At 38.1% G+C, this 117,500-nt stretch overlaps 3 protein-coding genes across 3 annotated transcripts; all 3 read left to right on the forward strand.

Moving 5' to 3' along the window:
* Positions 1–8,101: 8,101 nt before the first annotated feature.
* LOC144975992 (ribokinase-like) lies at positions 8,102–91,865 on the forward strand. Its single transcript, XM_078920255.1, has 4 exons — positions 8,102–8,171; positions 41,967–42,058; positions 65,418–65,609; positions 90,334–91,865. Exons 1-4 carry the CDS (start codon positions 8,102–8,104, stop codon positions 90,508–90,510), a joined length of 531 nt encoding a protein of 176 aa, XP_078776381.1. The 3' UTR covers positions 90,511–91,865.
* Positions 68,623–72,768, forward strand: LOC144963481 (uncharacterized). Its single transcript, XM_078897560.1, has 2 exons — positions 68,623–68,665; positions 69,075–72,768. The coding sequence occupies exons 1-2, from the start codon at positions 68,623–68,625 to the stop codon at positions 69,512–69,514; spliced, it is 483 nt and encodes a 160-aa protein (XP_078753686.1). The 3' UTR covers positions 69,515–72,768.
* Positions 91,866–115,002: 23,137 nt separating the features above from the next.
* Positions 115,003–116,637, forward strand: LOC144976298 (uncharacterized). Its single transcript, XM_078920532.1, has 2 exons — positions 115,003–115,366; positions 115,950–116,637. Exon 2 carries the CDS (start codon positions 115,954–115,956, stop codon positions 116,635–116,637), a length of 684 nt encoding a protein of 227 aa, XP_078776658.1. The 5' UTR covers positions 115,003–115,366; positions 115,950–115,953.
* The last annotated feature ends 863 nt before the right edge of the window (positions 116,638–117,500 follow it).

A 117,500-nucleotide genomic window follows, 5' to 3' on the forward strand; every position in this document is an offset into this window, starting at 1 on the left:
GTTGTTTTTGTTGTCTTATTTTGACTATGGAACTGATACTGATACTTGTCATAGCAGACCTGCCTACTTAGATAGGAAAATAAAAATCGTAGTTTTCAGGCTAATAAAATCGTAGATATTTTAACTACCCTTTAAAAAATCACCGGAATTTTCGTCTGTTTTGATAGATATCAAATTTTAAAAACGAGAAAAAATAATTGGAAACGTAATAATGATGTGATGGTGGTATAGTGGTAGCGGTGGTGGTAGTAGTAATGATGATGGTAATATTATTATTATTATTATTTATTATTATATTATTATTATTATATTATTATTATATTATTATTATTATTATTATATCATTGTTATTATTATTGTACGTATTGGTGGTATACTATGTTGTATTTTTTTTTGGTGGTTATTAATGGTATCAGTTTATTGTTTGGTCCCATTTGCCATTATTTTCCACTTTCATGTATGTGGTCATCAAATTGTATGATTAATTGGCGAAAGCCTAAGATTGAATAAATTTTGTAATATCGTATGGTAACCATCATTGTCGACGACATCGTCGTTGTCATCATAATCATCATCATCATCATCATCATCATCATCATCATCATTAACAACAACAACAACAACAATATTAACAACAAGTACAACAATAGAAATAAAAACAATATCAACATCACCATACAATTTCCGTCATCGTCTCCACAACTATCATTCTAACCAACAGCACCACCAAAACCACTACCATAATTACCCCTCACCGCCTCGTCTTCCTCCTCCTCCTCCACCACCACCACCACCGCTACCACTATTCCAACCACTACCACCACCGGCACAATCATTCTGACCACCAAGACAGCAGTAAAAATTATGCAATTTGAGCTCTGAATGAAACTCGAGTCATATCGCTGTTGTTGCTTCTCCATGAAAACTTTAAGGTTACTACGTACTACTGAAAACCAGAAATATGTAAAAGCAATATTAATATCGCCGTTGAGGGATTAAAGCATCTCTTTAATTTTTCGAGTGAAGGAAATGGACTTGTATTGTCAAGGTGTTGTCGCATTATGTCTCGTCGCTTTATTTTTTAGTTGTATTCTCTTTCGTGATTCATTTTTGATTACGTTTGGAAGAATTAAAATCTACTGGTATTGTCATTTCATTGTGAATGTGATTATTGGTGGTTGAAATATTTTTTGTTTAAAGGCGAAAAAAAAAATCAAAAAAAATTTTTATTAAAAAAAAAAACAAAAAATAAAAAATAAAAAATATATATCATATATATATATATATATATATATATATATATATATATATATATATATATATATATATATATATATATATATATATATATATATATATATATGACCGAATCCTCTTTGCCCAACCACTGTAAATAGGCTAGAACCGCCACTGGTTATAGTGTAGAAGTAGTAGTTGTCTTCTGTCAATAGGGTCATCTGAGCGAAGAGATTGAATTTATTCGCGCCAACTTCAGTTTGCTGCCTTAGCAACATGTAAACAAAAGGTTGGTTGGATGCGCATGACATAACTAAAGGTCAATTGCAGCATAGTTCGGGTCATTTATAAAAAAATCTGGGTCACGTTTGACGTCAAATGTCTGGTCACGTGTTATTGTTTATTTTATTGCACAGCAATTTACTGCTCTATAGAGCAGTAAAATTAGGTGCCCCATACGTAAACAAAGGTCTAGAAGCACATGGCAAACCACATGTTCCCGTCTTGACAGCTCACGTTCCAATGTAAATTATAGAAAAAAAATAACCTTTAAAATTTGGCTGTTAGGTGGCAAAAGAAACACATATTCCTAAATACTTGATCATGCATCAAATAATGTCTAGATATGGATATTTTATGGAACAAAAGGTAAAATTTATCAAAAGTTACGGTCTATCTATTTTTAGACCAGAGCAAATTATTGCGCTGGTGTGAACAAGACGAGAATTATTCGGAGCCTGGTTTTCAGAATAATTTAGCCTTATATTATTATTTCTGCAACTGTTAGATTTTATGTAAACATATTTTCAATACTGAAAGTGTATTGCCTACAACTCGAACTACAAAATTGGGAGACCTATATTGTGCGTAAATTATTCCGGTCCCTAACGAAAATCACTAGCAACTTGTTATTGTTTACGTTGGGGGCACCTAATTTTACTGCTCTATAGATAGAATGCGCTTGGCCAAGGAGTTCACAACATTGCCATCCGGAAGTATAACGGACCAACACACAAACTCTGTGTAACCATGAACTTATATAGTCTTGTTAACACAGTTTAGTGAGAACAACTCACAACCGCGGATGGCAAAAACAATAACAAAGGCCTGAGTGACGTCATCTGCATACTATCTATAGACGATAATTGGTCCTTTTTAAATATTTTTATTTCCGGTGGACTGAATACACAGCTGTGTTTTCAGTCCACCATTGCACCGCCATGGACAGCTCTATTCGACCTTAAGAACGAATAGGGCTACTAAAAGGAACAATTCAACGATGTCAACAAATGTACAGATTCTAGTGACAAATTGCAATGGTGAAATGGTGTTTTGATGAAGGCGAATCTTCCTTTAAATTGATTTTATTTTATTTTTGGAACTGTGTATTCAGTCCACCGGAAATAAAAATATTTTAAAAGGACCAATTATCGTCTATACTTACCTTAAACCCCCGATCCTCGACCGCTGTATAAATTATAAACGTAACATACCATTCCCAACTGACTTACGCCGCAGTCGTTTAAGTGTAACACACCTTTTCCAAGTGACACGGGCATCAGTTGTAACACACCCGACCTTGATTCAGTAAAAATTCCATTGTGTTCTTTATGGAATAAAAGCCGAAGTTTGATTGGTTGATATTATTAGTTTCAGCCAATCAGCAAACAGTTTATTTAAGCTGTTTGGGTTGAGTATGAAGCTAGTTTTTGACGTAAGAAATGACGCGATCAAACCCGAGTGACGCTATATGTTAGCTACGTCATTCAAACTTGCTAGGCAAGTACTGGGAACCGGTCGTTATTTCCGGTTGACCCCAATGCGGTACTAGAGCTAATCGATCGTGACAACTTTGATACTGAGCCTAAATTGTAGGCATCATCAGAAATGGACAGGCATAAAATTTATAGCAATTCAACGGCTGGATAATATCATTTACAGTGTTTTATTTACTCTCAGGAAATCTTGATTGAGAGTTGTTCGAAACCGGGTGCCTGAAATAGATCTCAATTCTCGAAACCGATTTATCAAACACTGACGAGATTCTTACCGTGGCTGCGAGATAGCCATTGGCCTGGCCAATTTGGCCAAAATTGACTACACCGAGAATAATGTTTCTACAATTAATCTAAAATTGACCTTTACATCTATTTTTAATTTTTCCTAGTCCTTTAGAATTTTATCAAAACCGATGAATTTTCCTAGGAGATCAGAGTATTAGTATTGCTTGCCCAAGTAAGGTTCTATTTGGTCACTTTTCACATCGATCACTGGCCTCGAGTACGGCTGTGCTTCGAGGCCTTCCCCCTCTCCCCCCCCCCCCCCCCCCCCCCGGGCAGTCTTGATTTTGTCTTCCTCCAAGATCCTTTTCTTTCAAAATCCTGGGTGGGGATCCTGACCTCCCATAGTGGGCCGGGAGGTACATGCTGTGTCTTCTATCCCCCACACTCGTTTTCCAATTGTTTCCTGTCATTATCTTGGAATGAGATTTCATAGTTTTGTCCTGATCCTTGCCGGAGTTCCTTGGCTGGGAGGGAAACAGTCGAATGTATAGTTATAGTTTTGGGAGATGATATTTTTTTCCTTGTAAATCATCTCTCTGTTATGCATTGTATTATGTTAGTTTACATATTATATTATATGATTGGTAAACATTTGAGTGTATTCCTTTTAGTTGGGACCTGTGCTTGTGTCTGGATGAGGCTTTTAGGTGATCTCAAACTAAGTACTTTGGCGGTGTGCTCTTGGAATCTACATCTGTTGCCTATTTGAACCAATTCCCCTTTGTCTTACCTTTTCTTTTGTGCTTTAATTGTAGTTCTAGAACCTTTTACTATCCCATTTTCTTCCTTTTTTACTGGCGCTGATATGACCTTAATGTGTTGCAAGCGCCGTAAAACCCTTAAAAACAAACATCTTTCAAAATCATCCCTTGTCCTTTGAATTGTAGGGCTGGTCTATTGTTCATCGTCTATCATGTCTTCTAAAACTAATTTGTTTTTACTGGCATCTCATTTTTTCCTTTCTACTAGCCCTAAAATGACCTCAATGTTTTATAAGCGCCATCAAACCTTTAAAAACAAAAGAGTCCTTAAAAGAATGTAGAGTCATCTTCCTTGCTGCTCATGTCGATATTGTCTACACCAAAAGTGTCCCAAGCTGTAACCTCATAAATAAGGATAGGAACCAAAATAAAAAATAAAAATCGAGTACAAGTAGCTACAAAGCAGTTCTTCTCTCTCTCTCTCTCTCTCTCTCTCTCTCTCTCTCTCTCTCTCTCTCTCTCTCTCTCTCTCTCTCTCTCTCTCTCTCTCTCTCTCTCTCTCTCTCTCTATCTATCTATTTATCTATACTCTATCTCCAACCAATCTCTCCCACCCCACCCCCCTTTTCTCTCTGACGCTCCCTTAAACACATTCAAGACCCTATAACTATAAAGATGTTCTCTATTTTTCTTTTATCTTTTTTTTTTTGGTTGGTTTTTGTTATGTATGATCGTTTTTGTTTCGTTTTTCTCCGGATTCATATTGTTACGTACAAGAAATACACAAGGCAATACATTTTGACGCCTCACTGTGTTCTAAATTAAAATAATAATCTTAAAAGTGAGTAGAAGTAAATCATCTTTTTACAAAATTAAAAGTCGATCAAACTTCTCGCAGGGACGGCTGGTAATAATGGGCAGGGTGGGCAAATACCAGCCTGTTTTTTCAAGTTATATGCTGTATTATCAGGTCAGAAATAATCTAATTTAAATTAGATAATTTCAAAAGTTACTACTTAAACTTGATACTTCGTACTGAAATCAATTTGTGTGTATTTTTGATAGATTGCGAATCACCATGCATCATGTAATGCATAAACCAGGATACGCTCCTGTTCTTTTTTATCACCCCCCCCCCCCCCCCCACCACCCAACCACTCCACTCCGCCCACATCGTCATCTCATCGTCACGTCGCCTGACGGCGAACTAACTCCGATTTTTGCTGTCTGGCCTCTCTAGTTCTAGGTCGGGCTAATTCAAATGAGCCCACCTTATTAACCAGTGAAAACTAAATAGAGATTTTGGCAAACGAACTTTTTCTTATTTATTGCCTTACTTGTGCTGGTACCATTGATGTAATGACTTTGGGAATGTTCCAGTATTGAATTAAATTTATTAATTTACTAATTTTATATCAATTTAGTATTAATTTGTGTTGTTTTTATATATTTATTTATCCATTTAAACTTTTCTTTTTTTCTCGTTTTCTTTAGTGCTTCTCAAAACTCATTTATTTAAATTGTTTTCTTATTTGTTTTTTGTTGTTGTTGTTGTTTTGGGGTTGTTTTTTTTTTTGTTTTTTTTTTAACAAATTAATTTGTTAGTTTTTTTTTTTAATTCTTAAACTAATTACCGCTGTATTTTTATTGCCAGACAAAATATTTTTGCAAAACAATGTAATTTTCTATTGTATTCCGTCTAATAAAACAAAACACTTTTATTCAAAAGTCACGACTAAATAAATATATAAAATACAACCACCATTTTGGTTTTCTCTGAGAAAAGGAGAGAGTTGAATTCTAACTAAGTTATAGAGGAAATACGGAAGGGTGGGCAGATTCCGTACTTGCCCGTCCTGAAGCTAATACATACATAAGATAGTTCGCGATGAAGAGGCGGGAAGCTCGGGGTTGGTTGGGTAAGGAGTAAAGATAACACGGTCGTTATAGTCTAACGAATGCATGAGGAGAAATTGGTAACATTATTTTGTCTTAATTGTATTGTATGAAGTATTGGCGAAAGCCTAAGATTAAATAAACTTTGTTTTTGTTTGTCTTATTTTGACTATGGAACTGATATTTGTCATAGCAGACCTGCCTACTTGAAATAGGAAAATAAAAATCGTAGTTTTCAGGGCTAATAAAATCGTAGATATTTTAACTACCCTTTAAAAAAATGACCGGAATTTCGTCTCTTTTGATAGATATCAATTTTTTAAAAACGAGCACAAATGATTGGAAACGTAATAATGATGTGATGGTGGTAGTGATAGTGGTAGCGGTGGTGGTAGTAGTAATGATGGTGGTGGTAGTAATGATGATGGTAATATTATTATTGTTATTATTATTATCATTATCATTATTATTATTTTATTATTATCATTATTATTATTATTATTATTATTATTATTATTATTATTATTATTATTATTATTATTATTATTATTATTATTATTATTATTATTATTATCATTATTATTATTATTATTATTATCATTATTATTATTTTATTGTCATCATTATTATTATTGTTATTGTTGTTATTATTATTATTATTATTATTATTATTATTATTATTATTATATTATTATTATTATTATTATTATTATTATTATTATTATTATTATTATTATTATTGTACGTATTGGTGGTATTACTATTGTTGTATTTTTTTGTGGTTATTAATGGTATCAGTTTATTGTTTGGTTCCATTTACCATTTTTTTTCCACTTTCATGTATGTGGTCATCAAATTCTATGATTTATTGTCGAAAGCCTAAGATTGAATAAACTTTGTAATATCGTATGGTAACCATCATTGTCGACGACATCGTCGTTGTCATCATAATCATCATCATCATCATCATCATCATTAACAACAACAACAACAATATTAACAACAAATACTACAATAGCAATAAAAACAATATCAACATCATCATAAAATTTCCGTCATCGTCTCCACAACTATCATTCTAACCAACAGCACCACCAAAACCACTACCATAATTACATCCTCCCCACCACCACCACCACCGCTACCACTATTCCAACCACGACCACCACCGGCACAATCATTCTAATCATCAAGACAGCAGTGAAATGCAATTTGAGCTCTGAATGAAACTCGAGTCGTATCGCTGTTGTTGCTTCTCGATTAAAACTTTAAGGTCACTACATACTACTGAAAACCAGTCATGTAACAGAAATATTAATCTCGCCGTTGATGGATTAAAGCAAATCTTTAATTTTTCGAGTGAACGAAATGGACTTGTATTGTCAAGGTGTTGTCGCATTATGTCTCGTCGCTTTATTTTTTAGTTGTATTCTCTTTCGTGATTCATTTTTGATTACGTTTGGAATAATTAAAATCTACTGGTATTGTCATTTCATTTTGAATGTGATTATTTGTGGTTGAAATATTATTTTTTAAAAGTGAAAAATAATAATTATTAAAAAAAATTAATTAAAAAATAAATAAATAAATAAATAAATTTTTAAAAAATAAAAAGATAAGTAAAAAAAAAAAAATAAATAAATAAATAAATAAATAAAAATAAATTTAAAAAAAAAAAAATAATAATAAAAAATATATATATATATATATATATATATATATATATATATATATTATATATATATATATATATATATATATATATATATATATATATATATATATATATTATATATATATATATATATATATATATATATATATATATATATATATGACCGAATCATCTTTGCCCCACCACTGTAAATAGGCTAGAACCGCCACTGACTTCTCGAGTCACCAGGAATGGCGTCAACGTGTTGAACTTGAATTTTTTTTTTTTGCCAAGGGAGTACACATGCGTGCCCGAGGCCAATGATCTATGTGAAAAGTGACCAAATAGAACTTTACGTGGGCATACAATACTAAAACTATGATCTCCTTGGAAAACTCATCGGTTTTGGTAATCATGAAAATTATAACGGACTAGGAAACATTAAAAAATAGATATACATATCAATTTTAGATTACTTATAGCCTAGAAACATTATTCTCTGTGTGGTCAATTTTGGCCAAATTGGCCAGACCAATGGCTATCTGGCAACCATGATATCGAGAATTGAGATCTATTTCAGGCTCCCGATTTCGAACAACTCTCACTCAGGACTTTCCGAGAGTAAATAAAACGCTGTAAATGATATTATTAAGCCGTCAAATTGCCATAAATGTTATGCCTATCCACTTTTGATGATGACTACCTTACAATAGGCTCAGTATCAATGTCGTCATTATCGATAATTGGTCCGTTTTAAATATTTTTATTTCCGGTGGACTGAATACACAGGGTTGCCAGTTTGGCATTTTAAATGCCAGATTCCAAAAATCTGGCATTTTTGAAAACCGTTTGGCATTAGAAAAATCATTTGGCATTTGGCATTTTCATTTGGCATTTTCTTTTCTTGTATATTATACTTCAAATGACACCTTTTCTTAATTAAGTTTCATAAGAAACACGAAACAGTAAGTTTTCTTAATTGTCAATAATTATTTAACTGTTTACGTATTTACCTTTCATGTTAATGTATTTCTTTTTCATTCTTAAAATCCAACCGTGGTGTAGTGGTTTAGCACTCCACTTAGTAGTCAGTAGGTAAAAAATTACCCCAACAGGAAATTAAGTGTAATTCAAAAAAAAAAAAAAGAAAAGAAAGAAAACACGCAAGCCACCAGGATATGATAGTAAATTGTCTATCAAAAGTGAGTAGTTTTCTTAGTGGGGTGGGAGTCAACAGACTTTGGCATTTTTTTTGAGTGTTTTGGCATTTTTTGAGTCTTCCCTGGCATTTTGTTGAAAAATAATCTGGCAACCCTGAATACACAGCTGTGTTTTCAGTCCACTGGTGGTCAAAGGTCGGAAGCTGGCCAAAGTTTGAGTCAGACCTAGGACACAAACAGAGGTCTTGTGTGTTTTGTGGAATTATAATGGATATTGTGGTGGTTGGGAGCTGCATGACTGATCTGATCAGGTATTCATTTCCCTCTCTTATTACGAATCAAAACGTAGCATAGCTTATTTGGCCCGTCTTCTTAGTCTTAGGCCGATTGGACTGTCTCCGACTCAGACTCCGCATCGAATCTGTTACTGTTACTGTTAGGTCTATGACTGAATGATATGACAATGATACCGACTAGACTATTGCTCTACTACCTGGTCTTTTGACCAGTGTCGTGAATAGATTTTTACATCTCATTCACGATGAGAAAATAAAATAAATAAATAATATGCCCGAGGCATGAATCTCCACCGAAGTGGGCAGTTCCCGATTTACTAAGTACACATACCTAGATTTTGATTATCCGTTAGGAACGTTTGCTGTAGATTCAAATGGTCAAAGAGAGCGAGTAAGCGGTGACTGCCGCTTATATACGGTGGCCAACAAGATATGACGTCACAATCACAAACGGAACATCATGACAACAACTCACAACAGCCTCGATCGAGATACTACACACCAACACACAAACACACAACATAAAAAGGCATACTGTTCCCTACATTCCTCCCCCTTCTAAAACAAACCTCATTCTCCAGTTTGACATCCTATAACGAAAAAAAAAGACTTCTTACCTTATGAGGCGTTGCTCCAATTGAGCCATAAAACAGGGGAAATAACAACAAACAATAAATCTCCTTCCCGGGGGCTTGAAAACTTGAAATAAAAATCCACAGGGGGTACAATGAATTTCCCTAGAAAAAACTTGAAATAAAAAATAAAAATCCGCAAAACATTACTGAAAATATCCATATCAGAACATAGTACTTATGAAAGTTGGACCAAAATTAATAAAAGATAACATGTTTGGAGGGATGTAATATTTTAAATTTCATTGGGAATATAAGCAATCAAAATTGTAAGACAATATCGGTGGTTGCTTGCTGCACTTGTAAATGGGTGGATATGTCTCATTTTTTCTTTAAAACAATGCAGCTGAAAATTGAGCTTATTTAGTATTTACATTATTGCTAAGAGGATAGGGGAGCTCTTTATTAATTGATTGACAAGATGATGATGACCAGGGATAATGTCAGAATTTTTTTTTTTTTTTTTAAAGCATAGTCGGAACCATGTCCGTTACCAATTCATGTTAATGTCTATAATACAGGTCCTGCCACAAGGTGGTATCCATCATCATTTTGAAGCTTATGCTTCTGACTCACCTGATCGAGGTAGTAAAATACCTTCTGATGTATAGCCATCATTCCCTCCCTCGCCTGCTTGAGGTGATCACCCATGTGTTCATGTTTTCAGTTCATTAGGGGTACCACTACCGTGGTTTCCTGGCCCACATGGTCGTCGTGGTACCCTCATGGGTTCTTTCTCACATCTTGGCTTATTCTGATTCCATCATGTTGGGTTGGGTTCTTAAGCCATTATCAGATGGGCCTCTGGGTAGCTCTCTCCCTTCCTTGCCTTCGATTCCGAGGGGTACCATCCCTGGTATCATCAGGTCTCTGGGTTCAGGGGGGCTTACACCGGGTATCATCAAGCCTGTGATTCTGAGGGGTTCCAACCCTGGTATCATCAGGTCTTGGGTTCAGGGCACCTTTTTCAGCTGTCATCAAACCCGTGATTGCTTGGGGTGTCATCAGGCTCCTGTGCATGGTGTCTGCTCCAGGTGTCTCTAGTAGTCCCTTGTGCCCTTGAGTCATCATGATGTGAGAAGTTTCTTGGTGGGGAGGTGAAACCTCTACCCTTTGATGGGGAGGTGAAAGTGTCACCTCTACCCCTTCTTCAGCCTTTGATTCCATCAGGCTGAGCTTCCCTGGCATTTTCTTTGGAATTGAACCCCTTCATCACTGTCACTGCCATGTTGACAGTGGTGGCATCGACTCGTTGCTATTCTGCTCAGTTGATACAGACCGTGATGTTGCTCCAGACAGTCATACATACTTTGTTGTTTCTTTCAATGGTCTGGGGTTTTTTGTTTTTTGTTCCTTTTTTTTTTTTTTTTTTTTACATAGCAACAGAAATGAGTCATGACAGAGTTTGAGGCTTCTTGATTTACCATTCTTCTTAAAGTTTGTGTCTGTTTTTTACACATAACAGTGCACCGAAGATTAAATCCACAATGATGTTGGCAGGACTGATCAGGATTGCATTTAGTTATAAAAACGTCTTTAATTTTTAATTTCTGTCTTCAAAGTGCACTTTTTGCCTCTTCTAATTCCATAGTCGAATTTCATCTTTTCAACTCTGTCTTCAGTGGTTTTCTAGCCGTCTTGTGAGCTTGCTTAAAACAATTTCTAACATTTCACCAATAATTACCCCTCTTCCTTTATGGGTTTAGGCATAAGCTCAAATTCTTTGTTGTAAAAACTATCTGTTATTGACTGCACTGCAGATGACGGAAGCAATTAGTAATACATATTCTTCCTGGGTATGTAGCTTCATAACGTCACCATAATTTTTTTTTTTTTTTTTCTTCTCTCGCTCGCCTTGACCATCTGTCATTGGTCAGAGCGGTGGTTCAGGTCGTGTGCATTTAGAGGCAGGAAATAAATGACCTGAATAAGAATTCTTAACAGCTGCTAATTACTTTCAATGTGGTGGTGATTGAAGTGATCTGATTGGTGAGAGTTTATTTTGTTGAGGGCCATAGAATGCCATTCTCAACGTATGTCATGGGTATCCCAATGTATTAGAATTGTTAGGTCCTGGCCTCTCATATTTACTTTTATATTTTAACCACAATGAGCAGCCTTAAGTTACACATTGACATCATTTGAGGATATGCTTACACACAAATCCAAATCTCTTGGAAGTGGCAATTTCAGCAGTTTATTCTCCATCACTTCATTCGTCTAAAGTGGTCATCTTGAAGGAAGAAGAGATTCGGGCCTATTGTATAATATTATTGTGCAGCGTTTAGTCTTGTCTGTTGGGCATGGAGCTGAGATGTTTTAAGATTGAAAGACGATCATCAAAATATTTTCCAAGGACAAGGGTATCATTCTTCATCACAATAGGGTTTTACGATCTGTTCTTTATTTTGGCTAGACCGATTTACATCGTGTCTTCAGTCGTTGGTCTGCTGGGCAAGGTTTTCCTCAGTTTGTTCATTTCAATAAAATTCGTACAGTCAGAAGAGTAGGGGCACAAATCGCTCATAGTCACATCTGTTTTGTGCCTCAAAAAACTGGGTCCTCTTTACTTGCCCTTGTTTGAACTGGGATCAATTTCAAGCTCAATCTGATCCCTGTCCGTTTGGCGCCTTGTCTTCCTTTGGGCGACCTTTCATGGAACAGTCTCTAGCATAGTCGTCTTGACTTCCGCAAGTAAAACAAGCGCCTGGAGATGGGGTATTAGAGCGTGATCTTGGGCGTGTGCGCCGGGCATCTCCCTGGAACCTTTCCAAAACTTGAGACTGGAGTGTGATCAAGGTATCTAATTTGTTTAGAGTCTGTTCATGCATGCTTAACATTTTCTTAAACATCATTTCCACACTGCTGTCCGACCTTTGTTGAGCGCCTGCTGCCCTGTTGGTAGAGTTGCGAGTCACTGCTCTAACACAGTTATAATCATCAAGCTCTTCCGAATCTGACTCTGTTTCTGGCTCATAGCGATTCACCGCTTGGATAGTAGGCTCTCTGAATCGTACTGTGTTTCCAGAGGTGCTTGCCTTATCTCTTCGTGAACGCCATCCAGTTTGTTGAGAGTTCCTAAATAGCTTATAGGTTCAAAGGGCTTGATCCATGGTGGCACATTCTTGACATGCGATATATTGTGCAGCTTTTACATCATTTAGCCCCGTCACAAAATGGGCCACTACTTGTGCCTCCAAGTGGTGTGAGGATTGTCCTGGGAAAGCTTGGAGTGCCAGTTCCCACAGTCTGTCTGTGTAGTCCAGAACATCCTCCTTCTCGGCCTGGATGGTACTGTTGAATTGTATCAATGCTGCATGTTGCAGTTGTTGGCCGCCAAATCTATTCCTTAAAGCCCCATATGCTTCCTCAATATTTATGAAGACTGTTGATTGGTGGATACGCGATAGGTAATCTACGGCTTTTCCCTCCAATGCTAAGTTTAAGAAATACAGTTGATCACGAAGGTGCTGGATATCATGATACTTCAAAAAATTTTGGAAACTGTATACGAATGTGTCCCATCTTCCAGTTCCATCAACGATATTGATCTTGGTAGCTGCACTCTGGATGGGGGAAGCATGTATGAGTATTCATTTGGCATCTCATAGTTGGGCTTGTTATCAGGGTTGCGGGATGCAAACGGGACGTCACGATATGGCAACTGTCTTGCTTCGTCTCTCCACTTCTGACGTTCGTTGTACATATCAATCACATTTTGGACATCACTGTACATCGGGGGCATCCTTCCTGATGGCATCGTATGCGCTGTCCTACTTTGCCTTACTGGATCTCTTCTACTCCTTTGCTCCTCTCTCATGTGCATTGGTGCTACATCTTCCTCTGAGAAGTGGAGGTAGGGATCCCTCTTGCGAATATTCACCGGGTCATAACCTTTACCTTGGAGATCCCCCTTAACACTTTACTATCACACGTCGCAATAATGCGACCCGGAAATAGCTCGCTAGTCGTCACTGGACGCATTATTGCGACAGCGTCCCTTGGTTACGGAAAGGTTTGATAAAAGCCAGCAGAGTTATTCTCCCTGCGCCTGCGCACTTCCTACTTTCGTTTTTCCGTTTCCATTCTTCAACTGATCGAAAAAAACACGATTCTAACACGATTTTTGACGATTTTAGACACTTTTTTCACGTTGCCATGGCCGCAGAAGGTGATGCCTCGACTAGCTACGTAGTAGACGATAACCAGGAGTTTCGTTATGACTCTGACTCGGAAGAAAGTGTCAATTCATGGGCTAGTTTCCCAACAGACGATCCTGAATTCACTGTTACGCGACTTCTCGATGTTGATAGTGATAGTGGAGACGATTCTGATCATGAACCGACCAGAAATACAGTTGATAGAGGTGGACAAAGGGGCGTGGCATCAGGACAGACCCTTCCTCAGCATCAAACATCTAATAATATAGACTGGGAGCGTTTTGACGAAGGTGAGAGTCATCGATCGACGTGTTTAGGTCCTTTCACGAAGCGCTCTGGATTGTTGGTTGATCTCAATGAACCAACACCACTGGACTTCTTCAACTTATATTTCCCTGATGAAGTGATAAATTTACTCGTCACTGAGACAAACCGTTATGCTGCCCAATCCCTTGCTCCTCTCCCTGATAGCAATTTTTACAAGAAGAGGTGGACACCAGTCAGTGATGTGCAAGTGTGCGCTTTCATTGGATTGCAGATAGCCATGGGCATTGATCCCAAGACTTCCATCAGCGACCATTGGCAGAAGTATTGGCTCTTGGGCAACTGCTTCTCTGATGTTATGCCCTCTTACAATTATAAGATGCTTCAAGCATTTTTCCATTTCAGGGACAACACTGGACGAATTCCTAGGGGTCAGGTTGGCTACATGCCTCTTTATAAAATTCAACCTCTGCTAGATTTGACACAAAGTACATATGGGACAAATTTCTACCCTAGTCAACATTTATCTGTGGACGAGTCGATGGCCCCGTTCAAAGGAAGGATTCATTTTCAGCAGTACATGCCAGACAAACCGACGAAAAGGGGGTTCAAGTTGTTCACCTTATGTGATGCAGCTACCTTTTTTTGCTTAAAATTCTGTGTGTTCACAGGAAAAAACTATTTCAATTTTACTGGGCCAGATACATTTGTTGACCATGTAGTGAAAGATCTTCTGGAGTCATACTTAAATTTCAACCATGTCATTTACATGGACAGTTACTACTCATCCCCAACCCTGTTCAAGGCACTTGAACTTCAAAAAACTGGTGCTGTTGGGACAGTTCGAGAGGACAGGAAAGGCTTCCCCCCTGCACTCAAAAGAAAAATTTACGTCTGAAGAAATCAGATCCCCCAAAATTCTACCGCAGCGACAATCTTGTCTGTCTAACGTGGCACGACACCAAGCGATGTAACCTGCTCAGCACAGTTCACGGGAACGACACTGTGGAAAAACGTGTGCGGGCGAAGAACACCACAACAGGATATCGTTCTGTCCATAAACCGATGATTGTTGAAAGATACAACAAATACATGGGTGGTGTCGACCACTTCGACCAGCTCATGATCAATTACTACTACCCTCACAGAAATTACAAATGGTACCTTGCCTTGTACCATTACGTCAAGGAAGTCGCCCTCGTCAATGCACACATCAGCTACAAACAACATATGCAACGAAAGGGAAATGGAAAAGTTCTTGCCGTCAAAGACTTCAGGAAGGAGCTTATTGATCAGCTTGTGAAGCCGAATGTAGCGATCCGTCACTACAAGAAGAAGTCGCGGCCCAATGCTGCACATCCTCGTTTGGTGGTTTCACAATTTGATCATTTTCCTCGAAAGTATACAACAAAGGAGCGTCCAAGATGTATTGTTTGCAAGCACATGATAAGGAGGCAAACAAGTTACTACTGTGCACCATGCAATGCACCACTCTGCGTGGAACCGTGCTTCCGCCTGTATCACACGGAAGATGATTATCAAAAAGCCAGAGCGGCTCTTGGAAATTTGTGATTGTGAATGTTTTAATTATAATTAATTTCCACACTATGTATGGAGTAGCAGCAAATTTTTTATTTTTTTGGAGTAGCAGCAAATTCAATTTATTTTGGAGTAGGAGAAAATTCATTTTATTTTGGAGTAGGTAGCAGAAAATTCATTTTATTTTGAAGTAGCAGTCAATTCTTTGATTTTTCGGATTATCATGAAATAAAAACAAACCATCAGATTTGGAGCTACATAACAACAAGAACTGTTTATTTGCAATGTTGAATTATTTATTCATCCATTACAATCTGTTTTATGGGGATTATAGGTAATGATTATTTGTCAATAACAGAAAAACTTGTTTTTTTTTATTTCAAACAATTTTTTAAAATTTTAATTAAAAAAAAATAAATCTAACAATGTTGAATAATAGCTATAAACTATATCAATGTGTTTGTCAGTCATTTCAGTGTATTTTCTGAAAATTTGAAGCAATTCCATGCCATAGTCATTGAGATATGGCCATTTCAGTACATGCACTAAAATGTTGAAAAGGCAGACCAGAATTGGTACTAAAACATGTAATCAAAACAAAATCACAATCGAATATGGACCCACATGACAAGAAACACTGTTATTTTTGCAATGTTAAGTTATTGATTCATTCATTTCAATCTGATTTTTTTGAGTTTTAAAGTAATATTTAATAATAATTTGAAAAAGAACCGCTTTTTTGTAAAAAAAAATGAAAAATTTAACATTTGATAATTAAAAAAAAAATTTTCAATCATTAATAAGTGCCCGCAACTACGCCAATGCATTTCTTATTTATTTAAGTGTGTTGTCTGAAAATTTGAAGCAATTCTATGCCATAGTCATTGAGATATAGGCATTTTAGTGCATGTACTGAAATTTTGACAAGGCAGACCAAAATGGTTGTGCCAGCAGGGGAAACTACTGGGTTTATTGGTGTGACAGTAAAGTGTTAAAGGGATCCTGACCAAGTTTACCCCCCTGTGAAAAAGGCACCCCTTCTTGATCGGACAGCGGAAAGGTTGCTCGGCGTGATATGCTTGGTGAGTCGTGAAACTCTTCACGTGGGAAAAGTCTCATATCGCCATTTTGATTTACACCTGAAGCATCATTCGCCTTTCCTCGCGACTTATCAGTAGCAACCATTTCGGGTTGCGAAACGGCTCGTCGAGCGAGGTTTTTTGGTTCGAACGGTTCACCCCGCAGGTCTACGTTACTGCTACTCAAGTTATCCAACGGGCATGATTTATCCGGGGTACTAGCCTGGGAAGCTGCGGCAGCTGGTTCCTCAGGATTTACCCAAGCACCGGTAGACGGAACCGCAAAATCAAAAAGATCTAACATTTTGATGTTAGCAACCTTATCTTCCAAATCGTCTCTAGTTAGAAAACCCTTCTGAGCACGCAGGTCTAACACTTTGCGAGCCAGTGACTTGCTGATCAATGAAGATCTGGCAAGATCTTTGGATGAGATTGAGTTGATCATGATTTTTGAATCCATTTTAAATGAACTGAAACAATATGAATAGATTTTGTCTCAGTGAAACTGCTCACATGGATTGAATCTAGGCCATAGCCAACTTTGTGACAATTTAGGGTTTTCTATTCTTGTCATATTAGATTGGGGTATGTAGACAATTTGGTGACTGGGACAGGTAATTTGTGAGCTAAATGTCCCACATATTGGACGGAAAGAGTTTCAGGGAAACGTCCAATAATTAATAGGGGTAGTTAGGAGCATGTAAGTCGAGATGAACGCTTTTGTCTGGTGAGACCCAACTAGCCACCTGTGTAGCTTGGTCAGCTAGTTAGATTTATCACTTACAACTTAGTCTAGTTAGTCTACCTGAGTTGAGTCCAGTTACTGTTGACTTTAAAACTAGAGATAGAGGTAATTGACCAGCAATCTGGGAGCCATGCAATGCATAGGAATAGTACTCCAGATGTCAGTCCTTGAGACTCTAGTCTCATGCATAAAAGATAAGCACCCTACCCTGTATGCATGGTGGGTCTTGATTAAACTCAGTTTAGACATAGACTTCGACCTCTGTTGTATCTTCTGGTGTTAACACTTACAGCTCAGAGACTAGTCAGCTAGTCTACCTGAGTTGAGTCCAGTTACTGTTGACTTTAAAACTAGAGATAGAGGTAATTGACCAGCAATCTGGGAGCCATGCAATGCATAGGAATAGTACTCCAGATAGCAGTCATTGAGACTCTAGTCTCATGCATAAAAGATAAGCACCCTACCCTGTATGCATGGTAGGTCATGATTTAAACTCAGGAGTTTAGACATCGACTTCGCCTTCTGATGGATATGTTTACAGAGTATGGATGTAAAGAGTTCAGATAAACATCCTATACTTAATAGGGGTTGTTAGGAACATGTAAATGAAGATGAACGCTTCTGTATGGTGAGACAAAACTAGCAGCCTATGTAGGTTGTTGAGCTAGTAAAGTGATTTATCACTTACAACTTAGTCTAGTTAGTCTACCTGAGTTGAGTCCAGTTACTGTTGACTTAAGAACTAGAGATAGAGCTGATTGACCAGCAATCTGGGAGCCATGCAATGCATAGGAATAGTACTCCAGATGTCAGTCCTTGAGACTCTAGTCTCATGCATAGAAGATAAGCACCCTACCCTGTATGCATGGTGGGTCTTGATTAACTCAGTTTAGACATAGACTTCGACCTCTGTTGTAATCTTCTGGTGTTATCACTTACAGCTTAGAGACTAGTTAGCTATAGTCTACATGAGTTGAGTCCAGTTACTGTTGACTTTAAAACTAGAGATAGAGGTAATTGACCAGCAATCTGGGAGCCATGCAATGCATAGGAATAGTACTCCAGATTGCAGTCATTGAGACTCTAGTCTCATGCATAAAAGATAAGCACCCTACCCTGTATGCATGGTAGGTCATGATTTATTAAACTCAGGAGTTTAGACATCGACTATCTACGACTTCTTGTGTAAGTAAAAACACCATGACACCTATTTTATGAGTGGTTCACCAGATCAGCAGATAGTTATAAGGAATATGCATAGTAGGTCTCATCTCCTAGTCATTTAAAGCATTTCCAAATAACAATTCAATGAAAATGGGAAAGGTACTCACCAATAATTTGTTCCTTTTTTGTAGAGTGAAAATCTCTCTAAATATTATCGTAGTTAAATCACTGAAATACTGATAATTAGTTGAGAATTGCCGACCCCTAAAACGGCGAATAGCTGCAGAAATAGCAGTTAAGACCTCTCTGGTTGGGTAGCATCCACCAACTCCCATGTAATCCAGAGGAAAAATATCGTGGCGCATCTAAACATAATCCGTTGAAATTTTAGAACAATGCTAACTAACGACGGACTTGTTTACAGAACTCTTTTTTTTTATGAAACTAATTCCCGTGCCCATGCACGTGGTGTCTCAATGCACGATTTTCATGGCAGGGTTCGAAATTTTACAGTTACACTAAAACCACAGTGAAAATTGTAAAACTTTATTAGTCGCAGCGCCAATTGTCGTGAATAGATTTTTACATCTCATTCACGATGAGAAAATAAAATAAATAAATAATATGCCCGAGGCATGAATCTCCACCGAAGTGGGCAGTTCCCGATTTACTAAGTACACATACCTAGATTTTGATTATCCGTTAGGAACGTTTGCTGTAGATTCAAATGGTCAAAGAGAGCGAGTAAGCGGTGACTGCCGCTTATATACGGTGGCCAACAAGATATGACGTCACAATCACAAACGGAACATCATGACAACAACTCACAACAGCCTCGATCGAGATACTACACACCAACACACAAACACACAACATAAAAAGGCATACTGTTCCCTACACCAGGCATATCTCTCTAGTCTACTCATTCTATAGTGACTTTCTCTTTTGACTACTGACTTTTGATTATATCACAGTGAAAATTGTAAAACTTTATTAGTCGCAGCGCCAATAATTGTCGTGAATAGATTTTTACATCTCATTCACGATGAGAAAATAAAATAAATAATAATATGCACGAGGCATGCATCTCCACCGAAGTGGGCAGTTACGCGATTAGTCCGGGTATGTTCGTCCGGTAGAAGAAACAGAGTCAACACTTGAATTTCAATCAAATATCCATTATCCGTTTCGTAGTAAAAAGAGCTTGTAAAATGAAGGCAACCCCGTTTTTATCCCTTGTGACGTCACAAACTCACGGGAAGAAACAACACACAACAGTGAATGGAACTCACCATGACACCCAAGGTTACCCAGCATGAGAACAATTCACAACAACTTAATAGCCAAACAACAACAAACTGGAACATATTGACACATAATAATAAATACGTTCCTACATTCCTCCCCCTCCTAAAATGCTTTCCCTCCTGAAGTTATACCCGATAAAAATTAAAAGTGGAAAGATCTCATGTTTGCATGAGTTTATCTGGACCCAAAACATTACTGAAAATTTCCATTCAGAACATAGTACTTATGAAAGTTGGACCAAATTTATAAAAGATCACATGTTAGGAGGGATATAATATTTTAAATTTCATTGGGGATATAAGTATAAGCAATCAAAAATTGTAAGACAATATCAGTGGTTGCTTGTAAATGGGTGGATATGTCTCATTTTTTCTTTAAAACAATGCAGCTGAAAATTGAGCTTATTTAGTCCTTACAGTATTACTAGCAGGCCAGGGGACTTCATAATTAATTGAAAAGATGATAATGGTCAGGGATAATGTCAGAAATAAAACAAGCATAGTTGGAACCATGTTAGTTATCAATTCATGTTAATGTCTACAATACAGGTCCTGCCACAAGGTGGTATCCATCATCATTTTGAAGCTTATGCTTCTGACTCACCTGATGGAGGTAGTAAAATACCTTCTGATGTATAGTGTGGGGAAGATTTTATGTCACTGATTATTGTGATAGGTTTGTATTGTTGTTGTTGTAAGTGTTTTGTTATGGTATGACTGTCGTGTCTTGATCAGGCTGTTGTGAGTAATCTTCATGTTGTGTTTGTTCACTGTCTCCCGCGTAAACGTGACGTCATCGTATCTATTCTATAAAAGCTCTCGACACCCTTCATTCTTTCTCTTGACCACAGCCTTATTCAAAACAGACATACTATTCGCCTTTCGTTGAATCTTCCCACAGATCCGATCCGCCATACTTTTGGTATGTTATAAGAATCAGGCTAGACCGGGACGATTCCCGAAGTGCTCTAGAGCATTTTTTAACCGCCCATATATGTCCTCTACATATATGGAGAACGCCCACTTCGGTGGAGACTTTTTCTGAACTTTTCCTTATTTTTTACATCGTGAACGAGATTGGGAAATCCGTTCACGACAATTGGATTCAGTAGTCTGATGTCACGCGCCCGGCAACGGCGGCCATCTTGGTTCTAAACAAAGAAAATCATTACTTTTTATTCTTCATGCTGGCTAGAACTTTTCATTCCCTTTTCATATGCCTTGTGATCAGAATGTGTAAAAGTCAAAACATGATCAAATTGATGGGGTTTTTTTCCTCTGGATACGCGTTTAAGCTCGCCGGAGAAATATTTCATACGGCGTCCGCCATAGTTCCGATAGTTTAGAGCCAGTGTTACTAGGTTACCATGCGTCATTAGGAAGGAAGTGACGTTATGACTGTTGAAGACTATTGGCGCTGCGACTAATTTCCGAACCCTGCCATTTTTAAAGTGTATGGGAGCACTCAGTGCACGGGAATTGACTTCTTCAAGGTAAAGAGTTCTTGTAAACAAATCAAAATTATGAATCTAAAAACTTGTTTCATCTGATTGTGTTGTAAGTATAGCGCCTTGAATTGAGTTCCCCTGGTTTAGTTGTGTTTTTTCATTGCTTAAACCAGAGAGGAAAGCCGTTTATAGGGGTCGGCAATTATTTTTGAACTGGCGAAATTACGATCTCAGCTCAGCTCAATTTTTTCATCGAGACTTCGAGCTCAACTTTTGTTTATTTTTGCCAATAATATTGTGCAATTGTGATTTCTATTCAACAAAATGGAGCAAAATTGGTGAGTACAATTCAATAATTTTACTTGTGAGTGCATGAGGGCTTAATCAATTCACTTCAAAGAATTAGCCTGGTGAACCATTATTGGGGTCATGGTTTTCACTCCCACACTGATGTCTCAACTAAGATTGGAATTCAACCTGCATGTGAGCTAAATTATTTGCATGTCTACTTAAATACTTTCCAATATTTGACATCAACAATACTATTTCTGTGAATAATATACAAATAATTGGCGCCAAGATTGTTGCTTAACAATCTCACTGTGCTTTTCTAAACAAAAGGTAACAGTAACAGTATCATCTGCCTTTATTTAGATGATCAAAGTCAAAGCTTAGGCAGCCATGTAAAAGTGTTTCTACTCACCAAACACAGAAACTATTTTCCAGCTTTACACGCTCCTAAACCCCCTATATATTGGATGTTTCTCTGAACTCTTTACATCCAGACTCTGTAAACATATCCACTTGCCTTAGACACCTGGTCAGTGTCTAAATAGGATAACCACCTCTAACTCTAACCCAGTGATTAAACAGTGAAAATAGTTGAAATCTATCAGCTGTGGTGTAGGTGGTGTACACAAGTGACAAGGGATCTGAGAGTATTCCAAGTTTACAGACTTTATCATTGCTTTGATTTGCATCAACTGGTCTGGTCATTTTAACTGAAATAAATAATTATCATATTTCAGTTTAATCCAAAATGGATGCAAAGATAATGATTAATGTCATTACTGCTAAGGACCTTTTAAGGTCATCTCGTATAAGCAAGCCTTTGGCTAGAACCCTGCTTGACATTCGAGCACGTAACGGTTTACTCATTAAGGAGGATGTGATAGATAAGATCAGTAATGGTGACATGTTAGAACTTTTTGATTTTTCGGTTCCGGAATCGTGCATTTTGGAGAAACCAGGTGAACATGCCCCTGGTACCTCTCGCGACAGTTCCCCAAATAAAATGGATTCGAATGATAATGCGTCTGGTGCTGGAGACAGACGAAGGGGACTGTCTGCGCAGCAGACCCCAACTAAAGCTGCAGGTTCGTATCCTGAACATGACGCTACTAGCAATCCTCAAGAAGGTGCTAGTAGTGTTGCGAACCCGACATTTTGTAACAATGCGAAACGCACCATTCGTAATGTGTGGCACGATCAGCCTACCGAAGACCATTACCCAACATCCTTTTTGGCATCCGACCGGGAGCGGGTTCCTTTCGTTCATGAAGCTAAATTTTGTCAAAATTACATGGACAAGGTGCCTTACTCTGAATGTCCTGAACCTATAACTCACACATTGGACCCGCCCTCTCAAGATTTCTCAAACAAGGGTCTCACATCAATGGGCCCGCAAAGAGAGGATTGTGGATATGCGAGAGACAAAGTAAGGCGAACCCGCCGGCTACCACGAAGAACACCATCTATGAGAAGAACCTTAGAACAGGAGGATGCTCTAATTGAGGCAAGCTTGCACAGGGAAAGACGAGGATGGAGGGATGAGACTAGTTACATGCATTCCTACGAGGCCCCACCTGCGGATCGCAATTCCACGGATCATTATGGAGACATGAGCAGTGGAGGCCCAATTATGCCACCCCCATCCAAGGTACAGCTGCCTAAATCTATCTCTTTCAGTGGGACAAAAAGATGGGATACGTTTGAATATAATTTTCAGAACTTTCTGAATTATCATAATATTCAACATCTCCGTGACCAACTATTTTTCCTGGGCCTAGCCCTGGAAGGAAAAGCAGCGGACTATCTCTCACGGATCCATCAGTCGATAGTCTTTACAGACATACGAGATGCATATGACACCCTGAGAAATCGATTTGGTGGTCAGCAGCTACAACATGCAACTCTGATACAATTCAACAGCACTACGCAGGCTGAAAAAGATGTCTTAGACTATGTTGACAAGCTATGGGAAATGGCACTGCAGGCATTTCCTGGACAGTCCCCCCGCAATTTAGAGTCCCAAGTGGTAGCCCATTTTATAACAGGACTATATGACGTAAAGGCAGCCCAATATATTGCATGTCAGGAGTGCACCACGATGGACCAAGCCCTGAGAACAGATAAGCTTTTTAAAAATTCTCAGCAAGTTGGTTGGCGTGCACGAAAGGATAGACCAAGTACCAGCAACACCGTGCGGTTCAGAGAGCCCTCTATCCAAGCGGTGAATGTGTACGATGAAGAATCTGGGTCAGAATCTGAGGAATTGGAAGACTATAGCCAAATTAGAGCAGTGACTCGCAACACGAGCATTAAGACAGCTGGTGTACAGCAGAAGACTGAGATGAGTGTTGAGGCAATGTTCAAAAAGATGTTATCAATGCATGAGCAAACCCAAAGTAAATTGGACACTCTCATTACACTCCAAAGTCAAGTCTTGGAGGTTATGCAAAGAGGCGCTCGACGTGCCCAGCCAAGATCCCGCTCCAATTCCCCATCATCAAGTGCCTGTTTTTCATGTGGAAGTCAAGACCACTATGCTAGAGACTGCTCCATGAAAGGTCGCCCAAAGGAAGACAAGGCGCCAAACGGGCAGGGATCAGTTTGAGCCCGGAATTGATCCCAGTTCAAGCAAGAGCAATTAAAAAGGACCCAGTTTTTGAGGCACAACACAGATATAAGACTATGAGCAATTTGTGCCCCTATTCTTCTGACTGTACTAATTTTATGAAACATGAAGAAACTAAGGAAAACCTTGCCCAGCTAACCAACAACGGAAGCCACAATGAATATCGGTCTAGCCAAGATCCAGAACAGATTGTAAAACCTTATTTTGAGGAAAAATGTATCTGTATTGCAAGGTTACAGTCAGAATCTGCCCTTAAAGTACAATGTACAATTGAAAACGTCCCTGTACAAGCAGTGGTGGATACCGCAGCAGATGTTACCATCATCTCTGAAAACACCCATAACAAAATCCTACCCACCCCCACTTGTACGAAGTCCATGAAGATGTTTGCAGCAGGTAAAGATCAAAGCTTCTCTGCAAAATTAGTGGGGCCACTACACTTGCGATTGGGAGAGATTCATCTGCTAACTCTATGTTGCTCCCATTTTCGACCCAATGCTATTTGGAATAGACCTGCTGAGGAAATTAAGGGCAAAGATTGATGTGGAAAAACAACAATTATTTTGTCAAAATCAAATTATTCCTCTTGCAACAAATTCAACTGAAAATGTAAGTCCCAAGTGTGACATGGCACAAACAGGTTTACCAGTGGATGATGGAAACCGAACAGCTATCAAGATTGCCATTCCCCACAAATTGATCATACCAGCCCAGTCAGAAGTAATCACTAATGTTGAGTTAGACTATCTGCCCAATTCACCATTTATGTACCTGGAACCATATAGAAACCTGCCAATTTCTGTGGGCCATACCCTGCACGTAACCAAACCAGTTGTTACAGTGTGCTTAATCAACACAGGTGATGAATGCTTCCTCAAAAAAAAATTTAAAAAATAGGACAACTGCTTCCCCTGGAAGCAAGAGATATAATTGAGGATGACGAAGATGACTGGCTGAATTTAACAGAAGTGGACGAACTCAGCAACCCCACAACAAAAACGGAGGGGGAATGCTCCATATCAAGCACTTCCTGCCAGCCGATCCAACTACCAGACAAAACTTATAGATCTCTGGCAGAGAGTTACGTCCATTCTGGGAGATGAGAGACTAGGTAAAGTTGAACAATTGCTGTGGGAATATCAAGCAATACAACACCACATTGATACAGGAGATGCAAAGCCAATTAAACTAGGCTTGCGACGTACCCCCGTTCACTTTACCAAAGAAGAAGATGAAATGTTAGACAAGATGCTTAAAGCAGGGGTAATACAACCCTCAACCTGGAGCTGGGCTGCTGCAACGGCACTATTGGTACGGAAGACAGATCTGTTTGTGCATCCAATTTGGCTTATTGGTAGATCCCCAGTTCATGAAGATTTCTAGCACAAGCAGCTTTCCGTACATACCAAGGACGCTTGAGTTTAATAAACTCCCCTTTAACTGTTCAATAACCCTAGGACATATTCTAGAATAATCAAGTGCTGAGAGGGTTAAACCAGAAAAGGATACTAGCCTTCCTCGATGATACCCTTGTCCTTGGAAAATATTTTGACGATCGTCTTTCAAACTTAAAACATCTCAGCTCCATGCCCAACAGACAAGACTGGTGGACGCTGCACAATAATATATTATACAATAAGCCAGAATCTCTTCTTACTTCACAATGACCACTTTGGACGAATGAAGTGATGGAGAATAAACCTGCTGAAATTGCCACTTCAAGAGATTTTGAAATTGTGTGTAAGCATATCCAGTACATGACATCAAGAAGCATGAAATCGCAAAGAGAGTGAGATCACAAGTCATATATATCTTCTTGCCACCCTCCAGTGATGTCAATGTGTTACTTAAGGCTGCTTACTGTGGTTAAAATATAAAAGTAAATATGAGAGGCCAGGACCTAACAACTCTAATCCATTTGGGATACCCACGACATAAGTTGAGAATGGCATTCTATGACCCTCAACAAAGATGCAAAATAACACTCACAAATCAGATCACTTCAATCACCACCACAGTGTAAGTAATGACATGAGCAGCAGAATTCTTATTCAGGTCAATTATTTCCTTGATAATAATTTCAAATCAAGGAATAAACTAGACATGGCATGGGTAGCTTCCTTTAAGGCACAAGACCTGAACCACCGCTCTCTGACTAGTAAAAAATAGTCAAGAAGAGCGTAAGAAAAAAAATAAAAATAAATGGTGACATTATGAAGCTACATACCTAGGAAGAATGTATTACTAATTGCTTCCATCATCTGTAGTGCAGTCAATGATAGATAGATTTTACAACAAAGGATGTGAGCTTATGCCTAAACCCATAAAGGAAGAGGGGTAATTATTGGCGAAATGTTAAAAATTATGTTTAAAGCAAGCTCACAAGACTGCTAGGAAACCATTGAAGACAGAGTTGAATAGATGAAATTCGACTATGGAATTAGAAGAGTCAACAAAGTGCACTTCAAAGACAGAAGAAAAAAAAAAAAATAATAATTAAGCTCAGCCTGATGATACTAGACTGGAACCGAAGGCTAAAGGAGAAGGGGTAGAGGTGACACTTTCACCTCCCCACTAAGAAACTTCTCACATCAGGATGACTCAAGGGCACAAGGGACTACTAGAGACACCAGGAGCAGACACGATGCACAGGGAGCCTGATGATACCCCAAGCAATCACAGGTTTGATGACAGCTAAAAAAGTGCCCTGAAACCAAGACCTGATGATACCAGGGTTGGAACCCCTCGGAAACACAGGCTTGATGATACCTGGTGTAAGCCCCCCTGAACCCAGAGACCTGATGATACCAGGGATGGTACCCCTCGGAATCACAGGCGAGGAAGGGAGAGAGCTACCCAGAGGCCCATCTGATAATGGCTCTAGAACCCGACCCAACCTGATGGAACCAGAATAAGCCAAGATGTGAGAAAGAGCCCATGAGGGTACCACGACGACCATGTGGGCCAGGAAATCATGGTAGTGGTACCCCTATGAACTGATAACATGAACACATGGGTGATCACCTCAAGCAGGAGAGGGAGGGAATTATGGCTATACATCAGCAGGTATTTTACTACCTCAATCAGGTGAGTCAGAAGCATAAGCTTCAAAATGATGATGGATACCACCTTGTGACAGGACCTGTATTATAGACATTAACATGAATTGGTAACTGACATGGTTCCAACTATGCTTGTTTTATTTCTGACATTATCCTTGGTCATTGTCATCTTGTCAATTAATTACTAAAGAGATTCCCTGGCCTGCTAGCAATAATGTAAATACTAAATAAGCTCTATTTTCAGCTGCATTGTTTTAGAAAAAAAATAAAAAATGGGATATATATATATCCAGCCATTTACAAGTGCAGCAAACAACCACTGATCTTGCCTTACAATTTTGATTGCTTATATCCCCAATGAAATTTAAAATATTGCATCCTTCCTAACAAGTTATCTTTTATAAATTTTGGTCCAACTTTCATAAGTTCTATGTTCTGATAAAGATATTTTAAGTAATGTTTTGGGACCCGACAAACTTATGCAAACATGATATCTTCCCACTTTTAATCTATATCGGGTATAACCTCAGGAGGGAAAGCATTTTAGGAGGGGGAGGAATGTGGGGAAGATTTTATGTCACTGATTATTGTGATAGGTTTGTGTTGTTGTTGTTGTAAGTGTTTTGTTATGGTATGACTGTCGTGTCTTGATCAGGCTGTTGTGAGTAATCTTCATGTTGTGTTTGTTCACTGTCTCCGCGTAAACGTGACGTCATCGTATCTATTCTATAAAAGCTCTCGACACCCTTCATTCTTTCTCTTGACCACAGCCTTATTCAAAACAGACATACTATTCGCCTTTCGTTGAATCTTCCCACAGATCCGATCCGCCATACTTTTGGTATGTTATAAGAATCTGGCTAGACCGGGACGATTCCCGAAGTGCTCTAGAGCATTTTTTAACCGCCCATATATGTCCTCTACATATATGGAGAACGCCCACTTTGGTGGAGACTTTTTCTGAACTTTTTCCTTATTTTTTACATCGTGAACGAGATTGGGAAATCCGTTCACGACAATAGCCATAATTCCCTCCCTCGCCTGCTTGAGGTGAATTCCCATGTGTTCATGTTATCTATCAGTTCATAGGGGTACCACTACCATGGTTTCCTGGCCCACATGGTACCCTCATGGGTTCTTTCTCACATCTTGGCTTATTCTGGTTCCATCAGGTTGGGTCGGGTTCTTAAGCCATTATCCGATGTGCCTCAGGGTAGCTCTCTCCCTTCCTCGCCTGTGATTCCGAGGGGTACCATCCCTGGTATCATCAGGTCTCTGGGTTCAGGGGGGCCTACACCAGGTATCATCAAGCCTGTGATTCTGAGGGGTTCCAACCCTGGTATCATCAGGTCTTGGGTTCAGGGCACCTTTTTCAGCTGTCATCAAACCTGTGATTGCTTGGGGTGTCATCAGGCTCCCTGTGCATGGTGTCTGCTCCAGGTGTCTCTAGTAGTCCCTTGTGCCCTTGAGTCATCATGATATGAGGTGGGGAGGTGAAACCTCTACCCTTTGATGGGGAGGTGAAAGTGTCACCTCTACCCCTTCTCCTTCAGCCTTTGGTTCCATCAGGCTGAGCTTCCCTGGTATTTTCTTTGGAATTGAACCCCTTCATCACTGTCACTGCCATGTTGACAGTGGTGGCATCGACTCGTTGCTATTCTGCTCAGTTGATACAGACCGTGATGTTGCTCCAGACAGTCATACATACTTTGTTGTTTCTTTCCATGGTCTGGGTTTTTTTTTTGTTTTTTTTTTTATTTTTTTAAATTTTTTTTGGTACATAGCAACAGAAATGAGTCATGACAGAGTTTGAGGCTTCTTGATTGACCATTCTTCTTAAAGTTTGTGTCTGTTTTTTTACACATAACAGTGCACCGAAGATTAAATCCGCAATGATGCTGGCAGGACTGATCAGGATTGCATTCAGTTATAAAAATGTCTTTAATTTTTAATTTCTGTCTTCAAAGTACACTTACTTGCCTCTTCTAATTCCATAGTCGAATTTCATCTTTTCAACTCTGTCTTGGATGGTTTTCTAGCAGTCTTGTGAGCTTGCTTTAATATTTTGACATTTCCCCAATAATTACCCCTCTTCCTTAATGGGTTTAGGCATAAGCTCACATCCTTTTTTGTAAAACCTATCTGTTATTGACTGCACTGCAGATGACGAATAATTAGTAATACAGATTCTTCCAGGGTATGTAGCTTCATAATTGTTTTGTTTTTTTTCTCGCTCGTCTTGACCATCTGTCACTAGTCAGAGCGGTGGTTCAGGTCTTGTGCATTTAGAGGCAGGAAATAATTGACCTGAATAAGAATTCTTAACAGCTGCTAATTACTTTCATTGTGGTGGTGATTGAAGTGATCTGATTGGTGAGAGTTTATTTGTATCTTTGTTGAGGGCCATAGAATGCCATTCTCAAGTATGTCATGGGTCTCCCAAATGTATTAGAATTGTTAGGTCCTGGCCTCTCATATTTACTTTTATATTTTAATCACAATGAGCAGCCTTAAGTTACACATTGACATCATTTGAGGATATGCTTACACACAAATCCAAATCTCTTGGAAGTGGCAATTTCAGCAGTTTATTCTCCATCACTTCATTCGTCTAAAGTGGTCATCTTGAAGGAAGAAGAGATTCGGGCCTATTGTATAATATTATTGTGCAACGTTTACCAGTCTGTCTGTTGGGCATGGAGCCGAGATGTTTTAAGATTGAAAGACGATCATCAAAATATTTTCCAAGGACAAGGGTATCATCGAGGAAGGCTAGTACCCTTTTCCGGTTTATTCTAGAATATGTCCTAGGGTTATTGAACAGTTCAAGGGGAGTTTATTAAACTCAAGCGTACTTGGCATGTATGGAAAGCTGCTTTGTGCTAGAAATCTTCATGAACTGGGGATCTATCAATAAGCCAAATTGGAATCCAGCTTGAATACCAAATGTTATTTTCTTATGCATTGATGCATTCTGGCATGAAAGGCATGGGGAAAACCTTATTAGTAAATAACATTGTTAAATGCCTTGAGTTTGATGCACAAACAGATCTGTCTTCCGTACCAATAGTGCCGTTGCAGCAGCCCAGCTCCAGGTTGGGGTTGTATTACTCCTTGCCGTGTCTCTCTTTATCTAAGACTTGTGTAGCTCTCTCCCAGAGATCACGAAGTACTTCTGGTAATTGGGAGGTTTGGCAAGAAGTGTTTGATATGGAGTAGCTTGACTCCTGGTTTGTTGAGGAGGTTCCGCATTTCTCTACTCGCCTTGTATCATGCGAACCATTTAATCCCAAGTCAAATATATCCCTTTCTTCCAGGGGTAACAATTGTCTCAGTCCCTTTCTTCAGAGAACATTTATCATCTGGATTGATCCAACATACCGCAATGTCTTTTCTTGTTACATACACGGCCTGGCCCACTAAAACAGGTAGGTCTCTGTGTGGCTCTAAGTACATATAAGGTGACATGGGTTATCATCCAACTTGATGCTTGTAATAAACTCTTGATTGGGCTAGGATGACAATTTTACTGGATAGGACAAACTGTTTCCATTGTCAATTGGTGAACTGGGTTGTACTGTATCACACCTTGTAATATGGTTCGCCGATTTACTTGTTGCCAGAGGGATGGCAAACATCTTCATGGACGTCGTGCAAGTGGGGGTGGGCTGGATTTTGTTATGGGTGTATTCAGAGATGGTAACATCTGCTGCGGTATCCACCACTGCTTGCACAGGGACGTTTTCAATTGTACATTGTACTTTAAGGGCCGATTCTGACTGTAAACTTGCAATACAGATACATTCTTCATCACAATAGGGTTTTACGATCTGTTCTGGATTTTGGCTAGACCGATTTACATTGTGGCTTCAGTCGTAGGTCTGCTGGGCAAGGTTTTCCTCAATTTGTTCATTTCAATAAAATTCGTACAGTCAGAAGAGTAGGGGCACAAATCGTTCATAGTCATATGTTTTGTGCCTCAAAAAACTGGGTCCTCTTTACTTGCCCTTGTTTGAACTGATCCCTGCCCGTTTGGCGCCTTGTCTTCCTTTGGGCGACCTTTCATGGAACAGTCTCTAGCATAGTGGTCTTGACCTCCACATGAAAAACAGGCACTTGATGATGGGGAATTGGAGCGAGATTTTGGCTGTGCACGTTGAGCACCTCTTTGCATAACTTCCAAGTCTTGGCTTTGGAGTGCAATGAGAGTCTAATTTACTTTGGGTTTGCTCATGCAGTGATATCATCTTTTTGAACATTGCCTCAACACTCATTTCAGTCCTCTGCTGTGCGCCAGCTGTTTTAATGCTTGTGTGGTGAGTCACTGCTCTAATTTGGTTACAATCTTCCAATTCCTCAGATTTTGACCCAGATTCTTAAATTGGAGTATCTTCCTGTTCTATGGTTCATCTCATAGATGGCGTTCTTCGTGGTAGCCAGCGGGTTCGCCTTATTGTGTCTCTCGCATGTCCACAGTCCTCTCTTTGTGGGTCCATTGATGTGAAGCCTTTGTTTGAGAAAATCTTGAGAGGGTGGGTCCAATGTGTGAGTTACAGGTTCAGGACACCTTGTCCATGGAATTTTGACAAAATTTACCTTCATGAACGAAAGGAACCCGCTCCTGGTCGGACGCCAAAAAGAGTGTTTTCGGTAAGCTGATTGTGCCACGCATTACGAACGGTGCGTTTCGCATCGTTACAAAATACAAAATGTAGGGTTCATGACATTACTAGCACTTCCTTGATTGCTAGTAGCGTCTTGTTCAGGATGCGAACCTGCAGCTTTAGTTGTGATCTGCTGCTCAGACAGTCCCCTTCGTCTGTCTCCAGGACCAGGCACATTATCATTCGAATCGATTTTGTGCGGGGAACTGTAGCGAGAGGTACCAGGGACATGTTCGTCTGGCTTCTCAAAAACGCACGATTCGGGAACCGAAAATCAAAAAGTTCTAACATATCGCCATTACTGATCTTATCTATCACATCTTCCTTAGTGAGTAAACCTTTATGGGCTTGAATGTCAAGCAGGGTTTTAGCCAAAGGCTTGCATATCCCAGATGACCTCAAAAGGTCCTTGGCAGCAATGACAATGATAAAGTCTGTAAACTTGGAATACTCTAAGATCCCTTCTCACTTGTTTACAACACCTACACCGCAGCTGATAGCTTTCAACTATTTTCATTGTTTAATCACTGGGTTCGAGGTGGTTTTATCCTATTTAGACACTGACCAGGTGTCTATGGCAATACAGAGTATGGATGTAAAGAGTTCAGACAAACATCCTATACTTAATAGGGGTTGTTAGGAACATGTAAATGAAGATGAACGCTACTGTCTGGTGAGACAAAACTAGCAGCCTGTGTAGGTTGTTCAGCTAGTTAAATGATTTATCACTTACAGCTTAGTCTAGTTAGTCTACCTGAGTTGAGTCCAGTTACTGTTGACTTAAGAACTAGAGATAGAGGTGATTGACCAGCAATCTGGGAGCCATGCAATGCATATAGTACTCCAGATGTCAGTCCTTGAGACTCTAGTCTCATGCATAAAAGATAAGCACCCTACCCTGTATGCATGGTGGGTCTTGATTAACTTCGACCTCTGTTGTAATCTTCTGGTGTTAACACTTACAGCTTAGAGACCAGTTAGCTAGTCTACCTGAGTTGAGTCCAGTTACTGTTGACTTTAAAACTAGAGATAGAGGTAATTGACCAGCAATCTGGGAGCCATGCAATGCATAGGAATAGTACTCCAGAAAGCAGTCATTGAGACTCTAGTCTCATGCATAAAAGATAAGCACCCTACCCTGTATGCATGGTAGGTCATGATTTAAACTCAGGAGTTTAGACATCGACTTCGCCTTCTGATGGAAGTAAACACCATGACACCTATTTTATGAGTGGTTCACCAGATCAGCAGATAGTTATAAGGAATAATGCATAGTAGGTCTCATCTCCAAGCCATTTAAAGCATTTCCAAATAATTCAATGAGAATGGGAAAGGTACTCACCAATATTTTGTTCCTTTTTTGTAGAGTGAAAATCTCTCTAATATTATAGCATTTAGATCACTGATAAATTGCCGACCCCTAAAACGGCTAATAACTGCAAAAATAGCAGTTAAGACCTCTCTGGCTAGGTAGCATCCAGCAACTCCCATCTAGTCCCGAGGAAAAACATCGTGGCGCATCTAAACATAATCCGTTGAAATTTTAGAACAATGCTAACTAATGACGGACTTGTTTACAGAACTCTTTTTTATGAAACTAATTCCCGTGCCCATGCACGTGGTGTCTCCATGCACGATTTTCATGGCAGGGTTAGAAATTTTACAGTTACACTAAAACCACAGTGAAAATTGTAAAACTTTATTAGTCGCAGCGCCAATTGTCGTGAATAGATTTTTACATCTCATTCACGATGAGAATATAAAATAAATAATAATATGCACGAGGCATGTATCTCCACCGAAGTGGGCAGTTACGCGATTAGTCCGGGTATGTTCGTCCGGTAGAAGAAACAGAGTCAACACTTGAATTTCAATCAAATACCCATTATCCGTTTCGTAGTAAAAAGAGCTTGTAAAATGAAGGCAACCCCGTTTTTATACCCCTTGTGACGTCACAAACTCACGGGAAGAAACAACACACAACAGTGAATGGAACTCACCATGACACCCAAGGTTACCCAGCATGAGAACAATTCACAACAACAACTTAATAGCCAAACAACAACAAACTGGAACATATTGACACATAATAATAAATACGTTCCTACACCCCCCCCCCCCCCTGATACTGCTCTTGCACAAAATACAATGGCGGCCGAGGATGATCAAGTCAATGGTCGTATTAGTATTAGGAGAGTTTAAACTTTGACTAATCTATAAAGGTTTGTCCTATAGACTTTAAAATGCTTCTCTATATGATGACAAATTGAATAAATAAACACATGACATAAGATCAACGGTGAAAATACAAATCGGAAGAAGACTTGGGATGTAGTAGCTTATGGAAGGTCTCCCCTCAACCACACACTGGAGAGAAAAACCATTGACAGAGGCTCGTCTTGCAGATTTGTTGGCACTGTTCCGGGGTAGAGGTCCCTGACGAGGGGTAATCTTTTTTTACTAAGATAAAGTGGGAATAATAATCAAATTTCATGAGATACTGTTCTCCTGTGAACTCAAAAATGTCACAAGCTAGATTTAGATTCCTAAAAAAAAAGGGCCGTTCTGGCTGAGGAGTTGGCTTAAGAGGTAGCTTAGCTTTAGCCTACTGGTTTTGGAAAGCGACACATTGAGGGCAGTTCATGATGGCTTCTTCGATGTCCACACTCATTCCAGGCCAGAACAAGATCTCCCTGGCTCTCTGCTAGCTCTTTACCACTCCTAGGTGAGACTTGTGGACAGGTTTTATCATGTGGCATATGAGACTAGGAGGCACAGTGATTCGATTGCCCTTGAGAATGATACCGTCCACAACCGTGAGTTCAGCCCTGGAATCCCAGTATGGTTGGATCGAATGGGAGGCCATCCATTGAGGATGGTGGTGAGCAGGTCTGCTAGTTCAGCATCTGTGGCCTGTTGTTTCTCTTATAGTCCGTTCCAAGTCCCGTGTGCACAGAATATATTGTAAATTCCTCCAAAGTTACGAAATGTGGAGTAGTGATTTTTTGCATTCAGTGGCGTAGCTTAGCAAATAATTTTGGGTTGTTTGAAATAGTTTAATTATAGATAGCATTTGTCAAGTACTTCATAACATTGAAAACAGGCAGCGTTTATACGATATCTCTTCCCTCTTATATCCGGGATTCCGCAGTGATCAGTCATTGGACCAGTTCTTTTTGTCATATATATAAATGACTTACCTGTTGACTCATCAGTTTACCTGATGACACAAAGATATTCAAAATTATAAAAGAAGAGACTGATAGGGATATATTGCAAGATGACCTGAAGAAACTAGAATCCTGGAGTGATACATGGTTACTCAAATTCCACCCTGATAAGTGTAAATTCCTGCATGTTGCAAGAGACAACTTCAAATACACTTTGATAGGTATTCAATTGAAACGGGTTAAAGAAGAAAAGGACATTGGAGTCACTATAGACGACAAATTAATTTTTGATACACATATCAGTGAAAAAGTAAAAAAAGCCAACTCCATGTTTGCCGTCATCAGACACACATTCCAATACCTAAACAAAGAGACGTTCTTACCCCTCTATAAAGCGCTTGTGAGATCTCACTAAGACTATGCAAGCTCAGTTTGGTTTCCTAGCATACAGAAATACAACGAGCTAATTGAAGGTGTGCAAAGGAGGGCCACAAAACAGTTGCCTGGACTAGGATTGCAAGATTGCGAGGAAAGACTGAGGAAACTTAATTTACCAACCTTGAATTACAGAAGATATAGGAGCGACATGGTAGAACTTTACAAGATGACAAGTGGTAAATATGACCAAGACATGACAGAATTTATCAAATGGAGGAAAGACTTCACAATAAGAAAAGACACCAGAGGTAGCAAAAAGAAACTGCTCACACAAAGACCAAGATTGGATGTGAGAAAACACAGTTTTACTGTGAGAACAACGAAAATATGGATCAGTTTACCAGATTCTGTTGTGAATGGAAAAAACCCTAAATAGCTTCAAGAGCAGACTAGACAAATTTTGGTCTGACCAAAATGTTTTGTACAATTATAAATGCGCTTATAAGGACCTGTGCTGGAAACAATCCCCCGTAAGTATCCATAAGTAAGTAAGTAAAACATGTCACGAAATCCCACTGGTCACCCATCGATTATGCTATGTGTTCACCATTTTGGAATTATGTTCCCTGGAAGGGGGGTGGGGTCTCTTTGAATGTATTAATGTGAAATATCACCATGGGTTCCAGTTTTCCGGTTCATGCCGGAATTCCAGTTTCGCGATATCTGGAAGTCAATACCTCCGGTTTCAGTGTTTTGAGTAAAATAACCTCTATGTATTATAAGTTGGTTTTAAAATCAAATTAATTTCCTCATTGCGTCAATATTCAATATGTTTGCTGTGTAATCATTTAATAATGGTATAAAAACGGTGATGTTAAAAGTTTAGGCCGCATTTTCAATAGGAACATTTTCAGGTTTGGCAAAGTGTCAAGATTTTAGTTTCAGGTTACAGCACTTCTTCTTGCTGGCACCCATGAATATCACTGAATGCAAACTTCTTTATTCAAAAACAAGAGCTGCATAATTAAGATGACATAAACATTTATTAATTTGACCTCTGTCCTCTGAATTCCTGGTTTTAAGCCATACTGCGATTTGCCGCATGCCATGAAAAAGAATTCCGCGCTTTGCCTCTCTAGAGAAATACTTGTAAATTTTCCTCTGTGACAAATGTGCATGTTTCATCCATGTTTTTAAATCAATTTTTATGAATGTAGAATTCACAACGGGAAGCTATCCCTCTGGCTTAAAAATATGTACATTTTGCTGTGTCATTTTGAACTCAAGATGACAATAGTAGTAGTTTAGCGATCGTTATCACAACAGAATTCACTGTGTATTACATCATATTGTAATACATCAAAATGTTCACTCATCCCAAATCCTTCGTTTTTTATATACCGTAAAGAAGAAAAATTCTAAAGTATGATACTGTAACCGATGAAAAAAAAATCGGCCTAATGTCACTAACAATTCGAGTATTCAAGCCAATTATCACTAAAATCCATCAGAATGTTGTGAAGATGGATCCACGTCAACGCGTGCACACGGGTTGTGGAATGGACTATAGTATTTGTTATCAGTTTTCGAGACTTATCTTCTGATGTCAATACTGTGGATATCTGCATAATCCTCCTCTTGATTGGGAAGGTATGAACGGGACAGGGTGTCTGATAGTTGCATTGTCGACCCTTTGGTGTATGTAACACTGAGATCATACCACTGCAGAGCTAACATCATCCTGTGTAATCTCATAGGGACTTGGTGAAGAGGTTTCCGAAAAATCATTCCCAGAGGCTTGTGGTCATTTGAGACTGTCATGTGCTTCCCAAATATATAACAGTGGAATTTCTTGCAGGCAAATGTTATAGATACGAGGGCTCTTTCAGAAATAACCGAAAAATGCCCATTGCTCAGCAACCAGTGGAGATTTTTTAATTCTGTAAACGACATGATATTCCTTATTTCCTTACGGATATTCCCAGAAATTATGAAGTACATCATTTGCACAATGAATTTCTAGACGATTTAAAGATGGCGGCCCACCTTGAAACTTGGTCAAAGGAGGAAATCAGAGCTGTCATACGTTTTTTGAACGCCAAAAGTCTGAATCCTACCGAAATTCATAAAGAACTTCAGAGTGTATATGGTGAGCATGTTATAAGCCGTACACAAGTCTATCACTGGTGTAATTTGTTTGAAGCCGGCCATTCCGACTTGACAGACAGGGAAGGGAGAGGGCGTTCGATAACTGCGACGTCAGAAGACAATGTGAAGCGAGTTGATGAGCTTATTCGTCAAGACATGAGGTTGAAACTTCATGAAATCGCAAGCAGTCTTGAAATTTCGGAAACTTCTGCCCATAGAATTGTATTTGATGAACTTGGCTACAGAAAAGTCAGCGCAAGATGGGTTCCTAAGCAATTGACAGACAATCATAAAGAACAAAGATTGGACATCTGCAGGGAACTTTTGAGAAGAAGCAAGAGCTCACGCAGGGTTCACGGGCATACTGCCAACGCCGGCGGAGACTTTCTAGGGTACGATGTGACTTTTCTTGACAGCATAGTCACCGGTGATGAGACTTGGTTGCACCATTGCACCCCAGAAACAAAGCAAGATTCGATGACATGGAAACATCCATCCTCACCTGTCGCGAAGAAATTCAAAGTCATGCGGTCAGCAAAGAAAATAATGGGAACTGTTTTCTGGGACAGTCATGGTGTTATTCTGTTCGAAACCTTACAACCTGGAGAAACAATCAATGCTGCAAGGTACTGCCAAACTCTTGACAAGCTTAGGGAGGCCATTCGCAGAAAGCGCCCAGGGCAGTTGACCAACGGGGTCATTTTGCAACACAACGCAACACCCCACACAGCACGAGTGACGCAAGGTTGGCTAGAGAAATATGGATGGGAGATTTTGCCACACCCACCACACAGTCCAGACCTCGCACCATCTGATTATCACCTCTTTGGGCCACTGAAACGTGAGCTGGCAGGAAAGCGCTTTGATGTCGATGAAGAGCTTGTTGACCATGTGCGGAAATGGCTACAAAACCTTGACGGAAATTTCTTCCGAGAGGGTATCTATTCCATGGTGCGGCGTTGGCAGAAGTGTTTCGACAGACTTGGCTGTTACGTAGAGAAATGAAGGACGAGTCAAGGTATGAACACGTGCAAGAATTTTGTTGATAGCATTAAAAACGCGGATTTTACAGGCATTTTTCGGTTAATTATGAAAGAGCCCTCGTAGCATTTCTTTCTCTATCCGGGCAGAACTTTTTTCTGTTCGGATTAACCGCTCTTGAAACGTAAGTAATGGAACGGCCATATTGTAGTAGGACGGCACCAAGCCCAGTGCTGGATTCATCACATTGGATGTGAGTGTGTTTCAGGGATGCCACTTTTCCGGTTTTAGCCGGAAATCCGTTTGTTTTTTTTTACCACCAGCCGGTTTTAATCCGGAACCTCCGGTTTTTGTCCCTCGTCACTATTCAAAGAAAAAATTTTTTTTTTTAAAGAAGAAAAAAATCGCGATCGAGATTTGAGCCTGAACTTTTTCGCCGGGTGAATAATTTGGGCTGTCACCGCCGGTCGAATATTTGGGCACCTAAATGGAAGTTTATCTCCGCCCATTCCCATCACAATTCCTCCTTTTAAAAAAAAAATTTATTTTGATATATAAACAGTGATTTTGAGAATTTCTCAGAAATTTTCCGCTGAATCTGCCGTGTCAAACATTTCCCTCAAAACCACAAAATCACCATTATGTCTTATGTCATATTTTGACACCTGTGCAATAGTCTCGTGAAATTTAGTGACGGTCCCGTTTTTATGACTGAATGGCACCAGATGTCACAATTGACACAGACGACCAGTGGTGTGCTTTGATTAGCTAGTTGATGGTTGAAGGGGAAGGGGAGGGACAAATATATATATATATATAATATATATTATATATATATATATATATCTGTCTCTCTCTCTCTCTCTCTCTCTCTCTCTCTCTCTCTCTCTCTCTCTCTCTCTCTCTCTCTCTCTCTCTCTCGCAACCATCCATTAAATCATCTGGTTAAACAGAGATAATACATTAGAATAAAGCAATTGTGATTGGCTTAGTTTATTCTTCTTTCTTTTTACCTTTTGACTATGGCTTTAAATTTGTGAGATTCTTGGGTTGTATTTATAAGCTGAATAACCACTAGGTTTCGGTAAAAAATAAAAGATATTGTAGCCTGCTTTATAAAGTAAAAATCAAAACAAAACAACACTTTTTGGTCTTTTATTTGAATAACATTGTAGGCCTTTAACATGTGGAAAGGTCAATTCATTAAATGTTTACAAACAGTAAATTTATGTTTAATGATAAGAATGAATTTACTATGTTACTGTTATTTTTACACTTTGCTTGCGTTTGACCGATAGACGGAGACATTTTCCTCCTTTTTGACAAATTGCTATTATTATCACTGAATAATATAAAACACTCACCAAAACCACTACACCACCACCACATCATCATCCCTACCACCACTACTATACAACCACCATCACATCATCATCTCTACTACTACAACTACTACTACTACTACTACTACTACTACTACTACTACTACTACTACTACTACTACTTCTACTACTACTACTACTACTACTACTACTACAATCACCACCACATCATCATCCCTACCACCACTACCACATCATCCCTACCACCACTCCTACTACAACCACCACCACACCATCATCCCTAGCACCACTTCTACTACAAATAACACCACATCATCCGTACCACCACTACTACTACAACTACCACCACATCATCAACCCTACTACCACTACTACAACCACCACCACACCATCATCCCTAGCACCACTACTACTATAAATAACATCACATCATCCCTACCACCACTTCTACTACAACTACCACTGCATCATCATTCCTACCACAGCTACAACCACCACCACACAATCATCCATACGACCAGTACTACTATAATCACTACCACATCATCCCTACCACCACTACTACTACAACCACCACCACATCATCATCCCTACTACAACCACCAAATGTAATTACACTTTCAACTTTTGAAATTCTCCGAGTCATGTCAGAAATTGCTGCGAGACAAATTTTGGATCGCATCTCAGTGAATTTGAGTGAAGTTCAAATTTATAGGTTATGGTTGCATGGGTGGGTCATGATCTTCACAATGAAAAATTTTCACCTTTTATATGACCCAAGATGATGTCATCAAAACATAGGCAAATTAAGCCTATTTCAAAGTTTGTTCCTTTCAAAACAGCTAAAGATAAATTGCTATGATGAGTATTGCCCATCTCTCAAGAAACAAAATGGGAAAGGGGTATCACTTCTCAAAAGGCGAACTTGCCCTAAATGTTCATTGTATCACTCCTCGATCACAGCAATGAAAGACCATTCACGAAAATGCCGCATACATGAAGAACAGCAAATGGGAGAAAATGATGACGATGAAGATGAAATTGATGATACTATTTATAGTACATTGCCAGAGGTCCAAGGCAGAAACATTTTTGAATCAATTAATTTTATGTTTGGAAATTGAAACAGAAATTCATTCCACTAAAAGACTAATATGCTATAAAATAATTTGCCTCCTATACTATTTTAAATTACACTTTCTGAATTTTTTAAAATAGCACCTTGCACCAAGTAGCCTAATTTACATAATGTTTGTTAGATTTTATCTTTGCAAATTAAAATTTTATGTCCCCATTGTATCGTAAAACATAAATTATCAACAGTTTCTGAAATTAATAAAATGTCTGAATGTGTTTTATCAAACGTTGATAATCAATGTTTATGGTTTGAAAAACGAATAATAAATATTGTGAAATTAAAGTTATCTTTTAGTTTTTATTAAATTAGATGACGTCATCATCTGTTGGGGGGGGGGGGGGGGGGAGGGGGGTCAGGTCAATGATGACAAGTGATGACTTGGGGGAGGGGGGGGGGGGGTCTAAAATGGGCAAATTTTTGATGACGTAATATGTGAACGCTCCCTAAGCAGAATCGACTCTGTGCATAACTGAAAAGAGCCATGCATAACACTTAGCACAATCAGATACTATTTACATCACAGTCACAGATGTTGATGTCTGCCTACAAACAATAACCAAAACAAAGATCCATCAAAGAATACTTCAATGAGGAGTGATAAAAAAGGAAAATATAATAAATTGGATGGTTGTCTAGATTATACATATAAATTGAACTTATGAAACTATAATTATTCTACTCAATAAAACACTTGAATTTAACTCAAGTTTAATATTTATGGCTACAAATTCAATTTTCAGCATCTATATTGCTCCAACATAATACTATTTTGAGCGAGACAAGTAAGTATTCATTCCTTTTTAATCTTTATTCCATTTCAGTACAAGTAATTTACAACCCAGCTCCTGCTTCCTCCGAATTGTTATCTGAACTCTTTTCTCTAGCAGACTATTTTTGCCCCAACGAGACTGAGGTATTGATTCAATATGCTATAATGTACCACAAGAGACAATTTACAAATATTTAAGGGTTTTTCCCACTACATTTATAAATTATTCTCATGGTCATCGAAAACACTTTTTAAATGTTGATAGTCCATACATAAAATGAAAATGAGAGCAAATTCATTTTTCAAGAACTTATAATTCTTTTTGCTTTCTAATTTATGTAAGAAAATGTTCCAACTCTGACGTCATGTAACTAAACACCAAAAAAGATATATAAGCTCCAACTATTTGCTTGTACACTTGTAATTGTTCATCATCAAGCACTTCATAATTATTTTCATGATTCATGGTTTGCATGGTTTCATTTCACTTGGGGTGTGTGATGGTTTGCAATTTTGCATTTCAAATCTATCGAGCAAAGTTTCAATGTATTTACTCTGAGAGATAGAAATTTCATCATCTGTGATCTCAAACTGAATACCTAAGAAATGAGATACAATTCCCAGGTCTTTCATTTGGAAATTTTCTTCAAGTGATTTCTTTATAGATTTAATTGTGTCACATTTTGATGCGATCAGAAGATCATCTACCCACACAAGTAAGTAAATTTCATTGTCAGGTTTGAATAGAAACATGGATCATTGACAGATCTGACAAAACCGTCTTTCTGTAAGATTGTTTCAAACCGTATAGACCTTTCTTCAGTCCCAGGACTAAGCGTTCTTTATCATTGTCTTTTGATTTGAGTTCGATTCCCTGTGGTTGGTCCACATATTATTATATCTGGCAATCTATGGGAGCATTTAGAAATGCAGCCTTAACATCCATTTGGTGGATCTCATAGTCATGCTGTTTTGACAGCTGTATAAAGAGTCTGCTTGAACTCATTATAGTGGTAGGAGAGAAAGATTCATTGTAATCAATACTTTCTACTTGAGAGAATCCCTTTGCAACATATTTAGCTTTGTAGGTTTCATTCCCAAATTGGTCTTCTTTTATTGCATACACCCATTCTCTCTTCCCCCCCCCCCCCCCCACACACACTCTCTCTCTCTCTCTCTCTCTCTCTCTCTCTCTCTCTCTCTCTCTCTCTCTCTCTCTCTCTCTCTCTTTGGGTAGAGGAACAAAATCATAAGTGTCATTTTCAATTAATAATAATAATAATAATACATGACATTTATAACGCGCATTTTCATCACTGGGTGATGCTCAATGCGCGAAACAATAATACAGGGACATTATTATACAAATGAAACATTATACAAACTACATCAACATAATATTATCATTATACAACAATGTAATAACTAAACATAAAGTCATTAATACAAGATATGTTATAATACATCCACATGCTATGTCAAATACGGAAATAATATAAAATAATGATATAATAACATAAACTAAATTAACATTCATATTGGGGTCAAATTACAAAGATGCATTAATCAAGATGTGTTTTAACAAAGAGATGGTGTTTTAACTTTGATTTAAATATTGATAAGGACTGCGCTTCTCTTATTATTTTAGGAAGAGAGTTCCAGATGGAAGGTCCGACGTGACTGAACGATCTGCCGCCGTAAAATCTATATTTATATTTATTTGTAACAATTAATTTTGTAGAATCTAGTGCAGAACGTAGACTCCTCGTTGGCTTATAAGTTTCTAAAAATTCAGTAATATACAATGGTGCTTGATCATTAAGGCACTTATAGCACAATACTGCTAGTTTGAATTCGATTCTCACTTTAACTGGTAACCAATGCAGCTCATACAAAAGTGGCGACGAGTAGGATGTTATCTTCTTTCTTAAAATCAATTTAGCAGCCGCATTCTGGATACTTTGAAGGCGTGATATCTTATCGTTGCTTACATTCGAGATTAACGAATTACAGTAATCTATTTTAGATAGTATGAAAGATGTTATTAGTTTGCATGTTACTTCTCTTGTTAGGAAAGGTCTAACTGAAGCAATTCTTTTTAATCCTATTGTCAAACTTCTACATAGAGAATCAAACTGTGCCTGCATAGTCATATGTTGATCTAGCATTACCCCGAGGTTTTTCACACACGTTGAGAGGTTAATTGTGCACCCATTTATATTTAGAGTAAACTTCAGAAAATCATCTTTCAAAACACTTTTTCTACCACACACCATCACCTCTGTCTTTTCATTATTCAGCTTTAACTTGTTAATTTCCATCCAGCATTTAACATCTCTAATACAGTCTTCAACACGGGTAATCAATGATGGGATATTACTAGGGATATCGCTTACATAGATCTGAGTGTCATCAGCATTACATTAATTTATTTTTAACAAAAATATCCGAAAGAGGTTGAGTATAAAGAGTAAAAATAACAGGACCAAGGACAGACCCCTGCGGAACGCCGTAATTTAGAGGAAATGTTTCTGATACAGTAGAACTCGGAAATAGCGAGTTCGACGGGTCCACTCCTGATTACTCGCTATTTCCGAGTTCTCGCTATTCCCGAGTTGCCAGGAAAGGTTATAATATTGCTGGTTATTCCCCTCAGTGTGTAATTCGAGTAAAAGCCGTCGCCCCTATTTCAATTTCTTCACAGAAGTGGCAGAATGCTTGGTTTTTTTGTTGTTTTTTGTTTTTAGTTTCAAGTAAAATCATGACTAGAAAAAAAACAAGAACATAGAAGTGTGTGCGTGCGCGCGAGTGTTTGTATGCACTCGGCATGTTTGATGAGGTAAGCAAGCGCATCACTCAATCACTGACCCATTGAAATAATGGTTCCACACTCCCCTCTCTCGCTGATGCTACTCGCTGACCGATGCTGCGAAGTGAGGCATGTTGACATGTGCTTACCTCGCGCGTCGCGTGGCACCACATTAGGTGAATAATTGACCCCCACCCCCAATACACACACACGCACGCAAACCCAACCCCCACCCAAATTTGTTTCGCCTATTATGTACTACTACAGACTAGGCTACTATGTAATATTACTCGTAACGAAAAATAAGAAAAGAAAAGAGGCTAGGCTAAAAATATTTAAATTGCCATTGTCTCTTGTTTTGCTTTACTTCGTTCGCAGTCCTAGGCTGGGGCAGGAAATGCTCTTTATTTCCGAGTTGACCTCTTTTTCATACTTGCTACTTTCATGCTAATTTTATTGACTCAAATAAGGGAAAAAAACGGGGATTTAGATTTTACTCGCTATTTCCGAGTACGTTACTTTCATGTTCTACTGTACTGCGCCATCGATCAGAAACGACTGAGATCTTAATGTTAGGTATGATTTAAACCAACTAAGCGCAGTGTCTCTTATTCCAAAAGTAATTTCTAATCGTTTAATAAGTATCTCGTTATCAATGGTGTCAAATGCAGCCGAAAGGTCCAACATAGTCAATAAACAGACATGATTTTTGTCAATACTATTAAGAATATCAGTGCATACTTTTAAAAGGGCAGTTTCAGTGCTATGATGTGATTTATAGGCAGATTGGAAATTTTCACTTAAATTATTTAGATGGATATGATACAAAAGTCTTTTTTAACACAATGCGTTCAAGCACTTTGGATAGATATGGAAGGTTGGACAGGTCTGTAATTTTTCAGTTCGTTTACATTTAGATCGGACTTCTTTAATAGTGGTTTAACAATGGCACGTTTAAACGAGTCGGGGACACTACCTGAGACCAACGAATTATTTATAAGTTCAGTTATTGTTGGTAACAGTTCTTCAATACAAGTCTTAAGAATACTAGTTGGGATGGGGTCTACTAAGTCACAATATTTTGATGGGCTATCTAAAATGGCTGACTTCACTTCATCTTCAGTGGCTGGATCGAAAACATGTAGTGGCGTTCCATGGAATGGTCCAAAGCTCGGTGACGATGATGATGATGTATTGTCTATGTTTTCCCTAATGGATTTTATCTTGTCGTGGAAATAGTTGGCAAAATTTTGAGCTAGTTCGGTGTTATTTCTAGACGCTGGAAGGGGTGTGGATTTCTTACTGCCAAGAAGGTCGTTTGCGGTGGAAAACAGTTCTTTGCAAGATGTAATGCTTTGAAATTTTTCGTTGTAGTGGGCCTTTTTTGCGCATGTGATGGCGTTATAAAGAGCCGACTTAGCTGCTTTGTATATATCCTTAAATACCGTTAGGCCACTCTTTCGCCATTTCCTTTCAGCCTGTCTCTTTTTTCTCTTTAATTCCTTTATCTCGGAATTGAACCATCGCGAGTGTGGTCGATTCGATACGACCCGACGTTGTGGCGGTGCCTCACGGTCAATAATAGATCTCAATACTTTGTTGAAGTCGTTTATATTTTTAACCTCATTTATGACGTCACGAATGCTATCTTGTAAACCACTGATGTCTATAATTCCTTGTTGTTATGTTTCGTTTCGGGAGATCAACTTTCTTTAATGCGATATCCACAAATAAAACTTTGTGATCGGATATTGCGAGGTCAACAACTTCGGTCTTTCTTATTCTATTACTTGACACAGGGGAGATGACCCAATCAATTATGTTGCCGGCCTGGTGTGTTGTCTCGGTGATGTGCTGGTGTAAATCGTTGTCGTGTAGGATTTTCTTGATTTTGGTGACTGTCGGAGAAGTGGAATTAAAATGTATGTTGAAATCTCCAATAAAAATATATGGTGAACTTTTAAGGTTGAAGTCTAAGATATCATTTTGAAATTCAGCTACAAACTTAGTATTGGATGTATTCAGTATTCGGCGGTCGATAGATAGTAATGATGGAGAAAGTGGTAGAGTCGGATTGGAAGGAAAGGCATGCAGATTCGTAGTTTTCTCTTGTAAGAGGAGTGAAAGTGGTGTTGGTGATAGCAAGACTATAACTATAAATGAAGGCAATACCACCCCCTTTTCTCCCAGGTCGTGGTAGCGATTTCCAGGTATGCGTATTGGGACAGGCGGTGGTAATGTAGTGGTCATCCTGTTTATCCTGAAGCCAGGTTTCCGTAATGCACAATATATCAATATGACGATCTATAATTAGGTCATGGATCTCGTGACATTTGTTTTTTATGGATCTTGCGTTTATGTGGACGAGACAGAGGGGTGGCCTGTTGTTGATGATGGTTAAAAGATTGCGCGGTCTTTTTGACGCTTTTTAAAATTTCGCTGTATGTCTACGTGCGTTTGAGTAAACAGGAATGTTATAAGACGGGCTGAGTTCTTTTTTAGTGATTTCGGTTAGTGGTGGTGATGGTGATGATGATGATGGTAGCGACATAGGTGAGGGAATAGTGGTAAGAGGGCGGCTTGTTGTTGAGTTGGTCCTGTTGGTACTGTTGGCGGTGATGGTGTGGATGGTAGTGGTGGTGGTGGTGGTGTGTGTGTCGATACATGGTGTGGATAGCGTTGGTGATGGTAGTGACGACGGGAGTGGTTGACTTGGTGAATGGGATTTCTTCTTCTTCTTACCTCCCCTGGTTCCCCTCTTGTATTTCTTCACAAAATTATCACAAGCACATTTTGGGTTTCTGATACCTAGCTTTGAAATGTGTGTGATTAGTGCATTAGAAATAATGGTCTTATGGTGCGATATTGTATCAATGCACAGTAACTGAGCTTTGGTGTATTTTATAAAACAGTTTGTATTCATAGGGTGTTGGAGAAATAGCGATCCGTGTAGCGGATGTGGTTTTTCTAGGCGAGGGTTGGTGAGTTGCTGTCAGTTTGAATGATATCACGCGGCGTCATTGTTATGGATACTCGTATGATGAGGTGGTTGGGGGAGGGGGGGGGGGGGTGTGCAAGTTTGGTTATCACAATAAATCTGGATACGTTTAAATAGCTAACACGATGTTATCCACAATGAAAAAGAATTTATATTATTATAACTTCTAAAATCAAGTCCAAAATTTCGTACAAATATTTTCAATCAATGCAGCAACATATCACATAACTGTACACTAATTTATAGAACTGAAGTCACATTATAAACAACACAAAAAGAACAATTTTACAGAGCAGGAGTAAATGCAGCCTGTCGGCGCAGAACACACCAGACTTAGCTGGTACTCATTTCCTTTTTCATAGCTTCATTCCATGTTTCTTTCCTGTGACTATTCATTGCTTTTGCATAAGTCGTAGGGACATAATTTGCATTGTAACAGAAATGAGTAACTGTACACAAATTGTCAGTATCATCATCTAAATAGTAATCATTTAGATGTTTGAGTTTCTTTTGTGTTCTTTTGGGTTTCACACTATGTCCTTTTGATTTTGACTCAGTCTCAACACTAGGTTTGGTTGGATTTTCAGATTGGTAATCAATCTGTCCCCGTGGAATTATGCCATTTTTTGGGCAAAATTATGCCAATATTATGCCAAAAAAAAGGTAAATTATGCCATGAATTATGCCATAAAATCGACATTATGCCATAAATTATACCAAAATTACGACATTTATGCATGTTCTTGCGTGCTTTTGTAAACCCCAAAACCTAATTTTCACAATAAATATGAATTCTTATAGGTTTAAAAGCTACATTAAGTTGTTTCGTTTCATTAAAAACAACTAAAAAGCAGAAATATATACCAGACTACTTGACAATGTAGAAATAAGTAGGTACACTATTTTAAAGAACATTGATTTTAAACCCTTAGCATGCTACACCAACCTCTGTGGCAGAGTAGCGTGTTAAGAATGGGTTAATTAAAAAAATGTCACCTAAAATCGTTAACGTTTACATGGTCAAATGATTAGGGGAAAAAAAACAAACAAACCAAGATACACATGAATGACAATGATAAATAAAAAGAAACGAAATTCCAACAACAATATTTTATTCTTTACTGTAGTAATAATAACAATAGTTGTAATAGTAGTAGTGGTAAAGGTAATGGTAGGAGTAGTAGTGGTTGTAGCAGTGGTATTAGTCGTTGTAGAAGTGGTTGTAGTAATAGTAATAGTAGTAGTAGTAGTAGTAGTAGTAGTAGTAGTAGTAGTAGGGTAGTAGTAGTAGTAGTAGTAGTAATAGTAGTAGTAATAGTAGTAGTATTAGTAGTAGTAATAGTAGTAGTAGTAGTAGTAATAGTAGAAGTAGTCCTAGTAGTAGAAGTAGTCCTAGTAGTAGTAGTAGTAGTAGTAGTAGTAGTAGTAGTAGTAGTAGTAGTAGTAGTCGTAGTAGTAGTAGAAGTAGTAGTGGTGTAGTAGTTGTAATAGTAGTAGTAGTTGTTGTGGTAATGTAGTAGTAGTAGGAGGAGGAGCAGTAGTAGTAGTAGTAGTTATTGTTGTAGTGGGAATAGTAGTAGTAGTAGGAGTAGTAGTAGTTGTAGTGGAAATTATTTAGCTTTTTGCTGACGGATGCGGAGTTGGATGCGGAAGGCCAAAGGATGCGGCCGCATCGGATGCCGATGCGGCCGCATTTTCCTGGAGGGACAGATCAATCTCTTCATGGGCATCATAGTGCTTAGGCCACTGGGACCCCCCCCCCCCCCCCCCCCTTTGGGAGTTTATGCCACTATGTTTTTCAAATAATAGAACTTATTGGCCATACAAATTCCACTGTTACCGTAAAAATAAGTGTCATTTAAGAGAGTTATGGCCCTTTGAAAAAAGTGAGTTGTGTCCCCTTGCAAAATAGAGACAACATTTCTTTCAAAGGCTCTGGAGACTACAATATTAATTCAAATATATGCAAATTGGGTATCAAACTGAAGGAAATTGAATATACTATCAAACTATGTGCACAAGCTTTCAATTTGTAAATATTATATAGATTCACAGAAAGTTGAAACAATTTGTCAGTAATCTCATGAAGTGTCATATCTAAACTTATGGGCTATTTCAGTGTTTTACACAAAAATTATTTTAAATATGGCCAAAAACAGCATGTTCATTAAAAATGTAGCACTGAAGAAAGCTATGGCCCAAGCCTCAACAACAACCTTCATATTTCTCCGTCACAGGAAAAACTAAAAGTGTACGCAACCCTTAAATTTTTCTCCACTTTGTGGGATGCCAAATTCATCATAATTTTCATTCTTTTTAAACATGGTATTGATGTCCAGTTGTCACATTTAAAAGTAAGTTGAAGGTGTGGTAAAAATAATAGATATATCATGAATAAAGACTAATTTGTTCACAACCCAAGTGAAGCATCATTACCGAAGACTTTTGAACGAAATCGCATGTTATATTATGAAGAATAATTGATACTCAAAAGGGATTCTTGATTCAAGATGCAGTAAGTACATAAAAACAATATCCTTATGTGTTTTGCAAACATGCTTTACTCCTTAACAGTTTGCACTGCTCACCAATTTATTACATATCCTCATCATCAGTAGCAAAATCCTCTTCGTCCTCTGAAGTGTCGTCAAGGAAATCACTGTCAAAGCTATCACTACCATCCTCGGCATATGTATCTTCGTCAGTACTGGTGCAGCTTTCTTCATACACAATTTCCTGCAACTCATCTGGAATGAAAGCATCTTTGAACCACTGTACTTCCAATTCAGTTGCAGAATTTCTCTGCCAAACGTTATCCTCTGGTTTTGGAATGCTAGGATTCTGGCACACTGCATTCCTCCAAATGAGAGTTTGAATGTTGGCTCTTGATATGTGCAGTGACAATACTTGACTACAAGGAGGCATCTGACACAGATCAATTCCACCACTGCATGAGATGGTACCTTTCTTTCCTTTGAAACGCTGGCGAACTATGTCATACCTCACTTTGTTGACACTTGTGCATGAGGTTTTGCCATACAGCTTGCACACAAATGACTCTAACATGAGACAGTCATTACTCGAAACAGCTGCTGATGTTCCAAATCTGGAGAACAGAATTCTAAGGTCTTCCTCCTTTTGAAGAAATTTTAGAGCTTTCGGCTTTCCTTGCCCAGCAAAGCAACTTGTTGTGTCACAGCCTGTGAATGCATGGACACCAAGTAATGCATCACACATCTGTTTAGACAAAGTCTTTGCAATCTGAGAGACATTGATTTGTCGCCTGTTGTTGCTACAGCCAGTATCAAAAATCAGGGTCTTTCCAATTGTCTCTGAGAATGAAAGGAGAAATAAGAAGACATCCGTGTCTGGTGATCTGACAACAATTGTTTCACAGTTTGGTTGGCGGGAAGCATATTGACAGTGCAGTATAATTCGTGTGTCTGCCTCTTCCTGTGATGAGTAGAGATCTAGACAAGGTACAGCTGTGGTAAATTCATCCGTGTCACTGTAAAGTAAGGTGCATCTCTCTTCACAGACAAAGAAGATTTCCCTGTTTCTCAGTTTCTTTGCATATTCGTTACTTTCCCATTCCTTGAGGAGAAACCTGATAAGGGATCTTTTGTTATCAACGCAGCTGAGAAATGATTTCCAACGTCTGGGCACTGTTGTTTCAGATCCTCTTAACAAGTATGCATTATCTTCAGAAGATCATCTCCTCAATCTCTCACAACCTTTGATTGAATCTTCTATGTAAGTATCAGTCACAAAGTGTACACAAGCTGCTTGTGGTAAGGAGGAACATGTAAGTACTTCACCAAATGTATTTGGGATTGCTGACAGAGTTTGTAACAGTGCATTGCCATCAACAATGTAAACGGTGTTTGTTTTTTTTGTGCATAATCCTCGAACATTAATGAATTGTCAGGCGTGAGCTTGTGCAACAGAGTTGCTTTGTTGGTCTTCAGAGGTAAACCATCTGATGAAGCCAGCGACCATGGAGTAGGTGTTAGAGGATATCGAAGAACTTTTTGAAGATCAACACTGTGCTCTTGGGACAAAACAAGAAGCTGGCCAAATAAATTTCTTTGTGCCTTGATTTTGACCACGTTCATGTCTTTTTTCACTGTTACCACTTTCCTCAATGATGCAAATGTCTTGGTCTTGTTCCTTTCTAATGGCTTGTGAAATTCTACAGTCTTTTCCTTCAGTCTGTTTTCAACAAAACTTTCAAACAATCTTTTTCCTATTTTTTCCACGGCTAGCAGGTCATCAGCAACATCCTCTTGCACTTTCATTCCTGAAGCTAGACTGACCAGACCATCTTCAACTTCAAAGGGATTGATAAATGCTGAAAATGCCTGGAGGATCTTTTGCACTCGCTTTTCACTTTGTCTTTTTTCTGCAAGGCTCAATTCTTTGTGGGTGTCTATATCCATACAGTTGTTGTTGCTGATCATTCTTTGGGTTGCTGATACATATTCTGCTCGATTGTGTCTTGTTACACTCCAACGGTAATAGCTTGGAAGACTCTTGCTGAACCCAACAATACCTCCTTTTGTCTTTGCATGTTTGTTTATTGTTTGTTCAATGGTCATATCAACTGCTATTCTTCCAGCAGGCGTCCTTGATCTGGAGACACTAAATCCATTATCTTGTAACATTTCTTCTGCCCCCTGGATGGGAATGAATCAGGTTGGCTACTGACACAAAATATACACTGAGATACTTGGCATAATTGTGGTGATTCATGGTAAAAAGCAGTGGGCACAGTTCTTTTAAACAAGATATATGAAGAAGAAAGTTGTTAGTCTTTGTAGCTCGCAGAAACTGGAGGAGAAGCCAAACTCTGTCCATGTATTGGATCCAGTATTGTGCAGTTTTTCCGTACTTTCCTGAGCGGACACTCTCTTTGAAGGCTTCATACTGGGAAAATAACTCAGCATACACAGTTGACTGGAGAATTTTATTAGCTGTATGGCTTGATATTCCTTCGGTGAATTCCTTTATGTAAGGCATGAGGTCTTTACCGAGTTTTGAATCCGTGTCCTGCTCAAATTTTGCAAGCAGAAGTCTCTCTAGAGCCTCCAAAACAGACACATGCACTCGTATAGCCCTGTTGTAGTTCTTTCCACTCATAACCCTATCCATAGAACCATGTGCACATAGCCCTGCTTCAGTCACAATTTCTTCAAAACCAGATCCACTTTGGAGCTTTCCCAGGGCACCAAGATATGACATTATGGTGTGAAAGACACCCAGGTGAATAATGACTGTTTTGTAAAGCTGTGGGTTTTGCCAGACAATATCGTAAGCTTTCTTTGCTACAGCAAGGTCAAATGTTACAAATGTATATGGCTGACCAAGCTCTTGTGTTGCCTCCAAAGATAGTTGTAGCACCTTCTGTACTGTAGCTGCTTCAGTTATGGGAGCATTGATGACAGGCATATATTCAACAATTGAAGGCATGTTGGTTTCATTTTCATTTTGGGGGTTTGGAGTTGTTGATGAAAGCCAACCTTTCCAGCCAGGGAAACGTTCTCCGTCTGAATTCAACTTCATCCTACAGAACACCCACAGAAAATTATCTTGGTGCAGCTGTCTTTCTTGATTGTTTTTTACTGTTGTTGTGGAAACAGTCAGAGAAGGTTCTGCTCTTCCAGTTGCAAAGCAAGGCTGAATTTGGATGGGTTTGAAAGTTGCTGACTTTTTCTTTGTTTTTCCAGTCGTGACATATTGTTGCTCTATTTTTCTTTCCAAGTTTCCTTCTTTTATTTCTTGGATCATGATGCCATGAGTAGAGTGTGTGGTGCCAGACCCATCAGTGGTCTCCTCTGTGAGATCGAAATTATCCCAGCAAAAATGGGTGATTTTTGGATGTGCCAATGCGGCAGAAGGAAGATTTGTGGAGCATTCAACAACACTGTCGCACATTGCAGTCTCCAGTTCCAAAAGAGTAGAATGGGATGCGCAATGTCCAAAGCGGTTAAGGATGTTTATAATCTGAAAACTTCCAGTCAAATGCCTCACAGTCATCCCCAGAAGTAAATGTTTAGGCATTTTCCATTGTCCACAAGTGACATTATATCAAACATCTTGGGCCATGGAACGTACAAGTCTTTCAGACCTACTACTCATATGTCCTGCACCTTGCTTGGATAGGAGTGTAGTAAAAAATTTGATCAGAGCAGAAGGAAGTTGGTCTTGAGCAGATAGCAAATACTCTGATGTGGGGGGGGGGGGGGGGGGGGGGGGGGGGGGGGGGGCAAGGCATTTGTGAATGATCTTTGAAAGAATCCAGAATCAAATATCTCAAGGTTACAGCAGCTTCTTGCAGTTTTCTTTCCTCTGATGAGGCACTCTCAATTGCAGCTTCAATTGCACAGCCTTTGGGGACTTCATTATTATAGAGAAAATGGCTATCAAAGATTTAAAAACCCTATATAGCTTTGTAAAATATTTTATGATATGAGGCAAAAAATGAGAAATGACAATAAAATTCCACTATTTATTGCATTTGAAGCAATTTTAGGGTGATAAACAATCATTTTATGCACAAAAATGAGTTCACGAAAAATTGCACCCGATGACCTTTCAAGGGCCATAACTCCTGTAAATGATACTTGAAAAAACTGTAACACCCGGATTAATTTGTGTTATATGTCCCTGAAGCATGCCTGAATTGTGCTAATGCAAAATCCCTCTTGTTTATTCATCCTGAAGGGAAACAAGTACACTGTAATAGATTTTTTTTTCAAATTATAGAGAAAATGGCTATCAAAGATTTAAAAACGCTATATGGCTTTGTAAAATATTTTATGATATGAGGCAAAAAATGAGAAATTACAATAAAATTCCATTATTGATTGTATGTGAAACAATTTTAAGGTGATAAACAACCATTTTATGCACAAAAACGATTTCACAAAAAATTGCACCCAATGACCTTTCAAGGGCCGTAACTCTCGTAAATGACACTTGAAAAAACGGTAACACCCGGATTAATACTCAAGATATATTGCTGTTTCAGAAAAACCATGTGGCGAAAACTCCCCCAGGGGGGGGAGGGTTTCGCCCACTGGCCCATGCACTATCATCATCACATGGCATGTTTGTGTCAGTATCAGAGCTGTTCTTTATAGGAACATTTTGATTGTTGCTTTTAGCATTGTGCTGGTTTGTGGCAGTCTTGTTCGAAATCATTTGAAGATTCTTCTTCATTATTGACAATGACATTTTCATACGGAGGAGTCATCAAATTGTGGAATGGTTCTGGACTAGGTTTTTCAACAAAAATCAATTCATGTTCTTGACAATTTGATTCATTTGATTTTGGGTATTTACATGAAATTGAATTTGAAATGAGGAATTTCACACATCTGACTTTCTTTACAGTTTGTGTGTCTGCAAAGTATACAAGCTAGGAAGGACTTGTCCTGTCAAAGCCTACAAAAATCCCCTTTTTACTTCTTATGTCAAGTTTCTTAGGATTTTGTGTTAAAGCAAAACATTCAGATCCAAATATCTCCCATGTTTGCAATGTTGGGTTTCTTACATTGAAACGGTGTGCAATCAATGTTTATTTGAAAGCACCTGTTTCGGATGTATGCGGCAACCAAAGTAGCTACGTCCAGAGACCTTTAGGTAACCCTGATTGCAATAGAAGACATCTAGACATTTAAAAATTGCTTCGCCATGCTCTCTCCGCCTTTCCATTCTGATGAGGAGAGTATGGCGCAGTCAATTCATGTTTGATTTTATTTTCTGTCAACAGAGTACTGAACTACTTGGAATTACTGGGTTGTTTTGAATGTACTGATTGGGGTGTGTTTATTGATACATGCCGTGACGTGAATGAATTAAATGAATGTGTATCAGACTATATTAAGTTTTGTGTGCAGAAGGTATGTGAAAAGAAAGAAATAGTGATGTATGCTAACAACAAACGCTGGGTCACAAAAAGAATGAAATTACTTTTGAATGAAAAGAAGTATTTTACACCAAGGGAGATAGGAAAGGTTTGAAAACGAAACAAGAGGAAAAATAGAAATGCAAGGCTAATTATAAGTCAAAATTAGAGGATGATTTAAGATCTGGGAATATTAAGGATACATGGAAGGGAATGAAGACGATCATCAACCATAACAAAAGGAAATCCACCTCATTGAGTGACGTTGATTAAACAATTTTTACGCACGTTTTGATGACGGTAATTTTGAAAATGAAATTAAGAGAATTAGATCAACATTATTAAATGACGTGACAGAAGAAAATGAGATTTTGTTTGATGAACAGCGAGTGAGGAGAGAGTTTAAGAGTGTAAATGTACGGAAAGCGCTTGGGCTAGATAGCATTAGAGGCAAGTTATTGAAAGTGTATGCCGAGCAATTATGTTATATTTTTACCATTATTTTTAATATGTCTATCCAACAATCCTGTATTTTGGCCATTTGGAAAACGTCGAAAATTGTCCCTGTCTCTTGTATGAATGATCTCAGACCTATAGCCCTGACATCTATTGTTATGAAATGTTTCGAACGACTTGTACTGAATAAGTTTGGTCCCCAATCTGACCCCTTACAATTTGCATATCATGCAATTGAGGAGGAGGGGGTGGGGCTTATCTTGTAATGACCAGCATGAAATCATGTAATTGAATCTTCTGCATCCCCCAGTTGTTTAGGACATATCACTAGTTATCATCACACCTTGTGGTCAATTGTCAGCTATTTAATTCTGCTCCCCTTTTTCTTAGCTTTGCACATATTGTGGATTGTTTTACCTCCCCCACCCCCATCCATAATTCGCTGAAAACACGATAAAACGAACATCTCTCTCTCTCTCTCTCTCTCTCTCTCTCTCTCTCTCTCTCTCTCTCTCTCTCTCTCTCTCTCTCTCTCTCTCTCTCTCCCTCTGTCTCTCTCTCCCCCTCCCCCTCTCTCTCTCTCTCTCTCTTCTCTCTCTCTCTCTCTCTCTCTCTCCCCTCTCTCTCTCCCCCCCTCTCTCTCTCTCTCTCTCTCTCTCTCTCTCTCTCACTCTCTCTCTTTCTTTCTTTCTCTCTCTCTCTCCCCCTCACACTATCTTTCTCTTTATAAAAAATATCTCCCTCTCAACCTATCTCTTGTGCTGTCTATCCCAGACTCTCTCTCTCTCTCTCTCTCTCTCTCTCTCTCTCTCTCTCTCTCTCTCTCTCTCTCTCTCTCATGTTCATAAATCTATCTATCGATATATCTATCTATCTATCTTTCTATCTGTCTGTCTATCTATCTATCTATCTATCTATCTATCTATCTATCTATCTATCTATCTATCTATCTATCTATCTATCTATCTATCTATCTATCTATCTATCTATCTATCTCTCTCTCTCTGTCAGTTTATTCATACATTTATCCTTTCCATTTGTGTTAGTATTTTCATCGGCAGTTCATTAATTTTCGAAGGCTTTGTTTACTTTTCTGTCTGCCTTTTATACATATTTTAAAGGATTTTATAGTTATCGTAGGCAATCTCTGTAAGTCAAAGAAATTGTTGTTCCTAACAACGTAATTTAAATAACGTAAAGACTTAGCTAGTTCTAAAATTTCATAAAGAAAGATAGGTTACTTCACCTCATTATACAATGCAGTTAGACAAAGAAATAACAACACGTGGTGTGTATCAAAATGCGCAAACACGCACACACATGCCAACCTTTGTGGCCTTACAAAGCCCGGGCATCTCAATGGCCCACAGGCGCATGTGATCAGCTTCGACCAATCAGAATCTCTTATTTGTAAGATTGTTAGGGAAAATTCTAATCTTGTTTACAGTTTTTAAAGTTCATTATTCTTTGAACCATGTAACTGCCGATTTAGCCATGCATTCTCTGAGATAGATAAAGACGCGCCCTTTGCTGTGATATCTTACATATTATTGGTGGAGGGAAAGGACTCCGCATTATCAAGCTTCGGAAATGGTGGCTATCTGAGAGAAAGTCAACTCTCGTTTTGGACGCGTCACTGATAGTTACATTTTAAAACTTGAAATTAATGAAATTATACATCTTAACGCAAATATTTATGTTGAATTATTATGTTTTTATTTAGAAAAATGATTGTAGTCTCTGAAACAATCAAAAACTGAAATTTGATCATTTTGACCATTTTCACTTTAAAACCGATTTTCATTGTTTTCCAAATTCTGACTTAATACCGCTTCGAGGGGTAGGGTCACATTTGTAGATATTTAAGTCAAAGAAGATTGATAAACAAAGACGCCATTTTTGATTGACCTGCAAGGGTGGAACAGGAAGTACAGAATCCCCTGTTTATTAAAAACATAGATCGTACATTCTGCACTTCATAATATTATTATTATCATTATTAATATAAACAAGGTACAGATGAATTAATACTCAACAACCCCAACATATTACACATCACTTTTTGTCATTGTTTGCTCTTTGAAATGTAAGTCAGTGTGCTAAAATACAAGCTACCATTGAGTCAGTATAACAAATGCGCCTAGCTATAAACAAAATGAGTAATGTGATAAGCAATAGTCCAACATTCCATTTACTGTCCTGTGTAAAAAAAGAGTTATCAATGAAATCATGCTGCCAACACATTTTTCTTTCAATTTTATGTCATAAATTACAATATAATATTTCTAAAAGCCAATATCAATATCTGAAATGAAAATAAAATCACGAATGACATAGTAACTAGTACTGAGAAAGCAATTGGCCAGCAAGGATGAAGCTGCACACATGCTTATCACGAAACATAGTCATGAAGGGCAAAAAAAAAGGGGGAAATAAAGTCAAAATCTTTGGTTTATGTTACAGAAGGGCTTTATCTTTCAGTTTTAAATATGAATTGGTGTGTAAGTGCTGTTGTGATGATAATGTTACAATATTTTAAACGATCTATAGACTATATGTATGTCTTCGAATGTGAGCAACTTTGGCCCTAATTAAGATAACTACAAAATTAAAACTGCTTTTTGTCCAGAAATAGTGCCTCAATTCGAATATGTGATAATATTTCATTCAAATTTTTACGACATCCGGTGGGTTTTGCCAGATCACCACATATGTAGGTCTACTAATAATATCAGAAAATGAAGTGATTAGAAAAGGGCCAGAAGACAATAAAAACTTTGCGACTATGGGGGCTCGAACCTACAACCTTACTGTTACAACTACTTTTAGAGCAAATAAAGCATCTGTTGTACTTTTACCAGCAACGAATCCAAACTGCTCTTTACTTATGTCTACATATTTTCTAATATTTTTACCGATTACTCTTTCCCATATCTTCAAAGTGCGGCTCATCATCTTGATGCCCCTATAGTTGCCACATTCTTGAACATCTCTCTTATTTTTCTATATGGGGATCAACATACTTATTGTCCATTCTTCTGAATACTAACGAAAGAGTGAAAATGGAGAGGCTCTGTATGGGAACAAAACAGACAATCGACAGACCATGCATGCGACCCCCGATGCAAGACTTGTGGGCACCTGTGGGAGTACAACAGAGTCAGTTTTCCAGACAAGATTTGGGACATCAGGCAGCCGTTTACTTGCACTGACCGTAATCTAGTCTATGCCATTAGGTGCTCCCTGTTGGGATTGCTTATGTCGGTAAGACCGGAAAGAGGCTGGATGACAGATTTGTGCAGCACTTGCGCGACATATCGAACTGTGCAGACACAGCGGTGGCCAGACACTTCAATCTGCCGGACCACTGCGATGTACAGTGTGTGTGTGCTTAGTTTTTGCCATTCGGACACTTCCACCCGCGACGTAGGGAAACTCACCTGATCAAGTCGTTGGGAATGCTGACTCCACGCGGACTCAACACCAGGATTGACCACCACTAACCTCCACTTCGTATCCTGCTGCGCAACTACCTCTTAGTCAATACTATCTTTGAGTCTTTAAGATGCAGACCTGCCAACCAGTACGATTAATCGTATTTTAGTACGATTTTTGGACCGCGGATACGATTTTCGTGGATATAATACGAGTTTTTAAAAGATGTGTGATGTGAATGATCTTGATGATGCATTTGATGCATTGATACACACATGTCGTACACCAACTGTTGACCGTGTTTCTGAATGAATGATGCATCACATTTAATACTATAGTTATCATTTCAGTTGTTTATATGATGCCGGTTTTCACCAATATTTTTCTCATACATTTTTGAGGATTTGCATAGAATTATGCATATAAGCTTGTTTTATATTTTAAATAGTCTCAGACCACATTTAAACTTTTGCCACTTATTAAATAGAAAATTCTAAGTAAAAATTTAATTGAACCAACATCTTTGACTATGAAGCCTTCAATTAAAAACTGTATTGCTATTTAACTTAAACATATTTAACTTAAACATAAATGGGTTATTTCCCTTTAAAAAAAACTAAATTACTCCATTTTGATTTATAAAATTTATAATGATCTTTTTTTTTCTCTTTATTGTTTTGTACGAGTCTTGAATTACAAAGTGGGCAGCTTTAAGAACGGTATTTGGTTCAAAATGAACTTTTTAGAACCATTTTAGAAGTATTTAACTTGTCTCTGCATATTACATACTTTGACTTTGCGAATTTCCCATCATTTGACCAAAGTAATAGTATTAGCTGGGTGGGTTTCCTGACCTCCCAAAGTGGGCAGGGGGGTACATACTGTGTCTTTTATCCCCTTATAACTGTTTTCCAACATGCTTTCTGTCTTAGTCTTGGAGATTACTTGGTTTTGTCCTGGCCCTGGCTGGAGTCCTAGCTGGGAGGGAAACAGTCAAATGCATAGTTATTGTTTTGGGAGATGAAATTTTTTTCATTGTAAATCATCTCTCTGTTATGTATTATTATATTTGTTATTTTGAATTTATAATGTAAGCATTTGAGTGTATTCCTCTTTGTTTTATTTTGTGCTTGTGTCCGGATGAGACTTATAGGTGATCTCAAACTAAGTACATTGTAGGTGTGCTCGTGGAATCTACATCTGATCCCTATTTGTTCCCAGTGCCCCTATGTCTTACTTTTTCTTGGATGCTTTAATTGTAATTCTAGAACTTTTTACTATCCCATTTTCTTCCTTTTTACTGGCGCTGATATAACCTAAATGTGTTGCAAGCGCCGTAAAACCCTTAAAAACAAACAAAGACAATAATAGTATTAGTAGTATATAGAAGTAATACTAGTAGTAGTAGGAGTAGTAGTAGTAGTAGTAGTGAATGCTCAAAAAAAAAAAAAGAAATCGAGAGAGAGAGAGAGATATGGATCATTAGATAACATATATGGAAAATATCTTGCTACTGTTGCAAATTGTCATCTATTGAATTGAAGACCACTCTCCAGATATTTTATCTCAAAACTTTCTCATAACTGATGTACTGGGCTAGCAGATATCACCATCACAACTTCATCAGCATCTCTTACCATCAACATCATGACATCATCACTTCTACAACTGCCATCACAGCATTGTCACTGCCACAACCACCACCACATCACTTCTACCACCACCGCCACCACAGCTTTATCACCACCACCACTAGAGCACCATCGCTACAACAACCAACACTTCTTCCACTGACACTAGCATCAATACTTCCAACATATTAAGGGTTTTTGGTCAATTCTTTGAGTGTTTCGCAATTTCTGAGCCTTATGCTAATTTTAAATGGCCATTAAGTTTTACCAACAAGATATGAAGTGAGTAGAAAAGTGCCAGAAGACAATAGAGAATAAAAATTTTTTTGCGGCGGTGGTGGGGTTTGAACCTGCGACCTTATTGGTACGAAAACTCCGTCTGGCAGGTGAGAGCGTGGCTCTACTGTGTGAGCTATCCACGAATACAAAAATATTCGTATCAAACCCAAGTCATTTCTAGAGCTCACTCTCACCCACTTCTGGAGACCGCCGGTTCGCTCGCACACAACCATCGCGAAGTTATTTGACCAGCAGTTAAGCTTAATAGCCAATATTCTCAACACAAACATATTATAACATAGAAACGATTGAGACATTGAGTATGCTCCGGTATATGGGGTGAATTTTTAATTCAGAAAAGTGAGTGGAGCAGGCACTTATGTTGGTAACAACAAGATATGAAGTGAGTAGAAAAGTGCCAGAAGACAATAGAGAATAAAAATTTTTTGCGGCGGTGGTGGGGTTTGAACCTGCGACCTTATTGGTACGACAACTCCGCCTGGCAGGTGAGAGCGTGGCTCTACCGTGTGAGCTATCCACGAATACAAAAATATTCGTATCAAACCCAAGTCATTTCTAGAGCTCTCTCTCACCCACTTCTGGAGACCGCCGGTTCGCTCGCACACAACCATCGCGAAGTTATTTGACCACATTAAGCTTATAGCATTTCTCAACAAAACATATTTTATCATAGAAATCGATTGAGAATTGAGTATGTTTCGGATATGGGTGAGTTATTTATTCAAAATGTGAGTGGAGCAGCACTTTGTTGGTACAACAAGATAGTGAGAAAAGGCCAGAAGACAATAGAGAATAAAAATTTTTGCGGCGGTGGTGGGGTTTGAACCTGCGACCTTATTGTACGACAACTCCGCCTGGCAGGTGAGAGCGTGGCTCTACCGTGTGAGCTATCCACGAATACAAAAATATTCGTATCAAACCCAAGTCATTTCTAGAGCTCTCTCTCACCCACTTCTGGAGACCGCCGGTTCGCTCGCACACAACCATCGCGAAGTTATTATTAAGTTTTAGTTTCTCGATAAATCGATAATTTTGTCATCACTAGAGATTGCTTGAATGATGAAGATCAGAGTTTATTTTGATTTGGGATTGATGTTAGCTGTTATATAAATTTTTGTATAGTGCACACTTTTTTCCACATGTGCGAACAAAATACACTTTTTAGCTAAAAAATACACTTTTTAGGGTCATGGAATACACTTTTCATCCTGGGAAGGTTGGCAGGTCTGAAGATGTCTACGTCACACATACTCATAACCACTGCTGCTCTTACTGCTGCCACTACAGCTATTGCTGCTGCTGCCACTGCTACTTCTACTACCACTACTACTACTACTACTTCTATTTCTACTACTACTACTACTACTACAACTTCTACTACTACTACTACTACTACTACTACTACTACTACTACTACTACTACTACTACTACTACTACTACTACTACTGCCACTATCACTACTACTAATACGTAGTGTAAATGTTGCTGCTCGAAGCTCGGAAGAAATAAATAATGTGAAGTTGAATGTAAGCTTCAATTTAATTACAAAAACAGATCAAATTCATCTTAACTACGCCACTACCACATCATCTCATTCATCTGTGGTGTTTCAATCATCCTGTTTTGTTGATAAAGGGGAAACCCAAAACGTTCATTTGATCTGTTTTTGTAATTAAATTGAAGCTCACATTCAACTTCACGTTATTATTTACTACTACTACTACTACTACTACTGTTCATATTACTACTACTATAACTCTACTTACCTACCTACGTATCTATCTATCTATCTATCTATCTATCTATCTATCTATCTATCTATTTATCCGTCTATCTACCAATTCATAGTCATCTACCTTCCTGGCTATCTCTTATTGTGTCTATTCATCCACTTATTTATCCATATATATACATATAGACCCAACTTTCACCCAGCTGTTTACCTCCCCTCTCTCGCCCCCCCCCCCCCCCCCTCCCTTCTTTTCTCCTCTCTCTCTCTCTTCTCCAACCCCCCCCCTTTTTTTCTCTCCCCTCTCTCCTATTTATCTATCTGTCTGTCTGTCTATCTGTCTTTCTATCTATTTATCTGTATATTCACTTTACTATCACATTGCTATCCGGCCGTTCGTCTTTACTGTTTGTATTTCCTTCGCGAAGATTCGACCATCGCTCATTCAACAACCCCGCTGACCTTTTTCTTATCAATTGGATCACCCCCCTGGGGCACTGTACCCACTACCCACGCCACGCCAACATTTCATTGATACTGCAACCACCATTGAGTACAGACGTTACAAGTTATTTTGCATTATATTTTATTTGTTTTCCATGTCAATTTGTGTATTGTTGTGCTGACGAAGGGTTTGTACCCGAAACGCCCATTGTCTGTTTTGTTCCCATACGAAGCCTCTCCATTTTCACTCTCTCGTTAGTATTTTACGATCATCTGCTTCAGGCAGCCCCTACCGTTTTCTACTTGTCCATTCTTCTGGCATTTTTTCTTTCCGTAAGATGTTGAATAACCGTACCAGGAAATTTAACCGTCTCCAAGCCTGCTCCTCTCACTGCTCCACTCACTTTTCTGAATTAATATTCACCCCCAATATCGGAGCTTACTCAATGTCTCAATCATCTCTATGTTTCAACGAAGTTTTGATTCTCTATTGTATTCTGGCACTTTTCTACTCACTTCATTTCCCATTATTATCAACACAAGTGCCTGCTCAACTCTCTTTTCTGATATAGGTCTACTGCTTGTCGCAGTAATTTTTTTCTTTTTCTTTTATATGTGTGGGAGCTCTGCAATTCTGTACACAAATCAATATATGTTGTTGATGCTCCCAAGCCTGTCTATTAAGCTAGTGAATGGTTCAAAGATAATCATTTGTACTGTCACAATTGGCTAATCCAATCCATTTTTATCCTGTCTTATAGAAATGAGTGACGTAGAGGAACACAGCTCGGGAGATGTTTGTGTTGTGTCCTATACCGATGGTGTTTTTTTTTGTGTCTGAGAGAGTGAAGATGGTTATACCAACAAACACAAAGTATGAAACAGGCAACCGATTTTCAGTCTGTTTTCAACTGACTGAGGAGACTTTGTTGTCACGATTTGTTGGTGACCTGGTTAGGATACCATTAAGCGATGAAGATGCCATGACACTGAAAAATTATAAGCATTACTGATATATTTTTGATGAATTCTAATTAAGCCAAGTTTTAGGTCACATTTTAATAGATTTAGCTAAAGGATTTTGAAAGCAAACAAGATATTTTTGTCTGCCTTACACTTTGATCATTATTGCTTAATCAGTCAAAATGTTGCTGTGAACGATGTTGGCTATAGAATTCAGAGAGCTTGCTGTTTGCGTTGACTAAAATAGCTTTTCAAATTCTGAATGAAATGTGTTGTTGTCTTGCTATCATCATGATTTGAGATGAACTAGTATTATTATTATAATTGAAATTTTTTTTTTTTACTGTAAGTATTATTATTATTACTATTTAATATTCGGTTTGGCGATTTCTTCAAATTAATAACCATGATATTATATTAATATATACAGAGAGAAAAAGAAATCAACAATATTACACAAGGTTAGATACAGGTTAATTAAAGTGATAAAAGTTCTGTACACGATCATGACAGATTTAATGAAACTTGCTCTGTGTCTGCTTTATTTTCCCCGACCTATTACTTTAAAATCTTATCAAGAGGTGATGAAAGTGGTTTAGGGAAGAAAAGTCAAATTAAATGTTTATGTGGATTTCAGAGCCACCCTGCGCCATGTGCTTAGTAGCCATTTTGATAGATAAAACTTTTCGTAGGTGCTTAGTGCTGTTAAGAGCTCTGCAATAGACACCCTATTAGTTGTCCATGTGTACATGTATTGAATTGGAATTAGACGTTTGGGAATGACACAAAAGTGGAAAGTCAGAAAAGTTTTCATATTTATCTTTTCAGGCCGAAATTTTAACGTGCAGTCCAGTCAAATCTGTCAAGGATGCTTTTGAGGCTTGCAGGGTTTTACAAATGGAGAAAGGTTGTAAATCAGTCATTATTACACTTGGGGAAAAAGGTGCTGTGTTTAAAGACTGTTCTTCCAGTGAAGCTGTTCACATACCAACCTTTCCAGTCAAGGCTGTTGACACAACAGTAAGTTATATGGACTCAATTCTTTGCTTTGATGTCATCTCATCATCACGAAGATGAACCATAGGTTAAGATTATATCTATCTTACCATCTAGAAATCAACACGGCAACTAGTTCTCCTCTTTACTCCATAACACTTAGATTTCCTTTGATATGACCACACCAGCACCATGCATCCACGATCCAGCATTCTATTTGTTCACGGTCAATTAACATTACCTTGCACATGGTCCATACAGATGGTCAAGGGAGGTTTCTCTCCCTGTTCTAGTCTGTGTTGGCCTTATATCATGATTCGAAATCAGTTATAATTCAGATATGAACAATATTTGATTTCCCATCAGTATACAGAATAAAGTTAAAGCTACCTATTTCTGTATACCTTTATCATTTCTCTCAGTTAAATGACTAGGATGCTGTGATCTGTCAGATTCATAAGTGTATTTCTTGAGTGAATTTTGTATGCGAGTTACGTCTGGAGAGGGATGAAAAACCCCTCTGCAGAAGATGTAACTGTGACCTCACAGTTCACCATATTTTAATTGAATTTACAGAATTAGAACAGATAAGGTCACAACATTATGAAAACAGGGACTTGAAGTCTCTGTTCCAGTCGGTCGATCCGCTTACAATTTTAAAGTATCTGCAGGAATGTGAACTCCTGCAGAAATTGTAAATAAATATTTTTACATAACAAACATGTAACTATTATGATTTTATAAAGATTTTATTACAACAGTACACGTTTTGAGCAGCTATGGCCCCTCAAGGCCGATAAAAATTGATAAAAGACAGAAACGGGCGCTTAAATGACCTAATTAGTGTCGAAAGCGCCGTTAAACACCTAAAAACAAACATAAACAAACGTCATGGTCGTGAGTTACGTGGCAGTGGTGTTTTAATTAAATTGTGCACTATGAAATGTAATTTAATCATTCTCTTTAGAAAGATGAAAGTTTCCTCTATGATTTACACATAAATTTGAAATCACTGCAAATCACATTTCCCTAAAAAAAATTTGTTCTTCTTTCATAATATAATCAATACGTCTCCAGTGATGCCAAAACTCCGGTCTGGAGCAAAAAATTCCGGGCTCCGGGCAACTTCCAATAATTATTTCCATCAAATTCTGGTGAGGTCAATTTGTTCCAAGGATACCCCCCCCCCCCCCCCCCTCCAACCACCACACATCATCACTGCCACAAGTATTACAACCATCATCACGACCACTACTGCCGCAACCACCGCCACATCATCATCACTACCACTACTACTACAACCACCACCACCACATCATCATCAGTACCACAACTACTACTACAACTACCACCACCACATCATCATCATCAGTACCACAACTACTACTACAACCACCACCACCACCACATCATCATCAGTACCACAACTACTACTACAACCGCCACCACCACATCATCATCACTACCACTACCACAACTACTATCACTATTACAACCACCACATCATCATCAGTACCATAACTACTACTACAACCACCACCACCACATCATCATCACTACCACTACCACAACTACTATCACTATTACAACCACCACCAAATCATCATCACTACCACTACTACTACAACCACCACATCATCATCACTACTACTACTACTACAACCACCACAACCAAATCGTCATCACTACCACTACTACTGCAACCACCACTACCACATCATCATCAATACCACTACTACTACAACCACCAGCATCACATCATCACTACCACTACTACTACAATCACCACTAACACATCATCATCAGGACCTCTACTACTACAACCATCACCACCACATCATCATCACTACCACTACTACTACAACCAACACCACCACATCATCACTACACTACTACCGCAACCACCACCACCATATCATCACTGCAACTACCACCACTACTACAACCACCACTACAAATCACTACCACTACTACTACAACCACCACCACCACATCATCACTACCACTACTACTAACCCCGTGTGGTCTCCGGGGTCCCTCAATTGAGAGGGAAAAGAATTGAGTCACCGTAAGCTCATGCGTGTCGTAGAAGGCGACTAAAAGAGCCATTCTGGTTTTGGTGGTTACCAAAGAAAAACCACCCGACTGGTGAGATCAAACATGAAGAGACATAGTGGCTCCACAGACCCCCATATCCCAGCCCTTTACGAGAATGGCTTCATTCACCCATTTTGCTATTTTTCTTGTCCTGGCAATCATCCCCAAACTTTTTCTCCCACCAAATCCCAAGAACGTAGTATAAAAAAGATGTTTTGAGGAATGACGGTTTCAGTTTAAAGAGAGCAAGGGAAGGCGATGGCATAGCACAAATCCTTTTACCATATTTGAGCTATGATTTCCATTCCATACCCCATTTCCCCAATGATTCCAAATTTCCCTTCCTTATCAAAATTGAGTTGCCAGGACAGAGAGAGAGAGAGAGAGAACCGAGGAAAACAAGCCTTCTTAACTGTCTTCTATCCCCCAGTATCTCTATACCCTGTACCGTGGAAATAGGTTCAACGAGGAGATATTCCTTTCCAAATCCTGCACAGCAGGCACCTTTCTGCTGAGGGTGCGCAGTTCCGAGAGGACCCCGATAAGGAGGAGCTATTGATCCTGGAGGCTGAGGGGGGTTCACCTTGCGAGGTGTTTCTATCCCAACACTCCTCTTTGGCTTGACGCTTCTCTAAAGACGGGTGGGTAGCCTACCTTGTAGATGGCCCGAGCTACCCAACGCAGAGATGCCAAATCTATTTTTTGGCACTCCCTCCATTTAGGCAAAGAGATTGGAAGGACTAGATTTAAAACCATATCTAGTTCCTGTCCCCAATGAAATTTCTTTCTAATCATGGTTTGTCATCTCTGAATCAGCAGTCAGTCTTTGTGCAACGCAAAGATTAGGGTCAATCCGAGAGAAAGGACTGGAGGCGGGACGTCCCCCAACTCCACCCCTTGAGTCCTTTTTTTTTTTTTTTTTTTCCTTCTCCCAAGGACCATGGAAGGACAAGAGGAGGCCAGACTTGAGGAGTATAGCTTCGGTGAGTGCCTTACCCCCCAAATGTGGGACTGAGCTGTGCTAGTGGGCACAATATAGCCGGGTTGAATAAAAACTTATAAATATCATGGCCAAAAATAGTAAAAACTCTCCCCTTAAAGCCCCACCACAGACAGGAAAAAAAAGAAAAATCGCAGCCCCGATGACTCTTGATGACTTACCAGGAATGGCAACCCCAAAATTCTCGCCGTTCCTGGTAATTCAACCGAATGAGGAAAATATAAAACTAAACACTTTGAGTATCTTCACCATCAGCAAGGCACTCAAAGCAAATGGCGCCGGTACACCAAAGGCAGTGAACAGGAACAACTCTGGCACTTTAATGATACAAGTGCAGGGTCGAAGAGAGAGTGAGAACCTCTTGAAATGTACCTGATTCCCTGACATCCCAGTCACCGTTGAGGCTCACAGGAGCCTCAATAGGTCAAAAGGTGTCATAAGAAGCAGAGATCTGGTAGGCTGTTCTGAGCAGGAGATGGTTGAGGAACTGGAGGGTGTTGTCGAAGCTCGGCGCGTTAGCATCCGCCGTGGCGACAACACAATCCAGACCAACACCTGGATCCTGACTTTTGACAGCCCGAGACCCCCGTCAAGAATAAAAATTGAATACCTCGACTTGGAGGTTCAGCCTTACGTCCCGAACCCCATGAGATGTTTTAACTGCCACCAGTACGGCCATACTAAAACAAACTGCCGCCGTAAAGCTACATGCCCCCGCTGCGGCAAAGAAGACCACAATGAGGAAAACTGCAAAGTGGACCCTTGTTGTCTGAACTACCAAGGCAAGCATGCAGCACATTCGAAAGATTGTCCTAAGTGGCAAGATTTCTAAAACAAAAGTCTGGAATATTTTTATACAGTCGTTTTAATAAAATTTTATTCTACATTGTGATATATATTTCTCGGAAATTCATAAGAGGATTTTTAGATAAATTAACATTTTAGTGGTGTAGATCCCATTGTTTGAAGTATTGTACTAGCCATTTATTGTTTACACTTACGTTAAGATTTTTAGTCACGATGTGCCATATCTATTTTTATCCTTATTACGACAACATTTATTGGAATGACACAGAATCGTCTTGGTATCACGGTAACAATAATAGCAGTAATAGCCAGCGGCTACGACCAAGTCGTGGTGGTGTGCGGAAACGAAGAAAAATAAATATTCAAATAGGTCACAGACCACCGCCCTTTCATACTAATAGAGCACTCAAAGTACATAACACACAACGGTGCCCAAGGTCTCTGATCAACATACCACTCAACGATACTCACAACAACATGCCAATAGTAAACGACACATCAACATATCAACAAAACATAATGACAACACCTGATCATTTTGATGGGATGCAGGACTTTAGTAAACATAATGAGAACGTAGCTTGTGAAAATAAGACAATAACAACAAAGGGGGAAGAAGGGTCAATATGAGGCCAAATGAAATAAAAAGAATCAATCACCAAATCAACTCAAATCATAACACGCTTAAAATAGCAAACAGGCAAAGTAACAGTGACCGTAATGTTGAATCGAGAAACATGTTGAGAACTATGACCATAAACTTTCAAAGTTTAATTCCAAAACTACCGGAATTTTGGAAATTGATATCAGAAATAAAACCAGACATAATCATAGGTACGGAAACATGGCTACATTCCGAAATAAAGGACAGTGAAATATTTCCACCAGAGACATATTTCAACGTGTTCAGGAAAGACCGAGAAGATAGGTATGGTGGGGTGCTGGTTGCAACAACAACGAACCTCTCAGTAATAAAGCTTGACATTCAAACAAAATCAGAATCGGTGATCGTAAATATCAAAACAGAACAAGGCCTACTCACTGTGGGCGCTATGTATAGAACACCTTCAAACTCAACTATGGAACAAATGACTGAGATAACACGCTGTATTGATAGCCTAGACCCGAAAAATGTACTCTGGTTAAGCGGAGACCTGAACCTACCTGATATCAATTGGGAACAAGAAAAAATAATCAGTTACCAATATCCTTCATTTATAAACCAAGCATTTATTAACAAATTGCAAGATTTTGGCCTTAGTCAAATAAACAAAAATCCAACAAGGGGTACAAATATCCTCGACTTATTTGTCACAAATCGACCAAATTTAATTGTCAAGTGTACAACCATTCCAGGCATTAGTGACCATGACATCCTCATCACGGAAAGCACTATCAAAGCAAACAAAATCACAAAAAAATCACACCCTATTACTATTTGGAAAAAGGCAAATATCGCCGAAATGCGGACAGAAACACGTCTTTTTAGTGAAAACATAATTAATCAACATCTAGAAAGCACTGAGGATGTTTGGACTGCCATCAACGGCCACTTAAAATGATGACCAAACATGTACCAACGAAGAAAAGCTCAAGGAAATTTCACCAACCATGGATAAACACCACCGTCAAACGATTATCTAGACGGAAACAAAAGGCATGGAGCAGAGCGAGAAAGTCCAACAGTAAGAAAGACTGGTACAATTATGCCCGACTGAAAAAAGAAACACAAAAAGAGAGTAGAAAGGCCTATCATAATCATGTTAAGGAACTTGTTAGTGAAGACTCAAACAAAAAGCTCTGGAAATTTATAAAAAGTAGGAGGTGCGATTCGGTTGGTATAGCGCCCCTTGAGCATGATCGTGTATTATACTCTGATGCAAAGGAAAAAGCAGACATACTTTATAACCAATTCTGCTCTGTTTTTGCTTCAAAAGCTCATACCAAAGTTTTCACTCAACAACTACAAGGCGAAGAAAACGATTCCAACACGATGGCCGAAATCAATGTGACAGTAGAGGGCGTTTCCAAACTCCTCGCCACTCTAGATCCAAAGAAAGCATGTGGCCCAGACAAAATACCATCCCGTCTCTTAAAGCTATTGAGTAACGAATTTGCACCTGCCCTCACACATTTGTTCAAACTCTCACTTGAAACGGGAGACATACCAATTGTTTGGAAGCACGCTCTTGTCCAACCCATCTACAAGAAAGGTGATAGAAGCAGGGCTCAAAACTACCGTCCGATTTCATTAACCTGCATTTGCTGCAAACTGTTGGAGCATATAGTGAGATCCTCAATAACTGAATATCTCGAAACTAACAGTATTTGTGTGATGAACAGCACGGATTTAGGAAGCACCACTCATGTCAAACTCAACTTCTATCATTAACACATGATCTGTCAGCTGCTATTGATAAAGGTGGTCAAATTGATCTAGTACTACTGGACTTTGCCAAGGCCTTCGACAAGGTCCCTCACCATCGGTTAATCCAGAAATTGTATGACGTTGGTATCAGGAACAAAACCTTACAATGGATTGCAACTTTTCTGGACAATCGCACCCAACAAGTTCTTCCACTATCGGGATGGTGACATCGGGCGTACCTCAGGGCTCAGTCCTTGGGCCCGTCCTATTTTTAGTGTACATAAACGATCTTCCACGAGGTATAAGGTCAAAAGTGCGCCTCTTTGTTGACGACACAGCATTATATAATCAGATAAAAACAACAGACGACTGCAAAACACTAAATGACGATCTAGCTAAATTACAAGAATGGGAAACAATAAATCAAATGGAATTTAACGTATCAAAGTGCAATGTTCTAACCATCACAAATAAGAAAGCACCTATAACATTTGAATACCAACTTCATGGTCAAAACCTGGAACATGTAAAGACAGCAAAATACCTTGGCATTGAGTTTGCTAAAAACCTCAAATGGAATGACCACATATGTCACCTGGCTTCAAAGGCAAATCAAACAAGCGCTTACATCACCCGCAATTTAAAAAGATGCCCAATCACAACTCAAACCCTTGCTTTTAAAACTATTGTTAGACCAATTTGGAGTATGGCAGCTCAATTTGGGACCCATATACAAAGAAAAACATCGACACCTTAGAAAACATCCAAAGAAAAACAGCAAGACGCATCACAAACACATTCGATCCTTTCTCAAGTGCGTCTGAAATATCACAACGGATTGGCCTTGAACCTCTGGAAAAGAGAAGAAAGATAGATAAACTTAAATTGTTCCACAAGATCTACTACAAAAATTCGTGCCTTAAACTTCCAAACGACATCAAAGATATCGGCACAAGAAATACGAGGGGACACACAGCAAGAGTAACCATCCCAACATCAAAAACAGACGCCCACATGTATTCGTTTTTCCCTTCCACTGCCCGACTATGGAATAGCCTCCCAGCTGAAGTGGCTGAAAACGGTTGCCAACATGCCTTCACGCGATTGCTGGAGTTCACAACGTGACTTTTTAATCTATGTGGTTTTAGTATTATGTGCAGAGTTTTAGCAAGTTTAAAATGTAAAACACTACAAACTGTGGAGTGATCCTCGACAATATTGGAGGTTTCCACAAGACGAAGAAGAAGAAGAAGAAGAAAAGGCAATCTTGACATACAGAGCCACTTACGGCGGTACGTTTGCTCAGGCAAAAGCAGTGATCTGCCCCCCTCGGCAGGTCGCTGTTTCTGCCAAGAGCTACGCAGAAGTTGCCAGGGCTGCTGGTAACAACCAAAACAGCCATGGCAAAATCGCACAGACTAGAAAAGACAGTCCTCAAAAGAAAAAGTCATCAAGACCTAAAAACAAGGTCCCAAATGTGTCAAAAAATCTTTTTGACACATTGGAGGTTCAAGATGTGGAACCTGCAACCCCCTCCACATCCACCTCCAAGGCGACCTCCACCCCCCCCCCCCCTCCTTCCCCAAACAAAAAAATTCTCCCCCTCATGGGCGTGGATGTTGGACCCACCCCCATCTCCACTCCCTTGAGCCCTCTCTATCCCCCCAAAAACAAAACCCCACCCCTTCCCAGAATATGGAGCCACCAACACCAGTTGGGGGATCCACAGATTCCCCCTGAGGGGCCTCAAAGCCCCAAAAAATCTAAAAACCCAGAGGGACCTAAAAATCCCAAGGGTTCAAAAAAACTCAGCCCTAAAAAAACCGAGAGGCCCCCCACAGGGCCTCCTTCTCCTATGGAAGTCTCTCCTCCTAGGAGAATAAAAGTAAAAGGGTTGAAGGCAGGCATACTGCTTAATCTCCCCACAAAAAATTAGGATACCTAGTCAGACAAGATTAATTTCCTGGAACATCAGAGGGATCAGATCAAATAGAACAGAATTGGACCTCCTCCTCCAGAAGAATCCTGATGTAGTCTGTCTGCAGGAAACAAAATTACCAGCAGACGACTACACAGTAAAAGGATATACGGCCAATCATCTGATTCACTCTGATGGCCAGATAGCGTGTGGGGGGGTTTCAATTCTCACTAAGAAGAGCACCCCCCACCGCTTGATATCAATAACAACAAATCTACAGGCAATAGCAGTGAGAGTGACATTGCACAGACCAATCACCATCTGCTCTGTGTACATCCCACCAGATCATCGCCTCCAGTCTGCTGAGCTAGAAGGAGTTCTAAACCAACTCCCCCCTCCCTATGTGATAATGGGAGATTTCAATGCTCACAGTCCCCTCTGGGGAAACACAGACACAAACCAGAGGGGAAAGGCAGTGGAGGCATTCATAATGAAAATGGATGTATACTTGGCAAACGGTCTCGAGGCAACACGGGTAAATATTCACAATCTTACCACGTCTGCCATTGATCTCACTTTTTGTGATCCTACACTAGCTCCAGAGCTCTCCTGGACTGTGATCGATGACGATCACGGTTCTGACCATTTTCCAGTCTGCCTCGACATCACCCCGACTTCAAGGGCCCCACAGCCCAAACGTTGGAGTGTTCGGCGAGCAGATTGGGAAACTTTCTCACAGGAGTGTCACAGACTCCTTACGACAGAGGTGGACAGCTATGACAAATTCAAAAATATTTTAACAAATATCTGCAGCTCGACAATACCAACAACCTCTGGTAGACCGAGAAAACACAATCCCTGGTTTACAGAGGAATGTCGAGCGGCCCTACGGGAGAAGAAAAAAGCATACAGGAAAGCGATGAGATTCCCAATCCCTGAGAATTTCACAACATTTAGGAAATTACGAGCAAAGTGTAGGAAGATCTTCCGAGAAAACAAACGGAGATCCTTCCAAAACTTTGTCTCAAAAATAAATAGCCAGCCACCCCTAAATAGGGTGTGGAAGATGTTACGGAAACTGAAGGGATCTGATAGTGATTCACTAAATCACTTGACACGTCCCGATGGATCCGTGGCTGATACAGAACAAGAAATTGCCAACACTCTGGCCGAGAGGCTGGCGCACAGCTCCTCGTCTGCACACCACACACCTCAATTTCTGCGCCATAAACAAAACGCAGAAAACACACCAATAAACTTTACATCTACAAACACTGAAGACTACAACAAACCATTTACACTTGAGGAGTTGGGTGCCTGCCTCCGTGACACAAATGTCACAGCACCGGGTCCTGACAACAACAGTTATGAAATACTTCGACATCTTCCACAAGATAGTCTAGTTGTCCTTTTGAATATCTAACACAGACTTTTCCACCTAGTTGGAATCTGGCCACCGTGATTCCAATCCCAAAACATGGGAAAGACCATTCGGATGCTTCAAACTACCGACCAATCTCCCTCACCAGCTGCCTATGCAAGCTGATGGAGAAAATGGTCAACAAGAGTCTGATGTTCTACTTGGAACACAACAACTCCCTCTCCGACCTCCAATGTGGCTTTCGAAAGAACAGATCAACTGTTGATCACCTTGTTCGACTAGAGAGCTTCATTCGTGAGGCCTTTGCCAAAGGTGAGCACTTGGTAGCAATCTTCTTTGACACAACTTGGAAATTCGGAATCCTCAAATATCTGCACAATCTTGGTCTACGAGGAAACCTTCCAATGTTTGTCAGAGCATTTTTAAACAACAGATCCTTTCAGGTCAAAGCAGGATCCACCTTTTCTGATCCATTTGATCAGGAAGAGGGAGTTCCACAGGGTTGCATTCTGTCTCCCATTCTGTTTGAGATTAAAATAAACTCAATAATGAATGCAATGAGACAGAATGTCGACTGTTCCTTATATGTTGATGACTTTCTTGTATGCTATCGAAGTAAATCGAGTATGGACACCATTGAGAGACAGTTACAACTCCAACTAAACAAACTGTCGGAGTGGGCAAATCTCAATGGTTTCTCCTTCTCCCCATCAAAAACAGTAGCTGTCCACTTCTGCCGAAAACGCACCTGCATTAGACAGCCTGACCTTTATCTCAACAATTCCAGAATTGAGGTAAAGGACGAAGCCCGATTCCTGGGTTTGATCTTTGATAGGAAACTAAATTTCCTTGCCCATATCAAAGATCTCAGACTGCGATGCATGAAAGCAATGAGAATAATGAGAGTTCTGTCGAGCATGGAATGGGGTTCGGACACAAACACTCTTCTAAAGATATACCGAACCCTTATTCGATCAAAACTGGACTACGCATCTTTTGTATACGGCTCTGCAAAACCATCCTACTTAGGCATGCTGGACCCAATTCATCATCAGGGACTGCGCTTGGCACTCGGGGCTTTCCGCACTTCTCCAGTGGCAAGCCTTTATGCTGAGGCAGATGAGCCACCTCTCCATCTCAGGAGGAAAAAACTGGCTCTCCAGTATGTTACTAAGGTCACATCGCTGCACAACAACCCAGCACACAAACACGTACACTACACGGATAGGACACTAGAAGAAAAATTTCGCAAGCACCCAAAAATGACACCACCATTAGGTTGCAGAATAAAAAAAAGACATCGCAGACATGAACATCAGTCTAGATAGGATACATCCATACGTCCAGGCAAAGACACCACCATGGTCCATACATAGACCAAACATAAATTTGGATCTAACAAAACTCGAAAAATCACAAACAGACCCACATATTTACAAACAGACACTAAAAGCAATATTACAAACATACAAAAATTATACTCACATCTTCACGGATGGTTCAAAGAGCGCAGATGCAGTAGGATGTGCCTATCACTCATCGGAAGGCACAGGATCACTTCGCCTGGATAAAAATGTTTCGATCTTTACAGCGGAATCGAGAGCAATCCTAAATGCTCTCCGTTTGGCTGAGAGATCGAATAAGAACAAATTCTTGATCTTGTCTGACTCTCTGTCCGTACTTAAGGGGATCTCAAATTTTTATTGCACCGATCCAAGACTCATAAGTATCTTGGAGGGTGCAAATAAATTATTTATTAAAAAAAAAGAAAGTTTGTTTTCTCTGGGTACCTAGTCATGTGGGTATCCAGGGGAACGAAGAAGCGGATCGACTGGCAAAAGAGGCGGTGAGCCAAGAATTACAAGAGGGCAGTAAAATCCCAAACGCGGATTTAAAGATCAATATAAAAAAACATGTCCGAAAATAATGGGAACGATCCTGGAGTCGAGATGTACATAACAAATTAAAACAAATTAAAAGTGACCTCGGCCCCAGACCCAACTCGGGGCTAAAAAGAAGAGACGAGGTCAAAATAACTCGACTCCGGATCGGACATACTGCCCTCACTCACCGTTTCCTTCTGGAGAGGGATGAAAAACCCCTCTGCAGAAGATGTAACTGTGACCTCACAGTTCAACACATTTTAATTGAATGTACAGAATTAGAACAGATAAGGTCACAACATTATGATAACAGAGACTTGAAGTCTCATTTCCAGTCGATCGATCCGCTTACAATTTTTAAGTATCTGCAGGAATGTGAACTCCTGCAGAAATTGTAAATAGATATTTTTACAAAACAAACATGTAACTATTATGATTTTATAAAGATTTTATTACAACAGTACACGTTTTGAGCAGCTATGGCCCCTCAAGGCCGATAAAAATTTATAAAAAACAGAAACGGGCGCTTAAATGACCTAAATAGTGTCGAAAGCGCCGTTAAACACCTAAAAACAAACAAAACAAACCACTACTACTACTACTACAACCACCACTACAACATCACTACCACTACTACTACAACCACCACTACCACTTCATCTTCATCACTACCACCACCACTGCTACTACAACCGCCACCACCACATCATCATCACTACCACTACTACTACAACCACCATCACCACCAGATCATCATCACTACAACTACTACTACAACCACATCATCATCGCTACAACTACTACTACTACTACTACTACTACTACTACTACTACTACTACTACTACTACTACTACTACTACTACACTACATCATCATCATCATCATCACTACCACTACTACTACAAAATCACTACCACTACTACTACAACCATCAGCACCACATCATCATCACGAGCACTACTACTACAACCACCACCACCACATCATCATTACCACCACTACTACTACTACTACTACTACTACTACTACTACTACTACTACTACTACTACTACTACTACTACAATCGCCACCACCACCACCACATTATCATCACTACCACGACTACTACTACAACCACCACTACCACAATATCATCACTACCATTTGTACTACAACCACCATCACCACCACATCAACAACACTACCACCACTACTACAACCACCACCACATCATTATCACGACCACAACTACTACAACCACTTTACCACCACCACATCATCATCACTACAACTACTACTTCAACAACAACCACTATCACATCTTCATCACTACTACTATTACTACAACCACCAACACCACATTACCACCAGTGCTGCAAGCTCTACCATTAGGTTTTGGCGCTTTACTTCATTTGAAATAAGGAAACTTTGGGATTTTATTTGGCATTGTGTTTATGTATCATAATGTAATTCTAATCAGTTATCTATTTAGAACTATACAATATGTAAACACAATATCAAATACCATTCGAATTCCTTTTTCTTGTGTGCGGAAATTCCTCTTTCGGCATTGAAATTCCTACGAGTGGTGTCTGAAACTCCTGTGAGCCAAATTTAAAGTTGGCGTCTCTGCGTCTCTCTTAGCAATACATTTTAGGATTATATTTACTGCTATCATTGTCACAAATACTAACGAGAGTTTTTATATAGCGCAATATCCGCTCGAAGTCTCAAAGCGCTTTACAGGGTGTCACAGGCCAACAGCAACACTTAACATCCTACATGATGTCTGTTAGGCAATATTACATTTTTTCAGACAGAACAACGCAGTTAACGGCCTGGTACTTATTTTAAACCTGAGTACGGTAAGAGTGGACTCAACTATGCGCCGAGTGAGGCTCGAACCCAGGATTTTCCAATCCGATCCGAAAGCGAGTGTCATACCACAAGACCACATAGCGGCACATTCTTCTTCCTTATTTCACATTTTCTTTGTTTCCTCTGTCAGGTTGTCTCTAGCTCCTTCTCTGTCTATTCCTCTCTTTCGTGGTCTTCTTCTTCTTCTTCTTCTTCTTCTTCTTCTTCTTCTTCTTCTTCTTCTTCTTCTTCTTCTTCTTCTTCTTCTTCTTCTTCTTCTTCTTCTTCTTCTTCTTCTTTTTTCTCTCTACCTCCATGATTCCCACCACCGCCACCGCCTCAAGATCTCTAATCATTACCATAATTGCCATAGCAAGCTCACTACGAAAACTTTAGGTCTTCCGAATGCATTTTAATTCTTCGGTGGTTGGCAACTCTAGTTATACAGGCGGCCACGAAGTGTGTGTGTTTTTTTAAGGGGGTGGTGATGGAGTGAGAGGGATTGGTTATAATTTATGATGTTGCAGTCGCGGGGTGCGGTGTTTCTGTGTCGTTGTCCCCTTTTGTTATTTTTTTTTTCTTTTCCTTTTTTAAAAACAATAATGGATCAGAGAATGTGAAAGGAGAGAAGTATTTGATACCATATCCAGATGAAACGCGTTTGAGACCACTCAGACATAGAGAAAGATAGATAGATAGATAGAGAGAGAGAGAGAGAGAGAGAGAGAGAGAGAGAGAGAGAGAGAGAGAGAGAGAGAGAGAGAGAGTGTAAAATATGTATATGGAGGTAGAGAAAAATTAGAGAGGAAGACTGAAAGAGAATGAGATCGATAGATAGAGATATGCATGACACTCGCTTTTTGATCGGAAGGTCCTGAGTTCGACCCTCGCTCGGTGCATAGTTGAGTCCTTGGAAAAAGGCTCTTTACTCACTTCTCATCACTCAGGTGTAAAATGAGGACAGCGTTGTCGGAAAAAAATATAATATGGCCTAACAGGCTTCATGTTTCGTTCTACATGTTGTTGCTGTTGGTCAGGGACCCCTTGTGAAGCGATTTGAGCACATTTAGTGGCTATTGCGGTATACAAAAGCTCAATTTTTTTAACAGAAAGAAAGAAAGAAAGAGAGAGAGAGAGAGAGAGAGAGAGAGAGAGAGAGAGAGAGAGAGAGAAGACGACGACGAAATAGAGGAATAGACAGAAAAGGAGCGAGAGACAACCCGACATAGGGAACATAAGAGATTTATGGGGAAAAACATGAGAGAGGAAGAAGAATGAGAGACAAGGAGAAAAGAAATGTGACAGAGGTCAAGAAAGAAAGAGGGAGGGGGAGGGGGAGAATAAAATTGAGAGATAGATAAAGAGAGAGAAGGGTTTTTAAGAAAACAAAAGAGGAAGAAATCAAAAGAGATAGATAGATAGATAGATAGAGAGAGAGGGGGGGGGGGAAGAGAGAGAGAGAAGAATGTGAGAGAAAGAGTAATACAGAGGGAAAGAAAGACAGACAGAGCGAGAGAGACACACAGAGAGAAAGAGAGAGTGTGAAGAAATGAAAGAGGATGATAGCGAGATAAAGAGAGGAAAATACAAAGGAATAGACTGATGGAGGGAGAGGAGAAATAATAGATAAAAGGGGGAGAATATGACAGAGAGAGAGAGAGAAAGAAAGAGTAAGCCTTAAAGAAAAATAAAGAAGAGAAAAGATAGATAGAGAGAGAGAGAGAGAGAGAGAGAGAGAGAGAGAGAGAGAGAGAGAGGGGGGGGGGAGGCGAAGGAGGAGCGATGAAGATATATATATATATATAGAGAGAGTAAAATATGTATATGGAGGTAGAGAAAATTAGAGAGGAAGTCTGAAAGAGAATGAGATCGATAGATAGAGATGCATGACACTCGCTTTTTGATCGGAAGGTCCTGAGTTCGACCCTCGTTCAGTGCATAGTTGAGAGAGAGAGAGAGAGAAAAGAATATGTGAGAGGAAGAGAAATACAGAGGGAATTAAAGACAGACAGAGCGAGAGAGAGAGAGAGAGAGAGAGAGAGAGAGAGAGAGAGAGAGAGAGAGAGAGAAAAGAATATCTGAGAGAAAGAGAAATACAGAGGGAATTAAAGACAGAGCGAGAGAGAGAGAGAAGAAATGAAAGAGGATGATAGCGAGATAAAGAGAGGAAAATACAAAGGAAGAGACTGATGGAGGGAGAGAAGAAATTAGAGATAAAAGGGGGAAAATATGACAAGAGAGAGAGAAAGAGAAAGTAATATGATTTTTTTTCTACTCATACTCGTAACGATGCTTACGTTTCAACAGACGATACAAATGTGAAGACGTGAAGGACTGAACACTCCGATTTTGTAATTCCACTTAATTACATAGATAACATGGGCGCACACAAAAAGCCACGGAAGCAGTGCCATATATAGGTCACTGTAATAACAATGCGATTTATGGGAGGGCAATAACCTTGAATTTAATACATGTAGAAATACGGTGACAAATATAAACAACAGCCTTTCCATCAATTGCCCTTTACGTATTTCACGCCTACCTCATTTGCATAAGCATTGAAGGTCGGCTAGACACTTTTTAAGAATACGACCTGAAGGACGAATAGACACTCCAGTAAAAGAAATCCTTTCATAACCATTTCCTCTTCACACAGAAATCTAATGTTGCTATGTCATTGCTAATAAACAGAACAATATATATCAATTGTAGATTTCGACACTTGAAGAAAATTCCTTGATTTTTTTATCTTTCATTCTTCTGTCCAGTAATGAATTTACCAAGACCACGTATCTGGTTTTTCACTCACCAACTCAAGTATGCTTGATGACACCCGTCACACTCACTCAGTGCACAGACAACTTAACATAAACATACAATGTTAATAATACACTACCATATATCCATATACACAACTATTTCAAGATTATCTTAGAGCAAACCACCAAAACTGTCAAGTATTTCCTCATGTTATAAAACTAGGACAGCTAGCTTGGAAAAAGTGTAACTGTCATGGACAGCTGTGATAGTTTTATTTGTCTTTCAGTATTGAACGACTTCCATCCAGTGGCGCTTACATCGCATGTTTAGAAAAAAATTTAAAATCTGAGCTCCTACAAAAATGTTATGACATGAAATTGCTAGATCCGTACCAATTTGCATACCAGCAACATCTCAGTGTAGAAGACGCACTATTAACCGCCACAAATTCGATCTCAAAACACCTTGACCAAACGCCCTCAAATTACGTCAGAATCCTGTTTGTCGACTTTTCATCAGCTTTTAATGCCATGAACACAGATATTTTGCTTCAAAAGTTGTGCAACATGGATATTCCAAACTACCTTATTAAATGGTATAAAGAGTTTCTGACCCATAGACCGCAATGTGTAAAATTGGGTGAACATATCTCCAACAAAAGAACATTGTCGAACGGATGTCCCCAAGGCTTTGTGAGTTCCCCAATCCTGTACATCTTATACTTATACACCAACGACTGCAGACCATCCTTTGAAAATTGTTTTATAGTGAAATATGCAGATGATACTGCTATTCTTGGCTTATTAAAAGATAAAATTACCGAAAAGAATTATTTCAAACAAATAAATATATTCACCGATTGGTGTAAACAAAATCAGCTTGAATTAAATGTTGAAAAAACGAAAGAACAGGTGTTTGGTGTAAAAAATAAAAACGACTTAAAGTGTGTGGCGATCGGTAAAGATGATGTTGAGATAGTTGACTATTTTAAATATTTAGGAATAACCATTGATAGTTCCCTCAATTTCTCTCAACATATTAATATAATATCTAAGAAAGTTGCCCAAAGATTATACATCCTTAGGAAATTGAGAACATTTCAAGTAAGGAAGAAAACTATGTTAAGAGTTTATGACTCATTGATTAAAAGTGTAATTGCGTTTGGCTGCACCATATGGTTTGGAGGATGCCGACTTAAAGATAAATCAAAAATTTCAAAATCTATCAAAGAGGCATCAAAAATAATAAACCATCCTCTTGATGGAGTAGAAAGAATTCATGGAAAACCAATAGAAAGGAAAGCATTCTCAATTACCAACAATAAAAAACATATTTTATACCATGAATTTAGTCTTTTACCATCTGGGAGAAGGTTTTGTCAGATTAAATGTAGAACTAACAAGTATAAATCAACGTTCGTTCCATCAGCAATAAAAATTTTGAATATTTCATATGGTACAGAAAAACCAAGGATTGATTCGTTGACTGATTAACTGATTAATTTATTTAATGTAAGATTAACTGACCAATTGATGATGATGATAATTTTTGGTGTCGAATTGCCACAATCGTAACAAATTGAAAACGAAATGAATATGTTTATGTTGTGTATATCGCACGTGTGAAAGAAAGAGAGGAAGAGAGAGAGAGAGAGAGAATGAGAGAGAGAGAGAGAGAGAGAGAGAGAGAAAATAAGTAGGAGTGAAATATCTGTTCAATGTTACAGTTATCGTTTAACGTTATAACAAGTGTAACTAAATGACAAATTGCCATATTTATGGACAATAAAGATCTATTATTATTATTATTATAACAAAATTCAACTGAATGTTACGTGAAATAACTGGACTATGAATTTTGCAATTTACAATATATCCCATTTTTAGGAAGTGAAAATGTGATGTTATCTTGCCTCTAGAAGTATGAAAATTTTTATATGCCTAGTCAATCTTATTGAAAATATATTTTTGGTGATACATCTGTAAAATTCGTCTTATTTCTAATTATTTAGTGGTTTTTAATGACAAAAATGCAATTATCATACAACAGAAATAAGCTGTTATCCAGGTAAAATTCTTGCCTGCTCTGATAATCATTGACCGTGAGGTGACCCAAATTCTGTTGTAGGTATACTAAGTCATCAAGCTTAGTTGCCGTGTCAATGGGATTTAATACTAAGAATCAAACATTGTCAGAAGTCAAACATGGTCAAATTCATGATGTAGAAAGTTGGTCGTGAATGAAATATGAAAATTTAAAAGATAGCAAATTTATTTTCAAAATATGATGGAGAAATTAAATCAGAAATAGGAAAACCCATTCTCTATTCAGTGAAAGCAGAAGCTGAACCACACAAAGCAGGAGTTGCTCTGCTTTTGTCTCGTCAAGCAATCAAAAGTTTGAATCTAAATTCCAGAAAGCTACTATCATCATGTGCTACACACCAACAAACAGTGTTGCAGAAGATGACTGAGACCACCATTTAGTAACCACTAAGGTGAAAATGAAACAGAAAAGCAGAAAGAAATACAAGAACAATGTTTGATGTCAGAAAGTTTTAATCAGAAGAGATAACAGGAACCTTTTATGATATCCCTGCAAAACAGATTTAGTGTTCTTCAGACAGAAGATGATATAATATCTGAAGATGTTGAGAACTCAATAATAATAATAACGATGATGATGATGATGTGGTGGTGGTGGTGGTGGTCTCACCTGCAAAAAATCACTGGTTACGCTCCTGAAATGAACTATGCTAATGACCTTAATTCACCCTTCATGCGTTACTAAACATTAACAAATTGGAATATTCCCTGTTTTTAGCTGTTATGGACGAATTTATACCTTATGTACTAACTCTGTACCACTTCCTGTAGTATACAAACAAACATTCCATCCCCCATTGCGTGTGATATATTACTATGATCTCATAGTATAAGTCCTTGGTTATTTAATCAATATACAATGCATATAACTTTGAAAAGTATGTTAGTTATCACATGATTTGTCGAAATTAGTGTAATAAACATTTTAATCTTTCCATTTTTGACTGGATAATTTTTTTCAATGTTTTCTGTTTGAATTTTTCTGTCCCTGTCACTGACCAATAACCATAAACCAACGCTCGTATGATCTTTACAATAATGATATGGATAAAAAGTTATAATTTTGAGTAACCAGCTTTTTAAAAAAAATTTCTAATGAATTAAGTAGACAAATAGATGTGTCATTGAGCTATTTATTTCTTGAATTCCTTTTTTTTATCTTCAAGTTTTGTATGGCATGTTGTGTAAACCTGCTTCGCTTTCGCTTATATATACAGATGCATCTGAGTATAATGAACAATGAAAATAACCAGACATACTGTGTACAATCACACATCACAACTTCATTTGGGACATCAGCATCATCATCTCAAACTATCACCACCATGGCATCACCACGGTTACAACCACCACCATGGCATCACCACGTTTACTTTCACCATCACAGCATACAACAACCACCACCGTATCACTACTTCCATTACCACCACCATCGCTACAACCACCACCTCCTCTTCTTCAGGCACTAGCATCAATACTACCAACATATTTGGAGTATTTTGGGCATTTCTTTGAGTGTTTCGAAAGCAATATCCTTAGATATTGCAATTTCTGAGCCTTATACTGATTTAAAATGGTCATTAAGTTTTAGTTTCTCGATAAACCGATAATTTTGTAATTACTAGTGATTGCTGCAAACGAATGTTTGTTGAATGATGAAGATCAGAGTTTATTTTTGATTTGGGTTTGATGATAGCTTTTATATAAATTTTTGTATTTTGCGCACTTTTATTTTCCACACATGCGGACAAAATACACTTTTTTGCTAAAAAATACACTTTTTAGGATCATAGAATACACTTTTCATTCTGGGAAGGTTGGCAGGTCTGATATTGCATAACTATGATATTCTTTGATTTTGTTTGACTTTGACCGATGGACCGATTCACTTTTCTCCTTTTTGACACTTTGCCATTATCATCACTGAAAGTTTTGAACATCTTGAAAGATGAGCAGCGTCCTCTAATTTTAGAATACATATAAAACGTCAGGTAGATCAGACAGGGTGATAAGTTTAAAATCCAGATCAGAAGGTTTTAAAAATTCCTTTGTACCCTCTACCTCGAGGAGACTTTCTCGAAGTGGCATAAAGATGGAGATTGAAGACAGTGTGGATGAGTAAACAGTGGGTATGATAACAATATGATTATTATATGTAAATTACATTGTAACTACAGAGAATAAAAAGGTCCAAAATAAGGGTAGTCTGAGAGAAAAAGAACATATATTTAATGTGTGTGTGTAGTGTGTGTGTGTGTGTGTGTGAAGGAGTGAGTGAGAGAAACGGAGAGAGAGAGAGAGAGAGAGGTGTGAGAGATTTTTCTTATGTGTTTAGTTTTGTTAAACCTTAAGGTTTACTTCTATGTCATTGTAATTCCTTTTTATTATTTATTTGCTTAACTATTTTCAGAATTTCATTACTCAATAGCAATACCCAATGGTAAATTTCCAGAAGTGGATACATAAAGTAGAATCTTATCTTATAATGATGACGTTGATGATGATGATGATAATGCTAATAATAATAATAATAATAATATCGATAATAATAATAATAAATAATAATAATAATAATAATAATAATAATAATAATAATAATAATAATAATAATAATAATAATAATAATAATAATAATAATAATAATAATAATAATAATAATATAATAATAACAATAATAATAATAACAAGATATGAAGTGAGTAGAAAAGTGCCAGAAGACAATAGAGAATAAAAAAATTTTTCGCGGCGGTGGTGGGGTTTGAACCTGCGACCTTATTGGTACGACAACTCCGCCTGGCAGGTGAGAGCGTGGCTCTACGTGTGAGCTATCCACGAACACAAAAATATTCGTTTCAAACCCAAAGTCATTTCTAGATCCCTCTCTCACCCACTTCTTGAGATCGCCGATTCGTTCACCACCATCGCGAAGTAACCCCACCACCGCCGCGAAAAAATTTTTTATTCTCTATTGTCTTCTGGCACTTTTCTACTCACTTCATATCTTGTTGTTACCAACATAAGTGCCTGCTCCACTCACTTTTCTGAATTAAAAATTCACCCCATACACCGGAGCATACTCAATGTCTCAATCGTTTCTATGTTATATGTTTGTGATGAGAATATTGGCTATTAAGCTTAACTGCTGGTCAAAAATTACTTCGCGATGGTGGTGAACGAATCGGCGATCTCAAGAAGTGGGTGAGAGAGGGATCTAGAAATGACTTTGGGTTTGAAACGAATATTTTTGTGTTCGTGGATAGCTCACACGGTAGAGCCACGCTCTCACCTGCCAGGCGGAGTTGTCGTACCAATAAGGTCGCAGGTTCAAACCCCACCACCGCCGCGAAAAATTTTTTTATTCTCTATTGTCTTCTGGCACTTTTCTACTCACTTCATATCTTGTTGTTACCAACATAAGTGCTTGCTCCACTCACTTTTCTGAATTAAAAATTCACCCCATACACCAGAGCATACTCAATGTCTCAATCGTTTCTATGTTATATGTTTGTGATGAGAATATTGGCTATTAAGCTTAACTGCTGGTCAAAAATTACTTCGCGATGGTGGTGAACGAATCGGCGATCTCAAGAAGTGGGTGAGAGAGGGATCTAGAAATGACTTTGGGTTTGAAACGAATATTTTTGTGTTCGTGGATAGCTCACACGGTAGAGCCACGCTCTCACCTGCCAGGCGGAGTTGTCGTACCAATAAGGTCGCAGGTTCAAACCCCACCACCGCCGCGAAAAAATTTTTTATTCTCTATTGTCTTCTGGCACTTTTCTACTCACTTCATATCTTGTTGTTACCAACATAAGTGCCTGCTCCACTCACTTTTCTGAATAATAATAATAATAATGATAATAATAATATTAATAATGATGATGATGATGATAACAATAATAATAATTTTTAAAAGTAAAAAAAAATAAATCCCATAGTGGGCAGGGAGGTACATGCTGTGTCTTCTATCCCCCCATACCCGTTTTCCAATTGTTTCCGTCGTTGTCTTGGAGTGAGATTACTTGGTTTTGTCCTGACCCTGGTTGGAATTCCTTGGCTGGGAGGGAAACAGTCGAATGTATAGTGTAGTTTTGGGAGTTGATAGTTTTTTTTTCCTTGTAAATCATCTCTCTGTTATGCATTGTATTATGTTTAGTTTACATATTATATTATATGATTGGTAAACATTTGAGTGTATTCCTCTTAGTTGGGACCTGTGCTTGTGTCTGGATGAGACTTTTAGGTATCTCAAACTAAGTACTTTGACGGTGTGCTCTTGGAATCTACATCTGTTCCGTATTTGAACCAATTCCCCTTTGTCTTACCTTTTCTTTTGTGGTTTAATTGTAATTCTAGAACTTTTTACTATCCCATTTTCTTCCTTTTTACTGGCGCTGGTATAACCTTAACGTGTTGCAAGCGCCATAAACCCTGAAAAACAAAATTAAAAGTAAAAGAAAAAAATTAATAATAATAATAATAATAATAATAATAATAATAATAATAATAATAATAATAATAATAATAATGATAATAATTATAATAATAATAATAATAATAATGATAATAATTATAATAATATTAACAATAATAATAATAATATAATAATAACAATAATAATAATAATAATAATAATAATAATATAATAATAATAATAATATAATAATAATAATAATAATGATAGTAATAATAATGATAATAATAATAATAATAATATTATTATATAATAATAATAATAATAATAATAATAATAATAATAATAATAATAATAATAATAATAATAATAATAATAATAATAATAATAATAATAATAATAATGATGATAACAATAATAATAATTTTGAAAAGTAAAAGAAAAACATTAATAATAATAATAATAATAATAATAATAATAATAATAATAATAATAATAATAATAATAATAATAATAATAATAATAACAATAATAATAATAATAATAATAATGATAGTAATAATAATAATAATAACAATAATAATAATAATAATAATAGATCTTTATTGTCCATAAATATGGCAATTTGTCATTTAGTTACACTTGTTATAATGTTAAACGATAACTGTAACATTGAACAGATATTTCACTCCTACTTATTTTTCTCTCTCTCTCTCTCTCTCTCTCTCTCTCTCTCTCTCTCTCTCTCTCTCTCTCTCTCTCTCTCTCTCTCTCTCATTCTCTCTCTCTCTCTCTCTCTCTCTCTCTCTCTCCTCTCTCTCTCTCTCTCTCTCTCTCTCTCTCTCTCTTCCTCTCTTTCTTTCACACGTGCGATATACACAACATAAACATATTCATTTCGTTTTCAATTTGTTACGATTGTGGCAATTCGACACCAAAAATTATCATCATTATCAATTGTTCAGTTAGTCTTACATTAAATAAATTAATCAGTTAATCAGTCAACGAATCAATCCTTGGTTTTTCTGTACCATATGAAATATTCAAAATTTTTATTGCTGATGGAACGAACGTTGATTTATACTTGTTAGTTCTACATTTAATCTGACAAAACCTTCTCCCAGATGGTAAAAGACTAAATTCATGGTATAAAATATGTTTTTTATTGTTGGTAATTGAGAAAGCTTTCCTTTCTATTGCTTTTCCATGAATTCTTTCTACTCCATCAAGAGGATGGTTTATTATTTTTGATGCCTCTTTGATAGATTTTGAAATTTTTGATTTATCTTTAAGTTGGCATCCTCCAACCCATATGGTGCAGCCAAACGCAATTACACTTTTAATCAATGAGTCATAAACTCTTAACATAGTTTTCTTCCTTACTTGAAATGTTCTCAGTTTCCTTAGGATGTATAATCTTTGGGCAACTTTCTTAGATATTATATTAATATGTTGAGAGAAATTGAGTGAACTATCAATGGTTATTCCTAAATATTTAAAGTAGTCAACTATCTCAACATCATCTTTACCGATCGCCACACACTTTAAGTCGTTTTTATTTTTTACACCAAACACCTGTTCTTTCGTTTTTTCAACATTTAATTCAAGCTGATTTTGTTTACACCAATCGGTGAATATATTTATTTGTTTGAAATAATTCTTTTCGGTAACTTTATCTTTTAACAAGCCAAGAATAGCAGTATCATCTGCATATTTCACTATAAAACAATTTTCAAAGGATGGTCTGCAGTCGTTGGTGTATAAGATGTACAGGATTGGGGAACTCACGCAGCCTTGGGGACATCCATTCGACAACGTTCTTTTGTTGGAGATATGTTCACCCAATTTTACACATTGCGGTCTATGGGTCAGAAACTCTTTATACCATTTAATAAGGTAGTTTGGAATATCCATGTTGCACAACTTTTGAAGCAAAATATCTGTGTTCATGTCATTAAATAATAACAATAATAATAATAATATTATAATAATAATAATAATAATAATAATAATAATAATAATAATATAATAATAATAATAATAATAATAATAATAATAATAATAATAATGATGATGATGATGATAATAATAAAGAGGAGGAGGAGGAGGGAGAAGTATCTTTAGTTCAGGTGGAAGGCAAATCATAGAATCTTTTTTTAAATTCTAATTTTCAGGGTGCTGGAGACTCGTTCATTGGATCGTTGGCGTATTTTATGGCTGTGAAACCTTCATTGACTATACCTGAGATGATCAGAAGGGCTTGTCAGATAGCATCAATCAGTGTGCAAGCAGCTGGGACCCAGACTAGTTTTCCAAAGGCAAAGGATTTACCTGGAGGAGTACTTTTATAGTAGCCATGGTAGCTCACACGATTTATGAACTCACCATTAACATATTACAGATATGTAACAGGGCAGTCTGAGATTTCAAAGAGAAGGGATTGAGTTGATTGTGGTTGCGGTTGCGGTATCGGAACAAAAACTAAAAATATATATTTATATGGGACTTACAGAGAGAGACCAATTAAAATTAACAATATAGACCATAGTGGAGACTTGCTTGCTACTATGAAAAATTCATAGAATTACGAATTTTGCTCTAGCTGAACCATAATACACCAATCCCAAACTTTTAAAGCAAATTTCGATGTTTTGCTGGGATAAATTGGTACAGTAGTTATCGCTTTTCTGAACGGTGCTCGGGAGAGCTGAAAAACATGCAGTTATCTGATTGTGCAGTGTTCTGATATGTGAAAGGAGACAATCCTTGCTGGACGTCAATAATTCTGATATATATTATGTATACATTGTTCAGACTCAAACTATCAAATAGGACAACTAAGACCATACCATAAGACCATAAGATGAGTTCTGAGCTACAGGACTAATGTCCTTCAATGCTCAGCTCCGGTTTTATCCAGAAGGGGTTGTCCTGTAGATGTACCACTCGTTCAAATCTTTTGCTCCCAAATGCTCTAACGAGTCGTTTTTAAATGTGCTCAGAGATGGCGAGGTCACAACATCATATGGCAGGGAATTCCAATAAACGATCTGAGAAGTACCAGCGTTGTTTATAATTTGAACTTGGCCTATGACTGAGCTTATTTGTGTGCCTTTCATTTATTGTGATTATTTCTTTAGCCGTAAGAGGATCATATATATTGTTTAATAATTTATAGCACTCAAAAAGGTCACCCATGAGTCTCCGATATGACAGTGATGGGAGGTTTAAGAGATTGAGTCTTTTTTTATAGGTTTTGTCTTTGACTCCACTTGTCATTTTAGTTGCTCACCTTTGAACATTTTCGATATCATCACTTATGGTCAGGGACATTGGAGACCAGACCGCCTGCGCATATTCCAGGTGTGGCCTTACAAGGGCCTTAAACAATTTGCTAAAAGTATTTTGGTCTATAAATCTAAAAGATCTTATAAGTCCAAGTATACCGTTGCTTTGATTTATTTTTTCCTTTATGTGGCTGTTAAACATCAGTTGTGAGTCGATTGTTACCCCAACATCTTTCTCTTTTCTGGCCCCCCGGAAATATGCAGAAAAATATCCCAAATTATGCGGGAGAAATTGCAAATTATGCGAGGGGAAATTACAAATTATGCAAAACAAGAAAAAAGTAATAAATAGATGTCTAAATTTTTCCATTGCTTTATTTACATTTAACCAATTCAAAATTAAAGAACTACAACGCAAATTCAAAACTTAATTTTTTGTTGTAGCACAGACAAGCTAGATGTCATAGAGACGTTGTGCTAAGACTCCTGCGCCTGTCTATATCAGATTGTAAACAGAAAAACTGCGCTCAGCATCAGCGCTGTTGATCGTGGTGTATATGTACCACTTGGCACAAGCAGCCAAAGCTAGCACTTCATCAGAAATGGACTGCCAAAAATGTGGCACGTCAACAGAAGAGGTGATGGAGTTCTTCACCGCGAGGGGCCCAAGCTGCCGGGTGTACCTCTTGAGCTCCTCCTCGGGTACAGTTTTCAGTTTTGTGAGGCTCTCAAGTTGATCCCAAGGTGGAGACAGGAGCAGCTTAGCAGGGTAGATCTCAAGAAGACAAATCAAATCGTACACTTGGAATCAGGGTTGCCAGATTAATTTCAGGCATTCTGCCAACTGGATTTTAAAAATCTGCCAAATACCACAAAAATCTGCCAAACCGTACTATTTATAGTACCCCCTTTGAAAACTCATCAGTTTTGTTAAACAAAAAATTCTCAAGGTCGATGTCATAATTTTTTTTTTCATTTCCCAAGTTTAAAAATATCACTAATACATAAAAATTGCCATGGAAAACGTGTAGTAGACCTATACATTCATTTCATCCCTAGGCCCCTAGAAAGAGGAGATCTAACGCTCCTCTTTCTAGGCTAGGCCTCGGAAAATAAAATCTGCCAAATATCTGCCAAACTGATTTTTCCCTGCCAGACGACTTCAAATTCTGCCAAAAAAAAAAAGGACATTTGGCAGAAAATCTGCCAAATAGGATTCAATAGTCGTAACGTCACTTCCTTCCTAATGACGCATGGTAACTTAGTAACACTGGCTCTAAACTATCGGAACAATGACGGACGCCCGTATGAAATATTTCTCCGGCGAGCATAAAAACGTTTCCAGAGGGAAAAAAAAAACATAAATTTGATCGTGTTTTGACTTTTACACATTCTGATCAAAAGGCATATGAAAAGGGAATGAAAAGTTCTAGCCAGCATGAAGAATAAAAAGTAATGATTTTCTTTGTTTAGAACCAAGATGGCCGCCGTTGCCGGGCTGCATGACATCAGACTACTGAATCCAGGCAACCCTGCTTGGAATTGGAATAGCCTCCCTTTAAAGTTAAATGGAAGTCACTGTCACGTATTTGGGAACATCGTCGGACTTTTTCGGTTTCATTCTTCTTCATACAATGGTCATAAATTCACGCTAAAAACCATATTTTGCATAATTATGCGGTAAAAGGTGAATTATGCGGCCGCATTGCGGTAAGTGGCAAATTATGCGGCCGCACTGCGGCCGCATCGGTCGCGTTTTCCTGGAGGGCCAGTCTTTTAAGATATTGCATAATTTTAGTGGTTGTCCATTGCTATCCATATATTAAGTTCTTTCATGGTCCTCAAATCTAAAGCTTCCGGGTGGAATTTTAAAAGCCATTTCCTAGACCATTCCTGTAGATTGTTTAGATTTGCTTGTAGCTTCTTCTGGTCGGTTTTATTTTCTATAGGTCTCATGATCTTTGTGTCATCCGCATACATATAAACCATGGAGTCAGTCACTTCAGGCAAATCATTGATATACATGACAAACATGACAGGGTCGAGCACACTTCCTTGCGGATTCCACTTGTAACAGGCTTCCAGTTTGATTTATTAATAGTTACCCTTTGCTTTCTTCCAATCAGGAACAATGTTAGTGTTAGCCATTTGATGATTTTTCCTGTAATACCAAGGTTTTTCATTTTTCCTATTAATCGTATATGTGGGACAGAGTTCATGAAGTCCATATATATTACATCAACCTCAATATTGAAGTCCAATGATGTATGCAATGACCTTCCACTACGAAGCCATACTGTTTGGTAAGGTATTAAGCTTTGGATTTGAGGACCATGAAAGAATTTAATATATGGATAGCAATGGACAACCACTAAAATTATGCAATATCTTAAAAGAGAAAGATGTTGGGGTAACAATCGACTCACGACTGATGTTTATCAGTTATTTTCCTTAAGATGATCAAGTATGTATTGTCTCACAATTTTTTCCATAATTTTACAGACAATGCTGGTTAGGCTAACAGGCCTGTAGTTCCCTGGTTCATTCTTTGAGCCTTTTTTGAAAATAGCTTTTATGTTTGCTGATTTCCAGTCCTCAGGAAGAGTGCCTTCTTCAATTGAACTTTGGAAAATCATGTAAAGTGGTTCTGCCAATTCTTTATGGGCTTCTCTAAGTACCCTAGGGTGAATGCCATCATTTCCCATTGACTTATTTGGCAGTGTTTCTCTTAACAATTTTTCGACTCGTTTTATATCGAATTTGAGTTCTCGAAGAAAGCTGTTAATTTCTCTTTGTTGTGGGGCTGGGGGTGCAGACTTTTCCTCAGTGGAAACACTGGAGAAAAACTCATTCAATATCTGAGCCTTTTGGTTGACCGATTTTGTAAGTTCTGCTGGATTCTTATTTTTGTCTACAAGATCAGGGATCTTTTCTTTCGATTTAATTTTGCTGTTCACAAATTGCTAGAAGCAATCTACAGGAATGGTCTAGGAAATGGCTTTTAAAATTCCACCTGGAAAAATGTAAGGTGAGTTCCCCAATCCTGTACATCTTCTTATACACCAATGACTGTAGACCATCCCTTGAAAATTGTTTTATAGTGAAATATGCAGATGATACTGCTATTCTTGGCTTGTTAAAAGATAAAGTTACGGAAAAGAATTATTTCAAACAAATTAATACATTCACCGATTGGTGTAAACAAAATCAGCTTGAATTAAATGTTGAAAAAATGAAAGAACAGGTGTTTGGTGTAAAAAATAAAAACGACTTAAAGTGTGTGACGATCGGTAAAGATGATATTGAGATAGTTGAATATTTTAAATATTTAGGGACAACCATTGATAGTTCCCTCAATTTCTCTCAACATGTTAATATAATATCTAAGAAAGTTGCCCAAAGATTATACATCCTAAGGAAATTGAGAACATTTCAAGTAGGGAAGAAAACTATGTTAAGAGTTTATGACTCATTGATTAAAAGTGTAATTGCGTTTGGCTGCACCATATGGTTTGGCAGATGCCGACTTAAAGATAAATCAAAAATTTCAAAATCAATCAAAGAGGCATCAAAAATAATAAACCATCCTCTTGATGGAGTAGAAAGAATTCATGGAAAAGCAATAGAAAGGAAAGCATTCTCAATTGTCAACAATAAAAAACATTTTATACCATGAATTTAGTCTTTTACCATCTGGGAGAAGGTTTTGTCACATTAAATGTAGAACTAACAAGTATAAATCAATGTTCGTTCCATCAGCAATAAAAATGTTGAATATTTCATATGGTACAGCAAAACCAAGGATTGATGCGTTGACTGATTGACTGATTAATTTATTTAATGTTAAATTAATTGATCAATTGATAATGATGATTATATTTGGTGTCGAGTTGCCACAAATGTAACGAATTGAAAATGAAATGAATATGTTTATGTTGTGTATATAGCATGCGTGAAAGAAAGAGATGAAGAGAGAGAGAGAGAGAGAGAGAGGAGAGGAGAGAGAGAGAGAGAGAGAGAGAGAGAGAGAGAAGAGAGAGGGAGAGAGAGAGAGAGAGAGAGAGAGAAAAATAAGTAGGAGTGAAATATCTGTTCAATGTTATAGTTATCATATAACGTTATAACAAGTGTGACTAAATGACAAATTGCCATATTTATGGACAATAAAGATCTATTATTATTATTATTATTATTATTATTATTATTATTATTATTATTATTATTATTATTATTATTATTATTATTATTATTATTATTATTATTATTATTATTATTATTTGGATTATTTTTTGCATTATCTGCTACCCTTCTCTCTCTGGCTATCTCATTTTTTCTTGTGATCATTCTGATTTTATTCCAAAGTTGTCTGTACGTTGTTAGGATCTCATCATTTCCGTATGTGACATAATCCTTTGCTTCTGTTTTATCATGGCCTTTACCTTTGTGTTGTCCAATTGTTTACTGATATTTTTTTTTCTGTAAATCTTCTGCCTGTTTGTTCTTGGTTATTTATAATTTAGCTTATGATATCTTTAGGTTATGATTTTGATTTACATTTGTACTATTTTTGTTAGTGTTAGGTTGCTTGTTTTTTTTGTTTCAGCGGTCTCTCATATAACCTCAATTGTGTTGGAAGAGACCTAAAGCAACAAACAAACAAACAAAGTTTACTGCTCTTGTCTATTTTTCTTGTTTTTTTAGGTATATGTTTTTCGGTAAGGTTAAGATAAATAGATTTAAATGCGTTTTAAAAGTTTCCAACCAAAGAACATTTTGAAAATCCTCACACAATTTTTTGTAGTTTCCTGTAGTTTATAAATGTTTTTTTCCTATCTTTGTTGCCTATGTCAAAGGTAATTTAAAATTCAATGGTGCAATGATCACTTTTTCCCAAAGGACAGTCAACAGTGATATTTTTTATAAGTTCTGGGTTATTTGTTAACTCACTCAATCCTAGAGATTTTTGCTACTTTTCAAAATTGGAAAAATGCATTTAAAATGAGCATGTACAAAGATTGTAGTTTTATTCAACTACCATTAACATGTAAAAACTATAAAACATTAACCTATAATTTGTCTCATAAAAATGTAATAAATAGGCATTGGGTAAAAGTAACCCGGGTAAACTAAGGATATAGTTGGTATTAGGGTTGTGTGAGTTAAAACAATGTCTAGTAGAGAAGGTTTCTGGCCTTCTCGATATCTTGTGTTACATGAAATCTCCTGACATAGGAAGCAATCCTGGATAGTTTGTAGAAAATGATATGCCTCAATTTTGGTATGAGCTACATATTGGTTTGTCCAGTCAATGCCTTTATAGTTAAAGTCACCGACTATACAGGGTGTCCAGGGAAGTCGGAAAGTTGGAAATTGGTCGGAAATTTCATACTTGGTGGGAAAAGTTGGAAATAATGGGATTGAGGAGGAAATTTCCTTTAAAATGAGAAAAATTTGGAATTTCTTGCTTAAAATGCGATATAACAAATGTACGCAGGACAACTGTGCACAAAATTAATATTATTTTACTAGAGTAGATTCAGGCTTACCGGCCACACAAGCCTTATCTGTGGTCGTCTCAGAGAATGGAAGACTGCTGGCCAGAAATAAGACCAATGCTGTATAGTGATGTCGTAAAATGTAACGCTCAAGTGGCCGGTTTCATGTGAACCAGCCGATTTTGCACCCTAAGCAGTCTTATCCATGTTCTCCACGCATAATGTTATTCGTGACATTTTGGTACTACCGGACACTTATGGAACATTAAGGTCCAACCGGCCACCCAACTTGGGCAAACCGGACACCCTTCACGGATGTTGAAAAACACTGTTTCCTTTTGTTTTTTTTAATAGTTTTCAGTTCATAAACAGTTACAGCAGATCCATAGGCTCAGTTGGTAAAATATCTGCCGGGTCATTGGTCAATTTAGGGTTCGATTCCAGCATTCCAAGGACTTTGAAGGACTCTTTCCATAAATTTGCAGAATGTTTCCTTCCCCCAAGACGACTGCCATATATTTTCATAAGTAGCTAGACTAGATCGAGACGTCTAGATAGATAAATAAACCCGTTTATGTTCATTTTCAACAGAGAAAGACAAAAATAATTTATTCAAAACAATTAATAGGGTACATAATCATAACGCAACATGTCACTTGCACAATGTACAAACAAACGTGAAAACACTGATCTCCTCCTCGCTCATCCCCAGTATCTTCTCTCTCTCTCTGCCAGTACATCCTCTGTGATGACTGAACCTCCCAGAAAGGGTAGAAAGGGAAGCCAGTCTCGTCGGAATTGAAGGCGTTGCTGGGGGAGACCTTGGTAATGTCAATGCCATTTGACATTAGCAATGTCCGCATGGTGTGGAACCACCCACGAATCTTTCCTTCTGATACCTGAGCGTGTTGTTCCCCAAGGGACATCGCTTTTCTCTCCCGCACCTCCCCCTTGTGTCTCTCCATGAATGCTTTGTACCAGTAATATCCTGGCTTGTTGTTTTTGCAGGGGGTCTCTCTGCCTTCAGCATTCATTATTCTCTGCACCTCCAGGCACAGCTGCTCCCTGTCCTTCCCTTCACCTGCCCTGGCACAGGCCACCATCCACTTGACTAGTTTCTTCTCCTCCTCTGCGGCCAACACTGTATGAGATACCATATGGACGGGGTATTGTCAGGCCATCTTGTCCATCAGGGTTGATTTCGGAACAGAGTAGGTCGCAGCGGCCTGGCGGAATGAAAGATTTTTGGTGCGGATGGCATCAAGTGCAGCATCCACACTCTTTTCAGTATACTTTGATCGCGGCATCTTGGTGCCTGTAACAATGTGAAAAAATGAACTTTATTTAGATAGTTGAACTTCATTTTCATAGACTGGCTAGTCTAATAATGTAAATTTTCCTGTACAATGGTGAACATAATATAATTTTAGGGAGGCCTTCCGAAAGCTCCTACATCCCCAGTATTTTTTTATAATGTTCTAGTAGGGGGTTTGGGAGGGGAAAAAGTTTTATTTTTAAAGTCTCCCCCCCCCCAAACCCCCTACCAGAACATTATAAAAAAAGTTTCCCCCCTCCCAAAACATTATAATACTGGGGATGTAGGTGTAGACGCTTTCGGAAGGCCTCCCTAATTTTATAATAATAATAATAATCATGATAAACATAGACCGGTCAACAGAAATACAAGGAAAGCATTGCAACAAATAATATTATAGACGTCTAGAATAATAATAAAAACTTAATCAACCCGGCCGGTTTCACCTGAATCGTTTAAATTTTCTTTGGTCAAACCGGCCACCCCCCACTGGAGCTAAAATGAAAACCGAACATCGTCAGACGATCTAACCACAATCAAACGATCCTAAAATAGCATGTAGTGCAGTGGTTGAGCCGAAACTCCTTAATAAAGACGTATAAATAGCTTAAATAGCAACTTCCTTGCACACCTTGCAACCCATAACAAAGAACGGGATACTTACGTTTTGTGAGAAATATCTCGATGTAAACAGGATCCTTTGACTTCTCCTAGATTGCATTCATTGAAACGGCAGGGAAAAGGTCACACGACACGTCTGCTTAGTTACTAGAAATATGCACCGGGAAAAAAACAAAAACAAAGGGAAATTAGACATCGAGTCGGGTAGCGTCCGGTTTGACCTGAATCTACACTACTACAACTGCCGCCACATCATCATCCCTGTCACCACCACTACTACAAACTACCACATCATCATCCCTGTCACCACCACTATTACAAACTACCACATCATCATCCGTGTCACCACCACTACTACAAACTACCACTCACCACCACTACTACAAACTACCACATCATCATCCCTGTCACCACCACTATTACAAACTACCACATCATCATCCCTGTCACCACCACTACTACAAACTACCACATCATCATCCCTATCACCAACACCACTACAACTCCAATCACCACCACATCATCATCCTCATCACCACTACTATAAACCCACTACCACACCATCCCAATCACCACTACTACAAATGCAACCACATTATGATCATCCCTACCACCACCACCACAGCAACCACCATCACACTACCATTGCTAGAACTACTACTACATCATCTATACCACCAGCACCACTACCATAACCACCATTACATCATCATCCCTACCCCCTCCACTACTATTGTTAAGAATCGGTTGTTATTTGGGTGGCTGGAGGATATTAATTTTGATGAATGACGATATATATAGGAGCACAATAAAAATGAAGTCTGTGTTTTAGTTTTCCTGCAAGGGTTGAGACAGGATAGAGTTAAGTCCCTTGTTTTATTGATGGAACCAAAACATTCGTGACAAATCAAATTCGCATGATTAATAACAAGGAACATATTATAATAATATATAACAAAGGAGCAAGTAATACAAAGTTGAGGTTATAACATTGTATAATATTAATAATACATATATATATTTTAATAACATACTTTTAACACTCCCCCTTAAACTCAGCTTTGTAGTTTAAAGAAAATATATTTAAAAAAAAAAAAGTTTCTGTTATAGTTATAGTACTAAAATAAAATTAGGTAAGGAAATATTGATACATTATAATTATTATCTTATCTATCCCATAGCAAGGGATTTAAAACGCTCAATCTTGACTCTAGTCATAGGCTTTGTTAATGCATCAGCAATGTTATGCTCTGATGGAACATAACAAACTTCCATGAAACCATCATTGATTACATCTCTTACATAATGATATCTTATGTCAATATGTTTGCTTCTCTGGTTTTGCACAGGATTTTTGGCTAAAGATATAGCAGATTGATTATCAGAATTCATAAGAAATGAAGGGAATGAATTAGGGGACATGTCATTGAGAAGTGATAACAGAAATACACCCTCTTGTGCAGCTGTGGACATAGAAATATATTCAGCTTCACATGTAGATAATGCAACACTATTTTGCTTCTTCGATTTCCAAGCAATCAGAGGTCCCTCAATTGATAACTGATAAGTAAAACCAGTGACACTTTTTCTGTCAAATGAATTGGCCCAATCTGCATCGCAAAAGCCAAGTAATTTTAGAGGGTTTTCGGATCGCTTGAAAATCAATGGCCTTTCAAGTGTTGCCTTTACATACCTTAAGGCATGTTTTGCCATTACCATATGGTTCGAATTCGGTCTCGACATATGCTGGGAAAGTTTGGTTACAATAAAACTCAAATCAGGTCTTGTGCATGTCATGGCGTAGATTAGTCCGCCGACTATTTCCCTGTATCTAGTATCATCAGCTTCATCAACTTCTTCTTCACTTTCAAATTTATTAACATTTAATTCACTGGGGGTGAATTTGGGTTTGCAATTATGCATGTCAAATTTTACAAGTAATTTCTTCAGGTAGTTTGCCTGGCTCATTATTATCATATCATCTCTATGAATGAAATCGATTCCTAGGAAGTTTGATACTCTTCCAAGGTCTTTCATGTTAAATCTTTCTTTAAGTTTATCTTTAATGAAAGTAATCATTGTGTTTGATTTTGACATTAGCAATAAATCATCTACATAGCATAAGATGATAGTGAATTCATTATTTGAAAGTTTAGTGTAAACACATGGGTCTGCTTGAGATTGCTGAAATCCTAAGTCGGATAGAAATGAATGGAGCAAATTGTTCCAATTTCGGCCACTTTGTTTAAGACCATACAGTGACTTATTCAATTTACATACTAGTTTCTTACCAGACTTACTTTTCATTTCGTAACCTTTCGGTTGTTCGACATACAGCTCACAATCTATTGGAGCGTTGAGATAAGCCGATTTTACATCCAGCTGGTGGATTACCATTTTCTTTTGAGCAGCAATTTGAGCCATTGTTCGGACAGATGTTATGCGTGCTGTGGGGGAGAAGGTTTCTTGGTAGTCAATACCATGATTTTGTGAGTATCCTTTCGCTACGTATCTAGCTTTATATTGGACTTCATCATTGGGTCCATTTTTAGTTGTAAACACCCAACGTCCACCAATTGGTGTTCTGTTTTCAGGGAGGTGAGTTAATTCAAAAGTATTGTTCTCTCCCAAAGCATGCATTTCATCGTCCATTGCCTTTTTCCATTTATGTGCATCATTGCATGTAATAGCATCATCATAAGACATTGGCAAAGGAATAACATTTGAAACATTATAGCAAAAATGAACATAATTCAACGAGTCATTGTCATTATACATGTAATAATCATTGAAACGTTTAGGTTTGTTTCTTGTTCTTTTGTTAGAAATATTTTGTGATTCTGTTTCAAGGTTTAATTCTTCATCATTAGAGTTTGTCTCATCATCATTTGTATTTATCTCATTATCTCTATTTTCATCTGAATGAGCTTGAGGAAGATAAATAATGTCCTCATGTGAATTATCATCATATGGAGGTGTTAATAATGGATATTGTTCTTGATCAGGTTTATTTTGTTTATCATCAACATATATGAAATCATTTGAATTTGAATTAGTATTTGGATTCTGATCAGTGGTTTGGAATTTAACATTTCTTACTTTCTTTATGATATCAGTTTCAGGAAAGTAGATCATATAAGCTGGACTATCTCTATCATATCCGACAAAAATTCCCTTTTCAGCTCTTGCATCTAATTTTCTTGGGTTTTGTACATAGGCAAAACATGTTTGGCCAAATTCTTTTAAATTTTCAAAATCAGGTTTCTTGCCTGTAAGAGCTTCGAGGGGAGTCCTTGCCAATCTTCTGTTATAGCATCTATTGCGAATATACACAGACATAAACAAAGCATAGCACCATAATGATTTAGGTAGTTTTGAATTGATTAGGAGGCATCTGGCCATCTCAAATAATGTTCTCCATGCTCTCTCAGCTGTTCCGTTTTGGTGCGGGCTGTACGGCGCTGATTTTTCGTGTTTGATTTTATTTGACAGCAGAATATCTTGAAATAAAACTCTCCTGAAATAAATTCTCCACCACCATCCGTACGAACACATTTTACAACACCAAGGGTGGAAATGTCAGCGAGATATTTTCTAAATGCTTTCGGTGTATCGCTTTTATTCCTTAGAAGATACACGCAAGAGGCTCCAGAGAAATCATCATTGCAGATGAGCACATATCGAAATCCGTCTTTGGTAGCTGGTTCTATGGGTCCAGCTAAGTCCAAATGAACTTTGCTAAGTCGCGAGGGTGCCCTTTCATCAGGCTGTCGGTTCCTTTCATTACACATCTTTCCAAGAAGGCATACTTCGCATTGTAGTGTTGAATTACTATCTGAAATGGTAATGTCGCCGTTTTCTGCGAGTTTCTTGATGTCGTTGATATTGCAGTGACCTAAGATGTTGTGCCACTTTTCAAGAGTTTTAGATGGAGCAGAAGTTTTCTTTATGGTGTTTATGTAGTACAAGTTTTTTGATTTCTGTATGTCAAACGTGTGACCATTAATTTGAAGTGTTCCAGATTCTTTAGTGAAGTTTACTGTAGCACCGCTTAATGTAGCAGCAGATACTGAGAATATGTTCTGTCGGAATGTTGGTACCAGGAGTGCATTTTTGAGGAGTACCGGTCTGGAATTTCCATTTGTGTCGGTCAATTCGACGATTGCGTCACCATGTCCTTCAACAACACCCTGAGTCCTGCCACCGTCAGCTAATTCGATTGAATGGTTTTGTGTGGAGGCGCTATTTAGATTAGTGAATAAGTGACGTTGGGTGATGATATGTATAGAAGCACCACTGTCGATTAGAAGACTTCCTGAATGTTTTGTTTTTAGTTCTAGTGAATTGATAGCACTGTTATCACTGTTGAATGTGTGTTTTAACGAAAATGCGAAGCCGCTGTGTGTGGAGTCATTTAGATTTGCCTGTTTGGCATGATGATGAGTTGGTTGGTTTCTGCTTCGACATTGACTTGTCCAATGTGTATCTGTTTTATGGATGTCACAATAGCGCTTGCATGTGGTGTGTGAGCGTGTTTTGCATTTTGAACAAAACATTTCATTTGCTTTTGGATTTTTACCTGAACCGGGGTTGGTGTTGCTTGCAGATTGCCTTTTAAAGCATTTATCCGTTGTGTGTGTTGTGCTCTTGCAGTGCGAGCACCATTTGTGGTTGTTTTGGTAAAACGACATTACAGTTGATGAGTTGTCTTTATTAACGGACTCTTCTTGATTTCTCAAGCTTTCTTTAAACTCAAGAAATGTTTGTGGAGATTCTCTTTGTGTGGTAACAGTAACAAAGGATTGATAGGTGTTTGGTAGACCTTTTAATATCATTGATATCAGAAGCGAGTCAGAGATGGTCTCTCCTGCCTGTCTTAGGGCGGTGGTTGCTGTCTCTGCCCTGATGATGAAGTCGGTAACGGTTTCATTATGGGCCAATGTGAGCGAGGTCAATTGTTGATAAAGCGAGATAATGGTTGATTTTCCCTTAGGCTGGTAATGATTTCTTAGTATTGTAAGTGCTTCTTTCCCTTTATCTTTTGCCTCTCGGATAATGAGTGATAGGGATCTGTCGTCCAAGCACTGTACCAGTTCAGCAAAGGCCTCGGCGTTTTCTTCCGTTGTTGGACCAGAATCATTTTCAAATATTGTGTGGAGTTTCTTGATCCTCATCATACCCAGAAATTTAATCTCCCATAACTCATATTGACGTCCGTCGCCCGAAAATATTGGTATTCTGAGAGCCATTGTTATGGTTGTCGTTGATAGGTTTGTTTGTCTTTAATTGATTTGTATTTATTTTGATAGGTTACCTGCCATTCTATTGTTGAAAATATAACTTCTCCAAGGTTTATGGGCCCATAACCTGTTAAGAATCGGTTGTTATTTGGGTGGCTGGAGGATATTAATTTTGATGAATGACGATATATATAGGAGCACAATAAAAATGAAGTCTGTGTTTTAGTTTTCCTGCAAGGGTTGAGACAGGATAGAGTTAAGTCCCTTGTTTTATTGATGGAACCAAAACATTCGTGACAAATCAAATTCGCATGATTAATAACAAGGAACATATTATAATAATATATAACAAAGGAGCAAGTAATACAAAGTTGAGGTTATAACATTGTATAATATTAATAATACATATATATTTTTTAATAACATACTTTTAACAACTATAACCACCACCACATCACCATGCCTACCACCAACGCCTCCATTACTACAACCACCACCATCACCACTGCTATAAACTATGAAAATAACAACCACCACATCACTATCCATAAACACCACCACTATTACTACAACCACCATATCATCATCCCTACCACCACCACTGCCACATCATAATCCCTACCACCATCACAATCACCACTATTACAACTACCACTACACTATCATCTCTACCACTAGTACCATAACTTACTACCATATCATACCTACCAACACATCATATGAGTATTTTTAAAAAGTGAAAATGGGGGTAGGTGGTGGCTTTTGACATTGTATAATCACATGGTACCATTCTCTTAGTAGATAAGATTTTGTTTTTAAACTTTTGAAATTAATCCAAATGTCAAAAATTTCTGCGAGAAACATTTTGAGTTGCATCTCAGTAAATTTTAATGAAATTCAAATGTATAGATTATAGTCCATGGATGGGTCATGATCTGTGCTCTGAGAAATTTCCTCTCTGCTTTTACTTTAAAATATTGATTGTATTGAGGAAAGACCTATTTTAAGTAGGATTGTCTTTTTTAAGCGTATTTTAAGGTTAGATTTCCCTGGACACCCTGCTATAATTGTAGTCTCATTTCGGCTACTTGTTGCCTCTTTTATAACTTTATTTACTTTTTCCTTATTATCCGAGTTACTATTTGGACTCCTATAGAACACTCCAAATTTCAGATTTGTACCATATCCAGTATTAATGTTTACCATAATATATTCACAAGCCTTTGTATGTTCCACTTCAACTGCCTGCATGGCTTCATCTATAAGTAAGATTATACCTCTTCCTTCGTCTGATTTTATGTTTACTTTCAAAAGTTCATATCCTTCCATCCTAAGTTCCTCATCTTCAGAGTAATATCTTGAGTGTTTTGGTTTCACTACTTACTTACTTACTTACTTAGGCCACCCCTTGGGGCGCCCAACATGAACCACAAGTCTTCGCCATTCTGTCCTGTCCTCCATAAGCGTACGCAGCTCCCGGGTGTTGTCCATTCCTGTGTCATCTAGCAGACAGTCAATGTAGGTTTTATTCTGCCTGCCTCTGCTTCTGGTTCGCTCAGGTGGTTCCCATAGAACAAGACTGCTTGCAATCTCCTCCTTGTGTCTCCAGCAGTCTCAGTCTTCTCTTTTGAATCTTCGAGGTCACTGGGGGAGGTCACTGTAGAGCTCTTCATTTGTTATGTGCTCTTTCCAGCTTACGTTGAGGGCCATCCGCAGCATACGGGTGTAACAGCCGTCCAGTTGCTTCTCAAGGGCTTTAGTAAGAGTCCGTGTCGCTGCTCCATATAGAAGCACTGACTCTACCGTTGCCAGGAACAGTCTCTTCTTTATTTCCCTCTGTAGGTTTGAACTCCAGATTTTCCTGAGTTTGTGACAGGCACTCCAAGCCAATGCTTTTCTGACAGAAATATCAGAGGAACTGCTAGTGATTGCAATTGTATGTGGTTTCCTCTCTTTATTTTCTATAATTTCTCTTAGTTCATCCTTTTTTGTATTTACTGGTCTATGTTAGTGTAAAACACCCCTAAACAGTCTGGCAATTTTTTATTTATTTTTTTGCACAATTTGAAATTATATCACATCCTGAGCTCCCCCAACAGTGGTCCTGAAGACTGATTTTCTTTCCATGAATGAAACATATTTATATGAGTTTCAGAATTAAAAGAAGAAATTGCATTCATAGCTCTGTCTGAGCTAAAACATACATCAATATTTTGTACATTTGGGTTATCTTTCCCAGCTTGCGACATATTTACATCATTTATTTGGCTACTCTTTTTTTGTTAGAATTTCTTCTTTAGTCGCACCACTTTTCGACCTAAAGGGTACCCTCTTATACCATATAGCCATTCACTGCCTTCACTTTTTTCTTTTGCTTGTCTCCTTAGTTCTATTTCTTTATCTTTGTCCTCTTTGGACATCTCCTGGACAATGCTGATGTTCTTGAACAGGGTTGGGGCCTTTTTCAGTTTCTTACAATTTTTGAAAATTTCAATTTTGTCTGAAGATTTGCCCAGACACACTTTTAGTGGCTTTGGTTTTGCCTTTCCGTCTGGTTTTGTCCTCTTCCAGAGTCTAATGATTTCCTTCACCTCAACTTTTGGGCATTCCAGGAATTTCAGAATTTCTTTCAGTGTTTCATGGTCATTGTTACCATTATTTTCATTTCCGTCATCATGTTCTTCTTCCAAATTATGTATAACGATATTGCATTTCCTGATTTCATAAATTAGTTCTTTATGACTTGTTTGAATATCATTGATCCTTGAATCCACATTTTCTTGAATTGTTTCAACTTCAGAAGTAATTTTTTCAACATTGGTTTCCATTATTTCCAGTTTCTTTTCTGTTTAAGCTTGTCTAATTTCCAGTTTTTTAATATTGTTAAAAATCTTTGCAGTAGAGTTGTTGCTTTTGTTACAAAACCAGTGTAGATATTGATTGGCATTCCATTCCTGTCAACATGTCATATAGTTTTTTTTCGACCTTTTCACAAACAATGTGATGCCAAAAATTACAAATTTCACATTCTAGGGCACAATCATCAGGGCCCACAACCTCATCACATTTGCCGCAATAGTAGATGACCTTTTCTTCATTATTTAATGATAGACTTGATGAAATTTTTGTTTCATCTGTTTTTGATTTTCTTTCAGTATTTCTAGTACTTTTCCTATTTGGGAAACAGTCTTTGGTAGTTCCAGTTGCCATAATTTTTAGAACCTTAGATCTACATTGAGTTTATTCAATATTTACAATATACCTTTTAAATTATTGAAAGACTCCTCCCAACAGGTAGATCAGGTGTTGTTGGCTTTGATTTCAGTGTTAATCTAGAGTCTAGACTCTAGATCTATAATCTATTTTGCTTTTAGAGTTAAATACTCCTATTACAGGTCCTATTAGAGGTCTAGATCCAGATCTATAAATCCAGAACAATTCACAAGATCTAAAATAATCCAGAATAATTCATGAATAGTTTAGATATTCCCTCCACTGCACAAACTGTATTCACATGGCGGTCATCTTGAAATCCATATTGAAACCCAGTTATAATCATTCTATGAGCATCCCCTTCAAAAGCATGGGTACTAATTTATAGCAGAGACTGCCAATAAACGTGGTGTTTCAAAACAAACTTTGAGGAACAGTACAATAAATTGTTTTTTAAAAAACGTGAATAATTTGAGATTTTTCTCTTCGTTCCAGTTTACCGCTTGTGACAACAAACAAATTGTTAACTAAGGCTTGTCAGAATCTTTAAAAAAGGAATTCTATATCATAACTGAAGCAATTTAATTTTTCCATAATCTGGAAATGACAAATCTTGAAACACAGTTTTTCTCAACAGTTTTTGCAAAGTGTGTAGACTTTCTGCTTCCAACTCGCCAATGGTTTTTAGTTTAGCAGCAACAGTGATATTCTTAGTCTTGGCTGCCATGTTGTTGATAGTTGAACGATCGAAAATGAATGACAAAGCTCATGATATTTATAACTTTTACAGAAAAAGTAATGGAAACTTGATTCATGGCTTTCAGACACAATCATTAGACAGATTGCGCGTCGGGGCTCTAACGGGGCCCATTAGAGATAGACGACGATTGGGATTGTTTGGAAGCTTTAACCCTTTGCCCACTTGTCATTATGATATCGGAAATGCTATCGCCGTCTACATCTACGCCAGAATAGAAATAGGGGGTGGAGCCTCCATGATATAACATTTTATGGAGCCCTAATTTCATCATATCAGTTCTGTCCACTGACAGGTGGGTGGGTATCGCTTTCAAGAACTTATGTCCTTATATTATGAAATCCTGAGTTTTTGACCAATCAACGATTGCTCTTTTGATAGCTCGCTTGTCAACATGAGTCAGCTCAGCCCTTGATTTATGTATAGGCATCACAGGCGGGATATGTTGTGTAACTTCAAAGACCACGGTTGACCGAAAGCGATGAATGGAAGCCCTACTATGGCGTGGAGAACGAGGTCTTGCATGTATAGTTACGTCATATCTCAACGCTCGTGAATTCTTAGTAAGGCTGGACTCACAATCAAAACACGAAATCTGTGTTTTAAACTCTTGAATCAATCGACTTACATCAGTGCGTTCGTCTCATTGAGAAATGAAAAACGATATATAAATCAAGAACATCGACCGGAAAATAAGAAAATTATCATAAAACTATAAAATTTGAGAAAGCTGTTTTCAAAATCAAATCTATTACAAAAAAGGTTATTTCTAGACCGATTTTTATGAGACACAGACAATTTTTCTCCACTTTTCAAGCTGATTCCAACAATGAGGTTCCAAAAGCCCTGCCGACTCGACTGCAAGGTCTTGTATGTAATAGTTGCGTTACCATCTCAACGCTCAGGAATTAATTAGTGAGGCAGGACTCTCAGTATATATTAAAAAAAGAAACAACGCTTTTGAATCACACGAGATACATCAGTGTGCTCGCATTGAGAATTGAAAAATGAGATATAAATCAAGAAAATCGACCGGAAAATAAAGAAACTATCATTAAATTAAAAATAAAATGAGCAATATTTTTTTCAAAATCAATCTACAAGAAAATTTTTTTATTTCTAAACCTATTTTTGTGAAACAAAGATAAATGTTCTCCTTTTTGCAAGCTGATTCAAACAATGTGGTTTTCAAATTTATCGTATACGTAATCATTTGGAAGCTACAGACAAAGGTGTTTTTGTGTAATCCCTTTCACACACACACACACACACACACACACAAACAATACACAAACAATACACATCTGGTCATCTATTGCCTATATTATTAATGTTAATGTATACATCCCATGCTGATTGTCACTGAGGTAGTCTCCATTCTTTCCTTCTCCGTTTCTTGTCAGATGAAGCCAACAGCAACCCAAGCTATCCTCTATCACGTGACCTTAGATCCGATGCTGCATACCGCTTGAGAGTCTTCACTATCCAGATCTCGTTCATGGTCACGTGAGAAGGCTATATCCGTTCGGGTTCGGCGTTCGGCGTCTCGTTCGGCCCGATTTCGTTAAAAGCCTAATAACGTGATGACACCTTACCTGGACTGGCAAACTTGACCTGTTTCATCAGCGTTGTAGATGTCATCGGGCGAGTATTTTTGTAACAGATCAGGGAGTTTAGATGAGATCCAATACTCTGCAGCAGTCATGTCCGTGGATTGTTTTTCGTCGTACTCCCGTTTAAAGGATAGATTGTGACGATATATGAAGCGTTGTATCCAACCATCTGATGGAATGAAATTGAAGATTTGCTATGATATCGTATGTTCCCGATAATTTATTATACTACATAATGAGACACGATGGCTGAGTGGTGTAAACTCTCACTAATAGATTATGACACCTCGCATGCCCTTGTGAACAACAAAGATTCACCATGTGTAAACTCTCACTAATGTTATGATTATGACACCTGGCATGGCTTGGTGATTGATGAAGATTCATTTTGTAGTAACACTAACACGTATTTAGTCTTCGTAACAACGTTATGGCACTATCGCATATCCCCAATAAATATGATGTGTGAAAGTGCATTTCCATTGCCATTGAGTTACACTGAAGCAGAGTTTGCAGTTATCCAGACCTTGCATGCAGTTATGGAGACACATTATGGAAAAAAATTCCATCACCCAGGCATAGTGGTCAGTAATACAATGGGTGCAGAAAAATGGCGTGCAGAAAAGAAATGACTGCTGTAATTTATATAGCTATAAAAAAAATGTTTTCCCTTTTAAAACTGCCATAGTGTAAAACTAATTGTGACATAGCCCTGTGACTCATAGTCCCGCTGTTTCTATTTAACGTTAAAATCTAGCCTCTTATCTTTACAAATTGCAAATTTATTGATACTTTGTTGTTTCATGCAATATCATCTTTCAATACATCGCCATAAATTGACAACACTGCTAAAGGATTGAGTATATCTTGACCCATTGAATTTCAGAGAAAACTCTTTATTATTTATTGGAAATCACGCAGAATAATGAGCTCATAAATAGAACTAATAAAGTAACAATTGATTATTGAATTCTCACAAACAAACAAAAAGAAAAAGAAGGACGGAAAGAAAGTAACAAACAACCCCTCTTCATTGCCCCCCTTTTTTCTTCTATCTCAGGCACAGTGGCGGTTCTAGCCTATTTACAGTGGTGGGGCAAAGATGATTCGGTCATATATTTATATATATATATTTTTTTTTTAATTGATTAATTAATTTATTATTTATTTATTTATTTATTTAATTTATTTTAATTTTTTTTTCACCTTTAAAAAATAATATTTCAACCACAAATAATCACATTCACAATGAAATGACAATACCAGTAGATTTTAATTATTCCAAACGTAATCAAAAATGAAGCACGAAAGAGAATACAACAAAAAAATAAAGCGACGAGACATAATGTGACAACACCTTGACAATACAAGCCATTTCGTTCACTCGAAAAATTAAAGAGATGCTTTAATCGCTCAACGGCGAGATTAATATTTCTGTTACATTACTGGTTTTCAGTAGTATGTAGTAACATTAAAGTTTTCATCGAGAAGCAACAACAGCGACTCGAGTTTCATTCAGAGCTCAAATTGCATCATTTTTACTGCTGTCTTGGTGGTTAGAATGATTGTGCCGGTGGTGGTAGTGGTTGGAATAGTGGTAGCGGTGGTGGTGGTGGTGGAGGAGGATGTAATTATGGTAGTGGTTTTGGTGGTGCTGTTGGTTAGAATGATAGTTGTGGAGACGATAACGGAAATTGTATGATGATGTTGATATTGTTTTTATTGCTATTGTAGTACTTGTTGTTAATATTGTTGTTGTTGTTGTTGTTGTTGTTGTTGTTGTTAATGATGATGATGATGATGATGATGACAACGACGATGTCGTCGACAATGATAATTACCATACGATATTACAAAGTTTATTCAATCTTAGGCTTTCGACAATAAATCATACAATTTGATGACCACATACGTGAAAGTGGAAAAAAAAAAAATGGTAAATGGAACCAAACAATAAACTGATACCATTAATAAGCACCAAAAAAAATACAACAATAGAAATACCGCCAATACGTACAATAATAATAATAATAATAATAATAATAATAATAATAATAATAATAATAATAATAATAATAATAATAATAATATAATAATAATAATAATAATAATAATAATAATAATAATAATAATAAATAATAACAATAATAATAATGATATAATAATAATAATAAAATATAATAATAATAATAATAAATAATAATAATAATAATAATAATAATAATAATAATAATAATTTACCATCATCATTACTACCACCACCATCGTTACTACTACCACCACCGCTACCACTATCACTACCACCATCACCATCATTATTACGTTTCCAATCATTTTTCTCGTCTTTTAAAATTTGATATCTACAGACGAAAATCCCGGTGATATTTTTTAAAGGGTAGTTAAAATATCTACGATTTTATTAGCCCTGAAAACTGCGATTTTTATTTTCCTATTTCAAGTAGGCAGGTCTGCTATGACAAGTATTAGTTCCATAGTCAAAATGAGACAAACAAAGTTTATTTAATCTTAGGCTTTCGCCAATACTTCATACAATACAATTAAGACAAAATAATGTTATCAATCTCTCCTCATGCATTCGTTAGACTATCACAATAACGACCGTGTTATCTTTACTCCTCACACAACCAACCCCTAGCTTCCCGCCTTTCATCGCGAACTATCTTATGTATGTATTAGCTTCAGGACGGGCAAGTACGGAATCTGCCCACCCTTCCTTTAAACGTATTTATTTCCTCTATAACTTAGAATTCAACTCTCTCCTTTTTCAGAAGAGAATTTCTTGTATACTAATTCAATTTTTGAGAAAACCAAAATGGTGGTTGTATTTTATATATTTATTTAGTCGTGACTTTTGAATAAAAGTGTTTTGTTTTATTAGACGGAATACAATAGAAAATTGAATTGTTTTGCAACATTATTTTGTCTGGCAATAAAAATACAGCGGTAATTACTTTAAGAATTAAAAAAAAACTAACAAATTAATTTGTTAAAAAACAAAACAAAAAAAAACCCAAAAACAACAACAACAACAAATAAATAAGAAAACAATTTAAATAAATGAGTTTTGAGAAGCACTAAAGAAAACGAGAAAAAAAGAAATGGTTTAAATGGATAAACAAATATATAAAAACAACACAAATTAATACTAAATTGATATAAAATTAGTAAATCAATAAATTTAATTCAATACTGGAACCTTCCCAAAGTCATTACATCAATGGTACCAGCACAAGTAAGGCAATAAATAAGAAAAAGTTCATTTGCCAAAATCCCTATTTAGTTTTCACTGGTTAATAAGGTGGGCTCATTTGAATTAGCCCGACCTAGTACTAGAGAGGCCAGACAGCAAAAATCTACAGGCGACGTGACTATGAGATGACGATGTGGGCGGAGTGGAGTGGTTGGGGGGGGGGGGGGGGGGATAAAAAAGAACAGGAGCGTATCCTGGTTTATGCATTCAGGGGTGCATGGTGATTCGCAATCTATCAAAAATACACACAAATTGATTTCAGTACGAAGTATCAAGTTTAAGTAGTAACTTTTGAAATTATCTAATTTAAATTTGATTATTTCGGACCTGGTAATACAGCGTATAACTTGAAAAAACAGGCTGGTATTTGCCCACCCTGCCCATTATTACCAGCCGTCCCTGCTCAGGCATGTGCAGTGGAGGTTGTGTGTGTGTGAAAGCGGGGGGGGGGGGGGGGGTTAGAAATGATGATGACAGGGACACAAGTAGAACAGACTGAAGTCATCTCCCTGAACAATTATGAATAACGAGAGTGCGAATGTGCGATAAGGGTTGGGAAGTGACCCTTTTGGGCAAGTTTCTGTCACTCAGTCTCATTTAGAAACGATTAACAGCAGAATTTTTATTTTTATTTTCTACTAAATATAATAGCCTTTATTATATAACATGAATATATTCTAAAATTATGAAATATTGGTCTTCAAGTACCTCTACTTCATTCACATTTAAATATTTTTTACCTTTTTCAGCGTCAGATTGGGATTTTAATATCTGAAAATAAATTTTAAAATTCTCCTTGTTCCTAAATAAACAAAAACTTCCTTTATTAACAAAGCCAAGGTCAATCAAGGGATTAATAATAATAAAACTTTATTGTCCTAAAAAAAGTGGCAATTTGTCATTTGGTTACACATTTATAACAATACAATATTGACATAGACACACTTACACAGATGCACACTAGTAACATCGTAGTCATAAAAAAAAAAACAAAAAAAAAAACCCCCACAAAACTCCATCATTCGACACTTTCCATTTATAGATGTGACTTATCTCTCACTTTCACACCTGTCATGGGTTTGAATGAAGAGCCCATTTTGATAAAATATTCATCATCATCATCCATCGTGGCTTGTGCTCTTGAGTCAGCTGTCTCCACGAATCACGATCCTCTGCGGTGCGCATGAAATCTGTGTTGCTTTTTAAGTCACATTTGGCCATTCTTAGGTTATTTATATAAGTCATTCTTTGTCTTCCTCTAGCTCTCTTTCCTTCGATCATCCCAAATATTACCAACTTTTCTATTCCGTCTCTTCTCCACACATGTCCCAGAAAGCGTAACTGCCTCTTTCTGATGTTATCGATCAGTATTCTTCCCTTTCTCACCTTCTCCAACGCTTCCTCGTTCGTACATCTGTCTGTCCATGATACCCTCAACATTCTTCTATACACCCACATCTCAAATGCCTCTAACCTCCTCGTACATTCTTTGTCAAGCGTCCACGTTTCACAACCGTATAAAAGGGTACTGATAACATATTTTTCTACTATTTTCATTCTAGTCTTCAAGTTTAGGTTGTTGTTTGACACAACTAGTCGCATTTTATGGAACACGTTTTTTGCTATTGCTCATTGCTATTCTTTGTTTTATATCCTCTATGTCACGTGCGTCATGGGTGATGATAGTTCCTAAATATTTAAATTTCTTTACTTGTTTGATGGTCTCTCCTTTGCTTGACAAGTGGAAGGTCGCGTTGTTGTCTTTCTTTGAGACCACCATGCATTAGGTTTTCTTAATATTTAGTTTCAGGCCCATCTCTTCACTTTTGCACACCACTATATCTAAAATTTTCTGCACGTATTCTGGAGAGTAGGCCATCAGAGTACCATCGTCTGCGTTTCTTATGCTATTCATATTCTGCCCTCCAACGACGACGCCTTTCAAGTTCTAGTCCTTCCTATTTCTATGAATAATGGAATAAACTGTTGCAGTACAGCAGTTGGGAACAACATGGCGGTTATAGAGCTCTTTTTGATAAAAACATTAATGTTAAAAAATTGCTGTGCAATTGTTTCACTTGTTACAGTTACAGTGAAAAAATTGCCTTCCTGAAAAAATTGCCTTCCGTTCAGAGAAAGACATCGAAATAGGAAGGACTAGAACTTACAATTAATAACTTAAAACTACTATAGGGGAGACTGGGGTGAAAAGTCCCAAGGAGGTTTTGGCCCTTAGATATAATTTTTTGGCCTTTCTGTTTTGAAAAATCTGGTATATTTAGTTGTTGGCCTATTTGGCAATAACAAGCGTTCTTTCCCTCTCCATCTTTGAAAGATAGCTACCACCACCTGTTCATCTGAAGCAAAAAGTGAAAATCTACCCTCATCAGAATTTGTGAGTATTCTTTTATTTTTGATTCAATTAATGTATGCATTTGTGATGTGACTCTATGGCCATTTTTGCATAACTCTGACATGTTTTACACTAATGCTGGTATTCATATTGGCACAGTTGGCTGCAAATCAGGCCAACCCCCTATCGGGGTGAAAAGTCCCAGTGTTGGGGGAAAAAGTCCCACTGGACTTTTCACCCCGGGCTGCTGCAACACCTGAGGATGTCTATATAAACATATAAATAATAATAATAATAATAATAATAATAATAATAATAATAATAATAATAATAATAATAATAATAATAATAATAATAAATAATAAATATGATTTCTATCTGCGCCTATCCCAAGAGGCTCTAGGCGCTCATTCATACACTCATTCATAAACACTTGTACCAAAAGACAAGGGGACTTTTACTCTAAAAATAATCTAAAAAGATATGTTTTTAAAGATTTTTTAAAAGTAATAAAATAATCATAACTGTGAAGTTTCATGGCTTCCATTCTTCCATTTTTATGATAGGGAGTAGTGATGATGATAATTTGTAATGGTAAACTCACACATTTTGTTTATTTCCCCAGAACTATGCCAAGGAACTACGTCCGAACAACCACGAGGGGCTCCTTCACGAAAGACACGATGGCATCAGCTGTGGCGGCCGTGCTTGGGGGAATGTCTTCCCGAAAAGCAGCAGATGAGTTTGATATCAACTATAAGACGCTGCAACGCTATGTCAAACTACACAGGGCTGAAGGTAGCATCAACAGTGGCAGCTTCGGCTATGGCTCAGAGAAGAAGCGCATCTTCACAGATGACCAAGAGCAGATCATTCTCCAGTATGTTCTGGAAGCCTCCTCCATCTATTATGGACTCACGCTGGAAGACCTTCGAGGATTAGCCTATGAGGTGGCTGTTAAGAATCAAATTCCAGTCCCAGAATCATGGACTGCCAATAGGGCTGCAGGAGAGGACTGGCTCTATGGATTCAGAACACGCAACAAAGACAGTCTCAGTTTGCGAAACCCCGAAGCGACATCATTAAACAGAATGCAAGCGTTCAACAAGACCAATGTGAATACATTCTTTGACAATCTAGAACATGTAATGGCAGTGTATAAGTTTGCACCACAGTGTATCTGGAATATCGACGAGACAGGATGCTCCACGGTTCAGAAGCCCAAACGACAGCTGGCAGGAAAGGAGAAAAACGTGTCGGGTCTGTGGTCTCTCAGGAAAAGGGATGTACGGTCACACTCTGTGGGGCAGTGAATGCCCTTGGCAACAGCATGCCTCCATACCTTATTTTTCCACGAGTAAATGTACAAGAACACTGGTCAACAACTGCCCCACCAGGATCCCTTTGCGACTCTCACCTCAAAGCTTCAGGGTGGATGACATCCGAGAACTTCTTGCGTTTTCTGCAGCACTTTCAGAAACACGCTAAACCATCAGCTGCGCATCCAGTGCTGTTGATTCTTGACAACCATGCTTCGCATTGTGGTGAGAATGTTATTGCTTTTTGTAAGGAAAACAACATCACCCTGCTCTCATTTCCGCCACATTGCTCGCATCAGATGCAGCCCCTGGATGTTTCTGTCTACGGGCCATTTCAGACCTTCTACGACTACGCTGTCGACAGGTGGTGCAAGGATCCACAAAATACTGGCAAACAGATGTCCATCCACACTGTGCCTCAAATTATATCTTATGCATTCCCAAAGGCTTTCACCCCAGCAAATATCACAGCTGGCTTTCGTGCAACCGGGATTTTTCCCACAGATAGGAACATTTTCTCTGACGACAAGTTCTTACCAACATTTTCAACAGATCGACCACAACCTGCGCCTGCGACCCTAAACCAGCCATCAATGAGCACTGGAACTGCAACAACCGAAGCTGAAAAATCTATCAGCAAAGGTTTTGTATCGCCGAAAGAAATTCGTCCCTTCCCCAAAGCAACAGCTCGCCCAGAGGAAAAAAAACAACGGAAAACAGTTAAGTCAACTATTTTGACTTTGACCCCAGAGAAGCGACCAGGCAACTATCAACAGTCTTTGGTTGTCGAAACAGAAGTGGCTTCAAAGAGAAAACGGCTGCAATATGACTCTGAGAGTGATGATGAGGCTAACTGT

This window comes from Berghia stephanieae, chromosome 1, assembly GCF_034508935.2.
Source record: "Berghia stephanieae isolate SIO BIC M18660-M18661 chromosome 1, UCSD_Bste_1.3, whole genome shotgun sequence".
Classification (NCBI taxonomy): domain Eukaryota; kingdom Metazoa; phylum Mollusca; class Gastropoda; order Nudibranchia; family Aeolidiidae; genus Berghia; species Berghia stephanieae.

Excerpts from the sequence above, each read along its gene's own strand:
- LOC144975992 (XM_078920255.1), top strand. The coding sequence starts at position 8,102 with ATGATATCGAGAATTGAGATCTATTTCAGGCTCCCGATTTCGAACAAC. Across the intron at positions 42,059-65,417 it reads TTTGCCCCAACGAGACTGAG|GCCGAAATTTTAACGTGCAG; the intron begins GTATTGATTCAA and ends TTATCTTTTCAG. Across the intron at positions 65,610-90,333 it reads TCAAGGCTGTTGACACAACA|GGTGCTGGAGACTCGTTCAT; the intron begins GTAAGTTATATG and ends TCTAATTTTCAG.
- LOC144963481 (XM_078897560.1), top strand. The coding sequence starts at position 68,623 with ATGGAAGGACAAGAGGAGGCCAGACTTGAGGAGTATAGCTTCG. Across the intron at positions 68,666-69,074 it reads ACTTGAGGAGTATAGCTTCG|TCACCGTTGAGGCTCACAGG; the intron begins GTGAGTGCCTTA and ends CTGACATCCCAG.
- LOC144976298 (XM_078920532.1), top strand. The coding sequence starts at position 115,954 with ATGCCAAGGAACTACGTCCGAACAACCACGAGGGGCTCCTTCACGAAA.